The sequence below is a fragment of the Tetrao urogallus genome, assembly GCF_951394365.1.
Source record: "Tetrao urogallus genome assembly, chromosome: 15".
Classification (NCBI taxonomy): Eukaryota; Metazoa; Chordata; class Aves; order Galliformes; family Phasianidae; genus Tetrao; species Tetrao urogallus.
This window is the reverse complement of record NC_136828.1, coordinates 12,896,137-13,009,364: the sequence shown is the minus strand read 5'-3', so window position 1 is coordinate 13,009,364 and position 113,228 is coordinate 12,896,137. Positions and strand designations below refer to the sequence as shown.

At 43.6% G+C, this 113,228-nt stretch overlaps 2 protein-coding genes across 2 annotated transcripts in view; one reads left to right on the top strand and one right to left on the bottom strand.

The window, feature by feature from the left end:
- Positions 1 to 14,290: 14,290 nt before the first annotated feature.
- On the bottom strand, positions 14,291 to 99,154 carry PRKAR1B (protein kinase cAMP-dependent type I regulatory subunit beta; the record flags this gene model as incomplete). The annotated part of the gene is made up of 10 exons (XM_079543052.1): positions 98,957 to 99,154; positions 90,525 to 90,695; positions 88,334 to 88,425; positions 51,705 to 51,766; positions 50,934 to 50,980; positions 43,062 to 43,220; positions 35,560 to 35,620; positions 31,012 to 31,133; positions 14,886 to 14,967; positions 14,291 to 14,463 (listed from the first exon to the last, which is right to left on the bottom strand). Exons 1-10 carry the CDS (start codon positions 99,131 to 99,133, stop codon positions 14,291 to 14,293), a joined length of 1,146 nt encoding a protein of 381 aa, XP_079399178.1. The 5' UTR covers positions 99,134 to 99,154.
- A 1,205-nt stretch (positions 99,155 to 100,359) lies between these two features.
- Positions 100,360 to 113,228, top strand: part of DNAAF5 (dynein axonemal assembly factor 5) — a gene marked incomplete at both ends in the record, with an annotated part of 18,731 nt that continues 5,862 nt past the window's right edge. The window contains 8 exons of the mRNA XM_079543122.1: positions 100,360 to 100,879; positions 101,891 to 102,075; positions 102,857 to 102,981; positions 103,322 to 103,437; positions 104,033 to 104,265; positions 106,026 to 106,238; positions 108,358 to 108,501; positions 111,598 to 111,766. Coding sequence (XP_079399248.1) covers positions 100,360 to 100,879; positions 101,891 to 102,075; positions 102,857 to 102,981; positions 103,322 to 103,437; positions 104,033 to 104,265; positions 106,026 to 106,238; positions 108,358 to 108,501; positions 111,598 to 111,766 — 1,705 coding nt within the window. The remainder of the gene's footprint in view (positions 100,880 to 101,890; positions 102,076 to 102,856; positions 102,982 to 103,321; positions 103,438 to 104,032; positions 104,266 to 106,025; positions 106,239 to 108,357; positions 108,502 to 111,597; positions 111,767 to 113,228) is intronic.

Genomic DNA, 113,228 nt, shown 5'->3' with positions numbered 1-113,228 from the left:
AGCCCAATTCCTGATGAAAGCTTCCGCCATTGTAAACAAGAAGGTCTGAGAGTGTAGGCATTGTAGAGAGAGAATTCCTCCCCATGTCCTACATATTTTCATATGGGGGTTAAAAAAAATGAGAACGTTTAAGACGTCAGCTTCTCTGCTGTTATAAATGGGGCTGGCTCCCTTGAACTGCAGGCCGGTGTGTCTGTTATGTCATCACTGTGCACAGCTCCCAGTAAGGCAAATGGAAATCACACGTGGTGTGATGAGGACGGTGCAGATACCTTTGTAAGTACTGCAGAATCACATGAGCCACATGTATCTTTCCTGAGCAGCTCTGCCAAACCAGCAGGTGTTTTTTACATCAGCTCCTATATTAACACGCTCCTACGTATGTCTGGCGCATCTGCTGCATCAATGATCCTTTGGTGCGTAATGGCTGGGAGAGTTTGTGAAGCTAAATGCCACGGGCAAGAGCCCAGCCATGGTGCATACAGTCAAATTGCTTGCACTGTTTCTGTTAGTATCACATGGTTTATTTCTCTTGTTCCTTCACTACAACTTCTTTCTTCCCTCCCTCTCACTGCATTTTTTTCCTTGTTTCTGCCCGTTCTTTCTCTGTTCGTGGTTTCCAGATCTCCCCAGTCTCTTTGTTTCCTCCCTCTTTTGCCACAGCTTTCCATCTTCCTTCAGCTGCAGCAGTGCAGGAGCAGATGGGGGCTGTGGGCTGATGGTCCTCTGGTGCCCTGCTGAGGGAGGGCATGCCACCACTCCCACACCAGCTGCAGTTCCTGACAACTGTGGAAGCAAAGAAGTGGTAGAATTTCCCAAGGGTGTCCAAAAGTTGCGTAAGTTCATCTCCTGTTGAAGTGGGAGCTGGGAGCATTACTGCATGAGAAGGATTTCAAAAATAGTCTTCTATCCTCCTTTGTTTGAAATTAAGATGTCAGCATTCAAACGCCCATGCTAGTGTTGTATCTGTTTCCATTGCTCATGCTTTTAGTCTCACAGCCGTTGCCGTGGCCCTTCATGGAGGTCTCACCCTTGGTCTCTTGGCCTACGGCTTAGTTTTCTGCCATGCTCCGACAGCAGCCTTGCACACCGAAGCACAACAGCTGGTGGATCTCTTATTCATGGCTTAATCACTTCCCCCTGGAGGTGTGCGGTGTGCTGTGTGGTCTTACTCAGTGCTGGCTGTCTGAGGGATGCCGGGGCAGGGTCAAGCTCAGCCCAGCTTCAGTCCAGCACTGAGCCCTATGACTAACGCCGAGCCTGGAGGGCTCTGCTGACGTCACCAGGATGGACCTGCTTCTTTTCCTGGCTCTCAGCAAGCATTTCATCTTCTGGAGCCTGCGCTACCACACCCTTCCCATCGCACGCTCACCCCAGCATCACACCACTCGCTGCCCACTGGGTTTCCACACATCTCCTCTGACTTTCCCCAGGCCCCTCTGATCTCATAACCACATCTTCCCCATGTCTCTGGTCCCACCCTCTGCAGGCGCTGGCTGTGGCACTGCTGCTTTCCCATCCATTCGGAATTCCCCTGCGGCCCCTGAGCCACCCATAGCTGTCATCAGGAGCCTTTCACTGGAAGAGACGCTTTGCGTTGCCTCGTGTTTCTTCTCCTGGTGGTTGTGTAACCCAAACTGGCTGTTGATTTAATTGGAAATGCCATTACTCCAAAGCAGGGCCTCAACATACGCAGCATTTGAGCGAGATAAAATAGTGATAGGGAGCCAGATGGCTCAAGAGACCGGGAATCAGCTATGGAGTCTTTAACTTCTACATCACTGCTTCAAAATGCAGCTCTGATCCGCTCTGTGGTTGCAGTCCAATTTCCAGCACATGACTGGTGATGCCAGAAAAGCTTCCCCCACTGAACAGCCCTGCTGTGGCCCAAGACCTGCAGTGTGTGAGGGCACCTTGGCCCGGCCAGGTGGGCTGCACAAAGCCTGCATGGTGACAGCAGACATGCCCGCATGTGGCTGGTGCCCAGGGACATTCAGATTGCAGGAAACGTGTTTTCTTCCCTCCCAAATTGCTTTGAAGCCATTTTGGGAGCAACCTATCAGCCTGGTCACCTGGGGACCCTAACTCATCCACCCAGCAGGAGGCTTCTCAGGGCTGAGGGACCCTGGGCAAAGGGAGAGGCACCGAGAGCAAGAAGCAAGACAGTGGCATCTGGAGTGTCGCTGGGGTGAAACAGTTTGAGAACAAAATCTGGCCATGCTCACAGGAGCCAAAACCATACCAGGCTAAGCAGTGATAGTCCATGATCATGATTATTTTCTAATCTAGCTACGTATGCATTAGAAAAGAGCGGGTGTCAGCAAAAGCGGCAATGAATTGGTGCTACTGGAGCAAGAACGAAGCAATCCAGCCTTGCAGGTTTCCTTTACCAAAGCCATGACTGATAGCGCATCCATCTCCTTGCTGGTGAAGCCTGTGCTGTATATGAAGGTAACAGAGCAAACAGCTTGACTGGTTTTCCTTGCAAGGCCTCTTGGCTTGTGCTAGGCTCTGTGTTGTCCCTCCTCAGCCACACTCACTTAAGCTGCTCTCTCCCAAGCTTCACTTGCCCCATCTGGAAAGCTGCCCAGACGTTCCCGCCCCAGATTTAGGGCCAGGACCCAAACAGCGGAGTCAGGCTCATTTCTCGGGTTGTGCCCCTGGGCTCCCTGCAGGAACCCTTCATGCCTTCCCCCTTGTTTTGGCTGCAGATTCTCCCCAGGTCTCCACGTACACCTGGCTGATGGCCATGTGCTGCCAGTGCTGCCCCAGCACCCAGCCCACCCCACGCCTGTGGCCCTGGGGCTCTGCTTCATCCCATGAGTGGTTGTTTGGTTTATGTTCGCCTATCAGGCTGTGACCTTGAACTGGCTTCTCCCTTTAAATTCCTCCCACTTGGCTCTGCCCACACTGTCCACAAAGCCTCGCAAAGAAATGCAACTTGGAAGAAAAAACATATCCAAGAAGAAAAAAAAACAACAACCTTCACAACAAAATGTCCTTCCCTCTGCCAGCAGCACTGCCTGGCTGTGGTGTTCCCAGTGCTCCCCCCATTTAGATGCAGGGTCTGTGTATCTCTGCTCTCCTGGCTCTGCAGCATCAGCAGCCACTCCATTGCAGGGCACGGAGCACGCACACAATGTGCCCATCCACTGGGCTCATCCTGGCTCTGAGGGCTGCCCAGAGCCACCACACTCCTGCAAAAATGTGATGCATCCCACATCGCTCCTATGGTACGTATCCACCTTGTGTCCCATATCACTCCTATGGCATCTGCATTTATGCACCTTATGTCCTATATCTCTCTGTCAGTAGCTGCATTTACCCAGTGCTGCGCCCTGAGTGCTTATGAGAGGCCCAGAGGTCTTCTTCTCCATTGTAAAGAGGCAAAGAACCCCCATCCAGTCTGATTTGATAGATAGATAGATAGATAGATAGATAGATAGATAGATAGATCACAGAATCACAGAATCACAGAATCACAAGGTTGGAAACGACCTGCAGATCATCCAGTCCAACCACCCTCCCATTCCTATCAGTGCCACAAGCTACTAAACCATCTCTCGTAGCTCCAAGATAGATAGATAAGATAGAAGATAGATGGGGTTGTCCCTGCACAGTGGCAGCTCCATGTGTTTGGGGGGGTGGATAGCTTTGTATTTGCCCTTGTGATTTCATGCCAAAACCATTTGCAAGTTCAGCTTGCTGCTTAATTCTTCTCCCATTCTCCCCAGCTACTCCCAGGCCCTAATGAACTCACCCGTGTTTGTCCCAGCTTCATCTCCCCTTGCCCTCCCTCCTTAATGGTCAGACTTTTGGCTGCAGGCTCCAGGCAAGTCTTTCAGAATGATCAAAATAAACGATGCCATACGCAGTGCTGTTCTCACTCTTCCCCTCAGCCTCTATTTTCAGCAGTTACTTTGGGATGATAAATAATTTACAGCGAGGCTTGGCACAGCAATGGTTAAAGGGACAAAGCTGGGCTGACGCAGGAGCCTTCTGGACAGAAGTGGTTTTATAAAGTCCCATAAAGTGCTATTTTTTTCTTTAGGAAAGGAGTGGATTTTTTTTTTTTTTTTTATATATAATTTTTTTAACTGTTGTGAGAACAGGAATGTTTCTTTTTTAGCCAATTCCACATACTTTTTGTTACAGAAGATGCGGTCTGAGGGTTTTAGCAGAGGCTAAAACAGGGGAGAACTGGATCTATTTTGGTGGCTATCAAGTGGGTAGGAAACAATCAGCAGCGCTGCATTACAGACAGCCCTGCTCTGCAGACAGCCCTCCCCACCTGCGCAGTGCCCCCAGGGCTGCACCGCTGGGGGTCAGCATGCAGATTCCATCCAGTTTCCCCATTTGGCTGAAATCCGTTCCTTTAATCCTGCCCTCCTGGGAGCTGAGGTCTCGTGTGCTATTGTTTTTGTGTTGAAATGAAGCATTTTGATTCCAGAGGTTACTTTCAGGAGCCATGGAGCCCTTCCCATCGCCATCCTCTCTGCCCAGTGAGAGGTGATGCTGGTTTTTGGCACACGTGGTGCTACAGACACGATGAAGGCAGTGAGGTGCTGGCAGAGGATGCCCAGAGAGGTGGAGGTACCCCAAAGTCAGACAATGGGACCTAAGCATGTGATGGAGCTGTGGGTGTCCCTGTGCGTTGCAGGGAGGGGGACAGATGGCCTTTAGAGGTCTAAGTGAAATGATTCTATGACTCTGTGACACACAGTGGCCCCATTGATTCAGGCACCCACCCATCGCCCGTAGTGATGGGTGGGATGAGATAAAAACAAGAGGGCAGAATTCTTAAGGTTAATCTGCTGATGCCAAAGGGTTGTCTTTGAAAATAGCGTAAGGGGAGTTTTCATTGGTTATATTCCCACTTAAGCAGCCTCTTTCCACACATCGCTGTGCGCCCTGAGGACATCAGCACACGTTTGGGGCTTCCACAGCACGGTGGGTTTCTGGAGGGACGCACAGAACTTTGCTTCAGGACTCTGAAAGAAACCCCCTTCGGGTTTGTGCTTCTGCACAGTTAGAGAATCATCAAGGTAGGAAAAGTCCTCTCTGATCACCACGGGCAGCCCCAGCCCATCCCCACTGTGCCCACGAGTCCACATCACTCAGAGCCACCCCTGCCCTTCTCAGCAGCCATGGGAAATATCTCCCCTTTCGGTGGCTGTTGGGATTGAAGCACTCTGATTGGCACCTCACAATTTTCACTGAAAACTTTCGCGCTAAATGGGAGTTTTCTGACAAACGACTCAGGCAGAATGACCTTTTGTACTGCGAACAAGCTGTGATGAACGTGGTTTTGGTGGATTTTTTTTTTTTTGATGAGGATTTTCGTATGACATTATGAATCCTGATGGGAGATTAGCGAGCGCGGCTCATTATCAGTGTGTGGAGCATCGCAGAGGAACGATTGGAGCTTTGAGAGATCTTCAAAACAACCACCCGATGCCAATAAGCAATTTGAGATACAAATGGAGCCAAAAAGCAGAAACCGTGAGCTCAAGTCAGCACTGATGTAACTCCTTGTTCCCCCAAGGCTGAATTTGCCTAAGGAAAGTCAAGCCAGGGAGCGGATTAACTTCTAAGAAACTCAGACTGAACAAATTACGGCAATTAATTGGTGGGGTCAGCAACGAAACCATCGCAGAGGAAAAGAGGATTCATTGGTGAGAGGCTGAGAATGGAGCCTTTGCAGGACGTACGGGGCAAGGTGGTGAGGCAGAGGTGGGTGAATGACCTTTCCAGCCACCAAAGCAGACCGAATATGCTTTGCCGCCGCCCGCTGCTTTTCAGTGTATGCCTGTAATGTTTGGAAAACAAGGCCCTGTCTGTCTCTGCTGGAACAGAAGCAACAAAATAACACTGCTTGTTAGGGAAATGCCAAAACATGGAAAGATAATTGAAACATTCAGGCTGGCTGCAAGTGGGGATGAAGGCAATAAATCCTGACAGTGCAGCTCTATCTCAGGTGGGAGTTAACTGCTGGTCCAGCTCTGCCCACTGCCCCAACCCCTGGTCTGACTTTATCTGCAGTGCTTTGCCCAAGGCCATGACCCCGTGCAGTGCAGAAAGGGATGCGTTTGTTGAAGCAGGGAGATCTGCGTCCCTCCTGCTGCCATCTGCCCTTCCTGGAGCAGTTCTGTGCTCTGTGCAGGTGCAGGGAGGTGACTGCAGGTGAAACGGGGCCCATTGGCTGCATGCATGGGGATGCTGCTGTGGGCACAGGGCTGCTGTGCTGCTTCTGCACATGCAGCTCACACAGTGCTTCCAGCGCTTGGTGGTGCCTGGGAATCCTCAGGGACTCCAAAATTGTCTCAACGTGAATACATTCAGAATGAGGGAACGCCAGAATTCAACTGAATAGTTGGCGATATAAAAGAAGACACAGATTTTCCTTCTAGTTTCGTGTGTCATTGAAACTTGAGCAATAGAAGGGAAAACCTGGGGAAAAAATAAGAGGGAAAAGAAGAGGAAGAAAAAAGAAACAAGCCTGCAAACAAAATTAGGATCCCTGAGTCTTCTGCTTATTACATGGCAACTGAGGTATGTGATGCTGCAGAGCTGCTGGCGACTGGCCTAGCCCTGCTCTCAGAGGAGCCCCGGAGGAGCTCTGGGAGTCCAAAGGGAATCTGTGAGTTGTGTTGGGGGAATCGCCCCATTCCTCCCCTGCTGCAGCCTGGGACAGAACCTGCTTTCGCATGGTGCATGTACAGCTCCTGCCACACAGCACTGCAACTCGAGGCCTTGAGGCATCGCTGTGAAACTCGGCTTGCTGTGAGTGCTGCCCTGCTCAGAATTACCTCTCTTTGGCAGAACGCAGCCATTCTTTTTTCTCTGCTGTTACAGTTGTTCTGCAATGAGAACTCAGAGTGGAGCAGCTCACAGCGCGCAGCAGTGCCTCTACCTTCGGGTGGACGTGTGGATCAGATGGCACCGGATGGTTTCAGCATGAATCACACAGCCTCTGGAACCAACATTCCCATAACCTAAATCTATCACAAAGAACATAAACCACATCAGACGCCCGTTCTCGGATACTAATTTGCTAAGACTTTGGAAATCTCTTATATTAAACAGATTGTCTCTTTATAGGAGAAGCTGCCCTCATTACACAAAGGGAGGAAAGGGACCATCTTCCATCAGGGAAGGCTGTTTAAGTTTTCCCAGCTTCCTAAAAACCATTGTCTTGTAAACTGAGCATTCCTCTGCTGTCCCGTAGACACAACAGTCCCCATCCCGGCGCGGTGCAGGCCAGCTGTGGGCTGCCAGAGCCCTGACCCAGGCACTGTGGGCACAGCATCCTAAGGGGCAGGAGCCCTATTGTGCACTGGGGCTGCAGGGTGCTGCCAGAAGTGGACCTGCTTTGGCTTTTGAGTTTTTCTATCTCTAACGATCCAACTGCAAATAGCAGCAAAGTGCCAGCTCTTAACACAACATCACATCTTCCAGGGAAGGTTTGCCTTCGTGTGATGATAATCCCAGGCAGCTGCATTCAGCACCAGTGGATGATGCACAGGTCCCTGTTTGTGTCTGTGCTCTGTGCTGTGTGCAGCCACCCGGCCTTACACCACACATTGCAGAAGGTGCATCTTCCCAAAGGCATTGCGTTACCAAAGGCACCGAGTCGCTGAGCAAAACCATTATTGCAAATATCATCTGAAGTTAACCTTAATAAAATCCAAGGTAAATATTTATAGGCACTACAAAAGTGGCTGGATGTGTTTACAGTTTGACATTGTCAGAGAGAGGATTCCATGTAGATTAGTCAGCTAATCTGCTGTAATCTGCTTAAAAAGCACCGAAAGGGGCTTCTTTCACTGAATCGTGTTAGCTCTATGCACACAGTGGCTTCAGATGCAGAATGGACTCAGACACGGAGAACATTTACTCTCGGGCACTGCTTGCACCGCAACACGGCCACATCTCCTCCTTCCCTCAGATCCATGCTGTGGGGCCTGATTGTAACTGGAACGTGTTGGGCTCCTCTTTGCCATGTCCTCACTGTGGTGTTTGAGCAGCATGGCTGAGGATACTCTCCTTCCTGGGGAGGCACCTGCAAGGGGTTGGCATGGAAATGGGTCTTCCTGAGTTGATGGTTTTGGTGGCAGAGCCATGTAAGGTCCCCGTGCACTGGTGTGCACCATGTCATGGGGAGAGCACGCTGCTGGTTCTCTTCATGTTTCTAAACACTGGGGTGGATGGAAGTCGCCTCCTGTTCTTTACCCACCTCTCAACTTTGCACACAAGGAAATGGCAGCTCATGGGGATTTCGGTTCTCAGCACAGCTCCTGCAGCTCTCTGGCTGCTCAGAGCCACGTGCTCCCCATGGACAGGGCAGCAGGGCTCTGCCTTGAGCCTTCACCAGCCGTGGAACTCACTGTACACTGCTTTCAGGCCCCAGATCCTGCACCTCCATTTTCTCCTGACTGCATCTCCCCGGTGTCAGCGGATCATTTCAGTGTGGGTCCCTCTGAATAAAACATTCATTTGGAGTCCTTCCCCCCGCCCTCAGCAAGGCCTTCCCGAGCTGAATGCGGTGGCTCAGCTCCAGCGCGCACAGCTGCCGTCACTGCTGCAATTCTTTTGCCTTGAGAAAAAGCATATACAATTTAATATGCTCCTGGCACAGCAGCTTTTCTGTAGCAGAGGAGGCGGGTTTGTTTATGGCTATTTTGATAGGGCAGCTTTCATCCGGACACAGGTTGTGCCGCATCTCCCGCCCGCACAAGGCTGCCTTTGTGGATGCAGGACCTTCTCCTGCCCTGGAAAGTGGCTGTAAAAGGCCCTGCTCACTTTGGTCCCCATTTCTCTTACTTCTCTAAAAGCTAAACCCCAGGCTGAATGCCAGAACACAAGGCAACAGCAGAAGGTGTGATGGTGCACGGGACACGTATCCAGGACAGGAGCCATCCCATGGCAGCGCGGCCCACAGGACATCGGCATGGTGGTGCTGCCAGCAGGAGCTGCAAGGCTGGAGCAGCGCCTTCCCTGGTGCAAGTGTCAGCACCAGCAGATGCAGATTCCTCTTCAGCAGCGGTTCCTGCTGCCATTGCTATGTGTGAGGCTGAGGGTGATGCGTGGACAAGCACTGCTGGGCTCAGGAAGCACCTCCAGGTGGGAGAGTCCCAACCCAAGAGCCCACAGTCTGCAACAGCAGCCGCACAGCTCTGGCATATTGCTTGAGCTGCCCCTGGATGGGAAGGAGAACTGGCCTGTAGTGTTTCTCAGCTGTTATGTCTGTTCTCTCTCTCTGCTGCAGTGGAAATAAATGGTGGGAGGGCTCAGCCTGCACTAATTCATGGCCGTGCTCAAGCTGAGGCCTCTGCTACTCTGTGTGCAGAACACAACTGTGAAAGTGAGAGCCGCCAGAAACACGGCCCATCATCAGATTATCTTAAACACATGGTAACAAAACAGAGTCACTCTGTAGCGTATAAATTCCACACATGTGGAGGAATGTAAAGCAGCTATTGTGCCCCCACTTCGCAGATCCATTTCACTGTTTTTCCAGTTTATCTGGAAAATACATACTGCATGGTACTGTACGTCGTATTTCACTGCTATGCACCATGATGTCTTCTAATTGAACAATCGCCATGCTTGTAGTCTAAGGGCGATACAAAAGTGCTTTCAAACAATAACAATGCATTGTCTGTATAAAGAGGATAGGGAGTAGCCGCTTCCCAGAAAGGCTTGATTTCCCCAGAGCCAGCAGTATGAACATCCAGAGAGCCAGCAACTGCAGGCAGTGCTGAGAAAGTCCCTCATCATCAGCCTGCATGCCCAACAGGCAGCTCTCACCCAGCCAGGCGCGGGCTGGCAGCACTCACCAGCACTCCCACCATAAGGGGCTTGGCCAAGGGGCACCTCCTTGGCAAACGGAGCCTTGGGGATGCGACCCTGAGACGTGAAGGGAGGGAGCTTCCAGAGATCGCGCAGGAGTGCAGCATCTGCCAATTCACTCAGCGCTGCTGGCCCGCGGAGCAGCATGGCACGCCACTGTTCCATGTTTAGAGACAGTTTATACTGGAATAGGAGCAGTCTTTTTTGTTAAAATGATTATTATTTTTTTTTTTCCTCCATGAGAATTCACGACTTCTTAAAGAGAACTCTGCACGCTTGCACAAGGGCTGGACAACAGGGATGTTACAGCTTGGCTGTGTGCAGCAGATCCTCTGTGCTACTATTGCAGAAGACAACGTGAAAACAAGGATTAAAACAGACCTGGGAGGGGCCTCAGAGCCACAACAGTCACCTGTGCACCCTGAGATCGGACCAAGCAAGCCCAGTGAGACATTCACACTCCACTTTGTGCTCCCTGGCAGAGCGCAGCCTCTTTTCTAAAAGCTGCATCCAGATTTTTAGAGCTCAAAAGAATTGCTCTGGTATTGGAGTTGGATCAAGCACAAAAAACATCCTCAGCCTTCACAAAAATACCAGATGGCTGCAGATGCCAGCTCCTCTGGCCAGGCAGCTTTGTCAGAGGAAAGGCCAGCTCGTTGTGCAAGCTGCATCCCCGACACAGCCCTGCTGGCAGCAGCGCCTGCACAGAAACCCTGTGAGAGGAGCATCAAAGCGTCGTGTTCCCAAACGTCCGCTCTGCGAGGCTGTGCCATGCTCCTACCTACCGTGTTCTCTTTCTCCAGGCGGCGGCGGGACCTGCAGGAGCCACTCTGGCTGTGAAAACACTCCTCTGAGCTTCCCAGCGCATGTGAAGGGGGAAATGAACGGCAGGCAGAGTTGCCAAATCGTTGGAAACAAATCTAAAAAGCATGCCTGGGCGTGTTAGGTAGTTCTGACTCTAAATGGTGAACTCTGCAGTATCCAGTGTGGTTTTAGTGCTCGGTGTGTCAGCAGTGCCACGCCAAGTCAGTGCCCCCCTGCGCTGCAGCTGCATGCACACGGCATGGCGATGCACCGCAGGACCTCAGGCTCATCTCAAGGACAGCATTGTAGTTTTCTCTCTGCTCGGTATCACCTCTCTCTGCTGCTATACCAAAACGTATACGAATACGATCTCTTCCACAGACAGGTCAGTGAAAGGATTTCTGAACCATTTGGAGCTTCAGAACCACATGTTCTTGTGAACCTTCACCCTCTGTGCGTGGCTCCATTTCCGAAGATCACTACTGCAAGAACAACAGAGCAGCCAGCGTGCATCAGTATTGCTTTGTTCTCTGCTCTCTGTTTTCCACCAGCACCCAAATGGGCACCACGGGGTCAGCCTGTGCCTGCCTGGGGAGCAGGGCCTCGTAGGGCTGACAGCACTGCACAGCTGAGGGCACTCGTTGCCACAGAGGGGTAGGAAAGCTGGGCACTGCATGCAGTCATCTGCTGCGCTCACCAAAATGCGGTCAGTCAAATGGGTCTTGTAAAAAACCTGGAGGTGCAATTAGTTTCTAGTAAAAGAAAGTCTTGTCTTTTGTCTTGGAGTCCTAAAATGGCTGCGAGACAATTAAAACCAACTGAAAAAAGAAAGACAGCGAGGAGTGGTGAGATGCCCTTTTTGGGGCGCGTGGGCTGGTCATGTCCATCTGGAAGGACCTCAGAGAGAGTGGTCACTTTTGATTACTACATAACGTGAGTAATCTCTGGAAAGATGAGTCCTTCCCTCCTGAATCACAGCAAAGGGGGAAAATAACACGCTCCAGAAACAGCAAGCCGTCAGCCCCGCTCCGGGAGCCGCCCAGGAGCCCTGCCTGGACCCAGCAGGACCCCAGCACCTCCACTGGGGCAGCCCAGAGCCCGCAGTGCCCGCAGGTGGGGGGCACTGAATGTGCTGTGCTGACCGCTGCTTCTCAGCCCCTCAGTCCTAATGCAGCAACGTGAGGAGCTGAGAGACACCCCAAATCCCTGCTTCTCCCTGTAGATACATTTAAACACAAGAATTTTTTTCTAATCTCCCAGAACTCCATTTTGGTTTTCATTACTATATATAGAGCGCTGGGATGCTCGGTTTATTTCGTGTCCCTTTGCATCTGATTATTATTTTCAGCAGAGTTCCAACTCTCTGTGATGGGCAGATTTTAACTAGAACATAACTTCTATTCATGCAGACTTCCAGTATTAATGAACCCACAATGGCCACATATAACGTAGAAGAATTTTATTCATACTGTAATTCTATCCCATCATCCACTGCAAATATTACAATTATCTTTAAAATGTCATAGAAGATCATTTTGTTCCACTTAAAGCACAGGAAGCCTGGCGTTGAACGATCACACTTCTCTTGAATTTGCTCATATGGTCATTCAGACGTATTTTCATGATCTGTGAAGGTTTAAAGCAAAGAATCTGTTCTGTGTGTGTGCTGAAGTAACTTCTAAGTGGTGAGGCTAATAACCTGGTGAGTAACCATGAATGTATCTTGCACATGATGCAAAACACTCACAATTTTTGTTACGACTACAACAGAACAGCAATAGGTTAAATAACATACAGGAGTGACCTTTAAAAACGTGTCTTAAAAGCAGCACAAGAGAATACAAAAACAGTGAAAGAAACTAGAAGTTTTACAAACTCATACACTTTTATTGACCTATAGAACGGGCATCTGCCCGTGTGGATGCATGTCACAGAACTGCAAGGCTGAGAAATGTGCATGGTCGCATTTAACAACACGTGCAAGAAGCATAACGTAATCATAATAAATAGTAGCAACTGAGATACACTGACAGGGCTGCTGGAAATACGTTGAAATAAATTAAGCACCTTGCAGTGGTGAGAGGACTCTGACTGCAGCCTGGGAGCTCCTTCCCACTGCAGTGGCAGCACTGGGCAGCACGAGAGCCTTCTGCTGGGAAGCAGCAGGACAGTGCCAGGTGGGCTTTGTTAACTCCAAAGCTCATGTCAGTGTGGGTAATTTGAGACAAGTTCTTAACTAACACCTATAGTTTCAGAAGGAGGATTGCTGCCTCATTTCATTATACTGCCTTTGGCATGTAAAAGGTATGGAAAGTTCCTATTTACTCTGAGTGGTGCTATCGTAAAGAAGAAATACAGTTTTGCTGCAACTAAAAGGTGGGCAGTGCTATTTAGGGTAGTGGAGATGCAGAGATTTGCGGCAGTTAGCACAGAAAACTTCTCCTTCAAAGGAAAAGCTTCCCCAGAGAATAATTTGGATGATCCCAACCTGCAGGGCTGCACAGCAGAGCAAGGTCCAGCTCTGCAGAGGCTCTGCTCGATACCCACATCTGCATAGAGCAGCAAGAGCTGCCAGCAAGGCCGCGGGCACACAGAGCTTGCTGCAACTCCTGGTGCCTTTTGTTCTGCCATGCTCATCTGCTGCAGGAGGCAACACTTTGGAGCACATATTTGGCTGGCTGCACACTAAAAAAAGGCATTTGAATTGAATTAAATGGACTTCATGTGAAAGAGCCCTATCAAACTTTACACCTGCCACCATCTCCTGAGCATTCCTTACAGTGTCCAGAGCAGCAGCTGAGGACACTCTGGTGCAGATAAATATGTTTCAAAGCACACCTAGTTCAGTGAAGAAGTTCTCAGTGGCATTTAAGGAACCTGATGCGAATCCCATGTAAAAAAGGGAGAAATCAGATAACATTGCTCCTAAAGGCTCCATCCATCATCTGACAAACCGCTGCTTCTTGGACGCCTCACCCATAGGCCCGGAGCTGTCTGTTTGCCCTGGCATCTCCTCAGAGCTACAAAGCAGACCCAAAGGGCTGGTAACACAGAGCAGTAATGGCCCCTGTTTCTAAACCACAAAGTGACTCAAAAGTCCTACTTTTCCTCAGCTTACTGGAATGATTAAAATCTTTCCCTAATCGTCCCTCTTTAATTGCAGAACTGCCACTGACCACGTGGATTTTGGAAACCTCCAGTCCCTAACCAGTGAAAAGTCTTCTAGGAGTGACAGGTAGAGGGACATCACTTTATGAAAGAAGCTTGACAGAAGGTGAATAAGACTGGCTTTGAGAATAGGTGTAAGATAGTGAGGGAAAGAGACATTTGTCTGTAGTTTAAATAGTTAAAAGCACAGTTTTATCTGTACGATCCAGCAACAGGTAAAAATCTTGCCTGCAAGCCAAAAGCCTGCTCTTCCCTGAGCACCTTCCCAAAGCTAGTCTTATCCAAACAGTTGTCTTCTTTCTTAAATGATACATAAGATTTGAACTGACATCCAGTGCGTGACATAACAGAAAAAATACACATGAAATGCACACCTTTTATTTTTTTCTTGCTAAAGCCATGGAGCTGCACGGAGCTAATGTAAGTGCACGAGGTCACACAAAGGCAGCTTTCCAAAAGGAATCATTCAGACAGTGAGAGAGATGAAGCTGTTGTATCTCTGAATGTTTCTCTTGAGGATCTCAGAGCAGGGGCCGAGCACTCGTTCGAAGCGGGGCCGGTCGAGCTTCACGCACTTCAGGGGTCCACGTGCCACCACCGTCGCAGCCCTGGGCCGGTTGAGCAGCAGTGCTATCTCACCTGGGGATGGGGACAAACACACCATCACACCTCCTCTCCTTCGGAGGGCGCATACTGAGGCCACCATGCAGTTGCTTTGGTTGTAGAACACAGCTCTATGTTATCCTGATAGACACTTGACATAATTCCGTTGACAGTACAAATGCATGACGCATGCATAATGCATGCGTGTAAAATGCCTTTGAAAACAAATGCATTCAGACTGTTTTGCTGATTCTGGATCTGTCTCCTGTCAGCCACACTGCTGTAAACCAAGGAATAGTTTCAGCTTCCATGGTATCTCTCAGTAGCGCTGAAAGTAGAAGCTGACCTGGGCACAACCCCATGTTCGTTAAGGAGTAGAACGCTAATTAAAACAACAACGACTCCATGCAATTCCAGTTGCTATTTTTCTAAGCCACGTTTATGCTGAATTTTCTTACCGAAATAATCTGATGGACCAAGCCTTCCAACCTCGACATACTCCTCGTTATCAGACCTGCGCTGCAGAACAGAGGCTGTGCCCTGCAACAGAAGAGCAGAGGAGCTGAGTGAGGTGCCCAGAGTGGAGGTGCCCCATCCCTGCAGACACCCACGGTCAGGGGATGGGATGTAAGCACTGATGGAGCTGTGGGTGTCCCTGCTCAGTGCAGGCAGTGGGACCAGGTGGCCTTTAAAGGTCCCTTAGAACTCGAACGATTCTATGATAAGGTTACCTTGCTTTTCTTGACCCTGTTACCCCTTTGGGAAGCACTGAGTGCAGTGTCCCCTTTCGTGGGACATGTCTCACTCCTTTCGTTCTGCTAAGGCAGAGATGACCACCTCAGTCAATTTCTTATACACGAATAAAAAAGACCCACCAATATGGCAAACTTGGTTTCACTTTTATGAATGTGGCATTGTTCAGATGCAGGCATTCAGCTCACACAAGGCAAGAGGAACAGGACAGAATTCAGTAACTACTGCCCATTATGCTGTGCAGATGTATCCTTCAATATCCTTTAAAAATATGCTCTGAGTGGATGCAGAACCTTACAAGTGAGGCAGGAAAGACTTCCAGCATAAGGAATAAAAAGGCACTTTTCCCAGTACTATCTTGGAACATGGATTTGCAAGGCAGCACCAAGACTTTGCTCTTCACGTGACCATTCGCTGGCTCTCTTGCTAAGATTGTTGGCAAAGGCAGTTTTTAATGCTTAGTACAACAGAAGGTGTTTTTTTAGTGGCCGTTTGTGATCTGGACACCTGTGAATCAATTGCTTGGGAGATGGAATGTGCCTTGTCTCCACTCCTGCTATGAACTACGGTACTCAACGCATGCCAGTACATGTCACAGCTCAGAAACACTCTATTGAAACCTTCAAAGGGGTCTGACATGCAGAAATATTCTAACCTGGAGGAAATCTTAAATTATTTGTGGCATCACAACTTTGCTTTGGAAGGGAATATAGAAAGAATCTCCTTTCACTTTTCTAGGACCTGGGGCCCAGAATATTCGCTATTATCTGGCAAATTACTGTAATTTGCTTACTTCTGAACAAGCACTACTAAGCTGCTGCAATACTGCTGTATTCCATCGCGTCCCATTTCATAACAGGGTTATTTTTAAGCCTGTATAATTTATGAATTGCTGGGCCACTCTCTAGGTTAATTTGTAATGTAACCTTCCTGTGCTACACAAATGAAGAGGGACATCAGTTCTGATGATGGCAGCAACCAGAGCCACAAATAATGGGCAAGCACCATCTCATAGGTGCTAAGCATCTGATGGCTTTTATATGTACTTGATGTACATCAAATTAATCTGATACATTACAAGTCACAATTTCTCATTTTGCCCATTAGTGGTAATCAGTGCTGAGTATAAATTACTAGATATCAGACTGTCATCGCATTATATGGGCCATGACAATTTACCATTCCACCCCACCTCCCCTGCGCCGTATCAGCATTAAAAAAAATACTGAATAAACACCAGGACTGCAAACCCGGGTCCATTTGAAAACAAATGCAAAATTCTTCTTGGTTTCAGCGTTTTCATTCTTGATGTGGTGAACAGCTGACGGCACGAGGCACAGAACCACGTGCTTGGCACAACCTGCACCAGCAGGGCACCTGAACTGGGAGAGGTTGTTCCAGTACCGGCTCCCAGGGCTTCAGAAATAAGCCAAACACATGGAGGGAGGTTGGCTTTGGAGTTCTGGGGAGATAGCTTGGGGTTAAGGCATGCCACGCATGTAACACTGCCCACAGCCCGTGTGAGGACATCCAGGAAAGTAACTGACAGAACTACATGTAAGAAAGTGATTTGGTGCCTGTCAGGTTTCCAGGAAGAATTCCTTATCCTTGATATAACTACGTTGTTTCGCCAAAGCTGCTGTTTTCCAAGGTCTTCCAGTAAATCTGCAAGGGGATGAAAGCGCAACGATGGTGTCGTGAGTTTTGTTATTTGCATTTCCTGCAATCGTTCAGGACAGAACACGTGGGGAACAATGCACTTACTAATCTCTCCCTGGCCACGCTTCAGATCAGGTGTATCTCATGGGGCCCAACTCAACGCTGTTCTTATTGTCTGTGCTTTGGAGTCAGGATCAGCTTCAGAACCGCTTCCAGCCCCTGTCCTCTGCTCAGTCCCCATCTGGAGCCTGGCAAAAGCCTAACCCCTTGACCTAAATAGCTGTCTGCAATCCACGTCTTCATTTCTTTCCCAAACTATTCTTCAACAACTTTTATTACAGATGTTTTATTAGATACAACAACAAAAAAAGTCTCTTAAGTAATCAGACTGACTGCTCAGGTCAAACGAGAAAAGGTGTCAATTCCCCACTGCTCACCTTGAGCACGCTGCCATAAAGGTAATCACAACATCAAGCAATATTGCTTTCATCTCCTCTTGTGTCAGCTTTTACGGTGGTTAATATTTTTTTGACAGGGCCCGTATGATACAGAGTTTCAATAAGTCAGTCTTCTGAAGCAATTTCTTCCACTGTTCCACTACAGTTGGGCTTTTTAATCCAAGAAACACCATGCTATCTGTTGGAGGAGGACAGATGTGTCTGGCCTCCACAATAAACACTCAGCTTGGCAGAATAAAGCAATGCATATTCCAGATACATATTTTTCCACTCTTGTTTTAGCAGTCACACTGGCTCTTCCCATTGCCCAGCGAGAATGGGTCTGTCACAGAACAAAAGAAGTTTCCTGACTCCTGAGCACACACTGTACGGCCCCACTGCCCGCTTGGCCCCTGCACGAGGCACAGCCCCATCCTGCCCCATAGGAAGGCTGTCCCCACCTGAAAACAAAGATGTACTTTGCACTATCTATCCACATCATCTTCACTTTAGGTACCTCATCTCTGGAAACAGCACCATTCTAACTGGATTAAAGCAAGAGTCCAGTGGTACGTGAACAGTACGTATGTAAGAACAGTGTGAACAGTACCAGCAGAGCAGGGCAAAACTAGAATAATACACAACTGTTATCGATACGCTTAATGAAGTTCTCATACCACATTATTTAAGTGCTGACCCCCATCTTTGCTCTCATCACAGGTTTTGTGGCTGTATTTCACTTCAGTTTATTTCTCAAATCTTTCTACTGCAGTTTTTGAGCTTTCTGTCCTTGCGCTAGAGCAAAACCCAGCCTCACATGAGTGCTATCATCACTCAGTAAGTCTCCTGGGTGCTGTCCTGGGAGGTACAGGCATTATCTAACAAGGATTCAAGGGGCTTATCGCTCTCAGCCCCAACAGCATTTGGTCTCAGCGGAAGAGATTCCCCCTTAAACAGCACACGGAATCTGGCAGGACCAGCTCTGTGAAACAAACTGCACAGTCCCAGATTTGCAGGATCAGGCTGTTTAGTGCTGCTCAATTTAAAACGCTGCCTTGTACGCGGCGAGTCATTTCAGCCTCCTACGCTGCGGAGCAGAACTTTCAGAGCACGTGCTCAAACACTGTGAAGAAGTTTGACACTATTAAATAAATCAGCACTTTGTGATACAAAACTGAAAGCAGACAGGCATGTCTTTCTCCTAGCAGACACTCGGGAGTGAAATGATCTTCAGTGGATCCAGGAATATTCCCTTTCAGTCACTGGGGAGTGCCTGTGTTCGCAGGAACCGATATCACTAACCTCCCCTCCTCTTCTCTGAGTAAATACAGGCATCCTATTGCAAAAACAACAGGAGTAGCAGCTCCAAAAGCAGTGTGCCATCAGCACTCTCTGGCAGCCTCACCCCACGCACCTGCTCACTCCCCCTGAACAGTTCTGCTATGGTGCTGAGAGCACTTATTCATGTCTTTCAAGCAGTTTGCTTTGTAAAAATTTATGGCTTGGATGTGGCACCACAATTTAAGATATAAAAAATAAGGTTTATAATCCATGCGCTCCCACCCTCTCCAAAGTAATGAGATTTTGATAGATGTTTCACTTTTAAACTCTCAGACCGCGTGGGTGAGGGAGACACCCGGATCAACGTGAAGATTCCCATGCCTGATCCCACATGTACTCAGTAGCACAGACTACTTCTGGAGCTCTATCTTTATATTTAAGTGCAAATCCTGTAGCCAGGAGTTGGCCTGAGTAGCCTGGCTATAAAAGGCAAGTGTTAACAAGATGGCCAGAGGGGAAATCCTGTAGTTTTTTTCTCCATTCCAGCACAGGAAGCTCAGAGATCAGATGGGATCGCTCCCAGACACGGTGCAGCAATGGGCACCTATGAGTAAGAGGTGGGAAGGGAGACTGAGCCCTCCTTCTTAGACTTTGGCATTTAAAAGTCAGTCTTGTTAATGTTAATGTCCACTGGTCAAACCTCCCACCTCAAAGACACAGCAGTCACTAAAACATACAATGAGGGTCTACAGAGACGTATTCATCACTATTAAAATTGAAGAATAGTTATTCTATGATGACCACACGCAGCGCCAATATCCATGCCCTTTCAATACACTTAGTATACAGAATAAAATTCTACCCTTAAGAAATGTAACGGCAGACAGTTTTTTCCCCCATTCCCCATTGCACTTCTGTCCTGGCTTTGAGCTCTGAAGGCTTTTTTTGTCGACTTCATTTTCCTCTGCACAATTCAGTAAAAAAGAGCAATGCAGTGTTTTTTTCTATAGAATTAGTGATGAAAAAGGTCAAGCTTTTCCATCCACTACTGCTATTATCTCTATCAATCACTATTATGAACATACCTCTGCTTTCTCACTTTGTTAATCCACACACTCCCATTCAGAAGATGTTTCCCCTCACTCCACAGTCACACAAACCCTCATTATATGCTGCTATGAAACCTTTGCAGAGTTGCTACAAAAGATGAAGGAAGAAGCTGTGGAGTGGCTCAAAACATCCCTGGTGAATCACACAAGACTCCATGTAAGGACTCCTACTGGTCTGAAAGAAACAGCAGATAGCAAATGAATCAGAAGATCTTTCACATAGAATAGTTCTGTTCACATCGAATGACTATGGGAGTATTTTATTTAACTGTAGGCAAGACTTCAAAAAATGGTCATTTAAATCAATTCAGCGGCCTTTAAGTGAAACCTTCAACAACTTTGGTTCAAAGAAGTTGTTTGGTTTGCTTATCTCTAGTGAGCTTTCTCTATCCATTAGGGCTCAGTGCAGCTTGCACAGAGAGACGGGACAATGCCTGCATTGGAAATGTCAGCTACTGCCAGCTTTGAACACAGAAATAGGACTTTCTGCACATTCTGGCCTTTTAATTTGATGTGACCCTGGAAACCTTTCACTGATTTCAGCAGATTTTCAGAAAGCCACCACCTTGGCAGTATCTTTAAGATTCAGTGATACAATGTCAAATAAGCTCCAAAGGCGGCACGTTCACTGCGACACCTCTGTGATCTGCAGAGAGAGCAGCGCAGCAGAAATTACCTTCACTCTGCAACCATTCTGGTGACAGTGCATATGATTATCACAGTGTAATCATCATAACATTACAGCACTAGTATGCCATGTTCTATTGGCTGTATATCCCAACAACACTAATGCACGCTGCCACCCTGCAAAGGCAGAAAGCAAGCAGTCCTTCTCAGCCAGCACCAATCTTACACCCGAGCTCTACAGCCACAGTGGGTACGAAATGAAATGCAGCCACACCACACCTGCATGAGACTACTGCATGGACATCCCAACTTCCATCCGTTCTGCTATCCAGGCACATTTGCATCACTTCAGAAATAACATCCACACTCGAAAAAGAGGAACAAAGCTGTGCAGAGCAGCCACCAAAACAGCCACCAACAAAAAGGTGCTTTTAAAAATGACAATCAATCATAAACCAAGTGCAGCTTTAAAACAGCAGAATCAACCGTGCCACAGGGCATTTCCTAGGGATACACGAGAGGCCGGGGTTAAGGCCCAGACATGACTACACCCAGCCAGCCATTAATCACCAGGAAATGCCTTTGCCTTGATCATTTACTATTTAAAATTGTAGACATTTGACATGGAAAGACCTTTTAGATCATTTTGTTCATCTCAGGCAATCTTCCCCTTCGGTATTTCTTTAAGGCAATCTGCGTTAAGCATGTCCTGTGTCTGAATGTACTCCCCCTGAACCAAAAGAAATGTTAAGGGATGGGACAAGACAGGATTCAGGCAGAAAGACCAACAGACGTGGTGCAGAGCCAGCAGAATTGGAACACGCTGCTCTGGCTGCACTTTGCCCCATGGATGGAGAACCCTGCAACACTTTGGAGAAACAAAGCGGTTTTGCACAAAGAATAAAAATCAGAGAACACTTTTTTTGTTGCTGAAAGGCTTTTCATAATCAAAACTTGAAGCTCTGCTGTCTCTTGAGTTCACAGTCTTGCCCTCGAGGTGCAGCAGCAGAGCCCAGCCCGCACATCCACACACCAGGAGCCATCCCTAGGGGCACGGTGCAGAGCAAGGAACATCTCCAGTCTCAGGGCATGGCAGCCCCACACCTCTTCTCCACCTCCCCAGTGGCCCTCGGGCACTGGGAGGCCTGGGAACGAGGAGGTGGAGGCACATGGGTGATGAGAGTGGCCCTTGGGCACAGGACAGCCCCTCAGCCTGGCTTTGCCCAGCTGCTGCTGGCAGGAAGCCGCCAGGCGGCTGCACCGCGGCCCAGGCGCTGGGCTCCAGTCGTGTTCTTTGCTCTTGGAATTTGAGTTGCCCCTCTTATTACATATCCCATCCACCTGTTGCGGTGGTGACACAAAGCAGATCTGCTCAGCAAAGGTGGGCTCCGCGCTGGGTTTTAATGAATCATCCCAGGGATACTTGGCCTTGACTAATCAGTAGCTTCTGTGGGAAAACAACTGAATTAATATTCCTCCTGGTGCCAGATTTTAAAGGCTGTCTGTGCCAAGCACTGTGGATTATTGGCAACAATGCACTGTTTTCCTCCCTCCGACATGTCAGCGTACAAAGCCATAAAAGTCACAAAGGAAAAAAAATGTTGCATTTTAGAGATTCTTTCTTTCTACAAAGCTAGCCATTATCTTTACTCTCTCCGAAGCCAGGAAATGTCCACAGAGTCAACATAAAAGTGACTCTATAATGGGTTATTCATCAACTGTTGGTATTTGTGACTGCCCTTACAGTTACCGTGCCCTGGAAGCAGGCAGTGCAGCCTGCCACCACCTACAGACATCAGACACGAAGGACAGAGCACACGCTAACAGGGCACCTCCCTCACCCTGCCCACCAAATCCTTTCTGGTGAAAATCGGTTTTAGCTGCTGATGTTGTTTTACAGCCCAATTACTCCTACCACCATCTGCTTCTTTGTGAAAACATTCTGTAGATGCTGAAGTAAGCAGACCAAGCAGAAGTCTGAGACAGGCAGCACCATTAAAGTCTCAGTGCTAATTCTGTGAGCAGGGCTGGGCTGGCAGCTGTGGACAGCCAAGGCAAGAGCTGCAGGGCAAGAAGCAAAACTTGGAATAAAGCAGGGGAAAGGGAAAGGGGAGCTTATCACAGAGATCAGGAAAATCCCTATAGGAAGCTTTCTTAAAGTCCCATCAGTCGGTGAATCCCGAGTATTTGTGGACCACATTTTCTGATTCTGAAATTCAGAAGGAAAAAAAAAAACCTATTAAAGGTGCCTCTTCTGAAGGACAGTGCAGAGAGCCTTGCACATTCCTCTAAATCCACATTATAAAGCTAATGGCCGAGCCCTCAGGGATGTATTATTTCAGTCATCTCAACATTATCTTTGCAGAGGAGGGATAAAAGCTGTCTCAGGGAATTTTAACATGATCCAGAGAAAGGGCTGAGCTTCACCATGCATCAGGAAACCCTCCACTTCTTTCCCACCAGGCTGAACACCACTATATTCCAGGCCATACCCATGTGGCAGGATTTTTGTCCAAACACAGAGGGGCATTCCTCAGGTCAGCTTATGGACGGAGCTCCTCGCTCCTGGCAGAAATGCCCTTCACTTCACTCTACATTTACCATGGTCTTGGTCACTTTGGGTAAATACTTCGAATCAGGACTTTTGAGCTCTGTCTTCAACACCAGAAGTGTTTCTAAGGATCCTGAGAACCTCCTGAAAATTCTGTCGGGTAAACAGCCCAGGCTGTTCTCCTTACTCACACAGAGGCACTTCACTGTGTGGGAACCTCTGCTGCTTCTCCAAACCTCCCTGGCAGCAAATTCCACTGGACGAGAGAAAACAAAAACCATACCTTAAAGTATTACATACGTGAAAAGTCACTGTCAGTTTTGAGCACAAAGAAAACTGATGATTTTGATGAAAATCGAGATGGAGACACACGTATCAAGAATGAAGCAGCCAATTATTAACGCTGGGTTCTACATCTCTGCACACCAAATGATCTCCCATTTTCCACGTATTCCATAGTGGTAAGAGGACGGGGTGTGGCTGAACATCCAGCAAAATCTTCCATTTATGGGTTTACAAATCAGATGTTTCAAATTGCAGCTGAATGAGACTGAAGACTCCTACACAAGTTGCCATGTCAGAAATGAGCTGGGGAGACATCCATAGACTTTTGTTTTTTGCTTTGGATATAGCACGTGCAAAGAGAAGTGCTTCTAAACCTTTGAGAACTGGATTGTTGCACTGCATCCTCTTCATGTTTTGCTTTAAGAGAAAAGCTTACTGATGTCCCAGTGAGACGGTAACACAGAAAGCCCTGCATGTACCTCGAGGTTCTGACACAAGCAGTGTTCTCAGTTGCAGAGTCCTGGAAGACCAATAGCATGTCACTCCTCAGCTGCCACTGCAGCCCTTTGGGAGTGCTGATAGCATCATTCTTGGGGCAGCTTTGATTTTACAGTTAAGGATCAGCAGTTCTAGGGCTACTTTCCAAGAGAAGACAAATCCTTTGAACTGCATAGCCAAAGACACTGCAAAAATTCCTTTAGCCAGAAAACAATCTTGGATTTTTATTAGTTCCCAACTTTTGACTTATGAAAGACTATCATACAAAAACAAGGGAAGAAATAAACAAATTTTAGTCAGCAGTACGAAGAGCAAATTAGTTCCACATAAGCTGCAGTAGAAAATAGCACCCATCATTTGAGGGCAGTAAAATCTAATGTGAAGGAACAGTCGGTGGGGTACCCTGGGATCCTGGCCATAAAACACACACCTCTGCACCTTAGGCCTTCTGTGGGAACCATGAATTCCAAGACCTGTAAAGTGCCCTGTCCTCACTGACTGATTTTCAATAGGAATGATGAACTCTCTTAACTCTTGTGTTTTTGCTTCAGACTGGAACTTGTAACGTGGAAGGTGCTTCATGCACCTCGTCACACAGGTGTGGTGGGCATCAGCTCCATGAAGTTCTTGAGATGTTCGAGTAAGACAAGTGGGTAAGTAAGATAAAATAAGTAGATGAAAAGGTGAAATGTATTTTATACCACAGTAATTATCACTCTCAAAATTATTTTGTCCTATGTACACATTAGGCCGTGTGCTTGTGCCAAACCAGGTGAGAATCTGATTTCAGTAACTAAATGTTGGCTGTGTACACTGTTTTTAAATTGTTTCTCTCCCCAGCAAATTAAAGAAGCTTCTTTTCTGTAATATAAGGACTATCTAAACAGAATGGTGTTGGAGGAGGATGATGCAAGAGGGCTTAATGCTGCTTGTGGACAAGAGTTTGAGTCATGACTGGTTTGACGGCGCTTTTCTAACCGTGCATTTTTAAACTATTATACATTATTCTCCAATTCTGAGTTCACAGCAACTCACAGGATTTACATACAGTTGTCCTGGTTTTTGCCACAAATGAGGAACAAAACCTGCAAAGTTCTAAAATAGACCAGAAATACTGGCTGATCTGAAGTCCCACAAAATCGTTCAGCAAATGATCCAGCATTGCTCCTGAGGTTACAGACTTTGCAGGACGTACTGCAGGAGCCGGCACTGCCACGGATATTGGAGGGCTGGAGAAAGATGGAAGGAAGGACTGAAAGCTGCATGACTCACAGCTCCTCCAGTGCTGGTAGAACAAGGAGAGCAGCCACTCGCTCACTACAAAATACTGGCCCTTTCCAACAGAGGAGGGAGAAGGGCATGCTCAAAGTTTTACATATGTGCAGCCTGATGCATCCATCACTCACAGAACCCAGAGTGAACTCAACAAGAGCAGGACTGAGACTGCATTTAAGTCATTTGGGCTCAGAAAAACACTTCACCTCCGTCCCCAGGCAGGATGGCACCCAATCACATGCCTCAGTTGATATCTTTGATGTCATCTGGCCATTAAAAATCCCATCCTGAATGCAGACAAACTTTGATGTGGGGCAAATGGAAACACCACTGTGTGAGCACAGCCAGGTGATAGTGACAAAACTCAGACTACCTTTCCTGTAAGAGCTCTGCAAAAACCAATGTCTCCACAGTTAAAAACAAGCAAAGCACAGAGCTCTTAGTAACTGCTTGCTCTGCTTATTAGGTATATTTTGTTTATTAGGCATACGAGGAGTTGCTGTAGACTGCCCTTAACAAACATACTCAGTATCAACAAAATCCTGGTAACACTAGGCAGTTCGGATTGCAGCCTTTGAAACTCCTTTTCGAGACAACATTCATCTTCCTAATTAATAATTAATCACACTGTGTTTTTAAAGAGATTATCAGGTGTGATAGCAGAGTGTGCCTAAGGCAGTGACTTCATTAACCGTACGGAAGAAGTTTACTTTGTAGTTCTCCTGCCTGTCGTAGGGGTAGGTGCCAAAGGGGTCTCTCTTGGGTTAGAATGTCAAAGAGCAACAATTTAAGGCAGGAAACAATTGGGCTATTATTTTTTTTCTTTTTCTTTTTTTTTTTCTTCTTAAAGAGCTTTTAAATCATAAATCTTCAGATGCTTCTTGTGCAGTTTAAGACTCAAGTCTCCTTTTCCTATGAAAGGGCCAATTCTACAAGGAGCGAGCCCAAGGATCTTCCTCCGCTCCTTCACGTTACCATGGCACAAAGGGTTTACAAACACTCTTCCACCTAACAAGCCATTTGTGCAGAGATGCCCCACAGCGTGCCAAGAGTGTCAGCAGGGTTGGAAACGCTGATTTCACCTACAGGATGGTATCTCAAGCATGCTTTCAACAGTCACAATAACTCATGGTGGATCCTGCCCAGACTGGAGCCAGTTTGTGGCCCTGACTGGAAACATCAACAGCATACAACAACTAGCAGCCCCCCAGCAGGCACCATGCTGTTTTGAATGTGATCTGCACTATCCTTGGCTGGATCAATAATTACTATCAATTCATTCCACTAATTTCCATCAGTTGGGCAGCACTCTACTATTTTTGGAAGGATTTCTGTGCTGACAGTGAAAACTTTCCCTTATTTTCCAATTTTGCTGTTCCCATTCCCTAGTTTCAGTACCAATGGATACTTAATGTGATTTCCCATTAAGCTGTTGCTCACCTTCATGGAGCGTCATCAGGATTATTTCCACTGGTGTGGAAACAGAGGTGTGGGGTGGGTAACACTGCCTGCAGACTGCTCTGACAGCCACAAGGACAGCAGGGAAGAACACCAGTCCCAAGCTGTGCACAGAGAAGGCTGGAACTACCCACTCTAACTTAATACCCATCTACAGTGAAAAAAAAAGTAAGTTTTGAAGTTTTTTTCCAATAAAATTTGTAATGTGAAACTGCTTGATACAATGGGTCCACTTCTCCTTGAACTTCCTCCTGCCAATTATCTTTTATTTTTAGATCTTTTATTTTTAGACTGCTGCATGTTATCACTGGGCAGCTCAACCAACAATTAATTGGAATTGTTTTGCTTCTCACGCAGTTTTATTTCTTTGCTTTAGGCAGCACTTGAACCAAACTGTCCTCAGAGGAGATGACAGCACAGACAGCACGCTAAGGACAAGCACAAGCTGGCACGGCAGGGCACTCTCACTGCACTTCTCCCCTCCCACACCTGCATACATTTGCATCTGTGTGTGCATTTTTCTCAAGCCACGTCAAACCTTATGAAGAATCAGGGCCATATGGCAGCAGCTCAGCAAGCAAACAGCACAGAGAGCACTCAGTATGCAACCAATACAGGAAGACTCCTCTAGCACAGTCAGTGAGCTCACAGCAGTATACATGGTGCCCAGCAGTGACAAAAAGATCCAAGTGATGTGATGTGGGGAGGGGTGGGAGCTGGGAATCCCAGCAGGGCACTGCAGGGCTGCGATCCCATCAGCTCTGGCTGCTGCTTAATGGGCTTTTCTTCAGGGTGCATTGCCACCAAGCCAAAGCTGAGTTGAAGTTACAGAACGATACACGATCCCAACCTCTGTTTTTAATTCTATTGCCACTACCTTGTTCAGTAACCTAGACAACAGCAAAAATCTCCTTCCAGTCCCACAGCACCACTAAAATGGCCTGAACTACTGTTCATACTGAACAGTGGCAAAGCACGAGCTGGGAACAAAAATCAGCCCCCATTCAAACAACATTTCATTAAAGGGCCTTAGCAGTTCCTACGCCGTTTAACTCCGCAAAGCTCACACGCTTTTGCAAGCTGCCACTTTAAGACACTAGCTAAAAATATTTGCTTTATCTGAAGTCAGATGAATAAATCCTCCCTACTGTTGGGTACACAGTGTGGCAGTGTGCAATACAACTGCAAATTTATTTGTTAGGAACTGTACATCTGTTATGATTTACGCTTGCCAAAATATTATTCTTTATGGCAACAATTGTTTCACGGTGCTTAAAGTTTTTCACCTCTGTGCCAGGAATCTCATATGGGATAATTCCATGACCTTGGAATCCAACAGATACATTCCACATCTGTCTGGTCTGGGAAAGCCCGAGTTTGTTGTGTGAAAAGCATAGTGGGAAACTGAGACCTGGAAATATCTGAAAATACAAAACTGCAGGGCTGCTGCTTTTTTCTTTTCTTAATTACCAGCTTCAAGTGCAGTAAATCAATCTCACAAAAGCAGTTACTTTGCTTCCGTAAGCATGCATTCATTTCTCAGCCTATCTTCAAATGAAGGGACACGGTACAAACATTAAAAAAAAAATCTACTGCTGGAAAAAATTGCAGCCTTGAAATACTTAAGCTAAATCTTGTTGAAGGCTGTGTCAAATGCAAATGAGTAAAATACCCATCCTGCTGCAAGGAAGCAACGCACTGCTGCCTGCGAAGACAGAACGACAGACAAACTGTGGCAGTCCTTAAATCTCAGGGTAATATTCTTCTCATTAGATTTTTACCAGAAAATGACCACAGACAGCTTTGTGAGCAGTAGACTTACACAGTCTGGTTTCCCATGGTTTTCCCCCATGCACATTTTCTGTTATTCCAGTATTTTTGCTGAGCTCATGCTGCAGCCTTTCAATTCCATGTGCAGAGCCTGTCCTTCCAGCAGCCTGCACCCTGCCATGGTATGGAGGCAGATGCTGGACAGAAAGCCACGAAAAAAGGTTATTCTCAGAAAAAAAACCAAAAGGAAAACAAAAAAGGGAACAGGTGAATCTGCATGACTGGCAGAAAAGGGAGCCCATCTACCTCTGTCCATAGTAACAAGGGTGATATTCCTGGTTTCAATCAGGAATTTTCCACTCAATCTGGAAGTGTCCCTTTCAAGAGGTGACCAGGTGCACTTCAGGCTGCAAATCCCGAGCATGCCAGCTCCCCTGCTGGCAATGTCCTTCTGCAGGACCAGGGGATGGAAAAGACTGCATCCCACAGGATGAGCAATTTATGGAGATCACAGAGAATGGTGCAAACAACTGAAAATCCACGTGCTGTCCTTGCTGTCTGCAAGAACCTTTTACAACAAGAGTCTCAATATTTGTGATGCTGGTGATCTCTCTGGCTTTACCAAAGACTTACAAACTGGTAACTGATATGCCTAAGGCTTTCTGCAAACAACCACGTTTTGTAATAACTCACTATCTTGCCCAAAAATTCTGTGGCAAAGTGCCTCCAAAGGAGGCTGCGTCCTGGTGATGCGTGCAATGGTTTCTGCATGCATGGCAGCCAAAAAACTGGCTGCATTTGTAGTGTTCTGGACTGTATAGCCACAGAAATCAATAAAGATATGAAAGACCATAATGACTGTCAGGCATATTGTGACAACAAACCAGCTTTCAACCAATGTCTGTAGAAAACAGTGCTCCCAGTGGCTCGTATCAAATCTCCTACAGATCAATCGAACACCAAAGATGCAAACTCCTGTGAAATCAGATTTAAAACACAAATCTTGAATTTTCTGTGAGAAGACACAAATACTTCTGCAGCACAAAAAATAGCTGATAACTGGACGTTCATTCTTTAATGCAGAACAGTACAGGCAACTTCCAGACTAAGAAACTATGCAAGATTTACAGTTCATGGGTGAGGTGAGCAGATACTTTATGGTTACATAGTATGCAGTGCTAATACTTTCTTACCCATTCAAGTCTTTACAGCTGTTCCTTCATAGGGGGAAAATAAAGGCCTTTGGTAATTCTTTAGCAAGCTGCCAATTTTCCATATGGAATTTGATGGCTAAGAAAATCAGGTTTTTCTAGTCTCATGCTCTTGCAAGGAGTAACAAGATGCTCAGTAATACTCACAGAAATAAAAATTCCGCATTTCCAAAGAGGCACAACAGTTCCTCAATTCTTCTTATACAGTAAAGATCTTATTAATGAGACAAAAAACAACATCTAAGTAACAGTTAATCTGGTTTTATTCCCTCACCATTGATTTGAAGGCTCATCACATATTTAAGGTTCCTCAGTGTGTAACTGTATGCTCTGCAGGTGTGGTTATTTGCACTGACAACTTTGTGAGCATCAGGAGATAAACTGTGTTCATAAATCAAATAAATATTTCGTCACCAGCATCCAACACTCAAGAGGAAAAAAACGAATAGAATTTTTTAAGTGTCATATATTGATTATGAACTGAATTTTGGCTGCCTTGGGTAGAGGCACCTGTCCAAAAATTTATACTTAAGCAGCAAAGGAAAACCTGCTGGCCTCTGAACCATTTGGAATGGGTGCTGTGCAAACCCCTTCTCACCTGCGTGGCACAAGGTCTCTTTCCTCCAAACAATCATGTCACAGCACCGCATCTGATGGAACCCAAGATGTATTCCGTGTACATGCAATTGGATTCTAAGGCAACAGCACGACACCAGCTTCATTACATCTACCTGACCCATGTTCTCCCACCACAGGAATTCAGATAGCTACTACCCCTTGTACCCCCACTGCCTTATTGCTGGTCGTGTAACACATGGCCTGAGCTGTGCACTTGAACTGTCACCACACAGCCACATGCCAGTCTGTGGATTTGTGTAGGAGCACTCACAGCCAGCACTGAGAAATATGTCCCAAACTCCTATTTCAACTCGTATACAATCATATCCTAATGCTGCCTTGTTATCCTTCTCTCAAATAAAGTCTCTCAAATGCCTTTCTATAACTTGTTAAATCACAGTGTTTAAGTATTTGTGTGAGATACAGAGGACCCAAATATTTATGCCAGAGAGGAGGAGAAATCCCATCAGCATCTGTTTGCAGAAGTGAGATGGTGCAACTGAAGTGTCAGATAATCTCCCAAAAAGATGTCAGTATTTTCAGCTGCCTGACAGATCTGTCTGCTTATGTGAGAGTAAACAAGAAAATGGCTCCACCATTTGGACTGAGTTTAAGGCAAAACGAAGAACAAATGATCCATTTTCAGATCAGGTCTCCTGTTCCAGTCTACAGATGTTCGCTGCAATTTCCCTTGTAAGTCCCTCTGGGAACAAAGATCAACACACCGTGTGGCTGGCCAGCCTTGTAAAATACGGACAGTTTGGAACAATCTAAAAAATGAATTAGAAAAGAAACCTTCAAATGGTAAAGACAGAAGACACACCTCAAAATTCCTCCATGCCTTCACTTCCCTGGAAATCAAGGACTGTCCTGCGATATTTCCACAGAAATGGTGTCTGAATTCATGTGAATTTTGAGTCATTCTCCTGGTTCATGTGGAGTTAGTTCGGATTTATGCTGGAGTAAGAGATCAAACTGAAACCAAATGCCTTTCATACAAAGTCTTGATCTTTAGCAGGAAAAGACACAGCTGATCAGGGTGCCAAACCTACCTCTGTAATAATGAAAAAGTCATCTCCAGGTTCTCCCTGCACAACAATTTTTTCTCCGTCTTCAAACTGGACAGGTTCCAGCGCATCAGCCACTGTCAGCCGCTCCCATTTATCCAGGGACTCTAAAATATTGAAGATCATAAAACTTTATTATAAAAAGATTCTAACTTTGGCAGAAGATTCATATATAAACTGACAGCCCCGATATATAGAATGTTGTAGATATATAGAATGTTATAGAAGAAACATTTCTTTCATCCAGGCACTTTGCACGAACCTCAAGTTGGGAAACATGAATACATTTATTCATTGTGCCTTAGACTTTAGTAATCGCTCAGATAAGAATCTTGAAAGTTGGACAGGAATAGTTGGCTGCAGTTCCCTAGGTCTGCGATCAGCTCTGCTGCCTCGATGCTCAGGAGCAGCCCAGCTGTTCTGAAAGACTGAGATCCTCTCCTGCCACATCCCACCCCAGATGCCAGAACAAGTCCTGGTGTCTTTGCAGCAGCGTTGCTCTCAGATGGTTAACAATGGCCTTCTGAATAAGCACTGCAAAGGTGCTGATCCAAAAGATGAGATCAGGAGCTCCTGGAGCCAACACGAGTCCCTGTTAGCATGCGTGGCAGTGGGGCTCAGTCTGCTTCAGTAAAGCTGCACCTCTGTTTCATTTGCAATTTTGGCCATTGGGACTGCACACAACAGTGTAAGAACTGTTTTTCTTTTCCTTCTGCCGCTCAGAGGAAAAAAAAGCTATAAAACTTCAAAGTAAACTTCAATAAGAAATTATTAACAGTCTGTTTTATGAGTAAAGGAACTCACAAAGCCTGGCTCCTGTGGCTTTGTGTCCTTATCGCTTACCTGCAGCTGCCACCATTCCCTCTGATACCTGCATGGCAAAAAAGTCTGCAGAGCGGCCAGCCCTGGGCTGCTGGCTTCCTCCCAGTGCCTTTCCTAGGGACAAATTCTATCTGTCCTGCCTTTGGGAAGATAAGGGACGGTAATCTGTGTCTCTTTCTTTTGCCTCTTTGCATGAGAATTCAAGAGAATTAATTGTGTTTGAACTTTTACCTTTTTCAATCAGATTTGAGTGGGAAAAGCAACAGGATTAGAAGTTATTAAAAGGAATAGATAACACAACGATATAACCCTCATAGCTTTCAAAAGTTGAGCTAAAATTCATGTACTAGAGCTCTACTGATTCTTCCTTAATTCATTAGGAATTACTGGACGATTTTAAGTGGCTTCTATGGCTTCTGACAACAAGACCAGACTTGGGTTGCTTGCTCAGACTCTGGCTTTTGCAGTTAGTTCAATACACTGCTCAGAAGCATTGTGGGAATGTGAAAGAGTTATTCTCTAAAATCCAAACAGCCCTTTGGCTGAGCCCAAAGAGTGCACAGAGTCTGACGACCAAATGGGTGATCAGTGCACGAAACGTAAGCTTTGAGCTGCTTGACAAAAACACAACTTAATGCTTCTGTGCATTTTCTGTTGCAACTTGAGAAATAATTACTCCTAATATGTTTCCCTCCTATAATCACTAATGGACTGTCCTGGTATATTCGTGGCCTTTCGTGTAGAACCATCAGTATCAAAGTCCAAGCTCATACCATCAGTGCCACATTCAAACAGTGCTCTGTTTGACTAAAAATGAGCATAAAACTCTTTCATACAGAGTAGAGTGGGCTTTTTCTTTCTTTCTTTCTTTTTTTTTTCTTTTTTAAAGAAAGAGCTCAGTAATTAAGAATGAAAAGAAAGAATCTCTTTAAACTTCTTCAGTTGCCTTTATGAAAAATTCAAAGCTAATTCCAGCTCTAGTCATGAAGTGTCTCTCTTTTGTCTATAGGAATTATGCCACTACAAATACACTGGTTAATGGCTCTTGCAAGCAGAGTACCATACAGAACTTTGTACACGATACAGCTTAACATTTGAGTTGCAGAGTTAAATTCAAACAACAAATAAGTAGACCAATCTTTTCAATTTCTAAACTGTACATTCAAATTCATTATTGTACATTTAATTAAAGGCCAGGGAAAAATTTTAAATTGATTAGTTTCAACACACCTTCTTAGACAGGCAGCTACCGATAACCTAAAAAGTCCTTAGGATTAAAAAAAAATAAGTAGGTTGCTTCAAAAGTAATGCCTCCTATTTATTTTTATGGAAACTACTACAGCTACAAAGAGCACAATAACACTACTTGACAGGGCAAATTCTAAGCTACCAAGCACTGCTTTTCAACACAGTCATCACCATTAGCTATGCGTTTTCACCAGTGATGAACAAGAGCCTGTGTGTCTTTTCACCCCTTTCCTACCCCAAAAGACAGTGCACATCACTTCACCCACTGAGGGCTGCATCATCACCTTTTCCTGTGACAAGGAATTCATGCGCTGCCACTCCACAGGCTGCCATTTTGACTCTGACTCATAGTGGTGACACTACAACTCATCATCACTAATGATGCTACCCAGGAAACTGGCACCTCCAGCCCTGTTTTGGTTTAATAGGTCCTGACAAATTTGCATGTGGTGTTCATTCTGTTCCTTCTGTGGGAAACACCTGCTTTTCCAATGTTCTACCACCATTTCCGACAGTGCCAATATTCAGCTCCATACACAGTTCCCTGATCATAATCTTCTGATTTGTGCAGAGGAGCTGATCAAAGCCCGCTTCATTTCGTGGTGGGACAGCTGTGCACGGCCACCCAGAAGATGGCTTTTCCTTCACACTGCTGTCACCGCTGCTGAAATGCACCACTCGCCCCTCACTGTGCTCACGTCCACTGTTCTGTCTCCAGAAACGTTCAACAAGTGTTGATGAATGTCAGTGGGGCCATTTTTTCTGCACAGAGGAATTCAGTGACACACCTTTGCTACATACTCACTTCCACGCCAGACGCCATCCTGTCAGGCTGTCCCTCTGCTGCCATCTGTCACGTGGTCACAAAATGTAATGGGATATTGGTGGGAAGGTTCAGCCTCTGCTGCCATCCCAGCAACATCTGCCTCTGATGTCATGAGCCAACATAACAAAACAGGAGGCATTACTTTCAGAGCAGCCTTCACGCAAATCTATGCCCTTACAATTACAGAGGTAATTACAGACACAGGCAGGCCTTGTAAAGAAATCACCAAGTTCTGACCAATTAAGGCACGAGGTGATGCTGACTTCCTTCCACTTTGAGATGTCTAAAATACTTTTGTTTTCCAGCTGCCATCTACTCTTCACACGCATGAAATAAACCCTTCAACGTCTCACCTAAATTCTGTTTCTTCCTGAAATGATGTGTTATTTTGTCCGGTCTTTTCTGTACTTAAAAAAGCTTCAAGTCTTGAAGTCCTCACTCATTTCTTACTGAGTTTGAAAAACCATTCTACAAAGTAGGATATAACTATCTTGCAAACCACATGATTGAGGAAGTGCATCTCTGCGTAACTGTTCTACTCTGGAATCGGTTTGAGATGTCTCAAATTGTAATTGCTTCCTATTAGTACAGGTGCAGAGATCCTTTTTTCTCTAAATACTCACCACAATTAAGTATAACTAACACTTCTGATACAGAAAGTTTAAAATTAAGCATAAAAGAAGGCACTTAAATGATGTAAACTTCATTAATAAGTATGCTATATACTTGGCTTACTTTAAGCAGAGAAACATAGTTGAATATCGCAGGCACCTCTCCAAAGTTCAAGTCTATTCTCATGAAGACTCTCATATTTCAGGTGCATAAGCTCAAATCACAGAGGAATATCTTAAGCATGAAACAGAAAGTGTTTAAATAGGAAGACAAATACTTTTATTATGTAGGAAATAAATCCTCAACTGTTTTTTCAAAATAGCCCTAGTAGAAGCATGACGTTTCTCATACAGAACCAACATTTCATTGCACTGACTAACACCGTCCTCCTTATTAGAAGTTTCTGTTCTGCTAATGGTGATTGATTGGCCCGGCATTACAGGTTTGTTGTTTTTCCTACTGAAGGCCATCAAGAACATGTCTGAATTTCGTGGCTATCACATTAATCAAAGGGAAACAAAATCCAAGGACAAGAAGCTAAACAGATGTTTTAAGAATGTGAGACAGAGGCTGTAAAAGACACAGAAGAAAAAATTCGGCCCATTTTGATTTGTGAGGTTAGTTTGCTTAGTGCACATAAATATAGGATTCCTGCAGGAAAAAGCTTCTCACCTGCCACCTGGAAGGATGTAACTGACTTTATGACAAATTCGTCACTCTGTTCTGTTTTCTCTTCTATCCACATGCAGTTACTGCAGCAGCAGCTACTGAAAGGTTACCAGTGCATGTCTGTTCACATATTTAAGGAAAGATTTGCCTTTCAAAGAAATGTGCACTGCTTATTAAAGAATGAGAAAAACAACTCCTAAAAAGGGCTCTTTACACTTTCATTCCTTAGGAAACAGTGCAGCTGTGAGATCTCCTGTTTGACCACCACTGCTTTCATCATGCCATCAAAGACCAAAATTCACTCAGCCAGCATGTACAACAGAGGAACGAACATGCAAGTCCAAAGGGCAACTGACCCAAAATGGAGACCTTGCTCAGGAATTCTTCATACATCTTCCGCTTCCTCAGTGTGCTGCCCTGTTATTAAAGGAGAGAGAAAAAGAAGGCAGGGCATTACACAAAGTATTTTTGTGATTTCTTCCTACGGCTGCTTTTTTTTCCCTTCTCCTTCCAAATCTTAAGCATAGCCAGTAAAAACAGCCAAAGGCAAATGTTTCCCCATAAAATGTCTGGGCAAGTTGTGTTCCTGATAAGCAAAGACAGAAGGAATCAAATTCAGCCCTGGTGTAATTTCACTGACTTCACCACCTTCCCTGGTGTTACTGGACACCAAGGATGAATTGTGTCCATTACTGCAGGCACACATCTAGCTTCATCAATTAACTCCTTAGCTAATTCAATATATATCTTGTTACCAGTGAGGCCCTACAAGAAGGAAGGTTACAATGATAAAGTGGATAAAAGTGTCCCCCTCATGGATCCCATCCTATCAGGTTAGAAACTCTCTAATGCCAGGAGTGTTTGTGTGCCAGCCTGTGTTTGCACCCTGCACAGAGCTGTATGTATTGCTCCTGCTGAGCAACCTCGTCACATTACCATTTTAACACAATGTAGATGTTTTGGAGCAGAGAATCCATCAATGTATGCACAGTCAGCAGCACAGTCATTCCCAATTCGGATTTTTTGTGTGATAAATTATCAGGAAAAACTTACGCTTACATGAAGCTCCACAGAGGAGCCATTCCAGAAAGTGTTTTTGTCACACATTGTTACGAATATATACAATGCAACATGACCAATACAAAAATTACTAATAAGCTAAAGCTCCTGCAGTGACAGCAGTGACTCAGAGGTAGCAAAGAGGAATTCCAGGGCCTTCCTTCCACTGTGCTGTTCCTGTACACGACAGCCCATGTCGTTTCTCACTGGACAGACTGTGGTGGATGTCAGAGGCTGCCTGGTGCCTATGAGCCAGACCTACAGAACAGGAGTAGCGTGGAGGTGACAATGCTCATCTTCTGAAGAAAGGGAAATGAAGATGGCGTTTATTCTCAGGCCAGAAAGAAGAGAGAAGCAAATGTCAGTGTCTGTATTCTCTCTTCCTACAAGTGCTGCTCAGGTGGGGCCTGATCCAACAACCCCAAATCACAGGCAATTCTTCCACCAAAGCACCGGGCCGCAGCTCCAGCTCCTAACAGGAGCACCAGCAGAAGCTGCCGGCTGCCCTCCAACATTACCCTCCTCTCCCAGGCTACCTCTGCTCTGGAATTACCCCAGCAGCAGCAGAAGCCCCTCCGGGGTCTCTGAACCAGCAGCACCAGCTCCCAGTGTCCCCCCTCTACACCCCCCCATAATTTCTGAGCCCGGTGATGACAGTTCCCCTCCCGGAGATAGCATCAGTAACCCCGGTCTGACCTCTCTGTCTGACAAACCTGGTTCTCAACCTCGGAGGCCCCTGGAGCATTTGAAGTGCCAAAAAGAAAAAAATGAACTTCAAACGGAGGAGGCTCTGCAAACCACGCCAAATCCTGACAGCTCACTGCGAGACAAAGAACGGAAAGCTGGACTCTGCGCGGTTGTTGCTTTCCTCCCTGCAATCGAGTGGAAACTAGACCGGCAAAATTGACAGCTGTGGAAAACCAGATTGGTGGTTTAGTGTGATGGGCCAGGGCAGCCAGGGACAGATGGGGAAAATGCTTTTAAAATGACTGTGGACACAGATGAATTTTAAGAAGCAGTAATCAGTGGCCATAAGTCCCGCCTGACCACAGCTTGGAGTATTTAGGGATGCAGACGAGACCCAGGAAAGTGGGAATTGCTGGCATCCTGGCAGGGCTGGGCAGTGAGAGCCCATCACTGTGGGACCATGGGGTGTTAGATCTTGGCTAAACTAAGCCAGTGCAGAGACACAGAACTCACTCTGAAGACAACTGGGAAAGGGAACTAATTAATTGAGTGTGCTACTATTTGTATTGTGATAGCATCGAGAATCTCAGCTACAACTGGGACTGCTCTTAATGTGTAACTGGTTCCCAGACAACACAGCTGGATCCCCACTCCTCCTCCAGTAGGCAGAAGTCTGGCTCACCCTCATGCACTCACCAGGGCCAGGACACTGCTTTGTTTTCACTGAAGTGCATTTTCCTGCTCAAGCTCTCATAAACACAAAGAGGGGAAGAGATCTGGGAAGACTACTCTAATATAAGCTAAAAAAAAGAAACAGCAATAGAAATCTTACAAGCAACAAAGCACGTGCTTATTTCCATAAGTATTAATCGTCCTTCCTTCCCATGAATCAGAAAAACAGAACACGTTCACTGCCTACTTTCCCACCTTCACTGATCAGCCTAATATTCCCCTCTTATCCCTGGCCATACATGCAGTGTCACTTCTCACTCACAATTTCCCTTTTGTACTTGCTTTGTTCGGTCTAACTACTCATGAGTATGAACTCCATCACACTCCATCATCCACTCCTTCTCCTACCTCCAAGTGGTTTCTGCAGAAGTGTCAACCAGCACTCTCATTGGACATGTACTGAATTTGATCGTATGCAGTAGTTTCACAATGTTCCAGAAGCAGACAGCAATGGTATCTGCAAACTGGGAGACAGCAGGTGAGATGTGGTTTGCAACATCATCCTGCAATAAGAAGATGGCCAAAGCTACCTTGGTTTGTGCACTCAAAGACATTATTCAGGAGTGAAGTCTTACCTCCATGGCCCTGATGTGACTTTGCTGGTTTGCCACATCCTGCCTGAGCACCTCCTCTGCAGAGAAGTGCTGTAAAGCTGCACCAAGCCTGAAGAACTGCTAAAACCCTTGGGGAGAGCTAAAATGGAAAGAGCTAAACAACTTCAGCCTGTGTAGCTCAGCACAGCACCAAGATCATAGGTTCGTTATACTCATAACTAGCATGCATGCTTGTAAAGGTTTTAAGCAGACAGCACCTACACATATTTTAGATAAGATAATTTAGTCAGCATAATTTGACATAACTCAAAGTAATAGGAGAAAATTACAAAAATCTACTTTAAGATGAATATCAAAGAGGTTTTCACAACTTAAGATTTATTCTCTTTCAGAAAAGGTCCCCAAGAGAAGCAAAAATCTTACTGACTGAGCCAGGTAACAACAGTAATGTACACGAACAATTCTGCACTGGCAGGGTTTTTGATGGCATGTTCTAGAAAGCCTTTATTACTTCAGCTTTTTTTCACCTATTAATATCTTCGTATTTCAACAGTCACTGCTTCTCCTCTCCCCACTTTCCTTTGTTCTGCTTCCCCCCAGTTCAGAGCTGACTTGAACGAGCTTTCCTTAAAGCAGTGGTTCTCACTGTGAAGAACTGTTAATGTTCTAAGCTGCAGTGCTGCTCCCTGAAACAGTCTCAAGGAGAAACAAGTCACTTGCGTTTGCCAGTTCCAACCAGGGAAGTGTTCAAAGACATTTGAGGACCACTTAAAAATACACAGGCTATAAAAAATGAATGCTGCAGAGATTACAACACATCGTGTTGAATAGGACTGATGCATCTATTTTCCAGCTGTCTCTTCTTCATTTCCGCTGGTTTCTTTTTCCATGTTCCTCCCCATTTCTCTAGTCAGGTCTCTGCCCTCCTTCCCCTCTGCTTGCCTCTTTGCAAGCACTCCAGCTTGCACTCTCCACCACTCGCAGTGCCTTCTCTTATGCTCCCTTTCTTTGACACTGCAGACAGGCTGGCAGGAGTTGACTGGGTCCTTCCTAGAAATCCCCACCTTCAATAAGAAGCCCAACAAATGGCTACCGAAAAGCAAAGCGTGGCTCAAGTTTCAAATAAAAAAGCTATGCTGGCAGGTATGCAGCTGGCAGGAAGCACTGGAATGGCCTTCTGGGCTGCTCCAGCCCTGGTTAATCCCTGGGTAAACCTGATATTGAACGATGCTTAGGGTGTACATTCTTGCAGGAGCCTGAAAAAAAATCAACAAAACAATGCAATACTGGCCCTGAAAACAGAATACCCCACAAGACCTCAGCTGCATGGATGTTAAAGAGAGAGCAGGCTTCATGTTTGCTTTATGTTTTGGCAAGCATGCAATCTACATTTTATGGAAATGCTAAGTCCTCCTGACTTGATTTTATCTCAGTGGAAAAAGGCACTTGCTAAAGAACGTGTACTCAGATTCAAAGCTTTGAAGAGATGGCAAAACAAAGCCAAAATACCATTTAAAAAATGCAACACAAAATTAGGAACTGTCTAACATTTCCTTGTCACTGCTTATATCCCAGTATTATAGCTCATTTTCCATGAGCAAAATCTGCCAAACAAGTAAAAAGTACTGCATGCAATGCAATTTCACTCTCAGAGCCAGGTAACTTGGAACATGGGAACCATAGGAGAGTTAAATCATCCTGAACCAGGCCCTCTTGCAGAAGAAATTACAAGAAATTAATACTTCAAATTTCCTCAGTCTGGGAACTGAATTGTCTGGGGGATCAATCTGATGTAGGGATACAGACATTTGCTTCTCTGGTATTTGTGGTATTTGCCATATTTAGAATACAAATATTGTACTACCCTGGGATGTTCCCCACTCTGTGATGCTCTTGAATCCCAATAGCAAAGAAGAAAGCAGCAACGCTTTAGCAACTGAATTAGATAAGAATCCTAAGGCAAAAAATTCCTTTGCATCTCTCCCAGAAGAATGTAAATAAAGACAGAACACATACACACAGTTGTGTTTGTGGGTGAGCACGCAGAGAACGTGTGGGTAAAAAACTGCAACAGTGTGAAAAGCATGCAGCTTAGCACAGATACTTTTATGTAACAAATGGGACACACAGACGTGCAGAAATTTGTGAGAACACTGAGGGGGGAACACGCTGAAGTGGTTTTTGTAATCCATCTGATACAATGAATTTCATGCTGTAACACTTCGTGAAGGACTGCAAAGAAAGTCAAGCAGTTTCTCTGCAAACCTAACAAAAAGAATGATCCCAGCATTTACAACCATCACAGCTGCTAAAACAAACTTGAATGTGACCCTTAAGCTATCAGGGTACCTGGGCTGAGGCAATGAAATATAAAGAAAAACATCTATTTTGAAGAGCTTCTTTTGGGACAGTCTCAAGTAATAAATGGCTGACAAAGGCAACTAAAAGCCGGCAGGAGCTTTTTGCATCAGGCTTTGTCCACCCAAAAAGATGGGAAACCAAAACTCCCAAACCTCCTGTCACACGTTTTATTCATCCCACAAAGCAGTCAGTATGGATGAGACAGGTAAGTGGGGAAAATGGCAGTGAGCAGAAACACAGAGCAGAACCGACTGCGTGTGAAGCAAAGAACCAAAGCAGAGCCTGCAAGGAGAAATGAGGCACGGAGTCAACGTCTCATGACAGGATAAAATCTTTTTGGCAAGGGCAGACCTGAAGGCATGATTCACAAATAAATATTTACAACTTGAATAAAACTTCAATGCCAGCTTGAGAAAAATGGGACTGGTCACGGCCAGGAAGGAATGCAGACAAAAGGAAAAAGCATCACGGGTCAGGGAGGGATTTTATCTGACTACAGAAAAGAAAAAAATAAACCACCATCTTTGGACGAAAGTATTTGCAAACAGGAAATAAATTAAAAAAATGCTGTTCCCTCTCAGTTTTCAAATCATGGTAAATGATATATTTCAAAAGTTATCCTAAGCGTTGCTGCTCCTCATTTAAAATCAGAAGCACTTCTACATCTAAAATATCCAGCAGCTTTCTAGAAACACGAGGTTAGAGGCTAAATGGCAGGAAATCGTGTTTCTGGGACTTGAAAGGCACCAACTACTGCCTCTTAAAACCAACTACAGCAAAACCAGCCAAGTAATGGTGGAGTTAGCCTCAAGTATGAAATACAACCACTGAAACATGATGTAATTAATTCTTGGGCTCGAGGAAATGTGCAGAGAGACACTGTAACCTGCCCTCACATGAATGCACGGAGACAGGTGTCTCATTTCACCTACAGCCAAGGAATTATCCACGTACAAAGAAATGAAAAGATGACAGAATCCATGTAGTATGGATAAGGAAATTGCATCTGAAGTGGACAGCGCGAAAAACAGGGCACCTGCAATACCTGCAGCAATTAATTCACCTCGCTGCCTGAAATATTTCATATCTAAGTACTGGGAAAATTACAATTATGATGTTTGAGCGTTGAATGTAATTGAATTTTTAATGGTCCCAGCTGTGAGGGAAATACAGAAGTATCTTGCAGAAAAGTCTCAGTTACTGCTGCCTGCTTCTCTACGTTGGGAAGCATTGAAGAATTTCACCCTGCATAACAACACAAGAGAGGATCGTGTGTTTGTCACCACTATTCCTGTATCTTGTCCTGCAGCTACCAAGATGACATCTGGGCATGGAGTGTATCTCCATCAGCTGAATTCTGGATGTCAGTGCGATGTTCATTTATGTGACAGAGAGTTCAGATAATGGAATACAGAGAGAAAATAGTAATGCTTCATAGAGACATCCAACAGTCACCACAGGTATAAACAAAGATCACACTTACACTCCGTTTCTTAAGAACTAATCATTCAACTGTAAAATCCACTCAATCCTTTTGCTGATTTTTCAGTTACCTGCAACATCCACTGGAAATAAATACAATCTCAAAATGCACAATCCTTTATTATGCTGAGACCATAATTTAATTTCCTTCCATAATGAAATAATGCATCTTTTAGGGACAAATTCTATAGAGAAAGAAGTAAGATTTAAGTAGAGCTGTCTGTTAATCATCAAAAGAAAAGAGGACTATTCTATGGGGAAGGAAACAACACACGCTTTGAGATCAGAAACAAACACCACCCGAAAAAGTTATGATGTTGCTGAAGTAAATCATTCATCAGAATTTCCATTTTAAACTCACAACTCAAGAACTGGCAGCAAATCCATAAGCCAGCACATAGCCCAGGTGCCCAGAAGGTCTTCTGAGCTTTGCTGCAGAGACCAAGGAGTTTGAAAGGAGCAGAGCCATGAGCCCTCAGCACAGATTGCAGCTTCACATCCTGTGATGTATGTAGCTGTCTGCTGGCCAACCAGATGGAGGGTAGAGTCTACATGAGGCTTTATTTTACAATTTCCCTAGCACTGTCTGCCTAGAATAGTTTATAAAGCAAACTGGAAGACCCCATAGGCAAGGTGTAGTGATGAAAGATATTTTGAGGTACATGAGGAGACTTGCATTAGCTTAGGTAGGTACCGGAGGCTTCTTGAAGCTTTCACAGCTGTCTGCAGCTATTCATGTATAGCAGTTATTATATATATTATTCACTTGCATTTCTGAGTCAGCATCTTTGTGCTGAATGTTGTCACCTTTTACTTCACTTAATTTAGTTACTTAATGTTTTTGTGATGTCCTTTCTCTTTTATTTAGGAACAGAGACCGCAGAGCTTTCTATAATCAGTGCAATCTGAACAGAGTAGCACTGGCACTACAGAAGAAAGCAAAAATATCAGTTCCATAAACAAGTCATTCTCCACACACTCACCATTAAGATGCGCCTGTAGCTGTCCCTGTCGATGCCCCACAGCTTGAGATCTGTCTTGGCCTTGACCGTGGCAGCCCTGGGCGTTCCATAGATCAGTGCCAGCTCCCCAAAGCTGCCTCCTTCTCCAATGCTGGTGACCCACTCTCCATTCACATAAACCTGTCACAGCAGAACACAAAATGAGAAGCAAAATGAGACCAGGGTCTTAGACGCCATTCCCTCCTCCTGCCCATTACCTATCAAGTTATTAGCAATTTCCTTTCTATTAGTCAGTGCTGTGGGCACTGAAAGAAAACCAGAGCAGAACACTTTCCTCAGTCAGTCAAAAAGAGGGCAACCACCTGCTTTGTGGACAGAATTTCAAGTCATCTTGCTTCAGCACAATGACCGTATGTTCTCTCCACAATTCCAGCTCCCATGGTTAACTGGCACCAGGCTGTTCCTCTTGTGTTCAAGGCTCAGAGAGTCAACAAGCAGAACTGTCACAACTTTGGCTTTGGGATGCTGAAAAGCACCATGGCCATGAAATGAAAAACACTGAAAAAAGGGTGTCTTCTTTGGAAAAGAAACTCTTTTTGCCCCCTAAGCTTAGTGCCTCCAACATATAAATGTATCAGAATCTCCTCCCTTAGCAAGGAGTACCGAGTGCGTTGGATTTGGGTAGCTTCCCAAATCCTCCACAGAATTACCCTTCCATAACTCAGGAATCAGAACATACGAAGCAGTAATTCACCCAAAGGCTGCTTAGGCAATATATCTTCCTGAAATACAGTATGGGTCGATACCACTATAATTTGAGACATATAATTGGAGAAGCCCTACACCTGGGTGCTATGTAAAATCTTCAGTGCAGAAAAGAGGACTTAGGAAGGTGTTTTACACAGAGCTCAATTTGCCATTGATGATACAGACCACAAGACATAACGTGCATTCTAAGGCTGGTATGGGTTGTGTATTCTGCAGCTTGCTTGAAGCCTTGCTGCTCTAAACCTCCACATTAAGCCCTCTTCATCCTACTCATGTGTCAGTGAGGTCAGAGGGTAGGAAAGGCTGTGTGCACTTATCCAGTGTAGAGTATGTCCCAGTCTGTTACAGACCAGTAACAACAGAATTCAACTAGAATGAATTCAATTCCTATGGAAACTTTGTGAAGAAAAACACTGTGAAGAAAATATGCAGGTATTCTTGGCTTCAGCAGGAAATCATGGGAAAGCAAAAGACCATAGCATATTATCAATTACTGGTAACAGATGAGCAGTTTTAAAAAATATATGAATTAGAGCCACACTCAAGCTAGGCATGAGAAAAGGTGGTGAGCAAAATAAATGAACTGGGGTCAAAACTCAATGAATTGTCAGTATTAATTTTACTTCTACTTTCATTTTATGATGAAAAGGCATATTATAGACTATAGCTGGAATCAATCCCAATTTATCTTCCCGATACCCAATTAAGATCTGATCCAGCTCCTCCTGAGGTCAGTGAGAACCTGGTTGAGTAGGAGCTAAATGAGGCCATGGAGCAGTTCAGCTCATCAAGAAACCTCTTGGCAGCCAGCTGAAAAGGGACACCATTAGCATCCCTGCTGAACTCAGGGCACTGCTGCAGCTCTTTGTGCTCCTGGAGCATCTGAGGATCAAGGGGTTGATATAAAGGGTAAAAATAATCCAGAACAGGCAGGTGGTAGCAGGCTGCCAAGAACGAAGCCAAGCTACAAAAACGTGTTTGCGCTTCTTTTCCTTGCCACCACAGAAGTGGCACACAGGAGAATCTCAACATCATCTCCTCTCAAACCTTCACACTCACTGCAGAAAAAATCTTACAGAACTTACTTCTGATTCTTCTCAATCCACCCATGGCAAACCAGGCCACACGTGTGAATGCAGGGACAGGACATGCTCTTATATTGAGAGGTACTTCACCAGATGGACCTGGGTTTGCTACAGCGAATTCATGTCCTCACTGAAAATTTCAGGGTCAATAAGGACAGTCCAATAGACTTGAATAAACTGTGGAGTCCACTGTGAATGTCAGTGTTCTCATTTTTAGCACAGAAAAGATACGTGTGTTTCTATATGCTCTTTTGTCAGAGAGCAGATTTTGTTGTTGCATGAGAGGTAGTTTGGTAAAATGATTGGTTAAATGCAGTGACAACTTCGTTGAGGAATATAAACCAGGGTTTGGATTATAAGCAGAAAATAAACTCATACCAACACATAATTCTTCAGCAGTATGGTTGACACTTCTTTTTAAAGCAGTATGCATTGCATGACTGTCGCCCAGAGGGGAATTAAGATGGTAAACTCGAGGCAGAGCAAGCCATGGACAGACATTTACAGTTGCACAGTTGCTGTAAACAGAGGCTACTACAAATCTGCTGTAAGACTTCTTTAATTTTACTGTCTTACTTGACAAGGCTCCCCAAAATATGTTTGACATCCAGCCTGTAAACTGTTTATGCAAACAGTCATCCCTCCACCCCAAGGGTGTCAGGTTTAAAGTACTCTGAAGAGAAACCACATCACTGATCTGACAGTCTTTGGGCTCAGCATTCACTACCCCAATAAAAATGTCATTTCCAATATCAGTCTCCAAAAGGACAAAACAGCTTGAGAATAACTATTGTTTTCTAAGAGGAAAACCACTGCACTTCATTCTCTGGAAAGGCCTAAGTCATCCATCAACTTTTGTCTTCACGATGATGCTGAAGTGCACCGATGAAATATTACAATGCCATTCTGCCCTTAGACAGAGGGTCCACGATTCCCTTTAAATCACTTTAAAAGAAGATAAGAAGTAAAAAGGAAAGGAGCTCTGTTTGTAAGGTGTAGGAAGTAAAGCTATTTTAGGCTCAGAACACCTTATGAAAGCCAATATTACATGGCAGCAGCTGAGATGATCTTCTTTATCTTAAAAAATACTGCGGTTTTGGCTCAACCATCTTCAGGCAGTTGTGAATTCTAACCAAAGAAGCAAGGATACAAGGGAATTAGTTCTAATTGTTCCTCAGCCTGCTCTGTAACAATTGGAACCTTTTTCTTTCTTGCAGCCGAGCAGAAACGTGTGACTGCAGATGCCCAAATAGGAAGGGGAATAAAGCCAGCAGGACCACCTACTTCCCACAGATCAAGAGTATTTAAGATTCCTATTGTTTTCCACCATTTAGTACCAGCAGTACAATTCCTGTGGGCTGGAAAATCATGCAATTTCATTCACTTCAGGGATTTTTTAGGAGGCAAGTGGGAAAAACCTTCTGTGAACATCAGCAGTTCCGTTCTCCATAGGCCACGATACACATATGTGCTGTGAGAGAATCTGCAATGAGTCACACGATGCTCAGCGCCGTCGGAATGCATCTTGGCCTCATCCATCTTCATCCAGAGAAGCACAGTGTGACCTTAGCATTAGCAGTAACAGAGCCACGTTTCTCCAATGCAGGAGAGGAACGTGGATCTCTGAGCTTCATAGAAGTGACTTTACTAAGTTCTCACTCGTGCGTTGCTGATTTCAAGCAAACTGTTTAGCTTTTATTTTTTTTAAGGCCACTTTGTGATCTGTGTGGACAATCTAATTTGTTCCAGGCATTGCAACTTTCAGATCTTAAATCTCCTCCCTTGAATCTGTTTGTAATAATTTGTGCTTTGTGTCTTGTCATGCCTTAATATTTGTTATCCAAAAATGAAGATGAGGCTTATTTCTTCTTGGAAAAATAACCAAGTCTTAGCCATGAGGGATATTTATATGTGGGTAGTTTTCCCAAATAAAGCCAGTACTTTATTTGTACTGTGAATGTGCTTTTCTCAAATATAAATACACAAACTTGGAGGCTGCTCTCAGAATCCTAAAAAATCAAGGGGAAAGCTTCAAACTTTAAAAAGTTCTGTTTAAAGTCTCAAAAAAAAAATATCCTTCTGAAATTAGAAAGGCATTGAACAGGAAGAACCATAAAGATGGAAGAATTCAAACAAAAAGCAGCCTATGGATTATAAAATATAACTAGTTTTAAAATCCACATGTAAAATTTAAAATTCTCACATAAACCACTGTGTAATTTTCATCTTTGTACATACGAAGTAGACAATCTGTATACATAAATAAGGGTTTCAAGAAGATCTGACCTACAGTAGAAAGATAATCTTAATTTATAGCTCCAAATATAGCTTAATACAGCACAGAAGCTATTTAAGAAAAGCACTGAAAAGTTTTCATCTTGATTTTCACCGAATTGCATTTCAATGGCTGTTGTTTTACAAGAAGAAAACCTGAGAATGTCTGTAGAAAGTTGCTGTGACATTAAATAGAATGGGAAGTTGCTGGCTCTAAAAAAACAACATCTATTCTGAAAGAGCAGTTGATGGTGCTTTTTAAAGTATAGAAAAAAATAAAAATGAGGTTGTAGGATTAAAATAATAAACAGGAAGTCTTTTTATATTTAGAAATATGGATTAGAGATTTTTGCAAGACACATACTTTAGCAGGTGCTTTCAAGATCTTTAATGGAAACTATAATTTAAGCTCTGCCAGATTTTGGCACACGTTCACATTTCCTTGAGCAGAACCCTTCTGGTAGGCAGCTGACCTCTGAGACTTCCACCCTCACGCCTTTAACAACTCGCTATGAACTGCATGTGGATGCAGCACCAGGTCAGGAGTTTATGGTTCCTCTCAGCCCCGAAAGGCGAAGAAGGAAGGCTGTGACTGACAGCTCCATCACGTCCTCTCACACCCCGTGCCTGCCCTGGTCCACTACCTTTCCCATCCTGGCCCATACACCTGCTGCATGAGGGAAGGAAAGCGGGTTCTCCCACACGTACCCCATTACTGGTGTTCTGGGATGTGCTGCAAAGCAGAAAGGTGATGGCTTGCACTGCATTGAGCTGAGCAAGCATACATGGCAGACAGCAAGCTGCTGTAAAGAAATGACCTGAGAATAACAGCCAGCAATAAGAACCTTCCTCCCATAGCTCCTATGGCTTTCACAATCACTGAAGAACACTTTGATTTCTTTAAATCAGGTAGAGGTGCTACCCACACATCTGTGGATGTCGGCTTTTACTGCCTGGAAAACTGCTGCTGTATAACTGTAAGTCTTCCTCACTGCCATTAGGAAGTGAGATTAAAAACCACTTCTGTACGACAATTTGCACTCTTCTCCTTAGCCCACAGCTCATGTGAGCAGGGCACAGTGCTTGCCAACTGAGGGAGGGGCTGCATCTTATATGGCTGTCCACTGTAACAGCACGAAGGAAATGTACAGACACTTCATCCTGTGGGCATGATAACAGGGCTGGTTTATACTCTAAGAAAGGCCAAGAGTTGAGGATAAAGTGTTATTATATTTAAAGATACGTTCATAAATTGTAGTTCTAATTTGACTCAGATTATTTCTAAGCAAACATGAGAATCCTCTTACTCTTCTGGGTGCCCATCCCCAGACTAACAGTGAATTACTTCAGAATGTTTGGGGTTTTCTCTCAACTCACACCACCACTCACTGCTTTTGTTATTCCGACTGTGTTGGTACTTTGTTTAGTTTTGTTCTCTTAGCTGAAAGATTTTCAGCTCTGCCCCAACTTTCTTCCAGGAGACAGAGATTTTATGATGGTAATTGCCATTTCCTTTACGTACATCTTTGCATGTGCACTCGTTGCTATCAGTCACAATGTACTCAGAGCAAACTGCTCCTTGAATCCACAAGTCCCATTGTACCTGATCACGGAAACAGAGAAAGCACAGCCTGGCGTGGGGTGAAAAGCCTCGATGCACTTGCCAACACTGACTGAACTAGGCAGATAATGGCTCTAGGCTGTAAGTCCCGGGGTCAATTATCTACTCTCCAAGTAGCTTTTTTTTCTTGGAGAAGGGTGGAAGCATGCCAAAAGAGTATCTGGCAAGGCTTAAATGAACTGCAGCTCGGTTACTAGCGGTCTGGGTTTTCTTCGGACAAAAAGGATTTTAGCACCGCTGCCCTGAAAGTGGAAGAACTTTTCCTGGGGAGCATCTGCAGCATGATGGTGCACAGCCACGGGCCTGGGATCTGCCACAGGAGCACATTACTGGACATGAGCAAACAGCAATCTTGGACACCATTTTCAAAACCATCTATACTGCTTAAGAGCCTGCACGTACTCGCACTGCAGTGGCACTCAGACCACTCACTTGCTCTAGCTGTTTTTTCAAATTTTACCCTACACGCTATCTCAGAAGCCTCAAAGGATCCTGAAATGCTCTGGGATATACAGTATTGCTCTGCCTAAAACGTTAATGAACTCCAGAAGTCATGAAAAATGATGTGGACACATGTATCTTCTTGGGCCACTTGTGGTCAAGAGCATTTATTAAAGAATTTCAATTTTATCCACCAAAAAACAGGCAGAACCTGTGATAGACAAGTAATACATTGTGTTAGATGTCTATCACAGGTTCTGCTTCTTTTGTTTTTTTTTTTAACCTTCAAGAAGGTGTTTTTTATTATGTCAGGTTATACCTGAGAAGGAAACTAAGGTTTCCATCTTACCTGACAGAATATAGCCTCTGGTGCTGTAAGTAAGCCCTTCTCAACATTTGCCACCTTGCAAAAGTTTTGAGATCATTTTCTGATGCCATTTATACTCCCCCTCTCCCCAGGCCAAACAGCGAAGAACCTTTTCTCAAGGGCTTTCAGTCAGGACTGATTGTTTTAAAGAGAATTAATCTTCAAGATGTGCATTTATGTACATTTGTGCATCTGATTCAAAGCCAAGGAAGTAATTAAGCCAGGTACAGGGCCCGAAACGAGTATTTTAAAACTAAATTTTAGCACTGTTCTATAAATACTGCTCTTTTATTTTCTGTCACTGTGGATGTGGCAGTGTTTGCTATTGAGAGGTATGCCTGATAGGAACAGTGAGTCAGACGGATTTCCTGAGCAGCAGCTTCCAGAGGCAGAGGCAGCGTGTGAGGTTTCTCAATTCCCAGCCATACCAATTAGATGGTCTCCTGCCACAAACACGCTTCTAAAAAAATAACTTTCACTAAAATAACTGTATGCTCCTGCCTGCCTTTAAAACAAATCACTTTCTTCTTTAAACCCTCCGAACAAAACTCGTCTGGGCATCTGAGGAGCGCCGCTGCTAATGAGCAGTCCTGCTCAACAGCACTGGTATGCAAGGTGTGCAGGAATTCAGACACATGAGAATCTTGCAGCAGAACTGAAAAGGAGGCAGCCTCATGCAGCACAGAAACGATAAGAGGTGAACAGATCACAATTTGGAGGGCGGTTTCAGAAGAAGTCATCATTTCCAAGTCTTGCTGATTAACCCACCACATATTCCTGCAAACATTTTGTGGTCTTACAGATCACTTTACACGTATAATAATCTTTGCTTTATTAATACGCTGTATTGTTCACGTATTTGGACCTAATTTTAAACACGAATTAAGGCTTCTAAGATGAAACTAACTGCCTGAGGCTGCATCTCAATTTGGAAGGAAAGAAAAAACCACATCAGCTAACTGATTAAAGAAAATATTTTCCTTTTGGCTGATCTGAACCCTCGGGTGCATTCCAGCATGGTGGCCTGCTCTGCCAAAGACTGCACACCTCCAGGTGTGGTTAGGGTTCTGAAGATAATGTCATTTGCTTGTTTTTGATACCATATTTTCCTGCTTGGAATGGACAAATAAGCTAGGATGTAAAACACGCCAATTATGAAATTATGCACAAATGACTTAACACAACAAAAGCAAAGCAATGAGACCAATACTGTGAAATCTATTCCAAGAACAAAGGAGACAGAACCACAGAACACTGCTGGATCAAACTGCGTGCCAGAGCATAAAATTGTATTAGTTAAATTCAAAATAAGTATCAGACTGTAAGTTTGTACTTACATCCACCTCGCCTTGGTCAATCACATAGAAGTTGTCTCCTTCATCACCTGGAAGCAAAATATAAAAGGTGATTGCTTCCTGAAGGTCTGCTAGATTACTCAATAATTTCCTGTCTCCATGTTTAATTCTGTAGATATTTGCACAGGTTTGTACAGCAGATTACTTACAGGGAGAAAGAGCTGTGCCTTCATAAATCAAAATGTCACGACCATTTCTTCCTAGTATCTTTCACTTTGCTTTAATTCATCTCTGGATTGATCCAACACTTCACTGAATGTAAACATGCAAGAGGCTTTATATCCTGAGGGCACTGAAGTCCTCCACAACACGCTGCAGGCATGCAGGTAAGTTGCCAAGTGTGATAACTACGATACAGCACAATGAGGTGTTGAATATTGAAAATATTTTCCACCTCTAATTTCTCTCAGCTAGAATGTGCCACTCTTAGCATTCTGAGCTGTGCTTCGCTTCCTGGCTATCTGAAGTTAAGGAATGAATGTCTTCATTTAAAATACTGCTTATCTCTGTTTCGCTGTAGCATTTTGAAACCATACAGATCTACCACTGAGGTTAAGTGTTGGAGAGCTCTACATACATTCAGCAAAAGATTGTGCCTACATCAATGGATTTATCACATAGCCAAAACACCTACAAACTCCTGGAATATGGACATTCTTCCCATTAAGCAAACAGGGCAAACCCTCAGGTGATGGGATGTGAACTGTGTGATCACAGCAAACATGCAAGGATGAAAAAGGGGGGAAGGCTTACCTTGCTGTATGACAGTTTCTCCTGCGATGTGTGTAACAGGAAACATGGCATCAAATATGTCACTGGAAAAGGAAAGAAATGTTCCTTCATGAATCAGACTTATTTCTTATCTAGCCAGTAGACCTACATTCATTGTTTCATTGAGACTTCATTAACAGATACTGCAGAAAAAGAAAAGGAAAATGTTAGATGTGACTGGAAAATGAGCCCCTGCTTGGCAAGAAGTCAAAACAACTAGCTTGGCACAAGTTGTGCTTTAAAACTGAGACTGTGATTCAGTGCACGCTATTTTGAAAGAACTCCTGAATAAAATGCACATTGGCCACTTCTTGTAGCACTGTGCAAACAAGGCAGCTTGAATATTTTACTGTCTAAGAAGACAGATTTCAGATTTTCAGCTGCAATCACTATGTGTCCCGGCAGTAACTGCTAGATGCCTGAATGGGAGCTCTGCTCTTGTGAACATCTGGCCCCACATGTACAAGCAAAACCTGTTCCACAATGCAGAGTATATTTGGAAAGGTAGATGGCTCTAAATTAATGTAGCATAACAACTGGCTAGAGATTACACTTACAGTGCAGAAGATGGGAGTCCAAACTCTGACAGTCTTAGTTACACTTTGGTGAGCTACCAGTGAGAAGGGAATCTGACCGATGCTATAGAAACACTGAAGCTACAGAAGAGCCTTATGCTCATTAATCACTGCTGAATTACACACCTTACTGTGTTCTTAAGCATACTGTCACATATCCTTAAAAGGCCAGGCAGAGCAGTGAGGACAGGAACGCACCCTGCACCAACACTTCGGGCAACTTGCCCAAATCCAGTCCTTTGTTTACTGAGGGATACAGCAGGCTCCCTGGAGCCTGGGCTTCCTTTCCCCACACCGGCATTTTGGGGAACTTACTATTTTCAGATGCATGAACAGTACAGAGAAGGGTGCTCCCCACCTCTCTTCCCCTTCCTACGCATCAGGAACAGGGGCTAAGGAAGCAGCTCCCCAAGGCAAACAAAAGGCAGCCAGGAGGAACTGCGAACTGCTGGTCTTTGTGGGATCAGCCCATTCATGGACCACCAGCAAGAGATGACATGCTTCAGACTGGGACAGAGCACATTCCTCACGAGCATAAAGGAGTGCAAGCAGTGAAGAAATGTAAAATTTTCATCAAAACAGCCAGAAGATCAGCAACAAACCCACGTTGCATTTCAATGCCTTATAAGGGAAATGCGTATTGTAAAATCCCATTATTAGCTTATTTCCTGTTCAACTGTTCCAGAATTTATTCAGGCTCAGCTCTAGGAAATGTTTCACTCCTAAGTTCAAATTGGTCATGTCTTTCCTCTCAAGCAGCCAGAACGGTTTTGCTCCCAGGGCTGAGATGGAGCACCACAGCACTGTGTCAGCACCTCCTGCTGCTCCAGGGTACCTGCAAAGGATGCTGAAGCCTATGCTAAGACAATACGTTTTGCCTCTGTTGTTTCATCAGGCCCACTCTGTGCTACTCCTATTACATTCAGGAAATGTGTCCAACACAGCTAACAAGCCAGCTCACAGGTTCTACGGACAACAACTTCGTTGGTTTTGAGTACTGAAGCAAAGATGTACATTAAATTATTCTGAAAAGTAAAAGGACTGTATTCTAAAATCCAACAAACTCATTCCTAATGAACTTGAATGAGCTCAGCATGTCTCTGGTTCGAGACTTCTCTTAGCAGAAAAGCACGAGCATGCAGCAGGCTGTGCAGCTCCTGTGCCCACACTCAGCTGAGCAGCTGAGGTTCAGATGTGATGGGGGAAAGCACCACTAGAACTGAACTGAAACAGTCACTGGAGGACCCTGTGTCAATCAGGCAAGTCAAACTATTCTTCAGTAGCTCTGGGACCTGGAAATTTTGTACCACAGAGCCTCATCTGCCTCCCCATTTTACCCACTCCCCAGTGCCTGCTCACCTCACTGAGCTTTAAGAAGAGTTCTGCACCATTTACAGGAGGAAGAGGCACTCTGCAGGGCAGAGAACGAAGCCTTCGATGTGATGCATCCGAAAATAGACACGTCACTGTGAATATCAATAACCAAACCGAAATGTGACTGAGCAAACTTGGAAACTCTTTTTTGGAACAGAAACGCAGAGGAAGTAACTACCCACAATTTCAGCCTTTCATCTTTGCTCTAAGGCTGCATTTTATTTATAACTTAACAATTGACCGTACAAACAGTGCCCAATAAATTATGTATAGCACTGCACCCTTCTTCAAAATGTTCCACAAGTCATTTCCACAAGACTTTGCAATTTTTTTTTCAAAAAACTCTTTAGTCAAAACTCACACACTAAAACTTCCAGTTGAGGTGTAATGAGCCCAAAGACTGTTGGCAGCAACAGCAGTGTTACGTGAATATTTTTCTGCCTCTGGCATCACAAATACAACGTCATTCAGCAAAGGATTCACGAGACGAAGTCTTAGATATTTGAAGGGACCTCTGAAGGACATGACATCAAACATTAGCCTACAACACACATGCACAAGTTATCCAAAGTCACGGTGATGCTGATTTGTATTTCTAAAGCAAAACGATAGGCATTCCTTAGGGAAAGAAATACACCAATATCACGACTGTCACTGGAAACACAGTCCCGTTTCTTTCTCCTTGGGAACTATTGTTCTTAACTTATATGGTTAGGCCAAGATCTCTCACGGTGATTAATGAGTCGGGGTGTTTCTGCTTTCGGATGCCCAGTTTGACATTCATTAAACAGACTCAGATCTCAGATGATACGGATCAGGAGGCAGCCTCAAAGTTTCCCAACCTACAAGTCTGGCAGCCAAAAACCGGGACATTTAGAATAGCACCAAAGAAAATCAGCCCTCTGGAAATGACTGTCATCAAATGTAGCAAACACTTACGGTCCCTGCATGAAATCCGGCTTTTCATTTAATTCAAACTAAGTGTAAAATCCATTTTGAGAATTTTCTTATTGCCTTTATTCACAGTTGCCGAAATAAACATGTCACAAGGATCAACATGCCAAAATGCTTTGAAAATTTGAAAAGTTTGTTCCTGACTCAAGCCAAAATGTGAAATTGCAGTAAGCAGACATATCTTCTCTCTTGCAGTCAGCCTATGCTCCGCATCCAGTTCCAGCCATGTGTCCTGGGTCTGAACTACATGGAGAAAACAAGTGAAGCTTTAAATACTGAAGGAGCTAAGAAGTAGCACTCAGAGGAGGCACAAATAATCTAGGCAGGGCCAAAACATGGGCGGTTGCTTTTTTCCTGTATCTTGTGCCTCTTTTTGAGCCATTCAGAATCACTCACTGGCCGTTACAGTTAAAGAAAGGCCCTCACCAACACGGTGCCAAAGCAAAGACTGTAGCTACATTCTGCTGCCGTTCTGCACACGTAGGTAGATGCCCTTCTTGCCTTGGAAGGCATTGTTAAATAATTAAACACAGACACACACATGCTCGTTCCTAAATTACAGCATAAAGAGAAAGCCAGAAAACCACTAGTTAAGTTTTCACCCAATGCTGAACTACCATGATTTCATCTTCTCTGTCTGAGCTGCACCACCAAGAACACAGCAGCCTCTGTCTCCTGCCTCCACACCAGCACTAAACTGTTGACACCAACTGTGCAAGCAATGCTGTGTGCTGAACTGATGGAAAGGGTTTGATTTTTTGCCAGGGCTTTTTTTATTGTGCTCTAAACGAGAATTGCTTGCAGGGATTTCCTTATTTTGTTCAAATGGAAATGTTATCGTTTGCCATGTTTCCAGATGATTTGTGCAGGTAATGGAAGAAGAAAACAGGGCTCCAGCTCTGAGATTTCAGCAGCTGTTTCATGAGACTGCAAACACGGGAGATGCATCGGTGCCTCCTGGGCTCAGCATCAGCATTCAGAGGGCTCCTTCTCAACCTCTCGAGAGTCAACACTTCTGATAGGCTCTGTAATTTTTTCACAACTTCCCTGCCTGCTTCCAGAGGATTTGCACCTGGTTAACTGTGGCACTTGGAGCCAACCAGAAGGTATCAAGGACAATTTCTGGCTTGGAACTGTAGCCGTAGGTGGGATTGCATGTACATGAGTATTCACATCTGGATCCAAAGGGAGACGGTAGCGTGATATGACTGATGTATTCCAGAGAGACTTCTGCATGTTTAATTCCTTGTAACTTTTTGATAATATCATTCAAAAAACCAAAAAATTTACAAGAAAAGCATCTGAACAGCATAGAACATACAGAACGGTTAACTAGTCCAACAAAGTGAAACCAAGAAATGTGTTTAGACATGAAATCTCTATCTATGCAATCAAAAAATACCATCTGTCTTCTTAGGGAATATAAAAATGTACGAAACTTTTTCAAAAAGGTCAAAGATATCAAAGAGCTGCAGCAAGTCTTAACACATGAAGCGTCTTCCACGAGCATAAGGGAGAACTGCAGACAACTGAGGTCAGGGCTGCAACCTTAAGGTCTGATCCTCTGCTGTCTGTCATTTGTGTGACTGTGATACCTGCACGGCCTGAGCCAACTCCTGCTTCATGCAGAGAAGGAAAACTCCACTTGAATCAACGAGACTGCAGCTGTTTATACCAGCAAAGAATCTATCACACTGATTGCAAAATAAATGTGATGAAACACTTTGCTGATTTAATTCAGTAGCATTTTATATACCCTGCTTGCCAAGACGCAAATGACTGTGCTAAGAGGAAGCTCGCAGAGAGGGCAGGCCCGAGAGCTTCTCTTTCTCGTGAGAAAAAGTGAATGACAAAAATAAATCATCTCATCTGCTTTTGCACTGAGGCTGCCTGGAGTCAGTGCGGAATATGAGATAGGCAAAAAAAAAAGTGCAGTGCAGGTAATAAAGCACAGGCAATGGGCAACCAAGAGCAAGCTTGTTAAAACAAAGCGAGAGAACAAGGATTCCAAGCACTTTCAGGACCAGACCATGGCAATGGCCAAAATAGGGAAACTATGTAAGACAATTTATCAGTTTCACAATCAGATTTCTTTCCAGCCCTTGCTGTGCTGAATGCATTACAGGAAAGGAAAAACGGAATAGACAAAATGTATATGTGCTAGGGAAAAATGGAAAATCCTCATTATCCCTGCAGGTTATAATTTGCCAGAATTCAATCACAACAATTTCATTGTGCAGGCAATCTCAGAAAGCCTTCAGTACGTGTGCAACACGGAGATTCTTCTTCCTTTGCTATCTCTCTAACAAGACAAAGAAAGCCCTGTCTTCTTGAGGATAGGTTTAAAAGATATGTAGCTGCTCTGGCAGAATTCAACAAAGACACGCAACTTTTTCTTGGAGTAAGACTGCTTCAGCATGAAGACTCCAGTGTTTTAAATCTTTCCAACTTGGAAACCTCGTAAGTTTAGTAAACAGGGCTGATAATAACTCCACCTTTCATTAGCTGAGACTCGGATCTGGGTGCTATTTTAAGATTTCTGAAGTTTTGGAGGTTTTTCTCTTCTCTCTCACGTCTAGGATTTTCTTCTCTTCCATTTCCTGAAAAGATAAAAACTTTCGAGCAATTGTTCGAACAACTGCTCCTCCTGAAAGGATGAAGAGCCCAGAATTTAAAGCAGACAACTTGCTTCAATTAACATCTGTGTAATGAAGGAATAATTGCAGTACTTTACCATGGAATGAAATGGGAGGCTTCATGCTATTGTGCACATAAAGTATAAACCCTTGATCCATTCCTACAGATGCTGCATGTCACTGCTGCTGCCGCTGATGTCAGTGCTGATTCTGCACTAGAAACAATTACTATTATTGAATGACTGCTGAGAATAAAATCAGCACAATGCACAGTGCACCATGCACAGGTGAAAGAAAAGATTCCTTTCTAGAAGTATTTAAAATTAATGGTCCAGAGCCCACAACTGCATGGTGTCACAGACACATACCTAAGACAGAGAGTCAGTATGAAGTGTTCATAAAAGCATTATGTAACCACCTCATTAACTTATTTTCCTGTTAGGAGAGCAATAAGTTAATTATAAAAATAAACAAGGCTATTAGCAATTGAGAACACTTAATTACCTCATTATAATGACCAATATTTAATTACTATTACAATTCAGCCATACATTAGTTTTACCATAATGACCATATAAGTCTTTGAAATTGGACATGAGAACACATTCTGAATGGCAGGTTAAAACAAGAGTCCATGTCTAATTCCAACACATTTATTAAGTCACAAATCCACATAACTCGCAGGTCTGTGAAACAGAAAGAAATAAAACACCACTGCCTCCTATTTCTGTGAAGTATTTCCATTTTTAATGATCTATGAAGCCCTTTTATAGGTTAATTAATTAGTACAGTCAATGACCAGAGTGAAACTTTTGAAGTGCAGCATCAATTTATTCTACGGACTCTTTATACGTCTACAAGTCAGCGGTTCGCATCATCTTCAATGCTAAAAAGAGCTTTCAAAGGGAAAGAGCTTCTGCGGGATCTTCCTCTGGAAAACCATCTGCTGTGGTCAACGGCATTAAGAAGTGATCCCCTAAGAAGAGGCCAAGACTTGTGTCTGGAGGGTAACAAGGCACACAGCCCAGCCCATGGCTCACGTCCAGGCTGCTGCTCCTGCCTGCTCCTCAGACCAGCATTTATGGCAGCCGTGCTACAAGGCTGAGGGAGAGCCATGCCTTCCAGCACGTCCCAGTGCCAGAGGCAGTGTAAGACAGCATAGTGTGCTCTATTCAGTTTTGGGTTCCCTCATCCAAGATACCGACAAATTGGAGTAAGTCCATGGTGGGCACTGAAATGACCCAGGGCCTGAAGCACACAGATGAAGGCAGAATGGGAGGACGGCACTTATTCTCTTAAGATGCTCGGTGGTGCTTATAGCTGCTTAATGGGATGCTGTAGAAGAGGCAGAGCCAGACTCTCATTAGAGGTGCGGAGCAGGAGGATGTAACCAACAGGCACAAATGGGAATAGGGCAAATTCCCACCTGAGATAAAGAAAAAATATTTTGCTCTAGGGGCGCTCAAACACTAGAAGAGGGGCCCAGAGAAGGGCAGAAGCTCAAAGACAGACTGAGCAAGGCCCTAGAGTAGAGCCAGCAGCCCTGACGGAGCAGCAGGTAGGACGGGGGACCTCTGTTAGTCCCCTCCACAGACGGGAGCCTGGGGCCTGGCTGCGAGCTTCCCTCGCTGCGAGAGATGAGGTGGGACAGGGCTGAGCCACAGACACGGCGGAGGCAGGGGAGCGTGAGTCAGGAGGCCAGCTGGAGGAGATCCCGAGCGTAATGCACGGAAAGTATGCGCTGTGCGCAGACAGGCTGCACGCTTCTGCACAAATAATGGCAACGAGACCATCTCCCAGCTGCACATCACCGCGAGCACCGCGCCGCCACGGGCCGGGTGCCTATCAGAAGATCCTGATCACAAATGAAGCACCAACGTGTTTTTTTGCAGAAAAGAATCAGTTTGATGAAACTGAATAGTCCTGTGGAAAATGGCTGATGTCATTTCCCGTTGAAAATGGTTTTTAAAGCGCTGAAGCCGTCTAACATCCTACTGTGACAGCTTCTGAGAACCTGCTTTTCGCTATGATATTATTAAGAAATGAAGTTTCTTAGTAAAAGGTTGAAATCAGAACAAGACGCTGTAAAATGATATCTCAATTGACCTTAATCCTATCTGGTTTGTTTTCTGTATTCTCAAGATTTTAATCTTGCAAGTAAGGCTCAAAATGGGGGAAAGAAATGAAATGCCAAGAGAAAAGCAAACAAGAAAAAAAATCTGAGGAACTTGGGTCACATACAGCTTCTACTCGGTTATGATGTACAAACATATATATGCATATTTAAACACACACACCAGACTGCACAGGCTTCTTTCTGTTTTATTCGGAGAAGGATAAGTGATTAGAACCTCCTTCCTCAGCTAGCAGGTACAGGACTCCAACATGAAAGTAGAGGCATTTATGACATTTACATGCAACAAGACCTGCATTGCTGCAAGTATAATATACTGAAGCTTTTACTTTGAGAAAGTTCCAAATACATCACGATAAGAAGTAGAGAAGGGCACTGTAACAAAGTCAGAGCTGTTTTCTGCACACACTGGCATTCCAGAAGTGACCTGGGGAAATGCTTATCACAATGAAAAATCATGTACACGAGAAAAGTGGGCCAAATTCATCTCTAGAGTAATCGAAACAAGGTCGGTGCATTTGAGCTAACTGAGGAGGACAGCTCTGTAAGTCACAGATGAGTGTACACAATTTACATGTAGGCTCCATGCAATCAATTATTTGTTCCTTTCTCAAACATTCTAGAGAAGAAACAGCAGATACCTTGCTGAAAAAATAAATATCTTGACTTAATTGCTTCTACTGGGACAGAAAGACAGCATCACAGGAACAATTACCACCCCAAAAGAAATCTGTTACCAATATGAAGTGAATTCCACCAGTGATAAAGGGTGACCATAACAAAGTTCCCATATTTGAACAATTTATTCCCTCTGGTATTTTTTAAATCTCTTCACTCTTTAATTCCAAGCTCCCTCTTCTGGACTATCCCAATTAAACCCAAGAGTGACTCTGCACTATCCCTCATCCACACCTGAATACTGATAATGTAGCTAAAGAAGCCCTTGCAAATGGCACTGATATGGATCACGAATCTAAGGGGTTACTGCAGCTCTGCAGCTGAAGTTCTTCAGAAATAAATTAGCAAATAGTGAGATTTAAGGAACTCCCAGAGGTTTGCAGTACAAAACGCACCACTATCTTATCTCTGGGAGCAGATGCTCAACTTCGAGACACAGCAACATACAGCCAAATAATGGGTTAGGAGACATTATCTTGAATAGTGAACTATGGTAAATTACATAGCGTGTGAACGTAAGCAAATACCAAAAAACCCTCATACTATGTATATTACCTCTTGCTCACATTTTGCAAGTAAGAGAAATACTTCACCCGTAACGGTAATGCTGCTTTCTGTTCTACCTTTGAAACTGAGATGGGGAGGACATGCTTTAATGAGAAACAAATGTTACATATTTACGTTTCCTCGCAGCTCTCTGACCAACAAACTGTTCACAAAGACTTATTCTACCAGTTAATTTACCAATTTACACAGCATACCTACTAACAGCTACTTGTGCTTGTAGGAACTTGGTAATGAACCTAATATTCACTGATTTAAATTATTCTGCTTTTTCTGTGCAAGATTCACTCCTAGAGTTCTCTATAAATATTGGAAAATTAAACTGTATTATTGTATTATTGTTCCCAAATCACATACTGCTCCTGTGCACCGTTTTTATACGCATGGTTTCTGCACGTGTAGGAAAGGCTTGAGTGTCACCAGAAGTAACTGTGCCTGGAAATATATCAGCACAGAAACACGTAAGGACATTTTTTGGTTGCTTTTCATCTTTAAAAAACTTGAAAAATGTTTCCTTTCTGAGCCTAGCAGCCCTCGCCATTTAGGATTCTGCAAGCATTAGTGATCAGGTGCTAAACAGAAATGCAGAGCAGGTTTTTAATCAGCTTGGCGTAAAACAGTTTTGCCTATCAGGAAATTCCTCGGGCACCTCGTGCAAGGTGTGTACCAACACACGGTGCTGCTGGAAGAGCAGGGAAGCGATCTGCAAGCAAAGGCAGGGGCTGCAGAGCTCCATCCCCTGCCACTCCGCTGTGTGCCTCCTGCAAGCCAGGGAAGCGCATGCTGCAACTGATCACGCCGAGTCTGACACGCGTCTCCTCCGGCTGACAAGCACATAACATACGGCCACAGCCATCTCCCACATCTCACTTAATTAATTTCCATCCGCGCTGTGTTCTCCCACACCTGGGGATATCAAGCAGCTGCATATAATAAAAACATTCAGCTCGTGTTAGTGGATAGGATTCAATTTACTATATAATTGGATCAGTAAATGAAATCATTATAAAAAAGCTGATAAAGGTTATCTAGCGCGAGTCAGAATTATTTTCCAAAATTGTACAGATCTAGTGTTAAACAGTGATGAATAAAATTCATAGCTGACACAAAACCACATGTCCACAAGCACTTGATTTTGTATTTGCATATCTATAATAGCTTACAGACATGTGCAAACTCAAACACCCACACGTTTTCCTTATGTTTTCCCTGAGTTTATCATTACTCCCCTTCATCTCTGATTCACAGCTTTTCTGAGATAGAATCTTTACAATAAAATGAACCAGAGATAAAATTTCCTGAGACAATAAATAATTCTTTTGTGAGAGCATTTCAGTCAGCTACGTCAATTAAAGCAGCTTCATTTTTTACAGCGTCACTAATTCAGAGAACAAGAAAGTAGAGGTCGATTAGATCAGAAGATACACACGTTGTTTTTACTGATCTGTATGTGCCGACACCTGAACCAAGGGAGCTCTTCAAGCACGAGGAGCTGTTTAAATCTACTGACTGTACAAATACAGACCTAAGGGCACGCTTTCTTCGCACATACACAGATAGGTTCAGACACAGTTGCATTACTTTGTTCCATCTTTCTCAGTAATTTTCCGTCAGACTCTTCACTAACCACTAAAACGTACATCAAAGTAATCCTGAAGACACCCAGCCCCACTGCTGGCAGGAACACCTGCTACTTCCAGCCACGCCACACTCACGCACTATCAGTTTGCTGCCTTAAAAACCCAACTCACAAACACCTCGTTTTCATTACTATTGCCAGGATGCCTTCCTACATATCTGCAGCGCATTTTTGAGATGCCTGCTTGAAAGGGAACACGAAGAACTCACAGGGCAGGCTGGTGGCTCAGTGTCAGTGTGGATGGCTTCATTGCTGCCAGCCCAGCTCCCAGCAGAGCGTGGAGCTCACACCTTTCTGCTGCATTCTGCTGGCTCCACGTCTGCCTTCACACCACTAGCATCTCTGCTCAGCAGGAAGAACTGTATTTTGTGGCATTACATAAAGCAAGACAAACTCGGCCCGAAACAAACTGCCAAACCTTGCGAGGGTACATCATCGCTCAACTCATCTTGTTTCCTCACGACTAAATAACCCTCCTCACTCATAGATTTCTGTTTAATTTGGCCTCTGGCATGACAGAAAGGAATTTTTTGCCCATTTACACAACTCTATGAATCAAATGCTGACAACGGTAAGCTGCTCCTCGGTCTGACTTAGAGGCATGCACTGCAGAAAAGCAGCCAAGTGCCGTGCTTGCTCCATCGGGCCTCACGCATAAACCAGTGCTGATATGGCCTGTAGCACACACATCCCTCTGAACGTGAACCTTGGGGAGAAAAAATGCTTCACGGTTCCATCACTTGGAGACTTGATAATTTTGGCTGAGCCAAATCATCTCAACACAATCGCATCTTTGACGTTTATTTCTGAACACAAAGCAAGGATGGAACAAAATCATCAGGTATAGCTGGACACACTGCCACAAACTGCTCCGGCACAGGCATCTCAAAATACTCCTTCTGTAAACTGAGAACTGATTTAGGTTAGGCTTAAACAACAGTCCAAAACAGATAGTCAAAAGATTTTGCTGCTTATATATTTTTGAATGTAGGGCAAGCTGGCTCTATTCATGTTGATATGAGATTCCAAAATACAATAAAGAAATTTCAGAAACATCTATACTAAAGCCCACTTAAAATAAATCCAATTAAAGGGAATAGGACAAGAGAACAACTAATTCCTTGTATTTGGTTCTCTGCAGGGAATATTCATATAAACCCACGGTCTGACATTTATGCTGTTTTATGTGACAGGGATCAGAATTCTCCATAGAACAACATTTTAAAAGCATTTACCCCTGCAGCCTGATCATGGATTTTTGTAGTGAATAATAGAAAGCTCTCCACGTTCACAGCAAATTTTCTGTGGACTTGCAAAGGGTCTCACCCTGCCAGCTCTTACCCATGTGAACAGTCACTGCTCTGACCTGACATAAAAGGGATAATTTAATGAAAAATGGTTTGTGGAATCAGGGTTTTAGAGTGAGAACATTCTGGGACAAAGAACATCTCTCTTATCTGTGCTTCTGAAGAAGCTTGTGATCACAAGTATTATATATGTGCTTTGTAATGCCATAATGATAACAAGAAGAATTTTGAGCTCGGTGCCCAAATTAAATGACTGCCCTGGATCCTGCAGAAATCTTGCCTTTGGGCAGCTTTGTGGCAAAGACAGGGTTTCCTGACTTGGGGACACAGCTTGTGTGCTTCCCTCAGGGCAGAAGCAGGCAGGCAGGCTGCTTTGGAGCCCACTTTGCATGTCATTCTTAGGGGGAAGAAGTCTGCAGGGACTCCACTCTTGGCCAAATGGCTTCAGCTCCTAATTAGAAGCAATGCTCACATCTCTGTATACACCACAGCCAACTGGAGGCAGAAAGGGGCAGTGTTTGTGTGCGTTGATGGCTGACTGGCTGTGGAGATGCACAAAGCATTGCTTCAGCCTTTGGGACACTTCAGCTTGGATACAGACCGAGATGTCATCATCCCAAATCAAGTGCAATTTAAAAAGACAACTATAATAAGAACACTGTAGACAAATTTCACGTTGGTGATGGTGAAAAGAGTGGGGAGGAGGAAGGCAGTGAAAAGTGTTTCTTAAATAGAGAAGGTAAAGATGGCAGGAGATAAAAAGGTCAGACCAGGTGGTCTAAAGGTCCCTGCTCACCCTCAGCTCAGGGAAAGATACAGAAAAGCAAACACTTGAGCTCAGAAAGAGTCGCTCATACAAAGAAAATCTTGGGGAAAAAAAGAGGCTATCAGTGCAACGCATATACCCTGCTGGCAGATAAATGCATGATGCACAAACAGCCTGCTACTACGGGCCACTTCATCCTCCACTTTAAACAGCAACATACACTGACATTCCAGAGATTCTCTTCAAAAATACACACTTTCTGCCACAGCACACTTGACAGTTCTACTGGAGATCATAAGAAAAATCTCAAATGAATAAACAGATCTGAAAAATAACCCACTGATGTGCCGTAGGATTTGAAACACTGAGTTAACTTTAAAAAATAGACTAATACATGCAAAGGTCACTAAAATATTTATATTAATGATGGAGCTGAACACTAAGCAGATATTGACTTCTGTTAAGGTGAACCTCAAGATTTATTGGCCTAAGAGGTAAACATTGACTGAGATAAATCCAAGGTCAATATTTACTACTAAGGACAATAAATCTTGATGGTCTATGAAACATAAAATAAATAAATATGTATGTATGTATACATCCAGAGACACATCTCTGAACATATCTCTATCTAGAGAGATTCACACAAATTATTTGGGAAAAAAAAAAAACATCCTCAACATCATTTTTTCAAAGCACATTTTCTTATTTATGCTAGAAGGAACAAACGACCAATTATGGAGCAGGGGCAGATACTGCTATTTGCATATGTCAACACTGATGATATCTAAGGGTGGCATTACTGCTTCACCAAGCGACTCTCTTTGTCCAGTGAAATGTTTCCAAGGCACCAAGGGAAGTCAGGACTTAAGTCTGTAAGTGCAAACTTGCTGCTCTGTTTCTATTATTCTATTATTCCTATTATTACTATTATTGATGCTTCTAATTGAATAGATGCATACAGCAAACCCACCTGAACAACTGTTGAGCTCTAGACTTAGCAGAAAAGTTTCAGTTACTGACTCCCAGGGAGTGCTTCTGAAAACAGTGTAGCTTTAGTTAAGGTCAAGGTTCTTCCCAAGGAAGACAAGCACAGGAAGGTAACACATGGATATGCTGCAAGTGTTTTAACAAGAGGCACTTCTACAGTAGTTGTGGTCAATCCTGTGCATGCTCAGAACAAAGACCTATCAATCAAACTGGACAAAATAAATAAATAAAAGCACTGGATGACTTTCAGAGTTATAGGCTTTTTCCTTGAACTAGAAAAGCAAATAAATTTAACAGGAGTGCTGACAAAAGTAGACCTTCTTCCTCCAAACAGTATACAAGATCTAAGCCAAAAGGAAACAGATGACTTTGTGTGTTTGTAGGAAGTGATTAGAGAAGATAGAACTTAATTTATTAAGACGGGAGATGGTGATTCTTTTGTTGACTTTTCAGGTCAAGTGTTAAAACCTTCTGCAAATAAGGCAGCAGATATGCTGCAACAAAGCCTTAATGGTTCAGGAGACCCGGCTTTTTTGATGCCATATGTTTTTCTTGTTCTTTGAACAATTGTTTTGGAAAGCAAAGTGAGAGAAACTTGCAGCCCTTACCTACGCCTCCCAGAGGAGTAAACTGCAGCAGCCTGGGCATTCTGGGGCTGTGTTAGAACAACACATGCTTACAGTCCCACTGTAGGACATGCTCTAAGGGGAAAAGGGACAGCATCCACATGACTTCTGCTTTTTTCTTTCCAAGGCACCCAGTGGATAACGGGGGGGGGGGGGGGCGGGGGAAAGAAGGAATAAAAGGCAGAACAAAGTGCTTTAAAAAAATTTCATTCATCTACTGGCCTGACAAGCCTAAGAGAAGAATGTAGTGCTGCACATACATTGCTGCCCAGTGAATTTGCAGGAAGGAAGAACAATTAGAACTGCTGGGCAGGAAAAGGCCTGTTAGCACTGCTACCTTTAACTTCATCTTTAATCTCCTGCTATGCCTCCAACTTGTCACCGCAGACATTAATCACCTTCCAGGTCTTATAGCTTTCTGAGGCTCATTTATATTATTTGTTTTAATGATCTCTCTTATGTCACTGGTTTTCTGCGGTATACAGTTCTGCCCTTACATCCTGTTCACTGTTTTGTTCCACCAAGTGATGTGGTTTATTTTCATGCAGGTTTCCTAAGGCTGCAGTGTAGCCACAGGTTTCAGAGATGGCATCACAACCAACCTGGAGAGAGAGCACTTCAATCCATGAAACATTATTGCTCCAAACATTTTAGAAGCCTCTGAAGTCCCATTAATACGAACACTTCATATTTCATTAAATTTTATTAATGTTCTTAGGAACTTAGGGGAAGCTTGCACTCTTTAAGAGGATTTATTTCTTAGCCTGCAAAGAAAAGAAGAGTGATTTTTAACTACCCAAAAAATGGAACATGGAAGGAAGATATCGCACTGACAAGCAAGGAGACAAAATGTCATTCTGGTTTGTGTTCTAATCCAGATGAGGCCTCCTGCTAAGAGTTCTCTCAATAGGCAGAATCACTGTATAAAACTTACAGCCAGTGCTTTCAAAATTAGAAGCCAAAACTCAACACATTTGTGTTTCCAGAAGGACCTAATTCTGGGACAGTCCTTTCCAGGAAAATACAATGCCAAAATAGAATGAATTAATAAGCACAACTTTGAAATGCAAAAGGACTGCTGTCTCCCAAGACTGGAAGCTGTGTCCAGAAAATGTCTACCAACGTCTGCTCTAACAATTACACAGATCTTGTTTTCTGCAAGCTCTCTACCCCATGAAGATGCTCACAAAGAGACTCTAAGTGAACAGTGATAACAGTTACAGTAGCCAGAATATTTGCAGTTAATGTCACTTTCACTTTGAAATAAAGCCAGAAACGTTCCCTTCGAACTGAAGCTCTTTTGGCTATTGTGAAGAGTCCCTTGTGGATTCTCAATGCAACACAATATAGATTTCATACCATGATCTCCAGAGGCAATCATGTCACAGCACACAAAATGATGAGGAAACAAGGAAGGTTCCAGGTGGAATTTTAAGAGAGGTACGGACCCAGCAACCTGCTTGGAGAGCAACAAACGAAGAAGCACAAACTTCCCTAGGTTTTGATTAATCTCTTCTATTATTCTTTATTCTAATTAGAAATAGAGATTTCTAAAAGTAATGCCTACTTCACTGGCATTTTGAGGGGAGCTAGCCTGGTGTCCTACTACATCTGTCACACATCCCCATAGACTGAAATTCCACTTCCAAAGGCTCAGGAAGGTGCACCTTTCCTGGCTTGAAGCAAGGAACACATTGTGATCGTCTGACCTGTCATGAACCAACTCAGAAAAGACTGAACTGAAACACACTTTGCTCATCATCTCTGATGGATACAGATGGATGTCAGCCCAAGGTAACCGGTGCAGCCATAGATTGTCCATTAGTCTAACCTCAATAATGCAAGGCTTAAAAACAACATTTGAAGCAAGGAATAATGAAAGTTACAGAGGTAATTGGAAAATGAGACACGGAGCAATATCTGCTCAGACCCTTTATTTGATAACTGACATTCTAAACAAAATAAATCAATCAGCTCTTCAAGGAAGCACGTTCAGCATTATGAGGCAAACCGCTGGTTAAAATGGCAAAGTTGATTAGGAAGAAAAACTCCAATGTGCAAAGGGCAATAATTCAAGATAGACCAGCAAGAGCTGATATTGGAAGAACAAGATCACAGGTAATTTTAGCGAGAATATTTCAAGGCCTGGTCTTAAGGATTGAAGATGCTGCCTTCAGAGATCCATCACAGGGTGTCACAGAAAGAAGATGGGTGCTTTTGATGACTGAAGTAATAAAGCTGGACTGAAATGCAGCAATCCAACATGAAACGCCATGCATGTTAAAGTTACGGGAATAATTGCTGCTTTCATCTGAGTTTATTAAATTGGTGGCTAACTGTAAATCACCCTTTTTACCCTTGGCTGGGAAAAAAGCAGAAACACCCTGTGTCAGTACAAAGTAGGTCACTTCCAAGTGAGCAAGGAAAATGTTAATGCCCCTAAAAAAAAGCACCTCCGTAAGAGATCTCCCTTCAATCCTGTGCATGATTCTAGCTGCTGTGTGCAAAAGAAACAAAGAAAGAAGATTCATTTGATTCAAAGAAATGTTGGAAAAGGTATTCTGGGATGACAAGAGAGAGCCTATCTTTCATAAAGGATTATAAAAAGAGTTTGAAGTATTTACAGCAGTGAAGTAGAAGAAAAAATGTCATTGCAGTTTATAAATACATAGAGATGAGAGGTACGGGCAAGGGTGAACATCAGAGCTGAAAAAGTTATTTTAACTAATGGACAACAAGGGCATGAAGAATCAACACATATAAACATTTAGTCTGGAAACGAGACACTGTCTTGCCATGGGAACAGTAGTGTTATGGAGCAGCTTTCCAGCCACTGCAGCCCAATAAACTGGGGAAAATAAAAACATCTTCATTTAGGCCATCCAAGGGGTAATAGGACTTGGGGTCCTACACTATCTGATGACTGTGCTCAACAACCCAAGAGAACCCGCTCAGATTGTCCCCAGGGCAAGAAGAAAGAGGTTTCCTCTCAGGGCAAGGAAGAGTGGAACAAGTGCAGGATCACTGTCAGAGACGACACACTGATTTCTGACAGCCTTCTCTTGTAACTGAGACAAAAAGCTGGAAACCTCATCAGATTTGTTCCTCTCAACTTTTAAAAGATGAGAGGCAGTGCCAAACACTCAAAACAATAACGTCTTGCCTTTATAAACAACCTTTAGTATCACTGGATATAAAACAGAGACTTGGACATCTGCTGAGCATGCCTATTGGATTGGCATCAGTGCTCTCCCCTGGCTCGCACGTAAGGTTACAGGGTCAGGAATGAGACATGTTGTTCTTCAAAAACAATCTTCCATTTTGCCACTGGTAGCTTTCAGAATCCACCTCCTATACGTCTGATGCCTGTTTCATTTTGCCTGCTTTAAAAATTTCCCTAGCATCCTCTAGCATCTGCAAATGAAAGCCCGCAAATCCGTCTGGCTGTGTGCACTGTCTGCAATTACTGAGCATCAGACATGGGTGAACTTGGGTCTGTTGGCACGGCCATGGGTAATACTGTATGTCCTGGTTCAGACTGGGAACAGACTGCCTAGGACAACTGTACAAATTTCTTTATTACAGAGGCAGCTCAGGACCGCTTTCTCACTGTTCCACCAAAAACCCTTCTTCAGCCTTTCGTCTATCTGCTAATAAATGCTATTTTTAAACTGCACTACCCTTCTCCATATTTTGCACATTGTCAGTAGAGATTCAGACAGCGTTTTTCCAGACAGACACTACGTATGGGTGGGGAATGACGGTAACTGAGTAAGTCAGCACTGGTGGGACAGCAAGAACAAAGGTGTAAGCCTCAAGCATTGCTACCATTCCTGTACCTTCTGGATTTTCCTCCAATTGCTCCACCTTGCCAGCAGACAATAGCTGGCACAGCCCACCGCCATGCAGAATGCACCACGCCTCACACCACCACGCGTTCCTCCAGCTTCAGCTCCTGGGATGATTAAACCAAAATATGCTTGTGAGTTAGAAGAGGGACTTGTAAAGGCACCGGGGGATTCAGCCAGGTCCGGAGGGAAGGCAGAACTTGGGTACTGGAAGGAGCAGAGTGAGATTGTTAACACCCAGCTGACGGATTAGAAATCTCTGAGCTCTCCCCGTCTCTTTCACCGGCCTGAAGACAGGACAGAAATATGGGCATGTATAGGGGAGTGTGAGCTATTTTAACCAAAACATTTCATCCATCCCTAAATATGGTCACAAGATTTTAGATACTTGGCTTAGTCTTAAACAGTAAGATTCTGAATTATCTCCAACTGTGTAGGCTGTAAAAGAAAATGCATAAACCAGCAATCCTGCAAACTCCCTAGAAACACACTCACTGCCAGTTTTCTCTGTAGCTGTTATATTAATCAGTCTTCAAAAATTAGAATGCCCTATGATTATATCTCTTTCAAAGCTAATAAGCAACACTTTGCAATTAACTTCAGCTTGCTTCCCTTAACATCGTTATCTATCAATCTATCATCTAGAGCTTTGAGATACACAGCAAAGTGCCGAAGTTTGGCACCACAGATAGAGGCTGCATTTTTTTCAATGAACAGCAAACAGCAGGATTGCAATGGCATCTTGGTTACTTTCTTCAGGTTTCCAACCCAAGTGGAAAAAATGTGGAAAGATCAGCTGTTCTCAAACACATTGCCAGAAAAACACATTCAAAGCATTTTGGCTGAATCAAAACTCAAATCATATTCCAGAATCTGGCCTTGAACCAAAACTCAAGAGATCAGCCCAAATTTCATGCTTCGGTTTTCCGTCTTATCAGATATTCCTAAGCAAGCCCATCTTTAAATCTACATCTATGCATGCGTGTAAAAGTGTGAGCATACACACGCAGAGCGTGATGCTGGGCTACAGTCAATGGGCTCTATGTCTCTACTTGTACATGTACAAAGCCTCACAGAAAGACTTCTCCTCATCTGCCATATGAAAGTGTTATATATGTGCAAAGAATGGTACAAGGCATTATCCACATAAATTTGGAATAGTCAAGGTATTTATAAACAACCTCGGTAATACCAGATTTTAATTGACAAATGTTGATAAAAATGGAATTTATATTGCCCTCCTGGATTCATGGGCTAGAATTCTTTTTTCTGAAATTGAACAGCTGCCAGAAATAAATCAGAAATTACAAAGTGGAAGAGAGATGTAAGGCAGCGTGTCAAGGGCTGGAAGGAGAAGCAAAGTAGAAAATGACCAGAATGAAATCCAGGCGGATTTAATGGAGAGAGGCAGAGCAGCATTACTGTAAATAGGATGGGAATGGAGACAGAGCCTCCAAACTGACCAGACATAATAGTCAATAATAGAAATCAGGAACTAAAGGTACCTTTTGAGTTAAACTCTGAATTTTCATTAACCAGAATGGCTCAGAATGGCAATATTCTACCAACCACCAAATCTCCAAGTGCTACAGATGAATTTTTTCAGTCAATGTACATAGTAAACCTGGGTGAGTCTTCTCTCAAAACTCATTTGCATTTTAGAAGAACAAACAGTTATTAATTTGCTTTAATGTATTGCTTATAACCATGCTCTGATTTGTCATGTTTCTGTGGCTGCAAAGCTGGGTGGCCCTATGACCAAGAGGCCAACTCACAGAACAAAAAAACTAGAAGACACAAGCAAAAAGGAAAAAAGTAGAAACTTCAAAAAAAAAAGAAAAAGTATTTAGGAAAATGCACTGTTTTTAAAGCTCTACACTTGGACATCTGTGCAGTGTGCTGTTTGAGTGTCATACTCCTCCATATCACATCAACAAAAATAATGAAAAGAAAAACGAGACTACAGTAATAAGACATTGATTCAATTAAGTCAATCACATCTATTTCATGTGAGACTTCCAGTAACTATGAAAGGCAGCCAAATTTAAACCGCTCCCAGAATCTATAAAAACTAATTGACTTTCTGATTGAGTTAGCTTTACAGAAGAGCTATCTGAGAGCACAGTTTAATTCTCTTCTCCCAATATTTTCTGCTGTTTTGCTTACAGTGCAGAGCTTCTTTATCTCGTGCCCCTCTGCAGTCAATTTAATATTGATTAATCCTCCTGCTTGTAGCAGCTCCCACAGACATCCACTGAGCTCTGCAGGACTACAAGGGCTGGTCTGCACAGAGTCTGATCTGTTCAGGATCAGATACGCTGTGATTTTATTACTCAATCACAGTAACAAGGGCTATCCAAAAAGCTTAGGCATAGCCAGCGGTTCCTCATCCTTCTCAACAGAAAGCCCAAATCACAACAGGCAAAGGGAATCCTTTAGGAGTCAGCTATTGTTGATATGAATATGCTTCACACAGCTTCTTCCAGCAGTTGCTTTCCAGCTATCAGCTCACTGCCATCCATTTCTGCTGCTCTCTCGCACAGCTCTCTATCAAGCTATACATCAGATCCCACGGCCAAGATTCTCCTTTCTCCTGAGACTTAATGCAGCTATATATCATTATAAGCATTGATTTATATCTATGAGGATCTTCCACTTGTGCCTTCATCTTCCAGCCGATCCATTAGCAGCAGTTAAGTGAGGATGAGATGAGATGTTTTCATACGAGGGACTGTTACAACAGTGCTGTAAAGAACCTCAGCCGCAGCAAAGAAAAAGTGCAGTAAGCAGCTCCAAGTGGAGCGGGCAAGAAAGCTGGGATCTAATAAAGCAGTGACAAAATCCTCACTGATGCCTACCCACAGCTCCATCCCGCAGCACTGCCGCTCCTGCCCTGCCCGCTGTCAGCACTCACACACTGAGATGCTGAACCCGGTGTCTCAGCACCGAACACTGTGCTTCCTTGCCCAAAGGGCTGCAATTCTTTCTCTTACTTCACATTCCGCGCATTTTCACACGTGTAAAGAGAAGGCAGCTGTGCCGTATTTTTAGCTTAACCGGCCGAATGAGGAAGGAAAAGCAAAGCATTATCTTGCACTATTGAGCATACTAATGACGCCTTTCCAACCTCATCACCATTCCCATCAAAACTAACATGTTCATTTACATTCTTCGTACAGTGCCAACCATGTGCACGGCAGCACGACACCCTGTGTGAAGAGAAGAGCTGCCTCATTACAAGAGACAAAAGCATCATGTTCTGATTCCGACCTCATGATGACATGAATAACAAACTACTCCAAAGAATACAGATTATAGGAAGACTAAGATGTTGTCTTTTCACGTGCTTTAAAAATTACATAACTAAAAAGGATGCTAAGGAATTTTATTTAGAGATGGTGCCAGTGATGCAAAGTTCACTTCAGAATGAAACAGGCTTCAGGCAGGCAATTCTGCAGTACACTGCTGCCTAAATGAGCCTCCTGTATTGCAAAGTATGTATGGTTTCCATTTGCAAAGTGGCAGAAGAAACAGCACCGTGTGCAATACTGTTTTCACGAAAGCATGCTCCTTCAGCTCTATCTGAAACTGAAGTATTTCTTATCTAATTGAAAGCACAGATACAGTCAACAAAAACGTTAAGTAAATTGCACACATCATTTCTAATTAGCACTGACAAGAAAGGGTCACGATATCCATTTACCAATTTTCCATTCTAAATACAGCCTGAATTTCATGAACTATCTTCTCTAGTCCTATTATCTAGAAGTTTCAGTGGTATTTTGCTAAGAAATAAAAGATGCACTGCCTGGATGTATGTGTGTTCTTCAGCTCTAGCAGAGGCCACCCAGTGGTCAGGTACAGCAGGAGAAACTCACTCTCTGGGTACCTGCAGGTCTGCATATCATCTGTGAAAAGAAGACTGGAAAAGAATTGCTGTGCCTTACTGCTTTAGCTGTGTCTTCCCTGCTGAGAGGCAGCAGTGGTGCAGCTGCTGTCAGAGACCTGCTCTGCTTCACAGCAGCACACACGCTGCCAATGCTGTGAAAATGAGATTTGAAGCAGCACTTGCAATGTTTGGAGCTGCTCTTTTCCCAGTCCTTTCTCTCTCACAATGAGCACCTCCATGGGAAGATTTACATCCATACAGCATTCTATAAAGTTTTAAAATAAATACATATTTTGACAACCTTAAGCCTAGGCAGCCTGAAAATACAGCTAAAGTGCTTGTAAGATGTACTGCAGGTATGTAATATATCATGTGGGGTTAGCTGAGATAAAGGTTTAAATAATAGCACACTTAAAAATACCGTAAGATGGGTGCAGATATAAAATATATATTACTCACCTATAATCTCACTTCCGTGTGTGTAAATAATATATAGTCGCTGAGCAACATGCAGTAATTCCAGCATAGACCAGGCTGAGGTCAGACTCGAGGCCACTGAGCATTTTTCGGTCACAAAATGCACTGCTACAAAGATCTTTAAAGCCAATGGCAGCACACAGTGCTGACCAACAGGTAGGAGAGCTCAGACAAACAGCAACAAGAAGACATCCATGAGAGATAATGCCTTTCTTGGGTCAGCTCCTCTCTTCACAAAAAACCCAGCCTGTTGAAGCAGATTTCTGTTTACACACTGAAATTCAGCACTTCCTTTTTTTTTACACACAATAAAATTTTCAAGCAATTTGTGTACTTACGGCGATCTACATTTTAGCCTCAAGGGCTGGGGTTTGGAAGCGTGTTTTTGCCGCTGATATTTTCTTTGTTACTTAATACCTCTCCTTTCTGATAACCTTGAACACAGTGACCCCAGGTGGCAGATAGGACAGCTGCTGTCAGACCGAGCCAAACCTTCACATCCCAGGAGGCTGAGGATCTCCTGCATCCTAAGCCAGGAGTGGGTCCTCCCTAAGGGACTGGGGAGGCTTCATTCCAAGCAGATCAATAACAGTCCTTATGGGAAAGAGCAACAGGTCCTGCTATGGTTTTGGTTTCACAACCGCCGTTCCCCATCTGTGCAGGGAAGTTTCTCTAACAGTGTGGCCCTGAGCTTTGTTAGAGTGCTGGCAGGAGTCCAGCAGCACCAACCTCCACGTGGGCTAATTCACACTGCAGAGAAGCCAGGTAAATTACCCTGCACAAATCTGTGTGCTGCCACAGCCAGGCAGGTTGCTCTGCCCAAGCTTGATCATTTTGGTAGCTCCGAACTACTAACTTGCCCCATAGGCACGTATGAAGTTGACTATAAAAATGAGACACAGATCTAGAGCCAACAAAAAACACTAAGTAGTCTCCAACTCCTTTTTATTTTTATTTTAATAGGACTTCAGCTTCTTAGTGCCTTTATGCAAGCCCCAGTCATCCCACCTCACTGTTCCAACTGCCTCAACAGCTCACTGGTTCCTCTCATTATACTGCCTGGACAAAAATTCAGCTGCACGAAGCCTGTATTCTGTGACTTGCAACAACGCAATGTAAAACAGCACAAATGAAAGCATTGCTGAGGCTAACTAGAAAATTAACAGTAGGCCAGCAACTTACAGTAGCTCGACCATCTTTACAGCCCTGCTTTATTTCACAGGTAGAATGGGTGGGTGAGCCATCTCCTCTGCTCTGGGGCAAGGCTCAGGCTAGAACAGCAGCCAGTGTATCTGTAGGGCTTTGCTCAGAGGCTCTGCTCTGGGAGAGAAAAGCATCCTTGTGAGGTCATGTAAACAAATTAACTTAAGTGCAATGGGAGACTTTCAAGCTGCTCATCAAACAGAGCTGCCCAACAATATTTATTACACGGTAATTTAATTTGTATCAGTTAGCCACTAAATTCATAGATGTTAATTAACTTCACGTGTGTGATTTTCAGTCTTGAGCCAAAAGATCTCAGAGAGAGAAGGAAGCACAGGATATGTCAGTGCCTTCCCAGCCAGACTGCTCCCCATTTGCTGGAGTCCCCTCATGGAGATGGAACTATCCTGCCATTGCCAGAGGGTGTCACTACGGCACTAGAACAAAGCAAGCAACCAAATAAAACTGATAAATAAATGTGAAGTCTACCAGAAATAAGATCTATGTAAACTCTACGTGAACAGTGCTTCATGTCACCCATGGGCACTAAGAACATGGTTCTGGAGTCTAACAACAATCAAACACAGTGTGCTCTCTTTCTCCCTGTATCTCTTGTGCTCTAATCTGATTTATAACACTAAGCATTGGAAGGAAGGAAGAAAGAAAGTACCTATTAGAGCTATTTGCAGAATCTCCATTGTTCCCACACAATTTAACCTTGTTTTCCATGAAAGCATCCTTTGAAAATGAAACTATTCTAAATGCAGATTGCTCGCGCTCACAGTAAATGTATTCGTCAGGCAATTGTTTTAATAGGAAGTTACTGCAAAAGAAATCTAAATTTTCTGGCATAATGACGTACAGTCCAGGTAATTAAAAACAATCTACAATGAAATGAAGATCAGATTTCAAGTGCTGAATTTGGCTAAAATCCTGAGCCGTAAGATGGAGGAAGTTCCAAACACAAAGAACGCAGTGAATGAGAACGCTCAGATGCCAATGAAAAAAAGGTGCAACACAGCAGATCCTAAGGTGTACTGAATCAGTATGCTTATTGCCTTGCCAGTCAATGCCTTTATTTCCAAAAAATGCTTGGAGTCACATGACTGACCACAAGTCTACATTAATACAGTGTGTAGGATGGCCACGAAGACTTTACAGATGTCAACATCTATGAAGTGCTCCATTAGGGTGTGCATGGAAGGGATCAAACACTAACCAGGCACGCCTTGGAGGCAACCTGCTATCAGAGGGTGGGCTGGGCTTGAAAAGGAGAACTCTAAGCCCCAGATGTCACAACAAACTGTCTCAGCTGGCAATTAATAATGGGCAGCACTACTTTGGTTATATTTCAGTATTAGAGGACAGTTTTGATAACGTTGCAAAGCTCTTGTTAACCTGTCATGGAATCAAACTGCATATTCTAATAATAGAACAATAATTTTGTGTTCTTGGAAATAAATTATAGTCAAAGCATGGGATTTAATAAATAAGAGAGAAAACGTGACACACAACATACCATTAAGGAACCGCGAGTAAACTTGGATGAACCACAACTCATGCCAAATCACTATCTTAAACCACGCTACTAAAAGCAAAGAAAAGCCTGCACTGATGTTGCAACAGTACTGATGAAAGCAGCTGCAAAAGGAACACAGGTCAGCTGTGGTGATGAAACTGTCAGGACTTGGAACCGTGGTGCTGCTATGGTATTTTAATACAGCAAATGCAGTCCATCATGGTGAAGGTTCAGTTGGCTGTTCTGGGAGTTACTAGGATGTCAGAAGTCCAAGGTCTGTTTCTGGATATTAAAAAGTAATTGCTATTCAGCTCAAGAGATCTTGATGTGCCTCTGTCAGGAAAAGACTTGGACCAAAGTTTATCTGCCACACACGGAAAGGGGAAAAGTGAGCGAGCGAGGGGAAAAGTCTTGCAAATCTCTTAAACAAAAAAATTAAACTCAGAGAGTGTATAAATGTGTTGCTTTGACTCTACTGTCTCTCCCTGTTTTTTTATCTTCACACAGCTGACTTTTCATGACAAACAGATCTCACAGAATATCAGAAATACGAAAAAAAAATGTGGAAACCTGCACTGGAATTTGGCTTAATGACAGCAAAATTTGTCTTTCCTTGAAAGTGCAAAGAGAGACACAGGGAGCTCCGGCCTTTATGTGGGCCTTGTGGTAACCGCAAATATGAAATACACTGTTATGTGAACAGTGGTGTTTTCCCATTAATGTGAATTAAAGCCCATGAGTGTGCAGTGTACTCTTCTCACCTCAATTGTCCTATCTGGAAAGTCATTCTCTGTATGCCAGCCTTTTCCTAGGATATTCATTCACATTTTCAAATTCTATGGGATCGCGACACAACTCTACTTTATTTTTTCACTCTGTTTTATCCACAAAAAGAAAAGTGAACTAATCTTGATTCTGCAAACAGTGATGATAATTGCCAATATTTTAGTTAATTGCCAATCTTCTCACTATTTAGATGAACTAGAACCAGGACATAGAAGTACACAGCCCAACAAAGTGGGCTAGATGTCATCAGAGGAATAATTTTTGTACAACCCCATTACTATGTACTTGCTTAGGAGCAAATCACTTAAGAGTAAGCTTGAGTGGGTATGGCTCTTTGGGCAAAAAAACAACATTCAGCCCCACTGCTGGCTTCTTCACACTCCCCATGAGCAGTGCCATCAGCCGTGTTGTGCAGCACCAAGAACCGACCAACTAATCCATGCTGAGGCAGCCTCAGCTTTCCTGATGCTATCGAACACAGACTACAGAGGCTCCTGAATAATATCCAATCATTTGTAACTGCACTAAAACAATAGTTCAGAAAGACACCCAACATATGCCTATTTCAGGCATCCAAAAATCAGTCAGGCCCCAAGTTACAGCAGCTTGGCTTTCAGGCATACCAACGTTGTATTTTCAAATGTTTTGTTCGCAAGAGATGAGTGCTGATTCTTTATTAAGTGAAATAAATTTTCATGTCATCACATTTTGCCATCTTTGAAAAAAAAACCCAATATAATGGAGCACTTCAGCATGTTCTTTAAGAACTAGCAGCAGCGGAGAGCCAAGCTTGATCCGAAGACTTCATACAATGGAAAATCTGCCACATGCCAAGCTAGTTTAAATTATGGATCAGTTCCCTGGTTACTCAAAAAAGCAAAAACTAAACTTTTCCAGTCTGAACGTGCCCAGCTTCACCCACCAGCTTCAGGATGTCGCATACCTCAGCCTACTGAAGATACCTTTGCTATCACCCACCTTCCCCTTCCAGACCACGATCGAGTCTCCCTCCATTCTGCTTTGCCAGACTCAACACACTCTGCATTTACAGATCTGCTAAGATGCTGAGTGCCTTAAAATGGCATCCGGTGCTGTTTTCTGGATATGCAGATACTACACAAAGGACTGTGCTATACACTTCTAATGCAAATTTCATCTGTCAACAAGCTTGTCTTCATATCGTTTATATAACGTAAAAATGAACATAAAAAATGAAACCCTTACCAAGAAAGTGCTAGCTTTGTGCTTTCTTTATTTAATTTCTGAAAGCAAAAGGCATTTGACAACTAAATTCATTTTATGGCATTCTTTTAGAAGAAAAACAGAGAGAAAAGGACTATGATGGTGCCAAAGGGTTAAAGCGTTCCGTGTCGGTCAGTCTGAATATCTGAATTTAGCAGCTGACAGTGCATGGTGTGTCAGTCTCTTACAGCTGTTCCAGAGGATTCAAAGACAGTCTTTGTTTCTCGAAATCTTAGCAACTGTTACTTTTTTCCAAAGACAAGACAGACCAGCTGTTACCTCACAAGATGCAATGTACTTCAGGTCAAAATCTTTAGCAAGGAACTTGTAAAACAAGAACTAAATCATTGTTTGGGTTTGTCAGATTTTTTTTCATTAAAACGGAGTTAGGAGCCTAGCAGTCAAATAACTCACACTCGGTACTTCCATTAAGTGCACTGGAATGACAGAGAAATTTCATCTGGTTGCTAAGCTGAATCTTCTATTTCTATAAGAAAAAAAAAAAAAAACAAAAAGAAGAAACAAAAAAACCCCCCCGAGCCACAGAATCCCTCAGTATAATAGATTGCTTTCTGTTCTAAGGTCAGTTCCTTTCTCCTTCCAAGCACTGTGCTACTAAGCAGATGTCATCGTGTCATGGAAAGGCACGGATCGAAACATTCGCAATATAAGACGGGGATTTTCAGGAGTACTTTAGTGGAGTGAAATGTTCACTTCCCACTATATATCAATCAGTGCAAATATCTGGTTCCCTTAAGCTCTTTGAACATCCTCTTCTAAATGCATAACTAAGCAACTTAATCACACAGTTGATCCTCCAGTACCGGTACCGGTAATACTCCCACTTAGAGACACGGAGGCTTTCAAAGCTGTGGAAGGTTGCAAAATCAGTCACCTAATGAAGACTTATTAGAGCAAGAGTAGCTGTTGACAGCTTACCTACAACCTCTCCGAAACAAACAAAAAAAAGGAATGATTTCTTTAGAGAGCTTGAGCTGAAGTAAACCATTGTTCTTCCATGTGCAAAGACAAATTGCTGCTCCCAACCAGCTTCCAGCTGCTCCATGCGAAGGACAAAGCCTTGCTGAGAAGAGTGGATGTTCTTTTATTCAACCTTTGTGTTTAATTCTGGAAAGCCTTAGCATTGAGTAATACAAATTCAGAGCCACTGCCAGATAATTGTTGTGTAAAGAAACCCACAAAGGCACACTCACACACTCTGCAGCGGCAGATTTCAGAAGGCCTGTTAAATTCAGCCTTAATTCTTCTATTCTACATATACAGAGATAAGTTAAGACTCAGTATTTTTTTGTAAGCATGTGTGAATACTGTTTGTCACAGGTAATTTTTCCTAGGTCTAAAAAGGATTTAGGTAAATCACTTCTCTGCTTTCAATTTGTTTTTCAGAATTGGTGACATATTGCCCATATGCAAACCACTTTTATGCAGAATTAAAAATAACTGTCATTAGGAATGGCGCCAGTAGTATTTGTGATGAAGAATATAAACTGTGTAACAAAACACTGGGGGTGAATCACAGCCCCTAAAAAGCAACGAACTGACAGTATTTGTTTCTAAAGATAAAAATATCCAGAAATACCAAATGTGTGTGCTTTTAGTTATGTTTAAGAGAATAACCTATCTACCAGGCCAAGAAGTGACATCAAGAAAAGGATTCTCTAGGACAAAATCTGCACACTGTCAGAATGCCGGAAAGGGATTGATAGTAAAGCAGATGCAATCTCCTGATGACTGCTGAGAGCAGAACTTTGCATAACTAATTTAAGGACTGCTGCCTGCAGGCACTACAATGGTAATTAAAGACAGTAATTCTTGGGTAAATGAGATGGATGCACTGGAAAATAGAGTCAGTGTTAAATTCACAGCTAATCCTTGAATGGAGAATTGGATCATTTCTTTTCCAAGCGGCTGGGCAATTCTACCTGGTTTCATTTCCATCACTACTGCCAGACGACTGTTGTCTCCAAAATCCATAACTTCTCCCAGTTTAAGTAGTATTCCTCATTGGCAAGCTCCAATTCAGCAAGACAGAATGTGCTTCAATTTATACACATGAGTAATTCCTTTGACATCCACAGCAAGTCAATGGAACAACTCACATAGTTAAACACGCTGTTTTAAAAACCACGCTCAATCAAAGCTATAAACAAGGCATGAAAGGCACAGTGAAAAGCTGGGCTGCCAGACTGTTTACCTGCAAAATACTGCAGTGTTACCCACAGAAGGAAAGCTTTTGTTTAGTACGCTTTGGTTCATTTGAGAGATGAGCTTCCTCTTACTGACTGCTTACAAAACAGGCTAATCTTCTAATATGATCGACCATCAAGACAAACATCTCACAGAGAGGTTACGCACCAGTTTCTTCTTTACAGTATCTGTTTTACTAGGAATTACTAGGGCCAACTAACCAACCCCAGGAGCTCCATCTCAGACGGGACATTCACACCTCTACAAACCCGCGCAGGCTGCAGCCCACCCTCCAGCATACCATGCAAAGCAGATTGAGATGATGCTGTGCTTTATGCTCAGCTGCGTCTTTCCACTGCCTCCCTTAGGCAAGCAGAAGCATTTCTGTGACCAGGTGGTGGGAACTGATCTGACCTGAAAATTGTCCCAACAAGAGGAGGATGAAGATCTCACTCTCCAGAGCACTGACCTGGCTAGCTGCAGCTGCACAAGTGCACGAGAGCAGCAATAGCAGCATACAGCCAAGCTCTGGCACTAACTGCACTGCTTATTTTGGTAGCAGCTCAGAGTTACTTTGGGTTAAATTAATTGTGAAACCATACCCTGAGGTTCCTGGTTTAGGTGTATTTGAGCGGCAGCCAACTTAGATGCCAACAACAGGCAGAGTAAATATTCTACCTAAACATCCATGTGGTTTCAGCAGCTACAAAAATAATAATGCAGCCCAATCAGAAGTTTCTTGCACTGCTGTGCACACTGCAGCCATCTATGAAGCAGAGGCAGAAGCTAGACCGTGTTTGTTTTTTAACAGAAGAGTTAAGTTACAAATGCAAGGAAAATACAGGATGTGTAATGAATATGTCATAGCTGTGGCATCCTGTTTCTGAAACATCTTGCTCCTGAATGGTGCCGTCTTAGGTTTCTTCCACACATATGAGGCTTTCCAGCTGGCCTGCAGCCAGTGCTTTAATAAAACACGGTATTATGCAGAAGTGAATAAAGCTTATAGTAATCATAATGTCCTTGAAATTCACTAATCACAAGTTTTAAAAATATTTTAATATGAGATCAACATGACAACAAGTAAAATTCATCTGTTAGATATGGAAAACCACTTTTCACACGTTTAGATTGTGCCTATACTGAAAAACACACCCACATCATTAATGGCCTGGATGACAGCATACAGGATGTTTTGAATTTGAAATCTGTAACTAGCTGTAAAGAAGCTGCAAGCACTTCAGAAAACAAGATAAGGATGTAAAATCATTTCAAACTGAAGAAACGGACTGCAAAAGTACTTGCAATAAAGACACAACTGCTAAGTATTACATGGGGGTTAAAATAATCAACGGCACAAACACGTGATGCACGTTCACTGCCAAGGTAGAAGAAGGTCCAATGATTCTGGTGATCACATGCTAAGCAGAAGTCAACAATATGCTGTTGCTGTGAAAAATACTAAAGATACAAGAAAGATGTGGATTAACAGAATAAAGTTGAGGAGAACAAAAATGGTCAGTGGTCTGAGTAACCTGGTCTACAAAGGAAGAAGGGCAGAAATAGATTCAATCTGAGAAAACAGAAAATGCGACTAGAAACAACAACCCTTCAAATACATAAAAAACAGGAAGAAAAAAAAAAAAAAGAAAGATGTAAACAGGAAGCATACATTACTGTCCTACACTACTGAGAATCCAAGAGTGACAAAAACACGACCGAGAATCCTCCCATCCACAGAGGACAAAATAGACTTTGTTCGAAGAGATTGCCTAACCTGTCTCAGCAATCATAGACTCTCCAATCTATTTAAGTAACCTCACCACAAGAAATTATTACCACATGTCTAGTTTACTTCCATCTTGTACAATTTAAGCCTAATTCTGATGTTTTGTCTTCGGGGTACAGAGACATATGATTACTCATTTCCCCTTTGTGGCAGCCCTTAATACATTTTAAGAATGTTATTGTGTCTCAGTGCTGAGGAAATCTTAATTTGGACTCTGATGTCTTTCAAACAGCGTATACTTGAGCCCAGCGTGTCCCTAAAGGAGCCCACTTTGGCACCAATCATGGCTTACAAAACAGCCTCAATTGCAGTCTGCATCACAGAGCACGGATTACGTAAAACATCTGTAAGAAGGCGGTGGAACATCTTCCTGAAACAGCAAGATGATGGCACCTACAGCACTGTGTGCAGTTCCATCTGCAGTGTGTTTCTGAAGATGCTGGGAAAAGAGTTACAATTCTTTCTTGGAGAAAACTCTTGGTTGGCTTGCATGCCCAGCACAAGTGCCAAGTTTCATTTTTATGCATCAGCTCTAACAAGCGTAGAAAATAAAATAATGCCCTTTACTCTGACATCTTTGCCATGCAGGCAACACACGAGCAATGTAAAACTACGTGCTCCTGCAGTAAAGATGGCAGTTCTTCCTACCCCTTATTGTTGTTTCTTTGCACTTCCGTAAAAGCTCAGTATTTTAGCAAAAGCATTAAATGGTCTAACTTTTGTTTCCAAAGCATTTCCACACCAGTTTACGGTTCAAGAAAGCCACTTTATTATTAATCCAAGTAATAAAACACAAAAATACTCTGAAAGTTGTCACAGGCATCACAGCTGTTTGTAGAGCAGCAAAGAAGAATAAAACACTTGGGAAAATGACTCTATTGGTCTGAATATGCATGTAAAACAGCGACTTGCTCTCTCTACTCCCTGATGAGCAAGTTTTACAGAGCTTTTACATATAAATTTTACATACAATCTACATAAAGATACAGCTGAACATTTTCCCAGTCCACTTCTGAATGTGGTTAGGCATCCATCAAGCTTCTGAGCAGGGACAGAAAGACAGCTCATGATTCACAGCAGAGCAGGCAGGCACAGGTGACATCCTGGAACCAAGACTGACATGCCTGCTGATCTCAAACTGTTTATGCTGCAGTTCCTTCTCCTTCTCCTCCTTGACTACTGTCAGCTGTAGAAACTTCTGTTTCCGGGAACAGAAACTTCTGATCCCATTGCAGGTCATCTCCAAACCTTCTCACTCTTCCTCTTCAGGTCAGAGTTCCCAATGGCTGTCCCTGTCCAGTACAGACTGAACATCCTGTCAATTAAATGATGAGATGAAATCTTTCATTTTTATCCTCAAAGGGAAAATGAACTTTCTTCCTTCTTTCTCCCCTTGACTATCCAACACCATGGCAAAGCCAAGGGTGTGTACTTCCACTCCATCACTACATGCTGAACTAATAAAAATTCTTGTTAGCTACTCTGCTAGGTTAGAGGAGATTGGGACAACCAAACTAGCCCCTTGTCACTAGTTTTGACTTTATACACCATTTCACAACAAGGAAACCTTAGAGGATGCTAATCTACTGGAAATCCAAGAGTGGGAAAGGAAATAAAACGTTGCCAAGTTATGGGTGTAATTCTGTCTTTGCATAGATAGAAATCACTCACTGCTTGCTGACTGAACAAAACCAAATAAGCCAAGAGGGCATCAATACAATACACCCTGCCTTGCTGATTTGTCCCATATGCAAAATTCTCAAGTGTCACATACTAAAAGAAAGGGGAAAGTTTATGCAAACTCTAACAGCCTTCAGAATTTGGCCTGTAATAGGAGCATAGCTGGATCTGAACCATGAGATCATGTTCAAACTAGGAGGAGTAATACCACAAGGAAATTTTTCAACTAGATTTTCAAATTTTTCAACTAGAATCCAGCCACTAGAATCAATACTGCAGGCCACTTAAGACAACCTTGGCACATATCAACTTCACTTCTCATCAGCACGTTGGAGGGAAATTAGAAAGACAGCAGACATGTCTTTCAGAAAGTACATCTAAATCTGCAATTCAAACTTTTTAAAGTTCTTTCATTAAGTACAAATGTCATAATCAAGGACTGGTGTTTTATTTAATAATTTTTACTGGTACTGCCTCAAAGATGCAACAGAGGCACAACAGAAAACAGAGAAACAAGATGGCTTCTGCCATCAACAGAAGTTAAAGACAAACTGTGGCAAAGAAGATCGGTTCCAAAAAAGTAAATTTCCCAAAAATACCTTGCAGTTAGTGTCAGCACAGCACTTTTCCCTAGTAAAATGAAAAGAGGGTGAATGCATCTTACCTGGCTACAGGTCCAAATCCACTGATGTTCCATCTCAAAGCTCTCAAGGCTGCTCATGTGTGAACAGGCTGGAGGGCAATTCCTGGTTCTTCTGAGCACACAGCCTGCACAGCGCTGCCTTCTGTATCAGAAGTTGTTCCATGCTGCAAAGAGCTCCCTCCAGAGCCACGACACAAGAATCTGTTGTGAAGGACTGTGCATACATACGTGAGGCTTCGGTGAGCAACAGCTCAGGACCAGACAAACACAGAGCTGCTGATCTGGCAGTGATCACACCTAGCAAGTTTTTAGAGTGCTTTCTACCTTGGAAAACTGTCCTCTTGGTGGCCATCTCCACAGTTTCTTCATGATGTTTGCACAATACGACAAACTACACTTTTACCAAAAAATCTTGCTGCCCTTACATCTCAGCTTAACGAACACGCTTCATTGTTTGCTACTAAAATTCTCTTTCAAGAGTTTTTAAGCAGTTGAAAAAGAAGAAAGGAGGAGAGAGGAGAGTTAGAACACACCACAGCTAAAGAGCTGACGACCACATCGCTTTTCAGAGCTGCACTGTTCTTACACTATTAGCTGTTCTTGAAATGTACATTTTGACAAGAGTTGCTGATAATCTAGCTCTGTCGCTTTCAGCATCTATGCATTTACAGTTCCTTAGTGACTGAACTTATCAGTATAATTTTGCACTGGAGGCTGTGTGTATGTACGTGTGCATGTATGTGCAATTGCAAGATAGATGGCAAACCTTGTTCCACCACGGCATATAAAAAGATGTCACCTAAAATAAGACCATGAATGCAAACAGAATGGAAACAAAGATGACTTGAACAAAACTATTTGTAACACCAGTGCAAAAAGGTACTTTTTTTACCTTGACTTCAGCAGGACTTCTCGTGTAATTCACGTGGAATATTTGACACAGATAACGTTACACTTTGTGCTTATAAATAAGGGCTTATGTCAGACATAAGGATCTTCACAGCTGCAAGCAGTAAGTGGATGGAACGCAAGTCCCATGGACAGCCACCGGAAAGATTAACTTATGAATCTTCTCAGACAGGAAGAAAAAGTGCAAGTTAACCATTGCAAACAAAGACTTGGCCCTGCTAGCTCATCCTAACCCACCTGAACACCTTCTTTACTTCAGAGAATGGTCAACCACAACACTTAATGAAACAACACCACCTTCAGTGTAGGAAGCACTGAAGTGAATAAACACAGTCACCACTGCAGCACAGAAAATGAAATACTCTTATCTAGTTTTCCACCATTCCAAGAGGACAGAACCCCAAATGAAGTCATACACCACGTACTTTATTGAACTGGCTGTTTGCATCAACCAGATGCAAAGTGCAAGTGAGAGCAATGGTACACTCCACCTTGATGACTTCACACCTGACCAAAAAAAAAAAAAAAATCAAAAAAACCCACAAAGGCAATAGCATGATATCAAGAGGGAGCTCAATAAAATGCAAAGAAGGGTCCATCACAATCCTATCTGCAAAAGCAGACTGCATGTGTCCTCCCTGAGTTCTTTTTTCTTCCAACACGAGCGATAGCTTGCTATGTTTGTCTCAAGGCCTGAATGTGGCACTTCAGCGAGGGAGATGATACACAGCTGAATAACCTCCACTGCAGAATCCAGGAACCAAGAAGCTCCCAAGTTTTTGACAGCAGAGGCAATACACACCTGGTGAAACCACAGTACAAGGACTGCAAAAATTCAGAACAGCCTATGACATTTCTACAGCACACACATTGGAGGCACCCTGTGCACACCTCTTCCCCCCTACCATATGCCTGTAATGGGATAATCTGGCTGAAAAGTAAATAAATGGTTAGGAGACCATAACCATGATGCACACTTAGCACAGTGCTGGAAAAACTGCTTTTCTTTCCCTCTCGTCCATACTCAGGTAACATATTGCCAAAATGTGCCTTTTCCAACCAGAAAATGTACCCTACCACTACAGTCATGTCAGTATGCAGATGGTATAATCAGGATTTTTGGCAGTTCTGTACAAGAATTCTCTGTTGTGGGTAAAAAAGCTAGAAGAAATGTTCAGTTACTCCTCTCCTACTTACACCAGAAATCTGCATGCTAATGCAGTATCATAATAATTAGGATTGCAAAGTAATTAAACCTTGTAAATGGCTTCAAGAGGGACTGAAATTTGCACACTTGAGAACACGCTTTGATTGAAAGCGTTATGAGCACAGCCCCATTGAAGGACTGCATTGCTTGATGTTCTGCTAGTAAAAACAATTCCCAATTCTACCAGTCTGTCTCATCTCCACATCATTTAAAAATTCATCACTGGTGCACCAGTTCACCATGAAGGGTTAACTCAAGAGAACAATGAAGAAAATCACCATCAACATGGCTCCCTGCTTTGTGACATCTCTCCACTGTAACGCTGGGCCACTGACAATTGGCAGCTGGTACAGCTACCCACCCAGCTCTGCACAGACCCCACATGGCTTCATTGAAGCCATATTTCTCTAGATCGTTTATGAAACTGTCACACACATTAGACACTAAAGCCATAGTGAAACTCAAGCTGCAATGCCTTCCCTAGCTACAAGACTTGTTCAACAAACATAGAAGTACATTTTCAAGGTTTTAAAAATCATTCTGGCTGCTACTGATCAAACAGTTTTTCAAAATAAAATAAAATAAATTTACCTGTAATTCTCTTTTAGCTCTTAGTAAATATTATATTTTTACTGTCCCACTGTTCAGTCACCTCAGCTCTCTGAAGCTACAGCAAATGGATCTGAGATCACTTGAGCTAGGACCTTCCAGGATCCTAGAAGGAAGCCCACCAGGTACAGCTGACTTGCAATCATTAAATATGTTCACATAAATTCTCAACTCCTGTTTCTTTTTCAGTGTGTCATTCTATCCTTTGTCACAATGCCATGTGTGTGGAGGGCTGCCATCTAGTAGAACTTAAAACCAACGGTGAGTAGCTCTGGTCTTCAACGACCATTCTAAGATAAAACCTGACACAATCCTCAGGTCAAGTTATGGAATCCATTAAATCATAAAGCACCTCATACCTTCGTTCATTGTCATCGAGATGAGCAAAGAGCACGTTCTTGGAGATGGCCTTTGCCAGAGCAGTCATAGTTTTATAGTCCTTCGGAATAACCTGTGGGTGAAAAGAAAGAAGAGCAATTACATGTCTGATTGCATTTCCTCGTAATTCTTGAAATCTGTGGAAAATTCCATTATTCAAGATAACAGATGCAATTTGATTTCAATCACTGGGACAGATTTAGGCTATAATATAAAGCCACTAAGAAAGTAATAAATTACAGTTTTGATAACATGGGGATAAGAATTGATGTTCTCAACATGACAACCAGAAAAGAAATGCAAGCTCTGAAACGACTAGGGAGAAAGATAGCCATAAAATACCATAATTAGCAGGTACTGGCAGCTGTGCAGTATCCTATCAAGTCTATGAGACTGAGGAAAATACATCTCTTATTCTTCTCTCTCACGAAGAGTTTCAGAAGCAACCTACTTTTAAAAATGAGTAAAATTTCTCCAAGGAAAAGGAAAAAAAATGAATTGATTACACAATGTTTTTCATACTGGTTGTGGCATAAGAAACTTTGACCATCGACCTGGGTCAAAACTCACATTTTGCTTCTTGGCTAGTGAGAAGATTTATGCTGGAGAATAAAGAGGTATTTTATTTGCTAATTGAAGAGAAGGCACACATTCTCTACTATGTGAATTTGGTCATAATCCTGAAAGTTTAAATTCTATTAAGTTAAACAAAATGGGTATTTGGCTAGTAACTTTTTCTTGTTTTTTCCTCCTATCAAAGAAACCCCGGACTGACCTGCAGTTCTGCATTTCTGTTCTATGAAAACAACCTAGCTGTTCAGCTTACTGCTGCTGAGCCAAGAGGGGATAATCTAAACCACTGACACTCAGCTCTCGCTGACGATAAAATACTGCTGACTAGCCTCTCTTAGTCTCAATCTGAAGCAATGAAAGCTACAGGGCACAGATTTAGGTGGGTCTCATGGGACAGGGACACAGAAAACACAGGAAAGATTCCTTAGGTGTCACAGCAACCAGACATCAACAAAATGAAAAGTCTAAACGAATCACTTGATCACACCTTACATCATTTTTCTAAGTAACCATTAAGCGTTCTCTTCAAGCAGATCAACTCCTTCACAACAAAATTCCCATTCTGTCAGTTGTTCTGGTAGCACTGTGTCAGACGTGCTGACAAACATTGCTTTCTCTGGTTTCAGGACGAAGCGATGAAACAAGCAGCCGCAGTGATCTCAGTGCTCTTGTGAATGGAACCACCCCAGATGTTTGCTCAAGTCACTCAGCTAAATCTCCTTTCATTTTCTCTCCAGTGACATAACTCACCACTTTCCCTTTAGCACTATTCATCCTACGGCTCACCCTCCAGTGGATCCTTCAAGCTGCTTATGACCCACATGTGTTTCTATCCAGCGCCTGAATTCAAGCCAACGGTTCTTCCTGGCTGTTAGCTAAAAATCCTTCTCTTTGCAATAGCTTAATACAACCCTTGCCTTGCTTTTTACACTTTTTCATTTCTTTCGTAATTCATCCCTCCAGCATCTCCCTCTGTTTCTTATTCCAGAAACCTCTGTCACAAACACACAGCTTCAGGGTTCACCATGGGAATCATTTGCTTATGGCAGAAGACAAAGCAAGAAACAAAACATCCCATAGCTAGTCCTACATCCCTTGCAGTATCTATAGCTGACAGAAAACCATCCCTACATCATGTATTACTTAAACTCAGTCAGTTTCTAGGGAATTAAAATTGCAGCAGTCCTTGCCCCAGAGCACCCAGAATGTGATCTGTACTGCTGTTTCCAGCTGTGGGCCAATTACTGCCTACTAATCCTGCTGCTGGGAAAAGGAATAAAAAGTTAATTTCAGGATCTATCCAAAACAGGAAACATTACCCAGGGAGTAATGGCTGAGAATTAACTACTCCATAACGGGAGGCAACAGATTAGCAGCATTCCTCAACAAAGGAAAGAATACAGAATGCTGAAGCAACATGCTTAGAAAAATACTTTATTAATACACTAAGAGGCAGCAAATGTACTTGAGAAGACGGTCGAGCCATGGCTTTGCTGACATGAGGACGACACTCTACAAGCTGACCGGTGCTTCTAAGCACTAAAAATAAGCAGAATACAAGTCACTTCATCGCCCTGCAGGGACATGACAAAGCATTACCTTTCTAACATAAGAAACAGCATCTTCTTCTGTGTACACCTCTGCACTGACTCCTCCTCTCCTGCGTCGGGCTTTTACTACTGGGTTGGGAGGCGGAGGAGAAATCTCATCGTCATGGGAATCAGACTGGGAACTGGACTTCTGCCGAGCCAGTATCTGTTTGCATTCTTCCTGCAAGGCAAAAAGAGAGAAATGAAACATCTCTTACCCATGTAAGACTCAATATGCTTCCTCTATGACTCTCATACTACTCTCAACTACTTCATTTCTACATCTAGATGTTTGGAAATGCACACAAGTACTGGTCAAAGAAAATTAAAAATGTGCAGCTTGAAAGACTGACACCAACTCCAATGTGTATACAGGCACCATCACTCCAGTACTTGATCTGTCCAATACTTTTACACTTAAAGGAAACCAATATATTATAAACCACAGACATTTCATTGCAGCTACTTCTGGCTGAGAAAGAAGAAGAATAACTTCTTTTGCTAACTCTCCAACACCACAGCTGTTCCTTGCTCAGTTGGCTTTTACATATCTTTGTCTCTTGTACAGAGAACATACCCAAAGTCACATATTAACATGTTAGATGTGTTCCTTCATCTTGCTCTGCTTTGCTCACTACTGCAAGACAGAACAAAGATGTTCCCTATTCCAGAATTTCTACCATGTAACAGACTTATAACTAATGGGACTACTTCCAAGCAAGCAAGATCCAAGGTAGGCTCCAGAGGACTGCAAGAAATGATGGCTGGCTTAGCACCAGCTGGCCAATAGGGAGGTTATCCTCCGCATCCTTGGAGGACAGAGTTAAGTACAAAGGGGAATCCCTGAAAATATGGTAACAAGAGCGGGAAAAATCTTCTAGGAAGGATGTGAGAGACACAAGATGCTGTCAATTCATACACTGAATTATCTGATTTCTGAAGAGCTCATACAAACACAGCTACCCATAGTTATAACATTTTCAGGCATAAAATGCACAAGTCCTTTGTAGAAATCCAAAAACCTACACCTGAGCAGCACTGGTTGTTCTACCGCCTCTCCAGTGCCCTGGCTCATTCATTCCAGCCTCCTCTGACCCTACTCAAGGTGAGGGAGAAGGGCCACAGGATGGATCTCGCATCCAGTCCTCAGCTTGTCCCATAAAGGAAACTGTGGGGGATATGAACATTGTGAGCAGTCATCCTGCCTGGGCAGCAGTAGGATGAATAAATCCAGTGATTTATTTGCTGTCACCTCCTCCCTTACCATACACACGAGGTACACCCTGATAGTCTCAGAGCTGTGTTATGGATGCACAAACACACAGCACTCGTCAGGCTGCCGGCTGAACAGCCCCAGTATTTCTGAGAACTCACACTAGTGGAGTTGCAGGCTGTGTGAAAGAAAAAAGAAAACGCAGCAGTGCTAAGGCCCCTGCACAGCCAGCAAAGCCAATTTCCCTTTGACAGCAATACCAGAATCTGGACACAACTAATTTCTGATGAGATTCAGCGATTTGAGCTAGTAAATGGAGTCAGTGGAGGAGGAAGGACCTCAGAGCATCAGCACCAGACGTGGCAAATCACCAACACGGCCAGTTGGTCTTACTGTCACAGGAAATGAGTTACAGCTAACTCATCAGGTATGACACCACAAAAGAGTGGTACAGAAAACTGGCGAAAGTTCACAATTTTTAAGCTTGCCAGAAAAACAAATGATTAATATCTGTTTTGCCACCGATGTTTACAAATGTCTGACAAATCCAGTCATGCCACTTGTCTTTTCTGGTCTCACTCCAGCTTCCTTCTGCACCATCACAAACACTGCCCCCATCAACAACTTCAGGAGCTTTCATACCGACCTTCAACGCGTTACGGCAGTTGAAATAAACAGCAAAGTAGTATTTCTTGTGCTGCATAATTCAAAGTAACAGGCCCCACATTACCGTTTTGATTAAGGGACTACTAAAACATTTGAGAAACAGGCACTGAGCTAACACTTATGGAGCTGGCTGGAGAGGTGAGGTCCTGACCTGCCTGAGACAATGCCGAGTTCCTTCTGGTATCAGTTTTTGTTGTTTTTTTAATGGGGATTGCTAAACTACAACTCCTGGACCATAGCACAGTTGAGTTAGATGATGTACACAAACAAAACCAACAAACAAGCTGACTTCAGATGTATTAAATCGTTACTGGAACTTTTCCATTTCCAATTCAAATTTCAGATAATAGCACAGAATGCATAAAAAATGACTCAGCAGGCCCTATTTAAGCACTCTCATCAACTTCTTCCCCATGCACAACTCCTCTCTGACTGCCCTTAGCTTCCCTTAGCACAATTATGCATTTGCAGAAATACAAACATGACAGATAAACATATGTGCACTATTTATTTTCATTGCATTTAAAACCCAGCCATCAAAAACAAACCTACGACCGAAGAGTTTGAAATACTGTCACCAGTATTTCAGCTTCTGTATCTCTTTACAGTTAACATTGTGTTTTTATGCCACACAAACAAAACCAAACACATCTTCTTCATAAGCTTAACTGAAAGGTAAAGAAGACTTTTCAGAGCAGAAAGCAGTTGAAAGTACACTAAAAGGTAACTGTAACAAGGAGCAGTCAGTAAGCAGTTAGAGGAATGCAGCTCTTACACAGCTCCTTTAATACACGCTCAGAGTGAAAAGCAAGAGCTTGCCACATTCAAATATCAAACAGACACTTCTTCAGCACACACTGCATGAAGGCACTTCCAAGGAATTAATAAATATCTCCTCTGCCCCAGCACGGATTTATGCAAGAAAGCAAGTTCAATGAGATAAAAATTAATATCACAAAGCATGCTCTGAAACCCAAATACCTTCTAAAGTAAAAAAGATATGAAAGGATTATAAAAGTGAGTTACCATATGATTCATTTTAAAAGGAAGGCTCTTCGCTACAAACTCCTTTTATATAAACAGCAGATAGTTGACTGGCAGCCTTTTTCATATGCCGCTATTTGTAGGCTAGGTAAGATTTCCATTACTGAGCTAAAGAGTGCCTTTTGAAAATAAAGCACACACTGTATCCCAGGTTAAGCTTTCACAAAGCCATCTTCCATATATCCTGGGGTGGAACTGCACAAATACAGCAAATACGTTAAAGGAGGAACAGTTCTTCAAACAGCCCTCAGGCACAGCTTGGTGTGGACGCCTGTGCAGACCTCACTCTCAAGTAAACACCTTACCATCTTTTGTTGTCATGACAACAAGCCATCTCACTCCATTCGAATCACACAGATAATTCACGATGGCAGAGAAATCCTATTTCCCAATCACGTCCACTTTAAAACGAGGGACTCCAGAAAGCACATGGAAGTCAACAGCAAACACAGCGTGACAAACCTCCGAGCAAGCTGCAGCGAGCACCTCGCTCCTCACTCTATCCTTCACCTGCTGCACTGCTGCCAGCAGAGTTGCTCCTGACTCGTGCAGCAGACAGGATGAGGCTCTCCAAAACACAGGGTCTGAGGCAGATACCCGTACACACAGCCCATGCCATTTTGGGCAAGCTTTGCCTGGTTTTCAGTGCTGGTTCAGCAGTGAGAACCCCCTGCAATGCCTACAGGCCCAAGGCAGTGCCTGTGCAATCTGGTGACTTGGAACAGCAGCCTGCAGTCACTGCTATGGTGCAGCACAGTGACAGACCATCACACCCCAAAGGTACAAACCAGCCCTGCTGTGTTACAATAACACCTAATCTAACCAAATTCCATGAAAGTCGTGTTGTGACTGATTAAAAACCTAGCTGGAGCTGTGCACAAAAGACTTCCCTGTGATTTGTGGTGGAGATGAATTGTGAAACAGGAATACCACAGCTGACTTCAATAGGTATGCCAACCAAACCATAAATTGGAAAGAAAACATACCGCCTTTGCATCAAACTCAAAGCAAAAAGAGCTAATACACACATCTGTAGCAGTGACCCATTTATCTTTTGAATGTTCCCCTCTGGCTAACATAGTGGTGTTGCAAGAGGCTGGTGTATAAAACACAGGAATTTAGCAAGCTGTCCTCAGTGCGTGGGGTCATTGCCTCTTCTGATTAATGCTTTTAGGAGTTTTTAATGTTTTAAACACCAGAGAAGCAACCACAATGACAAGCAAGTTCTCAGATTTACCCTTCCTTTCAGCCTACTGCTCAAGAGCACACACCGACAGCTCTCCTGTCTCTTGGCTGGAGCATTTCCAAACAGAAAGTCACTTTCAGTAGTTCCTCTCCTCATTGTTCCTTTCAGGCTTTGTCACTGTCTGGAAACACAGTGTTTAAGTTCACGGAAGGATAGCATCTGACAAGGCTCCAAATCATTGCACAGCTTTAAAACAGGATTCCAGGAAGACTTTAAAAGCACGTCAGCTGTTAGGTATCACAGCTCACCACCTCCGATCCGCTTCCTACAACTTCTGTGTTCAAAAGGAACACAAAGCACATTCTAAATTAAATATTTTCTTTTTCTTCCCCCTCTCTCACCTCCCAAGCACAGTGTCTTCTGACTGAGGCCTAGAATCTGCTTTCATTTCATCCACAGCAAATGTAAAGCCTCGCTCATGCACAAGTAAACTAATCTCTCTTTGCACTGGAACTGACCCCCAGGAAACACTGTCAATACAGGAAGGTCTGTAACAGCATGCCTTCATTTTTGGAGAATGACACAATGATTAACAGCAAGCCACTCCTTTGGAAGCCCAGGACTCACTGATTCCATCACTGAATTTGGGAGGTCTTAAATGTCTTACCCACCCTTTTCTTTGTCACAGCAGACAACTCTATAATCTCTTCAGATCATTCAGACCAGTAATCTGAGACCGTTCACACACTCCTAACCACCATTCCTCTGCCTTTTGGATGTTAAATGCTATCTTTTCTTCCACAGCATCACAAAAAATAACCTAAACATTCACCTCCACTAATTTATCCAGTTCATACCTGTCCTCCACTCTAACCGCCACTACTGCATCCTCTGTGGTCTCTCTGCACCATCGTTCATTCCCAATTTCCAATCTAGGCAAATTCTCCTGCCATAAATCTTCCTACATTTCTGTAGCTCTGCCTCACTGCTTGCCATCCTGTGTCCCTTTACCTCCTGCAACACGTTAACACTTCTTATCTTCCCTTCCAGTGTCTTGCAGTAGCTCAGCCCATCACCACCTCTTCTCTGCTTACTTTACCACGAGGCACACGAATGAAAGGTTCTCTTACAAAACAACACACCATATTCCTGATACTTACAAGCTTATGTAATCAACACTTCAGTGTGTAAAATCCAGCCAAATACCAAATGTGTGCATGCATACCTGGGGTAAGGAGAAACATGCCTGCAGGAAAGTTCACTTTATTATAAATTGCATTTCTCTAGAAATATTCTGCATTCTGACAAAACATAAATACTGGCAGAGACTACAGAAGAATGCAGAAGATTAATGTTCAAATACTGAAACTCTTTATTATACACAAACAGACTCTAATTTACTAACAGTAAATAGTCTTTCCATCCTACTTTACAGCAAACTTGTCACACGTGTGCCCTTATTTTTCCGATGATGTCTGTATGCAATACTGTCTAATATCACAAGGTGGAGCTACCCAGACAACCTCATTTTGCTCTATCTGATTTCAGATGGCACAGCCCGGTGTTCTGCAAAACTCTTTTGTTTTGGATGGTACTTGAAGGCAGATAGCATCAGCCCAGTCCAAAAACCACTGCTGATCCACAGCAAGCCATGGCATTAAGTTCAGCCTGTGCATGACAGCATTCCTCTTGTGTGAGCAGAGGGCAACAGAAGGAACCAGGTGAGCACTCAGATCCAGAAGGCAGCAGCAGAGTGCCTGGCTCAGCTTGCAAAGACACTGCACTGAAATACAGGGAGTGCAAAATGGCTCCACCAGAACACTGAGACATTTCTAAACATAAACTGAAGGTGCTGTTCTCTTCTGCACCATTTTCTTTGCTAGTTCTACTCATAACCTTTTTCTGTGGAGCAGAAGTTTAGCTTGGTCTGCCATGACAACTCCACCTTTGATCATATAATCACAGCACTAATCAGTCTGACACCAATGAAAGTTCTGCAGTCTCACAGTAGGTGAAAATACAAGGCTTTGCCTGCAATTTCTTACTAATTAACTAATTCAGCTCTCTCCCCACACGGGAGCAAAAAGGTAGAGCACAGATGCTGAGCTAACAGCAAACGTGCCCTATTAGTGTGCTGCTCATTCCCACACAAACATCTCTAGCAGTTAAATTCACCATCCAGTTCAGATTCCTCACAGTAACTAAATATGGCAACTGCTGTCCAAAAACAGGATAAAATTCATTTAAACGATTTCTCTATCTTTACAAGTCATTCAAAATGTGACTGTTCCCAAATTTGCACTGTTAAGCCCTGATTCTGCACGCAAACCCGTTGTTTTCATAGTTTTTCCACTAAATAAAGATTTTGTTTGTCAGTTCTGCACAGCTGGAAAAAATAACTGACCTTGTTCCTACCTGACACTGTGCAGTCAGAAACCGTGGCTCCCCTGAGATCAATTGTGTGCAGGAAGAAGATGAACAACACTGCAGAAGACCCTTTGGTTCTACAACTCAATGAGAAGGGACAGCTACTCCTCTGGGATGCAGATTTCTTTCAACAGCATTATGCAACTGACCAAGTCAAAGTATTATCCTTCAGCAGAAAATCCCCCACAGTACAATCAATCTCAAGAAAGTCCTCAAAAATGGCTGAGCAAGGAAGTCAAACTGCTGTAGGAACAAGAATTACACCACAGGAAATCTCCAGAAGCATCCTAATGGCCTTCAGCTCAGGCAGCTTAGCTCTCAGACTGCCCTACATCCATACTACGCATCATATTCACACTATTTGCTGTCCTGGGACTGTCTGTTTCTGAACAATCTCTTGTGATTCACAGCAGTTCTGTTTTTGCATCCAGATCAATATTCTGTTACAGAATTCCAATGTTCTTTGGGAAATAATAGGAGATTACATAAAAGACTGCAGAATACCCAAGGGTAGGAACTGACACCAACTGTCAATGTTCCTGCAGTGCATAAAGTCAAATTCCCCCAGAGTAACTCAAGTAATCCCACCAGCCATGCAGTTTGTTCTAAAACACTATGGCATATTTTAATGTATTTGACAAAAGCGGCGCTCATCCTTCTGGGCAGGGAGTCTGGGATTGCATATACTAAGCCAGATAACAATTCATAACAAAGGAAATTCAAGACATAATTCTCTTCAAATGGGACTCGGCTCTAAGGAGTTTAGCAGAGGCAGAATCAAAAGATGGTTTTGTTGTTGTTTTTTTTTTAAACAATGCACGATACAACGAAAATAAGTTTGTACTTCCTATTCATACCCAACGTTCCAGGCATTCTTTGTGAATTTCCACCTGGATACAACGTTTGTATTTATTTTCAGGCTGCACAAATTTGGCATATATCCACAGATAGAGAAAAGCAGACAAATGATAGTTGTGTACAATGTTTCTATCATCAGTAATACACAGCTCCGTGCATTATTCACTAGTTAATTGTTCTTGCCTTGGCCTAGTTCTGTTCCTAGGAGGAAAATAATATACATAAAACTCCTACCTCAAGCCTACAAATGTTATGCACTTAATTAGGAAAAAAAAAAACCAACCCAAAACCTCAAACATAACAACAGTCTTTTTACATTAATTATGTAAATAAAGTGTCTTATAGGATAAGGACTCATACACCTAACAACTTGCAGCCCTGTGTGCTCATGAGCATCTACTTCTTGAGAAATCCCACCCCCTAAAAAAGCAGCATCCACACCATCTGCAATTCCTGCAAAAGATACCAATACGCTTCAGGCAAGATTTGCCTGAGAATGTTTTACAGTATGTTTCCCCTCTACACTGCTTCTGAATACAGCCACAGTAAATGAAATCTCTCTGAATGCATCTCTCATTGGAGATCCTAGGATACGCAATACAGGAAGGAGGAATAAATTAAGTTGGCAGGCTTCAATGGTTTTAAGTACCTGCTGGTTCCCTGACTGTTTCAGTTTAAAGGGCAAGGGAAAAAGCACTTCACCTGACACCAGAATGAACAGGGAACAGCATCTTTTGCTCTATCCACAGATGAGAGCTGAGAATGTCATGCATCATAATTCAGAGTATGCATCCAAGTTCTTGGGTCGCTTGTAACAAGTTCAGTATGATGAGAAATATAATCTGGTGTTATGGACAGTAACAGCATCATGGTAGCCATCAGCAAATAAAGGGCGGTTGATTTGTTTGTTTCTAACAGTTTTTGTTTTATAACAATCGTTTGCTAATTCAAAAGCTAAAAAGAAAAGTGCACCCGAACATCTGAAACGTTTTTAACAATCTTTTCAGCTTAAAATCAGAAAATTATGTGTCATGTTAAAATCACTGACCTTTTCTAATTTTTCGAAGTGTTCTCTGAGGAACTTCATGGGTCGGTCTGGTTTTGCTATGCAGAGATTTACAATGCACTCCTTTAAGATCTGCTGGATGTTGTGCTTCTGAACATAGAGCTCACATCCCTTCAGGCTCTCGTCTTCTTCCACACTGCAGGAAGAAGCAGCAGCCATCTTCAGGCTCGTAAACAGTAAACAGACCTGGGTAAAGAAAATGGTGTAAGAAAGAGACAGTTCTTTATCAGAGGAACTTGGAGCAGCAGAGATAGACGAGTACTGCCTATGGCTGTCAATCCGGAACACTTTGATGCTCTGCAAACGCTAACCACAGGATCAACACATTGGCAACTACGAAAAGCGCATTTCAACTCCTCAACATCTACAAATAACGGTACAATGAATCACAAGGCCACGAGTTGCAGAGGCAGTCATTAAACACCGGTACAAAGCCCCGCATTTCACAGCCTCCCCCCGCCCAGAACAAACCCAGGTTCGCGTCTCAGGAGGATTTCAGGCTCGGGCAGAGCCCAACAGCAGCCGATACCCGAAGGAGGAGGGCCGGCCTCCCAGCGCCGCGCCCCGCGGAGCCTCCCCTAGCCCGGGTCGGGCCGCGCGGGGCCTCTGAGGCATCGGTACCGCCCGCAGCCAGCCGCAGGGAGCGCGCCGGGCCGTACCTGGGCCGCCGATCTGTGGAGCGGCAGCGGCTCTTTCTGCCGCCCTCACGGATGAAGGCGTTTCTCCGCCGGCTTCCGCAGCGCAACAGCCTCTTCCTCCTGCTCCTCTTCCTCCTCCTCCTCCTCCTCTCGCTGCCTGCTCCGCGACCGCGGGGCTCCTTCCCTCATGCAGACGCGGACACAAAGGCTGCGGCCCCGCCGCCGCAGGAAGTGCCGCTGCTGTCACTCAGCAGCAGGATCGGCCTCCGCGGGGCGGCACGGAGTCGGACGCCGGGCCGGCTGTTACGGCGCTCGCTGGCTGCTGTCTCAGCGCTGTGTTGTAATGGCGGCTGAACGCACTGCCGCCGGCTGCCCGGCCGCTGCGATGCGAGACAGGGCTGCGCTTTGCTGCGCCCCGAGCTCACGCCGCGCACTGCGGTACCGCCTGCTCGCGTTGCCCGCGGGCTGCGCGGTGCGGTGTGCAGCGCTCAGAAATACAACTGAGCACGTATTGAGTCGGTGGACATTGGAAATAATACCGTGTATTGCTGCTGGGGGATTCTGATCCCGCTATAAATTATTTATTAAAGGATAGGGGGGGTGAAGGGAAGCACACACCACGTGACACAGCCCCAAGGCGCGGCCTGCCGCCAAGCGCGCTCGGCGCGGCCGTAAAGCGTTTCCCGCGGTCGTAAAGCGTGCCGCGTCCTTAGCAACGGTGCCGCGCTTCCGTATCGCCGGGGCGGCATGGCGGCGTGCGGGGCGGCCGAGCTGGCGCAGGCCCTGAGCCGGCCCCTGAGCTGTCTGCAGGGCCCCGAGTGCGGCCGGGCGGCTCGGCTGCGGGCTCTGGAGGCCATCCGGGTCGAGGTGCAGGAACGGCCGCTCTCGTCGGAGGCGGCGCGGGAGGTTTTCGAGGCTCAGCTGGTGCGGCCGCTGGCGCGCTGCCTGGCGGGGGACGCGGCGGAGCGGTGCCGGGAGCTCGCCCTGCAGCTCCTCCTGCACGGCCTGAGCCGCTGCGAGCGGCCCGGAGAGGCGCTGCCCGTCCTGCTGCCCGTCCTGGCGCAGCGCCTCGGCGCCGAGCCGTGCGAGGAGCTGCGCCTCGGCCTACTCCAGCTGCTGGGGCTGCTGCTGCGGCGCGGCGGGGCCGACGTGGCCCCGTACCTGTCCGATGTGGTCGGCATCCTGCAGGCCGCACTCCTCGACCACTACGCCGAGGTCAGGCGGGAGGGCTGCGGGTGCGCCGTGGCCTGCGCCCAGGCCGTGCCAGGTGAGGCTCGGGGGCGGCGCGGGGGGGATCGAGGAGTGCCGTGAGATGCGCTGTCCCGGGGGGCCAGGCTGGGGCCGGAGACTGTGGGGATGCAGCCAGCAGCAGGGAAGAGAAATACGTTGTGCACAGCCTCACAGGAGCGCTTTATCAGCCCCGAGGGGGATCCGGTGAAGAAGTGTACCAGAGATATCCACTGGTGGATGCGGGTTGGGCGTGAACCAGCACTGTGCCTCCCAGCCCAGAGAACCAGCCTTACATTGGGCTGCATCGAAGGTGCGGCCAGCGGGGTGAGAAGGTGACCCTGCCCCTCTGCTCTGTGCTGTGAGCCCTCACCTGGAGTACTGCATCCACATGGGGAGTGCTCGGTGCAACACAGATGTGAACCAGAGGAGGTCCATAAAAATGACCTGTGGGATGGAACACATCTCCTACAAGGACAGGCTGAGGAAGCTGGGGCTGTGCAGTGTGGAAAAGGGAGAGCTCTGGGGAAACCTGAGAGCAGCCTTCAGTATCTGAACGGGCTGTAAGAAAGAAGGGAAGAGACTCTTTAGCAGGGTCTGTGTGATAGGACAAGGGGAAATGGTTTCAAACTAAAACAGGCCACATTTAGATTGGTTATAAAGAAAAAGTTTTTTATGCTAAGGGTAGTGAGGTGTTGGTACAGGGTGCCCAGAGTGGTGGCAGTGCTGTGTCCCTGCAGACACCCAAGTTCAGGGGACAGAATCTGAGCACTGATGGAGCTGTGGTTTCCCTGCTCGGTGCAGGGAAGTTGGACTTGATGACCTTGAAGAGTGCCTTCCAACTCTTAAACAATTCTATGATTCCATGATCAGTTATGGCGTGTGGGTGACGATGTTTCAGTGGGGGAGCAGTGCTTGTGGGCTGGCATTCAGCTCCAATATAATGTAAACATCAGCTTGCTGCTCATAGTGCTGCAGAAATCACCCTGCTCAAAATGTGTGGCCCCTATAGAGAATGGAGCACTTGAAGTTTCTGTCTCTCTCCTAACAGAGCACTTCCACATGCAGTCGGAATCTCTGATAAAGCCCTTAATGCAAACAATTTCACACCAGCACTACAGAGTTCGTGTGGATGTAATTCAGGCTACTGGAGCAGTGATACAGTTTGGAAATGGGAAGTCTGTGGATGATGTTCTGTCTCATCTGGCCCAACGGTTATTTGATGAGATTCCCAAGGTGTCAATTTTCTTCTTTTTTTGTGAGGGATCAGGGGGTGTTATTTTAAATCTAGCTCTCTATTTGTTTTTTTCCCATTGATTTTCAGCATTCATGCACTCATTTGAGGTACGTAAGCCTGTCACATATGGGCCCAGTCAGCTGTGGACTATCAAAAGCAGGTGGATGACCTGTTCCACTGCTGTCTGGTTCTGCACGCTGTTGTAGTGTGTAGGCACCTTAATGTTAAAGGAGGCCTCCAGTTCTGTCTAAATTCTTCTGGCAGATCTCTCCTGGATTTTGTTCTATGGTTTTTTTTAGATGTTTAACAAAGACAGTTTGGGTTCCTTCATAAGAAGCAATTGCAGTAGTCCTTTGTAAATGTGCTATGTAATCATAAATAATTCATTTTTTGAGTGGCTGCATTCAAATACTTAACTTTGGTTTCCGTTACAGTAAATGGATAAAATTGTCTTCTAGAGAATGGCTGGAAAAGTGCAAATTCGAAAGAAATGTACATTTCTCATGTTCTCAGAGAGACACAAAGCACAAGAAGTGTGTTTGTGCAGTACTTCGTCTAAGGCCGAGTCAGAGAGAGAACACAAGGGGGAGCACGGGGTCGTGCTGAGATGCTGCAAGTGAGGAGATCCTCTGCTCTTCTCATTATCACAGACTGTTTCTGCACTAGATACCAAATCTTAGCTACCAAAAGCAATTTTAAATTCTTTCTATCTTTTGAAATATTTACCTGACTTTTAAAAAATGAATTATTTTTTTGTTCCCTCATTTTTAATCCACGCAGGTTCGTCAGGCTGTAACAACTGTGGTTGGGGAATGGCTGTTGCACCTCCGGGACAGATACTCCTATTTTCACAAGTTGATCCCTCTGTTACTCAGCAGCACTGCTGATGACATTCCTGAAAATACGTAAGCAGAATACTTTTGATTTTTCTTTTCTTTTTTTCCCCCTCCACTTCCCTTCCTCTGTGTGGAAGTATTTCTATGTTTACAGATAAATTATTTGGAAGAAAAGTAAACATTTGTAACCCTACTCCTGACAGTGTAACCTCTGGTGACTTGTTTGTGTGAGGGAAACGGTAAGAGAGGCAGAGCTGGGATTACCCTCTAGAAGAAGTGTTCATCAGCATCAGCTCTTCCCACTGCTTCCAATTCTTCCAAATGAATTCAAGAAGTCATAATTTCCAAAAGTCTCATTTTAAGATGTTTTCCTGTGGGGGTCATGATTTTTATTTTATTTTGAGCCTAGGACACTAGCTTGGACTTATTGGGAAAAGATAGGCTTGCAGTGGGAGAAGGAGAACGAAGAAGATCTGAAGGACAAGATGGATTTTAGTGTTCCACCATCTCATTATCCCAAAGGAGGTGAGTATTGCACAGAAAGTAGGGATTTTCCAGGTGGGTGGTGCTGAGGGGGATTGGCTCAGCACTGTTCTCTCTGGAGAACTTGCATTTAAAAGGGGGGGAAAAAAGTGTATGACCTGAGAGCAATTGCCTTTTTTTTCCCCCTTCCAAACTTAGTGATTCCACAGAGATTGCACAGAAGAGTCCTTCTATTTGATGGCCTCAATTAATTCTTTAAATGGCATTTATGCTGTCAAAACAATGAAAAGGAAATCACGGAAGTTGTTAGGCAGCATTTTCCAAAGAGGGCACTGTGCCATACTCTCGTACGTTTTCTTCCTTCTTTAAACATTTTAAAGCATAAACATTAAGCCACTTTGTAGTAAGAAATATATGTACATTTTCAGAGTGGTGTGGAATTAAAAATTTTGCAGTATCTATTAAAGAAATACTACTTGCACATGTAAAATCCTCAGCAGCATTTGGAATATCTTCTTCCACACTGAAGCAGATCCCCAGAGCTCATCTTGGAGTCTCTAAACTCTTCTGAGGCTTTTCCTTCTACATGGCTGTCATTGTCTTGTGAATAATTTGTGGGTTTGTTTTCCCTCTCCAGTGACCCGACCAGGACTGGGGTGTCGGGAACTCGTGTCAAGGAACCTCTCCAAAGTCCTTCCAGCTCTCTGCCGTGATCTAACAGACTGGGTTGAAAGCACGAGAGTGAAAGCATCCCAGCTTCTGTATGTGTTACTGCTGCATGCAGAGGACCACATAACACAGCACATGGAGCTGCTTCTCAGAACTTTGTATCAAGCGTGCTTGGATGAAGAAAGCGAGGTGGTTAGGAATGTAAGTATCTGCTACATGCTTCATAAAGACACTCGTGTGTGTGCCTGGTGCACTGTGTGAGGGATGGCAGTACCGTGGGTCACTGCAGCTTCCCCGTGACATCGGGATCAGCTTTTAATGGGCGTTAAAAATATGTATAAATTGTATTTAATTACTAAGTTAAAATCAATGCATTCTTGTATCGTTGGTATGAAGACCGATAATAAAATTATTTAAATGCTGTTTGGTTTATAAGCCAACTCCACGAAGCTTCAAAAATGATCTCTATAAAAATCATAAGCAGATTGAAGTGTAAAAGCCTTGTGGCAACAGATTCCATTTAGAAACTTGTGCAGGTCATGCCCGTTCAGGTTCAATTGATCATCTCCCCCTGCTGCATAGCCCACCTTGTTCCACGCCGTACCTGCAGTCATTGTACTTCAAACTCCTAACCTTTTTGCAAGGAATAATTAGTATCATTTTTATCTAATAGTCTATCAGTTGTTGCTCTCAAGGCTTGGTTCAATAATAAGGCAATAAAATTTATGTCGCTGAAAGGACTAGATGGATTTCTCAGGGGCCAGACAGCCATTACAAACTGTCTTTACAATTTTTAGAGAAGATCTGTTCATTTTTCTACACAAGCAAGACAGCATACGTATAACAAAAGCATCACGTAAGTTAATTCAGAGCTGCAAATGGAATTGCCTTGGGGAATTGGAAGAATATTTTCCACTCACTGGATGCAAGTAGTCCAACTGATGTTAAATAGAATGGATTTCCCAAGTCAAGGTTTTCTTTTCATTCCCACTGTGAGTTTAGCCATATGCAGACTGAGAAATCCATGTCTGAAATGATTCTTCTTCGAGTCTGTTTTTCCTTTGCAGTTTCTTTTTGTTGGCTTTATACTCTGTCTCAATACCAGTTGTTGTTTCTCTCCCTTCATTTTTCCTGAATTGATTCAAATTTTAATTAGGTTCAATTGAACATACGTGGCTAAATCACTAGAGTGGGAGTGACGTATATAAAGGGAAGTAAGCTTTTGTGTTTGGGGAAATGAGCCAACTGCTGAATGAAGAAATTAGGAGGAAATGTTCCTGTTGCACAGCGTGAAGTGTGTCTGTGTAATGCACCTGATTGGGGTCAGGCATCAGTAAGGCCTGATGTGCTGGTACGTCACGTAAGAACAGCGTGCTTTGCAGGCAGAGATGGGATCAAAGTGCACAAGTGCAATGGGGAATGGATTTCAGCCCTTTTTGCTAAAGGAGAGATTGCAAGCAGTGAGCAGCTCCATGGCAGTGCTTCCACAGTAAGCCAAATCAGTCACATCACTGCCAAAATACAGTATAATAGCAAAAAATCCCATTGATGGATTTATTGTTGATGCTTTGAATGAGTGGGTGCATGGAGAGCACGTGCCTGAGGACAGCATTTGGAGAAAGACTTGAAACCAGCAAATCTGCAACATCTGGTTATTTTGAGCTTGAGACTTAGTTACACTGCAAGCTGTACACTTCATTTCTGTATGTTACTTTCACATGGAAGTTGAGGCCAAGCAGGGTGCTTGCATACCTTAGTATGTGTTTACTGAACACATGTCAAGAAAATTTCTTCACGTGTATAACAATTCCTGAGTGTGTGGAAAAGGCCTACAAGGCAACTGCTGCAGCATTCAGAGTAACAGCTGGAATCATAAAAAGAAAAATCCCAATGATGTATTGAATGGTCTTTGTGTTTCCAGAAGAATCCTCTACACCTAATGTTCTTTTTTTTTTTTCCAGTGTGTGAAGGCAGCAGAATTGATTGGAACGTTTGTCAGTCCTAAAGTGTCTTTGAGATTAATCACATCAGCCCTTGAGATAACACCTAGGCCATCTTGTTTAATGGTTCTTGCTGCAGTGATTCGAGGTAGCCCCAAAAAAATCTTGCAGCCTCATTTGAGCCATCTTGGCGGCACGCTGTCACAGGCTGGAGTTTGTCAGCAATCTGAGGAGGTAAGGATTTAGGGAAGCGTGACACTGTGCTTCTTGGAACTCGCTTCTTCATTTGTTCTCCTTAAGTCCTCCCTTACCTTTCCTGCGCACTCCCAACCCACTCTGTCTCAGGATGTATCTTAACATGTCTGAGACTAAGACAGGAGCTTACATGTCTTTCCCAAGACTCCTTGTATTCTCCTAGTTGTGGTCTCCCGATCAAACTATTCCCAAAAAACTGCTGGCAATTCGTCCCCTTAGCAGATGTGGATTCAAGTTCCAGAGCTGATGTAGGATGCTTCATATTGTGGGGGAAAAATGGGGAGGTGTGAGGAGGAAAGAAGAGGCTGTTCAGAATGTGCTGTACAAACAGCATTCTCCATTGGCCAGTCCAGAGCCAGAATTCAACCCATGCTTTGAAATTCTTTGTGTTCTCAGTCTAAACAAGATAATGTGTTTTAATCATCAGCAATGGACAGCTTTCACAGGCCACAGAGACTGGTATGTTGGCTTCCCAGGAAAGATTCCCTTTTTGTGTCATTTCTTATTTTTGTTTTGTATTAATTTGTGTACTGTTTTCTGTTTTAAAAAGAAGACAGCAGTATGCTGCTTACCTGTACATTTAAGAGCATGTTCTGTATTCTGTTCAGCTTGGTTGCTTCTCAGTAAGTTTCATTAAGATTCTAGCAAGGAGGCCTTTGTAAATTAGAAATCTCTTCTCAAATGGACCTTTGCTAATGGCTGAGCCATTCTGCCATCTGAAGAATATTCATCAGTTGGTATATAAGGACGGGAGAGCTTCTCTTCAGTGTGCAATGGAGAATGATTCTAGGATTATAATTATTATTTTCTTTATCTTACTCTTCTTTTTTTTTCTCCTCCACACTTGCCCAGATGTGGAAATAGATCTGTGAGGAATCCTCACCACCTCCCCCACAAATGCAGTCCTGGCCTTTCACTGCAGCACAAGTTTTTTGGCCTTTGTTCTTAAGATGACCAAAAAAGGCTGCACTGCTGCCTTCAGAAAATTCTGTCTTCATGAGATTCAAAAGTCCCTTTACAAAAGTTATTCATGTGTGTAGACTGAATCTGGCATAATTATCTTTCCGAGCCAATGTAAGATATACATGTGGAGTTATTCTAGGTTTCTTCCCTAATGGAATATACACCAGTGATGCAGAGAATTAACCTTAATCTCCGTGAAGCCTGGGATGATTAGGAACTCACATAACTGGAAGCATTACAACCTGATTGCTCAAATAGCAATTCCCTGAGGTGTATCTGCAGAACTGCTTGGAGGTCTGACGCTCAGCATTTCCAGGCAGCGGCGCACAGAAGGCGCATTCATCTGAATCGCAGCAGTTGGTGGAATTGTGAAATTGTTCTAACCTATGGTTTTGGAAACAATCTATCTCTAAAATAGAGAGCAAATGCTGCACAGACATTGTTTAGCTAAGGATTGACTGTGTCCATGAGATTAATAGCATGGATAGCTAAACTATTTCTAGACTTGATTTATTTTTGGTAATAAATTTATAACAATGGCCCCTTCTGTTAGTTGAGTGTAGTCTGACAGCTTCATGGAATATCAAGTGCACTTTATCATAGAAGTTACTGCAAGCTAACTGACAAGAATATTGACTTCCACTGACATCAGTTGGATCAAGATAACAGGCGTTATATTGCAGCAAACGAGATAAATTGGCAAAGATAAAAGCAGACGCTCGGGTTTTCTTGTTTTATGCATTTAACCATTACTGTTCAGTTGAAATAGTCAGACATGGAATAATATTTGAAAAAGTCATAACAGATGTTATTAATTAACAGATTGCTCTTCAGAATGAGAAAGTGCTACCTGTAAGCACAGCAAAATGCTTTGATGTTTTTATTTGCAATGGAGCGGTTGTGTGGTTAAGAGCAGGATCACTGAGTTTGTTGCCAGGACAAGGCAGGAAGATTATGCTGCGTTCTGCAGAAAGTAGAACGTAGGTCACCAAGAGAACCAGCATCGAGTGATTGATGTGGCCAATTTAGAAGACTGTACAGCACTCAGATTTTATTATTATCACTTCTCTTACCTCGCTCTTAAGGAGAATATTTTCTAATCAACACAGTAAATATATGCTTTTATTTAATAAAGGCCCTTTACATGGAGCAATTGCTTTGCTGTGTACAAGCATTGATCGAGGTATGCCAGGAAGACTGCCAAGAAATTTGCTTGCAGCTCATGAAAGTTTTGGTGACAGTGATGGCAGTACCAAGTTCTCAGCACCTTAAAGAGAAGGTAAGATACAGACTGTTTTAGCATGCTGTATTTCCTTATTCTGGTGTTGATGAAGTGCTTTGTCTAAACAGAGCCATAGTTTTTTGTGTGGCTGTTAGAATTTAAACCACAGAAATCCTTCACTGAGATTGATACAGATTGAAATTATTTGCTGCTGCCTGACCTTAACTCTGGTTCTGTTGTGCATCTCTTACTGACTCTTAATGACAACCAAGAGAACCTTTACATGGGGTAAATTCTTTTTAGTGTTTGAAATTATGCAGGAGTGAAAGTGGGACTGGCATCACTATTATTTTTATTAATTATATTGTTATCAATAATAATGAAATCAATACTTTTTTTTTTTTTTTCTCTCTCTCTCTAAACACACATCTCACTGATTTTACAGTAGTTGAACTTTTTGCCCCTGACCAGAACTAAAAGCTTAAATGTTATTGCAGGAATGCTTTAAAGCAAAGGGCATCTGTAGATGCCCTGATAATAGATGAGCTTTTGGGCTACACATTTTCTCACCCCCTTATTCTTCTCTTCCTCTTACTTCCCCAAGCTAAATAAATCAGCAAGCCTTCTTCATGTAGTATAATCACGACCCATCCAAGTTGTCTTTCTTCAAATGTGCTTCTTAAATGTGATGGCTAGTCTACTGCCTTTGCTCTTGCTCCCAGGCATGCTATTCCAGAGGCCTGTGCACCATCAGTATTTATGGCCCCCAGCTGAAAGGCTGCCTCCAATGAGGCACACACCTAGAAAACTGCTCTGAAAGAGGTAAAACAGAACAAGTATTACAAATACTTTGTAGGACAAAGAGGTACAGCGTGAAGATCTGTCTTGTGGAGGGCCAGTGAGAGAGCAGGATTTATTTTATTTCATTTATTGGCCTTGTGGTTTTTCTATTTGTTTTTTTTTAACAGAATATCTGTCCACGTAAACCTCAGATTGATCTGATATCTTTTCCAGTATCTTGTCTGTTTAGCCCTTAAGTGGTCTGTAAAGTTAGCAATGTGAATTCATCCTCCTGCAAAGGAAGCTGTTTCATGGAGGTAAATCCTGATTTTCATCAACAAAATTTTATCTCTCAAGATTATTAAAGGTTTAGGATGTTCCTGCAGTCACAGTTGATTTTTAAAGCTGACAGGACTTTGGATGAGAATCTTTTTTCTCGTTAGCCTTTAGTTCAGCTACACAAATAGAGTATCTGGTGACAAGCTCACATAATTGCAACATATAAGTTTGTCACCAAAGTGAATCCAACTTGCTGCTTTTTGCTTTTCTCCCCTGTTGCTGTTCTTGCGTTCAGGGTCAAAAGATTTTGAGAGTAAAAAGCAATGATAAGATTTGCATTATAGAATTTCAGTTCAGATAAGGAGATAAGGAGACAGCAGAGCGATAGCGGAGGCTGCAGCTGATGTGACTGATGCACGTCTGTGCTCTTCCCACTTGTGATTCTTGGCCCTTCAGCTTTGCAGCCCTCAGTGTTTCTAGTTGCCCGGGGCTAAGGGAAGAGATCAGGAACCACCAACTGAGCACTGAGGAACTGTGATGAGGGGGATGGTTTACAGCCCCCAATAGGCTGAAGCTAAGTCAGATGTTACGGTCAGTCAGGCATGTTTTGAGCTTGTCAGTGCTGTAACTGGTGACCTAAAGGTAAGGCTTCTTTTTGTTATCAGTATCCTGTGCTGTCTCAGTTTTTCTCTGGGCGTGTGTTGATTACTAGCATGAAAGTAACGCATTGTTAAACTTGCTTGTTTTCAAATATATGAAAGAAAATCACCCTTGCTATTCTTTTTATTGACTACGAGACGCTTCTGAATGAGAAGATGCACAACAATCTGTTGGCATATTTGATTTCTCTCCAATTTTTTCAGTTGCACATGTGAAACCAGTTAATAGTTTATTTTAAATCACCTCTGAAAGAAGCATTGTTTTGTGCCTCCTTTGTTTAATAAAGAACAAAAGGTGTGTGGATGGGGGGGAATGGAGAATGGTTTCTCTCTTGACACATTCTGTCATATAACATCTTCCAATTTATTTACAGATAAATGAGTATTTTACATTCAGGTTATTCTGTTTTGTTTTGACTGGCTCATAGAACGCTCCCAGAAAAAAAAATTCACTGTGTTGAGGCAGGCAAAGCTGCTTTATGAATGACCTTTGTTCCTAGCAAATCCGGATTGATTGGCTTATTTTAAAAATCTCATTTATTTTCTCCACATCTGGATCTTTCATAATAACACCTTTGTCTGGCAAGTTATTAGCCAGCAACACTCCAATGGTCCTTGGCGTGCTTTAGCTGACGCGTGCGGTGGAGTTCAGTTCAAAACCAGTAGAGAGATGGCTGTGAAGCCACAAGTGATGTTGTGGTCCTGCTGCACCTCGTAAAGTCAAACGGTGTTACTCACAGCGCTGTGCTGCAGCATTCCGTGCTGGAACTGATGGCCATGCTGAGGATGTGCTGCTCCTTACTGGGGTTCCCAACCATGCCTGGCTCCTATTCTTGGCTCGCTGTCTGCTGAAATCAGTGGTGCTGTAGGCAGTGCTTTCAGCACGCTCCTCATCTCTGCCTGCAAGAACTTCTACATGGCTTTTTGCCTCATTAAAGTTTGAAAGGAGAAAAAGCAAAACACAAAAGCAGGAGGAGAGGAGGGAATTCCTTGCCCTGTCTGAGCAGTAGTGGCAGTAGTTTTGGTAGCTGCCATAGGCCTGGATGTCTGTGTGGGAAATTGCCTTTACGTAGATGTTTAAAGCATTGTTAAGCTGAGAGAAAATCACTGCATTGCTGAAATGAATATGACTGGTTTCATGGCTTGGTTAAGTTTTGGATAGCTTTTCAAATGGATCAGAGATGCTTTAATTTTGGTCCTGCACTGCTGTGTTCCTTACAGTTTTGCTCTGAGATCAGGACAAATATTTGTTTTAAAGTCAGAATTACAGGATTTATTACAGGCCAACACTGTGTGCATTGGGCTTGATCATCCAAATTGCAACTGTGGGAATCCCTTCCCCTTCTTGTGGTATAAACAGAGTTTCAAAGATTGACCTGTTTTTCAAACATCACCCCAGTTAAGATGAAGTATCTTGCCTCTCTTTTCTTAACAGGCGGAAGAAGCAATGTGTTCATTAGCTGAAGTGCAGCAGTTGGATGGTTTTCTTTACCTCTACAGACAGCATATCCTTCAGCTTCTGGAATGGGTCTCAGTGTCACACGACAGCTGGACCTGTTATTCTCCAGAAATATTACAGTTAGATGTCATTGCGACTCATTCAGGTATGACTTATTTAGTGCTGTGATAGCCCATCCAGTTCTTAAAAATGGAGTGACAAAGTAATAATCTCGGTAGCCTGCAGACACGTGGCACTTCACAATGAATAATGTGGTATTCAGAACCTCCGCAAGAACGATGAAAGGCAAAAATGAAAATGTGCAGGCAGCTCCAATTCCAAAAGCACCCATCGGCTGCAGGGAGCCTCTGTCATCTGAAATCTGGGAAGAAAGCTCTCTAACCCCAGTGTGGTGTTGGAAGGCAGCCTTCCTTTATTCCTCACAGTGCATTGCAGGCGACTTGATAAATCAAGCACGCGCTCTCACGGTTCAAGGCTGAAGTACTTTTCTTATTTGTGGAATGAACAAGAAGTTTTTTCACTGCAAGCTCTGAGAAGCCAACTTCCCTGCATGCTTGCATTCCCCTTCCCATGACTGAGGAACTCCTAGACAGTCGTCTGGCTTCTCCTTAGTGGCAAATAAATCATAAAATGTCTGGGCAGACGTTTTGACTTGCCCCCCATGCTGGTTATTTGCTGCTGTCTGGGTTTTCTGTCTAACACAGCAGCTCCTAGGGCTAATCTGCTTGTTTGTTTGTTTTTCTTTTTCTCTCTTATCATTCCCACACAGAATGCTGCTTTTTAATCAGTGTAATCAGGCTTACTCATTTCCAATGTCTCAGTTTTTGCTGCTTTTCAGGAATGTGTGCTTACTCTGAAACTAGCAGTGTAGATTATTTTGTTTATTTCCCATCTGTTGGATTTGGTGTTATCAGTATGATATAATAAGTGTCCTAAGAATGCCCCGAAACTCACATGAAGTAATATATCTCAAATAAATGTTAAGAAAATAAAGACCTACTTGTTGACATGGAAATTTAGCAAACTGCAGCTTAACATTCACCCCGTATTGCCTAAGTCTAGACATTGGAGATTTATTTTATTTTTAATTAGTCACTGCATTTCCAGATACTACTAAATGCTATTGAGAGTGGTGAACGGTTCAGTCTGTGCGTTTCACGTGTGAAGAACCTTCTGGTCACCAGAAAGGCCCGGGTGTTGTGTCTGTTCCTGTGCAGGTTCTGAGTGATGGGACTTGAGTGGATGTGTATCACAGGAAAATGAACTGGAGAAGTTTCTAGGGGAAGGTAGTTCATAGCAAGCAGCTGTCCGCAGCAAGCAGCTCACAGAATAAAGCAAGTCGGTGGTTCGAGTGTCTTCCTCTTAAAAACCATGCAGATATGAATCGTTGCCAAGGAGATGGGCACCACCTTCCTCTGACCAAATCACTTCTTCCCGTGTTGGGCTGACAGCTCGGGGCTTATTTCTTAGCTTCTTGGTTAGTGATAAAAAAGAATTCATCAAAGGAGGTGAAAACGTTAATAGTTCAGAGCATGAATTTGGAAAATATTTTTGCTTCAAATAGTAGCTTGTAAAAATTCACTGCATTTTAGATTCTCTTGTCAAAT